The 144,179-nt window shown below is 37.5% G+C and overlaps 5 protein-coding genes across 6 annotated transcripts in view; 3 read left to right on the top strand and 2 right to left on the bottom strand.

The window, feature by feature from the left end:
- Window positions 1–535, bottom strand: part of LOC137940708 (uncharacterized) — a 3,749-nt gene extending 3,214 nt beyond the window's left edge. Inside the window, exons 1-2 of the mRNA XM_068785847.1 lie at window positions 311–535; window positions 1–167 (exon numbers count right to left, since the gene is read on the bottom strand). The exon at window positions 1–167 is cut by the window's left edge and continues 31 nt beyond it. Coding sequence (XP_068641948.1) covers window positions 1–167; window positions 311–535 — 392 coding nt within the window. The remainder of the gene's footprint in view (window positions 168–310) is intronic.
- A 14,344-nt stretch (window positions 536–14,879) lies between these two features.
- On the top strand, window positions 14,880–20,137 carry LOC137940125 (linoleate 13S-lipoxygenase 2-1, chloroplastic-like). Its single transcript, XM_068785055.1, has 9 exons — window positions 14,880–15,278; window positions 15,923–16,191; window positions 17,390–17,627; window positions 17,715–18,038; window positions 18,128–18,213; window positions 18,326–18,436; window positions 18,522–18,823; window positions 18,928–19,194; window positions 19,308–20,137. Exons 1-9 carry the CDS (start codon window positions 14,927–14,929, stop codon window positions 20,068–20,070), a joined length of 2,712 nt encoding a protein of 903 aa, XP_068641156.1. The 5' UTR covers window positions 14,880–14,926; the 3' UTR covers window positions 20,071–20,137.
- Window positions 20,138–53,038: 32,901 nt separating this feature from the next.
- Window positions 53,039–57,790, top strand: LOC137940262 (linoleate 13S-lipoxygenase 2-1, chloroplastic-like). Its single transcript, XM_068785213.1, has 9 exons — window positions 53,039–53,375; window positions 54,473–54,741; window positions 54,851–55,088; window positions 55,287–55,607; window positions 55,705–55,790; window positions 55,851–55,961; window positions 56,041–56,342; window positions 56,451–56,717; window positions 56,806–57,790. Exons 1-9 carry the CDS (start codon window positions 53,039–53,041, stop codon window positions 57,563–57,565), a joined length of 2,691 nt encoding a protein of 896 aa, XP_068641314.1. The 3' UTR covers window positions 57,566–57,790.
- On the bottom strand, window positions 57,775–61,707 carry LOC137940263 (O-fucosyltransferase 20-like). Its single transcript, XM_068785215.1, has 6 exons — window positions 60,998–61,707; window positions 60,123–60,291; window positions 59,375–59,464; window positions 58,948–59,231; window positions 58,571–58,829; window positions 57,775–58,440 (listed from the first exon to the last, which is right to left on the bottom strand). The coding sequence occupies exons 1-6, from the start codon at window positions 61,579–61,581 to the stop codon at window positions 58,198–58,200; spliced, it is 1,629 nt and encodes a 542-aa protein (XP_068641316.1). The 5' UTR covers window positions 61,582–61,707; the 3' UTR covers window positions 57,775–58,197.
- A 16,389-nt stretch (window positions 61,708–78,096) lies between these two features.
- On the top strand, window positions 78,097–101,590 carry LOC137940588 (CDK5RAP3 protein homolog). Of its 2 annotated transcripts, none has more exons than XM_068785741.1 (10): window positions 78,097–78,357; window positions 78,442–78,576; window positions 79,440–79,528; window positions 79,650–79,744; window positions 79,967–80,102; window positions 80,394–80,543; window positions 80,850–81,404; window positions 81,831–82,039; window positions 85,748–85,880; window positions 101,085–101,590. In XM_068785741.1, the coding sequence occupies exons 1-10, from the start codon at window positions 78,297–78,299 to the stop codon at window positions 101,214–101,216; spliced, it is 1,695 nt and encodes a 564-aa protein (XP_068641842.1). In that variant the 5' UTR covers window positions 78,097–78,296; the 3' UTR covers window positions 101,217–101,590. The 2 variants fall into 2 exon arrangements, with proteins under 2 accessions (XP_068641842.1, XP_068641841.1); XM_068785740.1 differs by having other exon boundaries at window positions 79,434–79,528.
- Window positions 101,591–144,179: the final 42,589 nt, after the last annotated feature.

The raw sequence follows: 144,179 nt of genomic DNA, 5'->3' as shown, positions 1-144,179 counted from the left end.
GATGGAAGCAAAGAACGAAGTGAAGAGGTAGACGGATGACCAAGCCAGTTGTGCCAATGTTGGGCCTCAAATGTAGTGGATGATAGGGCAGCTAATGGTGGAAGAGTGAAGTAGTACAAGCCCCCCTTTTTATGGCCGCTACTTATCACCTGCTTCGTAGTGAGATCCTGAAATATACAAGAATATGGTGAGAAGGTGACAGAGCAATTCAATTGTTTTGTTAATTGACTAACAGAAAGCAAATTTAAAGAAAATTGAGGAACAAACAAAACATCTTGAAGAGGAATAGAGGAGGTAAGAGAGGAGGAACCTTTTCCAAGGACCTTGGTTTGGGTACCATTAGCAATAGTAACGAATTTATGAGGAAGACACGGAGATAATGACAAAACAAGTGTTTGTTACCTAACAGATGTTCGGAGGCCCAGGAGTCGATGATCCAAGAGGAAGAGGATGATGAGGAAGAAAGCATACCTGAGGCAATAGTAGTAGCGGCAGTAGATAATGTAGGAATAGAGGATTCCATTAAGGACTTCATATTTTGAAATGCAATATAGTCTTCAGCAGTGAGAGTCACATTTCTGGAATGGGAGTCAGCCTTTTCTTCTCATTTCTCAACATTAACAGAGACTGGGTTAGCCGTGGCCCAATCAGGGTTGCCATGAAGTTTTCAACATGTTTCCATAAGGTGGTTCTGACCACCACAGTAAGTGCAAAGTCGAGGCTCATTATGGAATTATTCGGACCCATTCGACCACCTCTATTTTCTGGCCCCTTCATAGTTCTACCCCCTCTCATATTTCTGCCCCGTCCTCGGTATGAGGATGATGTACCCCAATTGCTGGAGAACATAGCCGATGGAGCATCAATAGGAGAAGGAGGGGATGGATCAGGTATCCGTAGTAATGTAGAACTGATGTCATCAAAGGATGGAAGAGCGGAGGAACTTAGAAGTTGAATCTTCACAACCTCCAGGTAAGGCTTAATATTTGAGAAGCAAATAACTGCAGCCAAGGCTTCTCGTTGTCGTTCTTGAACAACAATGTCAGTGGAGTATAGCTGACCTATTTTCCATTCTTGGAGAAGACCCCAAAACCAGGCCAAAAATTCATGAATTTTATCTCCGTGTTTAGTAAGTAGCATACTTTGTAAGACATCATATACTCTTTGTAATAAGGCAGCACTCGAGTAAGTGTTCCAAATGCCCTTGGCTATTTCTAAGTGGACCACATTGTTAGCCATATGCTCTTCTCCCATGCTATTGATGAGCCAACTAACAACCATGTTATCATTTTTAACCCACTTGTGGTAGGTTTCATCTTCTTCATCAATCAAATGAGTAACATGACTTAGAAGGTCATGAGTAATGAGAACCCTCTGTACAGATTATGACTAGCTAAGGTAATTGGAGAGACCTCTTAGTGGAATCGTAGTAATGCGGAGTATGTCACTCTTATTACTGGTGTGTCCACTCTCTATGATGAGGCAAGGAAAATGTGGAGGTCAAGGGTAGGGGCCTTCTTCAAATAAAAATTACTCAATGTAATTTGAAGAACCCATGGACCAAATCAGTCACCAAAAATAGAGGGAAAAGGAGAACAAAATTTCTTCACGAGAGTAAGCACCAAATTATCAACAAATTTGTGCTTTTGGCAAGTGAGAATAAGATCTAGCCATCCCTCAATTCCTCTTATATTCTTAAAGTAAAAAACAAAGAGGAGAAGGTAGATGCAATCGCTTAGGCCTTAATCCAAACTCCAACACAAACCGAGAGAAAAAAAAAATATTTAGAGAAAACTTAGAGGCAAATGAAGACACTCGGAAGGAAATTTATCTTCAGCTCATGGGAATACTTCAACGTAAAAAAAAATGCAATTGTTGAAGTTCAAGAGAAACAAAAATAAAAGGGATAAGTGTGTTGGAATTTCATCAAACATATAATGGGCATCCAACAACATAACACCATCCCATGAGCAACATCAAGTGGGAGAAGTTACAACAACATGTGCTGGAATTCTACCTCAAATAAAATTGTTCCAAGTTACATAAAGGTAACTGAATCTCAAACATCAACCTTGATAAGACACAAGTAGCAACTAATCTTGATCAAGCTTTTAATTGATCTACAAGAAGATCAAGATTATAACATCATTTTAGTCATAAAAATAAATCATCACAACATATGAAGATTATCTTGACTTGATGTGAATCAAAGTTCAAGAAGAAGACAAAAATGTAAAGAAAGAGTATCTAAATAAGAACAAAACAAATGTAAAGAAGAAGAGAATTAACTTATCTCTTCATGGCTGAACTCCTTTTACAAACTTCTTGGACAGATTTCATAACTACTTCATCAAGTGGGATCCTAAACTCCTTGCTCTGATACCATGTAGAATTTAGAATCCCATGAGAAGGACTTTAGATCAGCGAGGAAGAAGAAGAAGAAGAAAGAAAGGAGAGGAGAAGAAAAAGAACGTGGAGCGAGAGATTTTGGATTAAGGGAAGAAGGGTTTGTGTCAAATTAGAAGAAGGAGGGCTGGACGAATTTGTGGAAGGAGAGGAGAGGGCTTCAATGCTCTACCTCTTAGCCAATGCCTTTATTTATAGTTTTAAAATGCCCTTAGGACTACAACTTGATAAACAAAAGACATAAAAGGAACACATATTTACAACTTTATGCCATATTTATAGAAAGTATCATATTTTACACATATGTCACTCCTTTGTCGTGTAGGATTCTTGTCTTGAGCTTGTGGGCTTGAACCCATATTCCAACACAAAGCATCTTAATAAAGCTTCGACTTTTTGAGATATATAGCAGCATTCATCTCAAGGAAAAGAAGAGAAGAAAAAACTTTATCTTTGTGAGCCAAAAAAGGTTCAAAACGGAACCTTGTTCAATACCTCAACTTCCACCAAAGGAGTTGATAAAACCTTGATTAACCAACATCTTTAGGAATTCCAAACCTAATGCTCTGATACCACATTAGATTTAGGATCTCATGATAAGGTACTCGACCAAGAGAGTGAGAGAGGAGACAAAGAAAAAAAGAACAAGAAAAAGAGAGGAGAAAGGTGAGAGAGGGATGACTAAGGAAATGGAGAGAGAGAGAAAGTTTGAGATAAAAGAGTAAGGATGAATTTGAGAGAGAAGATGGGAGTCGGTATGTAGAGGGGGAGTCGGCATGTAGATTGCAAAAAATCTTATATGGTTTGAAACAATCTTCATGTGCTTGGTTTGACAAGTTTTGCCAAGCAATGCTTCGGTTTGAGTTTAACCGGTGTACAATATTCGTAAAGAATACCTCAAAGGGAATCATGTTACTGGCAGTGTATGTGGATGATATTTTTTTGACTGGTAGAGATACATACAACATTAAGGAAGTTAAATAAAAGATATGTAGCAAATTCAAAACAAAAGATCTTCTCTTCCATAGCCAAGCATCCCAAGGAGTATGATTCCTCAAAATGGTTGGACTCATCTACCATAGCATCCCAAGTAGAGATCAAAACTTTACTCTTCTTATTCTTTGGATCCTTGCTTGAGGACGTGGTTCTTCCTTCTAAGTTATGGCACTTGTTTCTTCTATGCCCTAGTTCGCCACACTCAAAACAAACATCAATTTTTTTAAATGATTTGTCATTTTCTATTCTAAATTGGCATTTTCTAAAGTTCTTCTTTTTTGGGTACATCTTTTGAAGATGTTTAGTGACCTATTTCACTAGAGCTTTCTTAAGTAGTGTCATTTTCAACAGTAATCTTGCCCTTTAGAGAAAGATTTTTCTTCTTAGGTTGCTCTTCTTCTTTCTTTTTAGGTTCCATATCATAGGCTAGGAGAATCCCTAGAAGTTCTTTCAAGTTCATGGCCCTAAAGTTAGCATTATCACGAATAATAGTCTTCCTCATGTCCCATGACTTTGGAAGTGCTTTGAGAAGCTTTTCCTTTTGCCTAAAAAGAGAGATCTCCTCCTATACGTAATTATGTGAGTGAAGCTAGAGTTCATCTCAACTTTTGATTGACCCGATTTCATTTGAAATTCATTGTATTGGGCTATTAATAAACTAATTATACAGTCATCGACTCTAATGGTCCCTTCATGTGTGACTTCAAGTTTGTCCCAAATTTCTTTCACGGTCTTATATGTGGAGACATGGTTGAACTCGTTTGGTCCTAAGGCACACAAAAAAACAAGCTGATAGCCTTGGACTTTGTTTTGAGTCTTTCCTTATTTTTCCTAGTCAATTCATTGAACTCTTTTATGACAATGTGGCCATTCTCTAATTTTTGTGCTTCAAATTGGTCATTCTCTATCACATGTCATATGTCTCAATCCATGGATTGGAGGAAGAATTTTATTCTTACCTTCCAATAGCCATAGTTTACACCATTGAATAAAGGGGGGACGATTGACGAATTGTCCATCAAGAAGGAGCAATTTATCTTGAAATGTCATTTGATCAATGTTTAAAATCAAGATAGTTTTGATTCCATATGTCCTAGTCTATGGATTGGAGGGAGAATTTCATTCTTATCTTCCAATAGCCATAGTTTACACCATTGAATAGAGGGGGATGGTTGACGATTTTTTCTTCGAGAAAATGTAATTTATCTTAGGATGTCATTTGATCGATGTTCAAAATCAATATGGTTTAGATTCTAAATGTGCTTAGGCTGGCTTTGATACCAATTGTTGATCTAGGTGGCATCTCAAAACGTAGGTGGTGGAGGGGGGGGGACTTAAATATTGTCTTTAAAAATTAAAACTATGTGTGCAAAATTAAAATAATTGTAAGTACAAGTAAAGTAAATGCAAACACCACAATAACACCAATTGTTGTTTTGTTATCGATGTTCCAGTAATATGAGCTCTATTAGCTTGTAATTATACATAAGAGATTCTGACTCTCTTCTAACCCACATGTATGCTCAAAGACACGATTACAAGCAATCCCCCTTGAGATTGAGCTAGATTCTAGCTCTAGCAAACTCTTCAATCTAGATTCAAGGTTCTAGATGAACCTTTTAAATAAAATCAAAAGATTACAAGACTAGAGAAAAGCATGCACCCTTTAATCTTTGGAGAGACAACCTTCTCCTTTGAATTTGACCATGCCTCTAGCTTTGATGCACAATGTGAATCAGTTTGGAAATTTAATGCAAGGAGTAGGGTTTCAGAAAAGAGAAAAAGGATTTTCAAGGAAGATTTTTTCGTTCTCTAAAATCAATTTAGGAAATGAATTTCAAGTTTGAGAATTTTTATTTCAATGCATATGCCAATAAATTGCTCATTAACTACTCAAAAGAAGGTTTGGTGGGGTATTTGTAAGTTCTCCAAGCCAAACTAGTCATTTTTTTTCCCATTTGAAAAAAATGTGACTATAAATTGATCGGCCAATGCAATGTATTTATCAATCAATCGATTGTAGTAACTATATTTTTGTCAAAAGATGACTTATCGGTCGATGGTATGATCAATTGATATCCATCCATTGGGTTTGACAAGTTGTTGGAAGATAAACTGAAGCCCACATGACCAAGGAAGGCCCATATATCTAAGATTACTATAAGATGGGTCATACGACCAAGGAAGGCCCACAAGATGGGCCCAAGCTCATAAGAAGTAGAACCCACAATGATTACCATTAGCTGGCATCCTTATCACATCAGTTGGAAGATCAAGAAGAACTCACAAAAGTATCTTATCTTATTGTCATGTCAAATAAGAGTTAGTTTGAGTTATGTTTGCCTTTTATCTATATTGAGTTATTTAATTATGTTAGGACTTATCTAATTGGGACAAGGGTAGTTTTATTGTAATTGGACTCTACTACCTTCCTCTATTGTAAATAGAGGTTCATGTACTTTGATTACAACAAGTTAATGAAGTCAATGAAGTATTTCTCTTTTCCATAAATTCAACATGGTATCAGAGCAGGTTCAGTGAGTTGACTTGGTCAACTCATGAAGGTAATGTAATCCTTTTCTCTAAACCCTAAACCCTAAGTCTAGGTTCGTAGTTATTTTTTTCAGTACCTATACCCATAGTTTTCTTTGCATTTTTTAACTCTATACGGAGTTTTTTATATTTCAAATTATATATTTACGGAAAGATATTTGAGTCTAATTTCTAAAGAAAAATGATTTGTTCCAATTGGAGTTATCTACAAAGAGATGTCAATATTTGAATGAGCGAATGTCAAATTTCAAAAAGGTTCGAGTAGTAGCAGTAATCTTCAGATTCCGAGGTATTTTTTGCTATTAGAAACTAGACTTTATATGGAGAAATATATATCAAAAGAAAAATATATAAGTCTATTATTTTACCTATTCAACCAATTTTTTGTCTGATTTATCTACAAAGAGAAATTTATATTTGAAGCACCAAAAGGTCAGATTGAAAAAGAGGTTCGAGCGACAGCAGAAAGCCTCAACTTCTGAAGTATTTTATGTTATCAAGAAAGAGACTTTATATGGAGAAATATATATCGAAAGAAAGATAAATAAGTATATTTTCTTTAATATTCAACCAATTCTCTGTATGATTTTTTTATAAGGATATATTGTTCTTGGAAGAGTCGATGGTCATTTTGGAAAAAAAGGAGAAACAATACTTAGTTTGGCTAGATGATAGAGATCGAAATCTATAAGATTATTTATCTTCTGAGAATTATATTTTATGAAGTGAAGTTATACTTGGATAAAATTTATTTAAGTATACTTTCATAATGAGAAAATTTCATGTTAATCTGATCTATATTTAAAGAAATATTCACATTGGAAGAATCAAAGGTCATGTTGGTATTCTGTTACATTGAAAATCTGAATTTAAGCTGATTGTTTTGTGTCTCTTTTTGAGTTGATATATCAGGAAAATATCTCACTTCTCCCTGGTTTGAGGGCTTATTTATATATTTTTTTTATTTGGGCCTATTACTACATCTATGATATTTGGTTCAAGTTGATCACTGCCATTACCTCCCAGCTTGAGGGGGAGAAGTACAAGTACGAGAAAGAAGTATTTTATTTCATATATTGTGAATAAGTTTATGTGACCAAAATATTCAAAAAAGGGGGAGGACAAAAGATGAAGCTTGTGCATCTGAGAAGAAATTTTTATATCGAATTATTTCATGGATTCTTTTACAAAGTTTATTATTTGGTTCATGTTATATGTGCTGGAAGATGGTCGTGTTATATACAGTCACTGCTATTATGTCTCTTCGGGGACATTATTATTGAATAAGAGGTGGCCTCATATCTTTATTTATTTTACCCCGTAAAAAAATATCACGGTTGGGAAACCATGACGGAGGATACCTTATCAAAAAATATCACGGTTGGGAAACTATGATGGGCCCTATTAAAAACAAAATATATATATCATGGTTGGGAAACCATGATAGGCCATGTCAAAAAATATCACAGTTGGGAAACCATGACAGAGGAACTTATTATTACATCTATGTTATCCCCCCCTGTAATGGCTTTTATGACTCCGACCACTTGAGAGTTGTTGTCCTGTGGAGGGACACAGTGGTGGACACTTCTGAGCAATGCCGATAGACACACTATCGATAGAAGACGGAGTGTGCCCTACATCTAGCATTAGGACTGGAGTATGAAGCAATGGCTTATTGGCTGAGAGTGATTTTTACTCTCACTTATATTATGCCAGTAGGGCCTCATGGAACGACGGAACAGCGTGAGGCGGAATGTTGGAAGATGAAGGCATATTGGAAGATGTGTCATTTTATACAAAAATATTCTATACATCATTTGCAGTAAGCTGGCAGTTCATGTTGTTCTCTCACCCCCAGCTTGAGGGAGAGTGTTGGAAGATAAGCTCAAGCCCACACGACCAAGGAAAACCCACATATCTAAGATTATTATAAGATGGGCCACACGACCAAGGAAGGCCCACAATATGGACCCAAGCCCATAAGAAGTAGGACTCACAAAAGTATTTTATCTTATGGTCAAATCAAAGAAGAGTTTTAGTGTGATTTATGTTTGTCTTTTATCTATATTGAGTTATTTAATTATGTTAGGACTTATCTTTAAGTGTTAGAGTTTGGGTGTAATTGGGTCAATGGTAGTTTTATTGTAATTGGACTCTACTACCTTCCTTTATTATAAATAGAGGTTCATATACTCTGATTACAACAAGTTAATGACGTCAATGAAACATTTCTCTTTTCCTTAAATTCAACACAAGTTAAGTTGATTGATCAATGTGTAGAGAATGATCGATCAAGCAGAATTTTTACTAGCAAAGCATTGCAAATATGATTGATCAATGGTGTTCCCATGATCAATCATGCTTTATGTCCCTGGTTGGCAAATTTTTGCATGAACGATCAATGTTAAGAGGTTGATCAATCAATCTTAATAATTTTTTATTGCATGGACATCATTGATCGATCAATCCACGAGGAATGATAGATCAAGCTTTATAATTTTGTTTGACCATGTTTTGGTTGATTGGTCAATCACCCTTGATTTATCTGTCATACTTTATATTTTTTACTTGTGCACATTTTGGTTGAACGATCATTGGCAGATTTTGATCGATTTTCTAAGTATGTTTTTATTAAAATTCATCCTAAGCGATTCTAACTTGTTTAAAATATAAGTATGCATCACTAAAACATGTAACTTATGTAATTTTTCATATGGTTCCAAAATTTTCCATTGTACCTCAAGTTTAAGGGTTTGGGCTACTCTCTTATATAGAGTGGGTTTTTTTGTGATTTTCCTAGACTTCTTAAACTGTAGTATTCAGTTCTTTGCTTCTTCTTTCTAAGGGTGCTTCTTCAAGTTACTTTGACACGATTATGTAGCTCAAAGTCTTTCAGAAGCCTTTGCCAGTTCGTTGCATCTTGACTTTTGTGTCTCTTGAAGGAATTGCATCTAAAATATTAGAAATTTCAATGTTCGATTAATTAAGATTTGTTGTCATCAAAATCAATATGAGAGTTAATGCTCGTCAACAACTTCTTTCTGTGAGAGTCATATAAGACTCTTTTGTATCTATTCGTCAACAACATTTAGTGGAAAATTATGACCTTGCATTTAGACATACTTAAAAAGAAAAAGTTATAAATTATAATGTCATCATTATGAATATTTTTAAAAATTATATTAAAACATTAAGATTCATCCTTCCCCATCCTTGAGGAATGAGGAGGACACGATTGGAGAAAATTCTTTAGAAATGTCAAATTAGTTTCACTTTTGAGGTCAATTTGCACATTTTTTAAGAGAGAAAACATGCAAGATTCCTCTTGCCCCTCTTTTTTTCCACAAAGAATACATATGAGAGAACAAAAGGGAGTGGGAGAGGACCTCCTTTTCATTCTATGCAAAAATGTTTGACATAGAATAGGAGGAGGGGGAGTGAATGATCTCACCTTGTTGCCTTTTCTTTCACAGAGAAAAGCAAGGTAAAAGCAACCCTCTACGAGTATCCATATACTTTTTTTGCATAAAAAAAAGAGGGTTAGGTGAGAATTAGTTGCCCCTAGTGGGTAGGTGGAGTCGTGAAGCTAGAATTATGTACTATCCTTTGATCCTATTCAAGACGTTGGCACTAGCTGAGCAATTGGAGCCAGGAGGGAGGAGGGAGGAAAATTCCACATTTTTTTAAGAAATATTTTATTTTTAAAAGTAAACTTTGGAAGAGATTCATTTTACCCTTTATTACTAGTTTTTATTGAAGTTCAGGATATTATATTTAAAATCATTATATTTTGAAATACTACTTGTAGATGACATGAAAATATTGTAACTAGCTAGGAGAGCCATATTTAATAACACCATTTTTTTTGTTATCGATGTTCCCATGATGAATATTCACTACCCAAGAACCTGTGCTTGGAAAATTCCACTAATATGAGCACAACTAGCTTGGGATTATACAAAAAATATTTAAGCTCTCTTTTAACCCACATGTATGCTCAAAGACAAGATTACAAGCAACCTCCCTTGAGATTGAGCTAGATTCTAACTCTAGAAAACTCTTCAATCTAGATTCAAGGTTCTAGATGAACCTTTCAAATAAAATCAATAGTTTACAAGACAAGAGAAAAGCATACACCCTTTAATCTTTGGAGAGACAATTTTCTCTTTGAATTTGACTAAGCCTCCAGCTTTGATGCACAATGTGAATGAGTTTGGAAATTGATTGAAAGGAGTAGGATTTGAGAAAAGAGAAAAAGAATTGGCAAGGAAGATTTTTTCTTTCTCAAAAATCCATTTAGGAAACGAATTTCAAGTTAGAGAACTTTTATTTGAGTGGGTATGCCAATAAAATAATCATTAACCTCACAAAAGAACTTTGGTGGGGTATTTGTAAGTTCCCTAAGCCAAACTAGTCATTTTTTTCCCATTTACGAAATGGTGACTTTACCTTGATCGACCAATGCAATGTATTGAACAATCAATCGATTGTAGTAACTATATTTTTTGTTAGATGATGACTTCTTGATTGATGGTATGATCGATTTATATCCATCCATTGGGTCTGAAAAGTTATGTTGATCGATCAATATGTAGAGAATGATCGATCATTGGTGTTCCCATGATCAATCATGCTTTATGTCACTGGTTGGCAAACTTTTGTATGAACGATCAATCAATCTTCATAATTTTGTATTGCATGGACATCATTGATCGATCAATCCGCAAGGAATGATAGATCATGCATTATAATTCTGTTTGACCGTGTTCTGGTTGATTGGTCAATCACCCTTGATTGATGTATCATGCATTATATTTTTTACTTGTGCACATTTTGGTTGAACGATCATTAACAGATTTTGATCGATCAATCCAATGCCAACTTTCAAAGTATGTTTTTATAGCATAATTAAAATTGATCCTAAGTGATTCTAACATGTTTAAAATATATGTATGCATCAGTAAAACATGTAAATTATTTAATTTTTGCAAGGCTCCAAAAATTTCCATTGTACCTCAAGTTTGAAGGTTCGGGCTCTCTCTTATATAGAGTGAGTTTTTTTGTGATTTTCCAAGACTTCTTAAACTGTAGTATTCAGTTCTTTACTTCTTCTTTCTGAGAGTACTTCTTCAAGTCACTTTGACACGGTTGTGTAGCTCAAGGTCTTTGAGAAGCCTTTACTGGTTCTTTGCATCTTTACTTTTGCGTCTCTTGAAGGAATTGTCTATAAAGTTTTAGAATTGTTAATGTTCGATGAATTAAGATTTTTTATCATCAAAATCACTAAGAGAGTTAATGCTCGGTCAACAACTTCTTTCTGTGAGAGTCATATAAGACTCTTTTGTATGTGCTTGTCAACAATATTTAGTGAAAAATTATGACCTTGCATTTAGGCTGACTTAAAAAGAAAAAGTTATAAATTGTAATGTCATCATAATGAATTTTTAAAAAATTGTATTAAAATATTAAGTGTCATCCTTTCCCATCCTTGTGGAAAGAGGAGGAAACAATTGGAGAATATTCTTTAGAAATGTCAAATTAGTTTCACTTTTGTGGTTAATTTGCACATTTTTTAAGAGAGAAAAACATGCAAGATTCCTCTTGTCGCTCTTCTTGTCCACAAAGAGTATATATGAGATTAAAAAAAAAGGGAGTGGGAGAGGACCTTCTACATTCTATGCACAAATGTTTGACATAGATTGGGGGAAGGGTGACTAAATGATCTCTCATTGTTGCTTTTTGTTTGCATTGAGAAAAACAAGGTAAATGCAACCCTCTAAGAGTATCCATGTTTAATTTTTTGCACAAAAAAAGGGTAGGTTGAGAATAAGTTGCCCCTAGTGTGTAGGTGAAGTTTTAAAGCTAGAATTATGTACTATCCTTTGATCCTATTCAAGATGTTGACACTAGCTCAGAAATTGGAGCTAGGAGAGTGGAGGGAGGAAATTTTCACTTTTTTAAGAAATAGTTTATTTTTAAAAGTAAAATTTGGAAGAGATTTGTTTTACCCTTTATTACTTGTTTTTATTGAAGTTTAGGATATTATATTTAAAAGAAATATATTTTGAAATACCACTTGTAGATGAAATGAAAATATTGTGCCATGCTAGGAGAACCATATTTAATGACACCAATTGTTTTAATTGATGTTCCCATGTTGGAAAAATCCACTAATATGAGCTCTATTAACTTGGAATTATACAAAAGAGATTTTGGCTCTCTTTTAACCCACATGTATGCTCAAAGACACGATTACAAGCAATCTCCCTTGAGATTGAGCTAGATTCTAGCTCTAGCAAACTCTTCAATCTAGACTCAAGGTTCTTGATGAACCTTTCAAATAAAATCAAAAGTTTACAAGACTAGAGAAAAGCATACACCCTGTAATCTTTGGAAAGACAACCTTCTCCTGTGAATTTTGACCAAGCCTCCTACTATGATGCACAATGTGAATGAGTTTGGAAACTGAATGCAAGGAATAGGATTTGAGAAAAGAGAAAAAGGATTTGCAAGGAAGATTTTTTATTTTTCAAAAATCAATTTAGGAAATTAATTTCAAGTTTGAGAACTTTTATTTCAGTGGGTATGCCAATAAAATGGTCATTAATTTCTCAAAATAATATTTGGTAGGGTATTTGTAAGTTCCCCAAGCCAAACTAATCGTTTTTTCCCATTTGCAAAATGGTGACTTTACATTGATCAACCAATGCAATGTATTGAATGATCAATCGATTGTAGTAACTATATTTTTGTCAGAAGATGACTTATTGATTGAAGGTATGATTGATTGATATCTATCGATTGGGTCTGACAAGTTAAGTTGATTGAACAATGCATAGAGAATGATTGATCAAGCAGAATTCCTACTAGCAAAGCATTGCAAGTATGATTGAACAATGGTGTTCCCATGATCAATCATGTTTTATGTCCTTGGTTGGCAAACTTTTGTATGAACGATCAATGTCAGCAGGTTGATGAATTAATTTTCATAATTTTGTATTGCATGGACATTATTGATCGATCAATCTACAAGGAAGAATAGATCATGCTTTATAATTCTATTTGATTGTGTTCTGGTTGATTGGTCAATCACCCTTGATTGATGTATCATGCTTTATATTTTTCACTTGTGCACATTTTGGTTGAACGATCATTGGCAGATTTTGATTGATCGATCAAATGCCAACTTTCTAATTATGTTTTTATAGCATGATTAAAATTGATCCAAAGTGATTCTAACATGTTTAAAATATATGTATGCATCAGTAAAACATGTAAATTATGTAATTTTCGCAAGGCTCCAAATATTTCCATTGTACCTCAAGTTTTAAGGTTCAGGCTACTCTCTTATATAGAGTAAGTTTTTTGTGATTTTCCAAGACTTCTTAAATGGTAGTATTCAGTTCTTTACTTCTTCTTTCTAAGGGTAATTCTTCAAGTCACTTTGACACGGTTGTGTAGCTCAAGGTCTTTGAGAAGCCTTTACCGGTTCTTTGCATCTTGACTTTTGCGTCTCTTGAAGGAATTGCATATAAAGTTTTAGAATTGTTAATGTTCAATTAATTAAGATTTTTTATCATCAAAATCATTATGAGAATGAATGCTCGATCAACAACTTCTTTTTGTGAGAGTCATATAAGACTCTTGTGTATATGCTCATCAACATTATTTAGTGGAAAATTATGACCTTGCATTTAGGCTGACTTAAAAAGAAAAAGTTATAAATTGTAATGTCATCATTATGAATTTTTTAAAAATTATATTAAAACATCATCCTTGTGGAAAGAGGAGGAAACGATTGGAGAAAATCCTTCTAAAATGTCAAATTAGTTTCACTTTTGCTGTCAATTTGGATATTTTTTAAGAGAGAAAAACATGCAAGATTTCTCTTGCCCCTCTTCTTGTCCACAAAGAGTATATATGAGGGAACAAAAGGGAATGGGAGATGACCTCATTTACATTCTATGCACAAACGTTTGACATAGAATGGGAGAAGGGTGACTGAATGATCTCTCCTTGTTGCCTTTTGTTTGCATAGAGAAAAACAAGGTAAATGCAACCCTCTACGAGTATCCATGTTTAATTTTATGCACAAAACAAAAAAGGGTTGGGTGAGAATAAGTTGCCCCTAGTGGGTAGGTGGAGTTGTGAAGTTAGAATTATGTATTATCCAGTGATCCTATTCAAGATGTTGACACTAGCTGAGAAATTGGAGCTAGGAGAGAGGAGGGAGGAGATCTATTTTACCCTTTATTACTTGTTTTTATTGAAGTTCGGGATATTATATGTAAAAGCAATATATTTTGACATACCACTAATAGATGACATGAAAATATTGTAACTAGCTACAAGAGCCATTTTTTAAGAAAAATATAAGTGTGGACTTAATTCTATCTCGATTAATAGATGCATCTAAGTTTTAATTTATCATCATTTGAATTAAATTATTTAAAATTTTAGTTTTTAATTTTACATTTATTTATTATCTTTTGTGGTCATTATTGACCATGTTCATTTTAAATTATCTTTATTTTTTTATCAATTTTAATAATGAAATAGTTGTTGAAACATAATGATTTTAGATGGCATTCTTACAAAGTACTTGACTTTGATAAAGTAAAAGAAAAACGTGGTGCTTTTAATGGCTGAATTCAATTCCAGCCTCATTTCCCTCTATATTTCAAAATAGGAAGAAAGATGAATCTGTACTATTGCATTTCAAAATTGACTCCAACTGGCTACATTCATCACTCGTGAATTGAATTGAGAGATTACGCTACTATTTCACCAAGATTCTTTCTGTCCACGTGGAAAATTGGGGAAAATACACCGACAGCGATGCCAGACAATGCATAACATCTGCCAGAAAGAAAAAAATTTACCTCGTCTCTTCCTATTTAAAGGGGATGAATTCCTCAAGTTTCTTCAGGCCTACACATCTGTCCCTTTTTCTTCGATCCTTTTAACGATGCTGAAGCTTCAGCTCCACCAATCAAACCATGCTCCTTCCACCAAACTCTTTCCCAACACCTTATCCAGAGGCCATGGTTGCCTTGCGCTGCCGCTGTTGCCTGCTCCGGTGAACGTTCGCCGGCCTGTAAAAAATGCAGGCAGAATTCGTGCCTCTGTTGTTGATACCGGCTCTCCGACCGTCTTCACCCATACCGAGAAGTCTTTTCCGGTTACGGCTCTCGTAACAGTGAAGTTAACCGTTGGTGGGTTCTTCTCCAACCTAGGCTTAAGCCGCGGGCTTGATGACATCACAGATTTGCTCGGGAAAACTCTTCTTCTTGAGCTCGTTAGCGCTAAACTTGACCCCAGTGAGTACAAATATTGACAGTAGAGCTTTCTCGTGGATATTTTGTAGGCAAGCCTGATCGATTGGCAAGCATTTCGTTTTGACGTACAGGAGAGTTCAAAGATTGGATATTATTTTACTTTCTTTTCAACGTTAGTTCACTTGAAACAATGGAGAGTCGAACTTTCCGGTTTGGACTTTCCTTGTATATGGTGTGAATCTGGTGCCATTCCCTCTATCAAGATAGAGATAAAGATAAAAAAAATAAGAAAAACTCCGGTCCGGGGTACGTTAGACATTTTGGTCATCGTCCTCTCTATCCTGCTAAAACGATGCTGAATCTTCCAGAGAAGCAGCAGCTTAGTAGACCAATTAGCTGGTCCAGGACCCTCTGTCCTGACTCTCAGATTCCATTACTATGACTGGTATTTTTTTGTTTTGATATGTATTGCCATGAAGGCGATCGAAATCCTGATCCTGCCAGTGCAGAGTCGAGACAGAGATTTGTGGTCCCCTCTGGAGAAAAAATAAACGTATCAACTCTATCACGTGGAGAATTTCTGCCTGGTTTACTTGGTCTTTTATCATATTAGTCGTCTTCTCTCTCAGCAGACAATTAATCCACGTAACTTTATTTCTCTTCCTCTTTTTCTGGTGTGTGGACAGAGACCGGGAAGGAAAAGCCTACCATCGAGAGTTTTGCTCACAGGGTAAAAGAGGAAGACGATATTGTGACATATGAGGCAAAATTTACAATAAGCAAGGACTTTGGAGATCTTGGAGCAGTTTTGGTGACGAATGAGCACCACAAGGAGATGCACTTGGAGTCCATAACTTTCACTGGTTTCCCTTATGGCCCTGTCAATATTACATGTAATTCTTGGGTACACGCCAAGTCAGATAATCCAGAGAAGAGGATCTTCTTTACCAACAAGGTTCGTAAGTCATATTTCCTTGAACTACCGAAGAGATCTCTTCTTGCTTCAGTTAAAATTAATTTGGTGGAGGAAACCCTCCATTTCAAAGTTAAAAACTCTTTGTCTACATATATTTATTTATGCATGGTGAGGTCCGTTTATTTATTTTTTATTTTTAATAATTATTTTATTTTTTCTTCACATAAATAGGTTTTCTTGATCAATTTAACTTGAAAATAAATCATAAATGGGGTCAGATATATGGAAAATTAAAATATATTAAGAAAGGATATTTACCAAAATACCATATTTCAAAATCCTATTTACCAAGATATTTAATTCCAAAACTTATTTCCCAGACTATTATTGGATTTCTCAGTTTGAAATCCATGTGGCTCTCAATTTTCTCTAAAACCTAAACCAGCCGGAAGTACAAATCGTGGTGGAGGAGCCCGGTAAAATGAATGGACAGGGTCAATAGTAGAGGAGGCCTCGTTCGGTGAGTGTTAAGTTAACTAAGTCACATGAATTTCAAACTTTGAATCCGGTAGTCTAGAAAATAAGTTTTGGAATTCGATATCTTGATAAATAGGATTTTGAAATTCGGTATTTTGGTAAATATCCCTAATAAAAAATTAGAACCGCCATGGCAATCAACTTAGAGAGTAGGCAAAATTCATTTTAATAGTTTAATCACAAAAAAAAACTAGTGCTAAATGGGTGATTTTGTCCATTGATTTCAAATTTTAATAAAATATAAATTTAAAAAAAAAAGTTTGTAATCAGCCTACCATCCCTCCCTAATGAATCAGGATTAGGTTCAAACAACTGACGTCCAAGCAAAGAGGGGGGAAGCCTGAAGATCATGCCCCCATAGTGATTTTCATGCATCACCCTATTTGTTTGGACGGTCAATTGTTCTGACCTGATTCAGACTCCTCTCAAACCTGATCTGGATTTGATCTGCAGAAATAAAGTTTACATTTGTGAAATTCTACTTTAGGGGTGGAGAGAGTTCTGTAAACGTCAGTTAAAAGTTGAAAGATCAAAAACCGTGGCTAACACTACCATGGGTTTTACTGTTGAGATATCAAGTTTCGTGTCGGTTTTTCCGTAGCCAGTGTCGGTGTTTTTTTCAAAACTCTTGCCCTTGTGATGTGGCTAAGCCTGTCGAGCACTCCCTGTCGTTCTTATCTTTTTTCCTGATATGATGCAGTCTTATCTGCCATTAGAGACACCGGGTGGCCTGAAGGTTCTCAGAGAGAAGGCTCTGCACGTTCTACGTGGGGACGGAATAGGTCAGCGTAAGGTCTTCGAGAGGATTTACGACTACGATACGTATAATGATCTGGGAGATACAGACAAGAGCCAAGACCTGGCCAGACCCGTGCTCGGTGGCAAGGACTTCCCTTATCCCAGACGCTGCAGGACTGGACGTCCTTCGACCAAGTCAGGTACTCGACCGACGACCCAACTCATACGATGGAGATCATATATTTGCATTCTGATTTTAACTAACAAACGTTTTTGGCAAAATTCAGATCCCACCACGGAATCGCGAAGCAATAGTGTTTACGTGCCGAGGGACGAAAGCTTCTCAGAAGTGAAGCAGCTTACCTTCTCGGCGAAAACATTTAAGTCCGTAATGCATGTACTGGTTCCCATACTCCAGTCGTCACTAGAAGATAAGAAGCAGGGTTTCCCCTTTTTCACTGCTATAGACTCGCTATTTAACGAAGGCATGTCCTTACCGAAGAGCGAAGGTGGAAATAATTTCTTTAGTGATTTACTGCCAAGGCTCGTCAAGGCTATTGCAGAAACTGGAGACGACGTTCTGCTCTTTGAGACCCCTGAGCTTCTTGAGAGTACGCTAACTCTAGAGCACTTAAATGATTTTTTTTTCGATTATCCTCACTCTTCTTTGATTATTTGCTTTTATATATCTATAATTCAGAGGACAAGTTTTCTTGGATCAAAGACGAGGAGTTCTCCCGCCAAACTCTGTCAGGAATCAATCCAATGGCCATTCGGCTGGTCACGGTATGAAACAAAAGAACAAATCTACTCCTCTCTATTCATTGACTGCTGCGCTTCCTGATCAGGTTCCAGGAAAGGAAGAATGTGCTAGCTCATACACATTTATACTCTGCAGGAATTCCCTTTAAAGAGCAAACTGGACCCGGAAGTGTATGGTCCTGCGGAGTCTCGGATAACCAAGGAAATTGTAGAGCGCGAAATTAGAGGGGTTATGACAGTCGAGGAGGTAAAGAGAAAGAGAAGATGATATCGAAATTTATACCCTCCGTCGCAACTAGTTTAATTCCGTATGTATCATTCTTTCATTGCAGGCTCTGAAGCGGAAGAAGCTGTTCGTTCTAGACTACCATGATCTGCTTCTTCCTTACGTGCACAAAGTGAGGGATTTGGAGGACACCACCTTGTATGGGTCTCGCACTCTTTTCTTCCTCACCCGTGATTCCACTCTGAGACCCATTGCCATTGAGCTGACTCGTCCCAAATCAGACACGCAAGCTCAGTGGGCGAAAGTCTATACAAGAGGCTACGATGCCACTGAATGTTGGTTATGGAAGCTCGCCAAGGCTCATGTCAGCGCTCACGACGCCGGCTATCACCAACTTGTGAGCCACTGGTACAAATCAACTATGATCTTTCTCTCTCTCTCTCTCGATCGGCTTTACACCTCCATAATCTTACGACTCCTGCTGATCAAATTGATTGAATGACCTGTTGTAGGCTGAGCACGCACTGTGCAACGGAGCCTTATATAATTGCAGCAAATCGGACGTTGAGTGCAATTCATCCAATTTACAGATTGCTACACCCCCATTTCCGATACACGATGGAGATCAATGCGCTGGCTCGTGAGGCGCTCATCAATTCTTCTGGGATAATTGAGTCCTCTTTCTCACCTGGAAAGTATTCCATGGAATTGAGCTCCGTTGCGTACGATAAATTGTGGAGATTCGATACTCAGTCGCTGCCAGGAGACCTCGTTAGTCGGTACGGATTATACTTCAAATTCTCCACTTCAGAATAACTCTTCTAGACTTTGCATTTTCACCCATGAAAATTCAAACTAACTGGCAATGCTATTGATCCAAAAATTTGACCAGAGGAATGGCAGTAGAAGATCCGAAGGAGGAGACCGGGCTGAAGCTAATTATCGAGGACTACCCGTATGCCAATGACGCCCTCCTGGTATGGTCTTCCATCAAAGAGTGGGTAAATGACTACGTGAGCCACTACTACCCGGATCCTTCCCTCATCACCTCGGACACGGAGCTGCAATCATGGTGGACGGAGGTAAAAACCAAAGGCCACCCCGACAAGAAAGAAGGATGGCCCTCTCTCAAAACTCCCTCCGACCTGGTCCACATTCTCACGACGATAATATGGGTGGCGTCCGGCCATCACGCTGCCGTCAACTTCGGCCAGTACAGCTATGCCGGCTACTTCCCGAACCGACCTACCATTGCCCGAAAGAATATGCCGGACGAGGACCTTGACAATGGAGACGAGGAGACGTTCGAAAGATTCGTGGAGAAACCTGAGCAAGCTCTGCTCGATTGTTTCCCGTCTCAGAGACAGGCGACAGTTGTTATGGCCATACTGGACGTTTTGTCGAATCACTCGCCGGATGAGGAATATTTGTCAGAGAAGCCCGAGCCGGCGTGGACGGAAGAACCGGCAATCCTGGCAGCTTATGAGAGGTTCAACGGGAGATTGAAAGAAATTGAAGGGATAATTGACGGAAGAAACAGCGATAAGAAACTGAGGAACAGGACTGGAGCTGGAATCGTGCCTTACACATTGTTGAAACCTTTCTCGGAGGCTGGTGTCACTGGCAAAGGTGTGCCAAACAGCATTTCTATTTAATCAAAATAATGTAAAACCGAATCTAATTGCTCCAAACTGGAAATGAAATTTCTGTGGTAGGATTCAATTTGGTCTCATAACGCTATTCTTTGTTTCTCTTTATCCTCCATAACACCCTAAACACAAGCATTAGGATAAAAATCAAAGAGTTTTGAGCTCAGAAAAGTGTCCACTCAAAAGGAGTCAATTACACATAAAGAGGTTGGCTCGTTAAACTAAAAATGCCATAGTAATAATTAAGTGTAACATAAACGGCAGTTAATTGGGCATAATTAACTTAATATATCAATTTATTTATTATTAATTAATATGAGTTTAGTTCCTTTATTAATAAAGTTAGTGTATTAAGACAATAGATGTATGTTAAGGGAGAAGTTATTAATCTTAATTAAAGAAGCATATGTAGTCTGGTAACTTTTTTTTTATTTTTCTCATTACTAATTTAATTTTAATTTCATATTGAATAATTTAATTTTGAAAAAAAATGTATATAATAAAGTTGAGTAAATTCATGTAAATAGAATAAATTGTCAAGAAAATAATGCCTCCGCCAGCGACATGTGCCCACCCTTAATGGCATGAATGACAGGGACATTAATGGATGGCCGTCAGTCAGCTTGCAGCCATTAGAATGCGAGTGGTCCTCGGAGTAAAACCAAAAATAGTGAAAAACTCCACAACTCAACGTCACTCTCTCCGTTACGTAGCAAAAGAATTTTCATAATTGATGAGATGGGCATCACATGTTCATAGCACGTGATCAGACAGACGGTGGTGGAGTCATTGTCAGGGAGACGTGGTTCATTTATGTACACTCGCGTTTTGTCTCATTAAGAGCACGAGCTTCACGTTCTCGTCTGCCTCTTGCTTGACCAATGCTTTCATGAAATTTCAAAGTTGATGATGTCAGTATCAAATTATTCAATCACATTTAATTCATTTTGTCTTTTACTTTTTCCGCATTATTCTAGTTTTATCTTTCTATGCCAGCAAATGATTAAAACTAAAAAAGGGAAAATACTGAATTTAAAACTAAAAGATGAAAATAAAAAAAGGTGATGCGATATTGAAATTAATTTAATAATAACAAAAATAAAATAGTCACTCTCGAACATATGTTTCTTTAGTTAAGATTTATAACTTAGTAAAATATGTTATTAAATAGAAAATTTTAATTTAAATATAAAACTTTATAAATGAAATTTAAATAGTGTGACAATTTTATTAGTTCTAATTTTTTTTAAAAAAAATTGACAATATAAAAATTTAATATGTTAAAGCAACTATTATCCACATTGATGAAATGATTGGCTACCAACAAAAGTTGTCAAATGCTAATTTTCATGTTATCCTGGTGGACAATGATGTTGGCCACTGATATGATCAAATGTTTATCTAAATTGTACAAGTGTGTTACTTCAATTGGTAGAGGATGAAGATAATGAAAAAGATGTAAACGAAGAAGATGAGGTTGATATAGAAGACAAGTACGATGAAGAACATGAGGAAGAAGAAAAAGTAAAAGAAGAGGTTGATGAAGAAGGGGAAGAAGACGATGAAGAAATATTATGTAGTTAGATGACAATAAATCTGAAATAATTTTCCATAATAAAAATTTTTCTTTTTTGTCAAATTGTTTATTTCAAATATCGTTAGTGTTATTATTTTTTTTGAAATAACATTATTGATGTTGCAAACATGTTATAGAAGTTCATTTGATATCATGCCTACTTGTCCACCTAAGCTATCACCAATCTCACTCCATACGTTAAAGGACGTGGATCCTGTTAAAGAATAGGTATGAAAGAATTTTACATGACTCTCACAGTAAGAAGTCTAAGTTAAAGGTGTTTTAGTTATGTTAGTCTTCTATTTATGTTTAGTTTTTCAATTCTTCCAGCACTTATCTTTTAGTTTTTTACTTTGGGTGTAATTGAAACAAAGGTAGTTTAATTGTAATTTGATTCTACATATTTCTTATATTATAAATAGAGGTTCCTTATACTCAAATTACAACAAGTCAAGGAAGTTTTTCTCTTTTCCAGAAACTTTATATGGTATCAGAGTTAGGTTTTGTGAGTTGACTCATTCAACCCGTAGAAATAATGTGATCCTTTTCTGATCTATCATATCTAGTAGTTTTAGTTCGTATTCTATCTTTTTTTTTTCTTTCATGTCCTAATACCTGTTATTTTCTTGGTGTTCATGCCTCCATACTGAACTTTTGATATTGTAATTTATATGTTGATGGAAATATCTTAAAGTCTGCTTTCCAACTTAAAAAAAAAAAATCAATAAGAATTTATACAAAGAAAAATTGATATTTGAAGCAGTAAAGGTCGAACTGCAAAAGATGTTTGAGTAGTAGTAGAAAACTTCAACTTTTGATCCATTTTATACCATAAAGAACGAGAGTTAATACGAAGAATTATATATAAAAAATACTTGTAAGTTTTCTTACCTATCCAATTAATTCTCAATTTATGTTTTCTATAGGGAGATATCTATCTCAGAAGAGTTAATGGTCATGCTGGAAAAATAAGAAAGAGTACTTAGTATGAACAGATTAAAAAGTCAGAAATATATCAGATTATTTCTCTCAAAATAAAATATTTTATAAAGAAAAAATAAATTTAGATGAAAGGTATCGAAGTCTAATTTCAGAGGGATAAAATTTCATGTCAATCTGATCAATATTTAAGGAGATATTTACATTGGAGGCGACATGGGTCTAGCTACAAAATGAAGCAAATCAAGAGGTAATAAAATATTAAAGAACAAAGATTTTTATGTCGAATTAGGTATAAATTTAAATATTTTTGAGTGTAATTTTTTAGCAACAAACTATTTGTGATTTTGAGCTATATTTTTAAAGATATCGATATCAAAAGTATCAAAGGTTAGTTCTACCAAAAATTTCTCATTTTTTCATAATTTCTCTCCTATTATCTCTCCAAGCATTGGCGTGAGTTTCATTTTCTCCTAAAATCCGAGTTTTTTAGCCAAATTTCTCTTCTAATAAGAGAGTTTTAGTCATATTTAAAAGCTTTCTCATTCAAGATATACAATATCTTGCTTCGATGTTGTTTTAAAGTTTTGTGTTTTTGCTACATAATTGTGGATGTTACTCATCATTAATTACGAAGAATTATGGTTACCCCAAAAAAATTATACTGGTCAAATTTACTAAGTTCTACAGTTAAAGTCTCCTCTATTTGTCAAAAAAATAAAAGAGGTAACTTTGGAAGTACGAGTGTTGCATAGTCGCCTCCTTTTGGTTGAATTTTTTTCTTCTAGTATTTCTTCAGTTTATCTTCTTGTGTTTTCATCACTTCAGAGCAGACCCACTACCTAAAAAGTATAGGAGTATGCCCAACTTTCAACTTGATTCAAGTCTTTTAATTTTTACCGAAGAGGTAATTTATGTTTGAACTATTCTTAAAAAGTGAGTAATCTCTTTGTTAAGCCCTAAAGTGGGGCCATTTTCCACCATTAAAATTCACCCGAGTGTGTTTCAGATTATGACCATTTGGACCGGTATTTGGAGTTTTTATGTATGACTATGATGATTTTCTTCTCCCATATTGTGTTTTGTCCAAGTTGGGCCTCTATGTCCTTTTTATCCCCAACTTGAGAGGGAAAAATTTTGTTCTCCCATATTGTGTTTTATCCAAGTTGGGTCTCTATGTCATTTTTATCTCCAACTAGAGGGGAAGAAGTAGAAGAAGTACAAAAAAAAGGTATTTTGTTCCACATGTCAAGTAATTTTTATGTGACAAAAAATATTCAAGAAAGGGGGAACACAAAAGATGAAGGTTTTACATCTATGAAATTTTTTTTTGTATTGGAAGATGGGAGGATTGCCATTTTATAGAAAAATATTAAATATATCATTCGCAGCAAGCTGGGAGTTCATGATGTTATCTCACTTCTAGCTTGAGGGGGAGTGTTGGAAGATGGGCTCCAACCCATAAGACCAATAAGGACCCACATATCTAAGAGTATTATAAGATGGGCCACACGACCAAGGAAGGCTCACAATAAGCGCCCAAGCACATAAAAAGTAGGACCCACCATGATTACCACGAGCTGACATCCTTATCATATTAGTTGGAAGATCAAGAAGGACTCATAAAGATAACCACAAGCTGGTTATAAGATCAAGAAGGACTCACAAAGATAACCACGAGCTGGTATCTTTATCTTATGGTCACGTCATAGAAGAGTTCTAGTTTAAGTTATGTTTGTCTTCTATTTATATTGAGTTATTTAGTTATTCTAAGGCTTATCCTTAAGTGTTAGAGTTTGGGTGTAATTGGGACAAAGGTAGTTTTATTGTAATTGGACTCTACTACCTTCCTCTATTATAAATAGAGGTTTGTGTACTCTGATTACAACAAGTTATTGATGTCAATGAAGTATTTCAATTTTTCATAAATTGAACATGGTATCAGAGCAGGTTTTGTGAGTGAACTTGGTCAACTCACGAAGGTACTATGATCCTTTTCTCTAAACCCTAAACCCTAAGTCTATGTTCGTAATTATTATTTTCAGTCCCTACACCCATAGATTTCTTTACATTTTTTACTTCTATAAAAAGTTTTTCATATTTAAAATTATATATTGAAGGAAAGATATTTGAATCTAATTTCCAAAGAAAAATAATTTGTTCAAATCAGAGTTACCTACAGAGATATATCGATATTTTAATTAGCAAAGGTCAGATTGCAAAAAGGTTCGAGCAGCAGCAGCAATCTTCAGATTCTGAGGTATTTTTTGCTATCAAGAACTAGACTTTATATGGAGAAATATATATATCAAAATAAATATCTGTAAGTCTATTCTTTTACCTATTCAACCAATTTTTTTATCTGAGTTATCTACAAAGATAAATAGATATTTGAAACAGCAAAGGTCAGATTGAAAAAGAAGATCGAGCAGTAGCAGAAAGCCTCAACTTTCGAGGTATTTTATGCTATAAATAAAGAGAATTTATATGGAGAATTATATATCAAAATAAAGATACGTAAGTCTATTTTATTACCTACTCAACCAATTCTAGGTAAATTTTTTTATAAGGAGATATTTTTCTTAGAAGAGTCGATGGTCATTCAGGAAAAAAGGAGAAACGGTATTTAGTTCTTCTGATAATTATATTTTATGAAGAGAAGTTATACTTGGATGAAATGTATTAAAGTCTAATTTCATAATGATAAAATTTCTTGTTAATCTGATCTATATTTAAATAAATATTCGCATTGGAAGAATCAAAGGTCATGCTGGTATTCTGTTACAGTGAAAATCTAAATTTAAGCCACTATTTTGCCTCTTTTTGAATTGATATATCAGGAAAATATCTCACTTCTCCCTGGTTTGAGGGCTTATTAATACATCTCTGTTATTTGAGCTTATTGCTACATCTATGATATTTGGTTCAAACAGGGATCACTGCCATCACCTCCCAGCATGAGGGGGAGAAGTACAAGAAGTACAAGAAAGAGGTATTTTATTTCATATGTTGTGAATAAGTTTATGTGACCAAAATATTTAAGAAAGGGGGAGTACAAAAGATGAAGCTTGTGCATCTAAGAAGAAAATTTTATATCGGATTATTTCATGGGTTCTTTTACAAAGTTTATTATTTGGTTCGTGTTATATGTGTTGGAAGATGGTCGTGTTATATACAACTGCTACTATTATGTCTCTTAGGGGACATTATTATTGAAGCAGAGGTGGTCTCAAATCATCATTTATTTTACCCCGTCAAAAAATATCACAGTTGGGAAACCATGATAGAGGATACCCTATAAAAAAATATCATAGTTGGGAAACCATGATGAATCTTGTAAAAAAAAAATATCACGGGTGGGAAACCTTGACAGAGGATACCCTGTCAAAAAATATCATGGTTGGGAAAACATGATGGAGGAACTTATTATTACATCTATTTCATCCCCATCACCCCACCCCCCACCCCCCACCCCCCCCCCCCCGCCCCCCTCCCATTGTAATGGCTTTTATGACTACTACCACTTGAGAGTCGTTGTCCTGTGGCGGGACACGATGGTGGACACTTCAAAGCAATGCCGATAGAAGACAGATTGTGCCCTACATCCAGCATTAAAACTGGAGTATGAAGCAATGGCTTATCAGCTAGGAGTGATTTTTACGCTTACTTATATTATGCCAGCAGGGCTTCATGGAAGGACGCAACAGCATGAAGGAGAATGTTGGAAGATGAAGGCATATTGGAAGATGTGCCATTTTATACAAAAATATTATATACATTATTTGCAGCAAGCTAGGAGTTCATGTTGTTCTCTCACCCCCAACTTAAGGGGAAGTGTTGGAAGATAAGTTCAAGCCCACACGACCATGGCCCACAAGATGGGCCCAAGCCCATAAGTAGTAGGACCCACAATTTCTTAAATATAGATCTTTTGACATGAAAATTTCTCTTTCTGAAACTAGACTTAAATAAATTTTATCCAAGTATAAATTCTCTTCATAAAATATGCTTCTATTGAGATATATAATTTGATAGATTTTGGTCTCTGTTGAACTAAGTACTCTTTCCCCTTTTTCCACCATGACCATCGACTCTTCTAAGATCAATATCTTCATATTAAAAACTCAGATCTAGAATTGGTTGAATAGGTAAGAAAATAAACTTAAAGATATTTCTTTTGATATATAATTCTGCATATAAAGTCTCGTTCTTGATAGCATAAAATATCTCATAAGTTGAAGCTTTCTACTGCTGCATGAACCTCTTTTGCAATCTGACCTTTTCTGCTTCAAATATTGATTTCTCTTTGTAAATAACTCCAATTGAAAAAAAATCATTTTTACTTGGAATGTAGACTCAAATATGTTTCCATCAATATATAATATGCAATATGAAATGCTCATTATAGAGGTAAAAACGTAAATAAAATAACGGGTATAGGGACTAAAAAAAGAGAAATTCGAACCTTAAACCCTCAACTCACAGAACCTGGTCTGATACCATGTTTTCTAAGATAAATACTTCATTGACTTATTATAATTAGAGTACATGAACCTCTATTTATAATAGAGGAAAGTAGTAGAGTCCAATTACAATTAAACTACCCTCGTCCAAATTGCACCCAAACTCTAACACTTAAAGATAAGTCCAAACATAATTAAATAACCCAATATAAATAGAAGACTAACATGACTAAAACACCTTTAAAATGAAACTCCTCTATGAGACCTGCTTCCATAATAATTGTGGTTGTGTTAGACTTCTTATGCCACCTCACGTGATCATGGTGGGTCCCATCAGCTCATGTATGGGCTTGGGCCCATCTTCCAACACACTTGGATATGTGGGCCTTCCTTGGTTGTGTGGGCTTCCAACAAAATTTCTCCTATATAAAGTGACAGTCCACCTCATTGTGTTTGGTCCTTTCATGGAAGACTGGATTTGAAGTGATATGAATAACTGCTTGGTTATCGCAATATAGACTCATAGAACCTCTATAAAATTCTAATTCATTAAGAAGGGACCTGATCCATAGGTAGGTAGTCATTGACTGTGTAAGCCATAGTCATGTATTCTGATTTTGCTTCTTACTTCTCCATGTAACCAGGTTCCCTCCAAAGAGAATGCAATATCTAGAAGTGGACTTTCTGTCATCAGGTGATCCAGCCCAATCTACGTCTGAGAAACCTTCTATGCTAAAGTGACTTTTTTTCTTATAAAGCAATCCTCTTTGGGGGGGCTCCTTTTAAGTATCATAATATCCTTTCCAAGGCTTGCCAATGGGAAGTTGTGGTTTATGCATGTACTGACCCACCAGACTTACCTTTTATGATATGTCTAGTCTAGTTAGCATGAGGTAGATAAGTTTGCCCACAAGTCTTTGATATTTGCCAATATCAATATCTTCTCCACAACTTGCAACTAATTTAATATTCGCTGACATCTCAGCATTCCCGTTTCTTCGAGGAGGTCCAAGACATACTTCTTCTGAGAAAATATTTCCCAGAAAATAATTTAGAAGCCCAAGATCTTTAGTTTTAAATGAAATATCATGTTTTTGACTTGTATGCTATTCACATCATTGCCGGTTAAAACAATATCATCAACATAAACAACCAATAATATCTTTCCTTTTGAGGTATCTTTAATAAATATTGAATGATTTACTGAGCATCGACGAAATCCAAACTGTAGTAATGCTTAGCTAAATTTATCAAACCAAGCCCGAGGGGACCGTTTAAGCCCAAATAAGGACTTCATTAAGTGGCATATGGACTCCCCCTCAACCACATAACCAGGAGGTTGAACCATATAATTTTGATCGTGTATATCACCATTTAAGGAAGCATTTTTTACATCTAGTTGATAGATGGGCCATGAAGAATTAGTGGCAAGCGATAAAAGGATACATACCAAACTTAACTTGGCAACAGGAGAGAGTCTCCTCATAATCCACTCCATAACATTGAGTGTACCTTTAGTGACGAGGCAGGTCTTACACCAAGCAACAAACCCATCCTGATTATGTTTGATGGTAAAAACCCATTTACAATCCACCAGTTTCTTACCTATCAGAAGTGGTGCTAAGTTCCATGTTTGATTTTCATAAAAGGCTTTGATTTCCTCATCCATAACCGCCTTCCATCCTGAATGTTTGAAGGCCTTCTGATAGGACTGCGGAATAGAGCTGGAAGAAAGATATGCAAGAAACTAATAACATGAGGAAGACAACTGATGGTGAGACATAAAGTTGGTTATAAGATGAGAAGTAGTGCAAATATGAGGTTCTTTTCTTAGAACAATGGGGTGAGTATCAAACTGTGGACCAAATGGAATAGGAGAAGAAGGAATTACCTCGGTAGGATCCGAAAACTCCACAAGTGTGGTGTCAGCCGATGCTTTGGGGGGCAGTATGACATTGGCATTAAAGGGCACAAATGGACGAGGAGTGGAAGGAGGGAATGACAGACCTAGAGGAGCATCATTCGAGGAATAAAATGAGGTGTCCTACAAAAAGGTCACATCCCTAAACACAAGTAACCGCTGAAGGGTAGGATTGTAATAGACATAACCTTTTTCGGTGCGAGAGTAACCCAAGAAAATGCACTTCATAGAGTGAGGAGCAAGTTTTCTTTTCTGAGGAGACATGAGATGGAGAAAACATGCACACCCAAAGACCTCTATGGGAAGAGAAAATGGGTCTTCACTAGGAAATAATACAAGATATGGAGTCTTATGACCAAGTACAGATGAAGGTAACTTATTGATAAGGAAACATACCATAAGTATGGCATGAGGCTAATAAAAGTAGGGTACCTTCATGGAGTAGAGGAGGCCCCGCACAACCTCAAGGAGATGACAATTTTCTCTTTCGGTAACTCCATTCTATTGAGGTGTGTAGGCACATGATGTTTGACGGATACGCCCATTACCTTGATAGAAGGAGTGAAACTCATTAGACAAGTACACTTTAGCATTATTAGACTTTAAGTACTTGAATTGTCTTGCCAAACTAGGTTAATACCAAAACATGAAAGGCCTTAAAGAAAGTAAATATGCCAGATCTTTCTTTAAATAGATATAACCAAGTAACTCGGGTAAAATCATCAACAAAAGTAACAAAATATTTAAAAGGTCCCCATACATCAAAGTGTACTAGAGAAAATGAAGCAACACTTTTATTGGTAGGGCATAGAGAATATGTGCTCCTTTGGTGTTTTCTTAACAGACAAACTTCACAATTTAAAGTAGACAATGACTTTAAAGAAAGAAATCAATGCCAAAGTGAAGATTTAGAAGGATGGCCAAGCCAGTTCTGCCAAAGTTGCACCTCAGATAGAGAGGATGAAAGTGCAGCTAATGAAGGCAGGTCTAAGTAATACAAAGGCCCATTTTTATATCCTCCACCAATCACCCACTTCGTTGTTAAATCCTGAAATACAAAAGAAAAGGGTGAGAAAGTGACAAGGCAATTTAGATGTTTTGTGAGCTGACTTATTGAGAATAAGTTTAACGGGAATTGAGGAACAAATAGGACATCTCGAAGTGGGATAGTGTTAAGCACCTAGCCAATACTACCCAAAAGACCGGCCTATTAGGAGCGGAAGACATAGGTACTTAACCCAGGACCATAACATCACACCCCTCCTTCGCGGGCCGACGTCCACAACGGCCCACTTGCGATGGCCCACTCTAGCGATGACCCACTCCGCCAAGGTCACCCCCTCCGCACGTGCGGTGGCCTACTCCGTCAAGGTCGCCCCCTTCGCAGTCGCCCCCTCCAGGATTCGAACACGCGACGGGGGAGCTAGCTCTGATACCAAATGTTAAGCACCTAGCCAATACTACCCAAAAGACCGGCCTGTTAGGAGCGGAAAACATAGGTACTTAACCCAGGACCATAACAGATAGAGGGTGTAATAGAAGATGATCCCTTACCAAGTACTTTCATTTGGGTACCATTAGCTATAGTAATAAACTTATCAGACCAATCAATCGTATTCTTGAATTTGGAATGAAAAGAGGAGTAATGCTTCCTAGCACGGGACACGAAATAAGACCACTTAGATCGGAATAGCATTCACATTTGGTATCAGAGCTAGCTCCCCCTTCGCAGTCGCCCCCTCCAGGATTCGAACACGCGACCGGGGAGCTAGGTCTGATACCAAATGTTAAGCACCTAGCCAATACTACCCAAAAGACCGGCCTGTTAGGAGAGGAAAACATAGGTACTTAACCCAGGACCATAACAGATAGAGGGTGTAATAGAAGATGATCCCTTACCAAGTACTTTCATTTAGGTACCATTAGCTATAGTAATAAACTTATCGGGAATAATGGAGATAAATAATTTAGCATATGTTTGTTACGTGAGAGATGTTCAGAGGCTCCAGAGGCTATTATCCAAGATGAAGAGGAGGAAGTGGAAGAAAGTATACTTGAAGCAATAATGGTAGCAGTTGTAGGTAAAAATGTAAGGAAAGACCCCATGAATGACTTCATTTTTTAAAATGTTTCATAGTCTTCATGAGTGAGTATCATCTTTCTGGTTTGTGATGGAGGCAGGAGTAGCCGTGGCCCATTCCAGTTTTCCATGAAGCTTCCAACAAGTTTCCACAAGGTGGTTTTGACCGCCAAAATAAGTGCATATTCGAGGCTTTGTGCGAGAGTAGTGAGGAACGATTCTACCACCTTTTATTCGTCCTCCTCTAGAATTTCTACCGCGACCTCAGTTGGAGGATGATGTACTTCTATTACCTGAATATATAGTAGATGAAACATCATTATTTGAATTAAGAGATGGATTGGGGATTCATAGCAATGTGGCACTTATTTCATCAAAGGATAGTAGTGTGGTGGAGCTAAGAAGTTAAGTCTTAGAAACTTCAAGGTATGGCTTGATATTTGTCAAACAAATTGTTGCAGCTAAAGATTCTCTTTGCCTCTCTTGAACCGAAATATCGATGGAGTATGGTTGAGCGATCTTCCACTCATGAAGTAGACCCCAAAACCGAGCCAAAAATTCATGAATATTATCTCCTTGCTTAGTATTGAGCATGTTTTGCAATATATCAAATAACTTTTGTAAATAAGTCGTAGTAGAATATAACTTTGTACAAGTGTCCCAAATCTATTTGGTTGATTCTAAGAGGACAAGATTATTGGCTACATGCTCTTTCATACTATTAATAAGCCAACTAATTACCAAATTGTCATTCTTAACCCACTTTAGATAGAATTGGCTTTCTTCATCAATCAATGAAGAAGGCTTGGTTAAGTGATCAAGAAGGTCTCAAGTAAGAAGAAACCTTCTTATCAATTGAGACCAACTAAGATAATTGGATAATCCCCTTAAGGGAATAGTAGTAATTTTGAGTATGTCACTCTTACTATTATTTCCTTCAGCCATCTTAAGTCAACCAATGTTTAGTACAACACAAACAAGAGTAGGATATGATGTAGATCCAATCAAACTAAGACTCCAATTAAGATGGCGCAATTGCTATAATCCAATATTGAAGAACTGATATGTACTAAAGTAGAACTGATATAATCCAATAATCAAGCTTGAGAAGAAATTAAAGCAATGATATGTTGTCCAAAAAAAGAGGTAACCCAAGTGAAGAGGTTGCCTTTCTCCCAAACCAAATTTTAAACTCAAAAAAGACCTTAAGAGTCCAAAAAATTCAAACTTGTATTCAAACTGAAACCCAATCTTGGGAGGCTCATTTTTTCATAAATATTCATTATATAAATTTTAAAAATAATCCACTTAATAAATTTTAACAGCTTTCTTTCAAATACTAGCCACTTTCAAATAAAGATTAGTTCTTATCCACTAAATTAGCCACTAAACCAGGCTCCAAATTAACCAAAAAATTGTATCTTAAGTGGAGTAGATCAATTACTCACTCAATACCAATTCGAATCCTCTTTTGGTCTTCAAAAACCCAAGAACTGGTAGTTGGTTCTCAACCCAAGCATGGCTTAACTTTTCCTTATGATAGGTGTCATATTTATCACTTAAAAAGATACATTTCCCTTACTCATTTTCAAAAATCCCTTAGGCAATGAAATTAATCATCAGACTTAAAAGGTTGGATAATGACTTAGCAATTCCAAAAATCATAAATCACCAAAAACAAACTGCTCTTTGAGCTCAACAAAGTCCCTCAAACAATTTCTATATGTTTGGAGAATCCAAGTACCACAAATCATAAACCAACTTGATTTAATCCAAAAAAATTAAGGAAACTACTGGTCTTGAATAATAAGAGATTGAGCTAAGTCTCATACAAGTCTCATATAATTCTTCCATCATATAACAATCAACTTCATAATCAATAGGTCCTCACAACCTTGTAGGAAATTGATCTTGATCAAACTTCCAATATTTGAGTGCAAGAATATCAAGGTTGTAATATCTCTTAAACGCCGAGTATTGGTTTTCACAACTTCTCATATGAAAGCCATTTTTTTCTTGGTGTAATATAGAGAATAAGGGCTCAGTACATAGTATGAATGTAAGGAAAAATATAACCAAAAAGCATTTATCTTTCCATGGTTGAATATCTTCCTTATCACATAAGTTGAAAGATCAAGAATGACTCACAAAGGCATCTTTATCTTATGGTCACGTCCTAGAAAAGTTCTAGTTTGAGTTATGTTTGTCTTTTATCTATATTGAGTTATTTAGTTATGCTAGGACTTATCTTTAAGTGTTAGAGTTTGGGAATAATTGGGACAAAAGTAGTTTTATTGTAATTGAACTCTACTAACTTCCTCCATTATAAATAGAGGTTCATGCATTCTGATTACAACAAGTAAATGAAGTATTTCTCTTTTCCATAAATTCAACAATTCGGAAACTAGTAACATGAAGAAAAAAATTAAGCACTTATAGCATGGTTTGTGATCTTTCTTCACAAAAGAGCCTTATTTGAGTATTGTTGATCATAACTTCTTTAGAGCATTCCTTTTGTCGAGGGATCCTAAATCTAATGCATAGATACCATGTTGAATTTAGGATCCCTTTTCCAATATTCTGAGCATGAGAAAGGAGAAATAAAAAGAAGAAAAGGGATGAAGAGCTCTCGGGTAGAGAGAAGAAAAAAAGAAAAGAGAGATGTGCGCCAAGCAAAGAGAGAGTAACTTGATTAATTCCGAATTAAAACACCTATATTTATAGTAGATTGTTGAATTTATGGAAAAGAGAAATACTTCATTGACTTCAATAACTTATTATAATCAGAGTACATGAACCTTTATTTATAATAGAGGAAGGTAGTAGAGTCCAATTACAATAAAACTACCTTTATCCCAATTACACCCAAACTTTAACACTTAAAGATAAGTCCTAGCATGATTAAATAACTTAAAATAGATAAAAGACAAACATAACTAAAACTAAAACTCTTCTAGGACATGAGCATAAGATAAAGATGTCTTTGTGAGTTCTTCTTGATCTTCCAACTTAAGTGATAAAGATGTCAGCTTGTGGTAATCATGGGGGGTCCTACTTTCTCTGTGCTTGGGCCCATCTTGAAAGCCTTCCTCAGTCGTGTGGCCCATCTAATAATATTCTTTGATATGTGGGCGTTCCTTAGTCGTGTGGGCTTGGGCCTATCTTCCAACACTCCCCCTCAAGCTAGGGGTGAGAGAACAACATAACTCCCAACTTGCTGCAAATAATGTATAGAATCTTTTCTTATAAAATGGCACATCTTCCAATATACCTTCATCTTTCAACACTCCCCCTCAAGTTATTGTGCCCTTCCATGAGGTCTTGCTGACATAATATAAGTGAGAGTAAAAATCACTCCTAGCCGGTAGGACATTGCTCCATACTCCAGTCCTATTGCTGGTTGTTGGGTACACTCCATCTTCTAAAGGTAGTGTGTCTATCGGCATTGCTCTGAAGTGTCCACCGCCGTGTCCCTCCATAGGACAATGACTCTCAAGTGGTAGAAGTAATAAAAGCCATTACAGGGGGGTAGTGAGTTTATTGATAATGGTGTCCCAATCCGGGCACCAACTCTCATGGTGTCCCAACCGTGATATTTTTTAGAGTCAAACAAATTATGGTATGAGAAAAGGTACTTAGGCCACATCTTCTTTAATAATAATGTCCCATCCAAAGATACATAATAACAGTACCTATAATATAATACGACCATCTTCGAGCACATATAACACGAACCAAAATAATAAACCTTGTAGAAGGACCCACGAAATAATCATGATCCAATATAAATATTTTTTCTTAGATGCATAAGCTTCATATTTTGTGCTCCCCCTTTCTTGAATATTTTGGTCTCATAAACTTATCCACAACATATGAAATAAACTACCTCTTTCTTGTAGTTCTTCTACTTCTCCCCCTCAAGCTGGGAGGTAATGGCAGTGATCCCAGCTTGAACCAAATATTATAGATACAACAATAAACCAAAATAATATATATGTAGTGATAAGCCATTAAACCAAGGAGAAGTGAGAAATTTTCCTGATATAGCAACTCAAACAGTGACACAAAAAAAAGGGCATAAATTCGGATTTTTCAAAACAACAGAATACCAGTATGACCTTTGATTCATCCAATGCGATATATCTTTAAATATAGATCAGATTGATATGAAATTTTCTCCTTCCGAAACTAGAAGTAAATATCTTTCATCCAATTATAAATTATCTTCATAAACTATAATTATCAAAAGATAAATAATCTGATAGATTTCGGTCTCCTTCATCTGGCTGAACTAAGTACTTTTTCTCCTTTTTTTTCCAGCATGACCATTGACTCTTCCAAGATCAATATCTTCTTATAAAAAACTCGGATATAGAATTGGTTGAATAGGTAAGAAAATAAACTTATAGATATTTATTTTTATATTTAATTCTCCATATAAAGTCTAGTTCTTGATAGCATAAAATACCTCAAAATTTGAAGGTTTTGGCTGCTACTCAAACCTTTTTTCAATCTGTCCTTCGCTACTCCAAATATCGATTTCTCTTTGTAGATAATTCTGATTGAAAAATGGTAGAATATGTACAAGAATATAATTACATATATTTATTTGTATATATATATATATATATATATATATATATATATATAAAAAGTCTCCTTCTTGATAGAATAAAATACCTCAGAAGTTGAAGCTTTCTATTGTTGCTCGAACCTCATTAGCAATCTGACCTTCTCTCATTCAAGTATCAATTTCTATTTTTATATAACTCTGATTGGAAAAATTCGTTTTTCCTTGGAAATTAGACTCAAATATCTTTTCGTCAATATATAATTTGCAATATGAAAAATCTCAGTATAGAGTTGAAAAGTGCAAAGCAAAATACAAGTGTAAGGACTGAAAAAAAAAAACTACGAACCTAGAATTAGGGTTTAGGGTTAGGAGAAAAGGATCTCAATATCTTTGTGTGTTGACTAAGTCAACTCACAGAACCTGCTCTGATACCATGTTGAATTTTTGAAAAAGTGAAATACTTCATTGCCTTCATTAACTTATTATAATCAGAGTACATGAACCTCGATTTATAATAGAGGAAGGTAATAGAATCCAATTACAATAAAACTACCTTTGTCCCAATTACACCCAAACTCTAACACTTAAAGATAAGTCCTAGTATAATTAAATAAATCAATATAGAAAAAAGACAAACATAACTCAAACTAGAACTCTTCTAGGATGTGACCATATAATAAATATGCCTTTGTGAATCCTTCTTGATCTTCCAACTTATGTGATAAGGATGTCAGCTTGTGGTAATCATGGTGGGTCCTACTTCTTTTGTACTTGGGGCCCATCTTGTGGGCCCTCTATGGTCGTGTTCCTTCTTATAATACTCTTATACATGTGAACTTTCCATAGTCGTGTGGGCTTGAGCCTATCTTCCAACATGGTTCAAGTTAGGATCATTGCTGTTACCTCCTAGCTTGAGGGTGAGAAATACAAGAAGAAGTACAAGAAAGAGGTATTTTATTCTATATGTTGTAACAATTTTAATGTGACATAAATACTCAAGAAAGGGGGAGCACAAAATATGAAGTTTTTACATCTACGAAGAATTTTTTTGCAGCAAAGAAAATTGAAGACCAAAAATCCTTTTCATTGCAAGCTGAAGTTATATGTTAGAAGATAGGCCCAAGCCCACACGACTAAGGAAGGCCCACATATCTAAGTGTATTATAAGATGGGCCACACGACCAAGGAAGGCCCACAAGATGGGCACAAACACATAAGAAGTGGGACCCACCATCATTACCACAAGCTGGCATCCTTATCACATAACTTGGAAGATTAGGAAGGACTCACAAATACATCTTTATCTTATGGTCATGTCCTAGAAGAGTTCTAATTTGAGTTATGCTTGTCTTTTATCTATATTGAGTTATTTAATTATGCTAGAACTTATCTTTAAGTGTAAGAGTTTGGGTGTAATTGGGACAACAGTAGTTTTATTGTAATTTAACCCTAATACCATCCTCTATTAGGAATAGAGGTTCGTGTACTCTGATAATAAAGAGAAGTTAATGAAGTCAATGAAGTATTTCTCCTTTTCGTAAATTCAACATGGTATTAGAGCGGGTTCTGTGAGTTGACTTGGTCAACCCACAGAGATAATGAGATCATTTTCTCTAAACCCTAAACCCTAAGTCTAGGTTCATAGTTTTTTTTTCTATCTCTACACCTGTAGTTTGCTTTGCATTTTTTGTCTCTATACTTAGATTTTCATATTTCTATTATATATTGACGGAAAGATATTTGAGTCTACTTTCCAAGGAAAAATTAGTTTTTCCAAACAGAAATATATTGATATTTGAATGAGAAAATATCAAATTGAAAAAAGATTCGAGTAGCGGCAACAAGCTTCCCCTACCAAGCAAAGGTCAGATTGCAAAAGAGGTTCGAGCAGCAACAGAAAGCTTTAACTTCCGAAGTATTTTATGCTATAAATAAAGAGACTTTATATGGAGAATTATATATCAAAATATATATATGTAGTCTATTTTTTTACCTATTCAACAAATTCTCGGTATGATTTTTTTATAAGGAGATATTGATCTTGGAAGAGTCAATGGTCATTCTGGAAAAAAAGGGAGAAACGGTACTTAGTTCGGCAAGATGACAGAGACCAAAATATATCAGATTATTTATCTTCGGAAAATTATATTTTATGAAGAGAAGTTATACTTGGATGAAAGCTATTTAAGTCTAGTTTCAAATGAAGAAAAATTCATGTCAATCTGATCTATATTTAAAGATATATTTGCATGGGAAGAATCAAAGGTCATGCAGGTATTCTATGGCATTGAAAAATCAGAATTTAAGCCCATTGTTTTGCGTCACTTTTTGAATTGATATATCAGGAAAATATCTCACTTCTCCCTGGTTTGAGGGCTTATCTATACATCTCTATTATTTTGTCTTATGGCTAAATCTATTATATTTGGTTCAAGCAGGGATCACTGCCATTACCTCCCAGCTTGAGGGGGAGAAGTAGAACAAGTACAAGAAAGAGGTATTTTATTCCATATGTTGTGGATAAGTTTATGTGACCAAAATATTCAAGAATAGAGGTGCACAAAAGATGAAGCTTCTATATCTAAGAAAAAATATTTATATCGGATTATGATTATTTTATGGGTCCTTCTACAAGGTTTATTATTTTAGTTCGTGTTATATGTGTTGGAAGATGGTTGTGGTACATTACCGTTGTTGGTATTATGGCTCTTTGGATGAGACATTATTATTGAAGAAGAGGTGACCTCAGTACCTTTTCTCATACCATAATTTATTTGACTCTAAAAAATAATCACGGTTGGGACACTATGAGAGTTGGTGCCCGGATTGGGACACCATGATAAATTTAACTCTCTAAAATATCACGGTTGGGATACCATGAGAGTCGGTGTCCGGATTGGGACACCATTACAAATAAACCCACTATCCCCCCTGTAATGGTTTCTATTACCCCTACCACTTGAGAGTCGTTGTTATGTGGAGGGACATGGCGGTGGACACATGAAAGAAATGTCGATAGACACACTACCTACAGAAGACAGAGTGTGCCCTACATCTAGCATTAGGATTGGAGTATGGAGTAATGTCTTACCTGCTAGGTGTGATTTTTACTCTCTCTTATATTATGCCAGCAGGGCCTCATGGAAGGACGCAACAGCGTGAGGGGGAGTGTTGGAAGATGATGGCATATTGGAAGATGTGCCATTTTATACAAAAAGATTTAATACATCATTTGCAGCAAGTTGGGAGTTCATGTTGTTCTCTCACCCCCAGCTTGAGGGGGAGTGTTAAAAAGATAGGCCCAAACCCACATGACCAAGGAAGGCCCATATATCTAAGAGTATTATAAGATGGGTCACACATCCAAGGAAGGCTCACAAGATGGGCCCAAGAACATAAGAAGTGGGACCCACCATGATTACCACAAGCTGACATCCTTATCACATAAGTTGGAAGATCAAGAAGGACTCACAAAGGCATCTTTACCTTATGGTCACGTCCTAGAAGAGTTCTAATTTGAGTTATGTTTGTCTTTTATCTATATTGAGTTATTTAATTATGTTAGGACTTAACTTTAAGTGTTAGAGTTTGGGTGTAATTGGGACAATAGTAGTTTTATTGTAATTGGACTCTACTACCTTCCTCTATTATAAATAGAGGTTCGTGTACTCTGATTATAAAGAGAAGTTAATAAAGTCAATGAAGTATTTCTCTTTTCCATAAACTCAACAATATAAACTCTAGCTAGAAGGAGAGTGTTGAAGAAAAGATATAGAAGCCTCTTACATGACTCTCCCAGTACGCAATCTCACATAACCAAAATTAATATGGTGGAGTCTTACAAGAGTCTCAATTTAAAGGTGTTTTAGTTATGTTAGTCTTCTATTTATGTTGAGTTATTTAATTATGCTAGGGCTTATCTTTAAGTGTTAGAGTTTGGATGTAATTGGGACAAGGTAGTTTAATTGTAATTGGACTGTACTACTTTCCTCTATTATAAAAAGGGTTTCATATACTTTGTTTACATCAAGTCTATGAAGTATTTTTCTTTTCCATAAATTCAACATCCTCAAAGCTTTGAGAACCGATCAAATCTTAATGGCTTTATGAAAACATCAGTTAACTGATTTTCAGTAGGATCAAATTCAATTCTTGTTACTTTGCTTTGAACCAACTCTCTAATCAAGTGGTGTCTTAATTCTATGTGTTTTTATCAAGAGTGGTGAACTGGGTTCTTACTTAGACTTATGGCTCTCATAGTGTCATAATGGACTAAAATTTTAGTTTCCTCTAAGACATAATCATCTAGTTCTTGTTTTATCCAAAGAAGTTGAGCACAACAATTTCCACATGCTATGTGTTTAGCCTGTGGTAGATAGTGCAACTGAGTATTGTTTCTTGGAAAACCAAGAGACAAGCATAATTCCAAGTAATTGGAAACTACCACTTGTGCTCTTTCTATCAATTTTGCATAAAAAAAGATCGGCATCGAAGTAACCTACAAATGAAAGGCTAATGAGTTTGAGTACCAAAGACCTAAGTTCAGTGTTCTAAGTTGATAACGGAAACTTCTCTTCACAGCCACTAAGTGAGAGTTGCTATAATTGGATTGCAATCTAGTGCATAGACATATTGAGAACATTATATCTTGTCTATTGGCTAAAAGTTAAAGTAGGGATCCTATCATGCTTCTATAAAGTTTTTATCTATGGCCTGAGTCAAGTTTCAGGGACGAACTCATGGGTGTACTAGTTGACTTAAAATTTTCAATTTTGAATCTCTTAAACACTCCTTTACTGTATTTGGACTGATTCTTGAATGTTCCATTTTCGTTTTTGTTGAAGAGCAAATATGGAAGAGTGTTACATTACTCTCATAATAATAAGTCTTGCAGAGCCAAAATTATTATGGAAGGAGGTCTCACAGAAGAGTTTTAGTTTAAAGGTGTTTTAGTTATGCTAGTCTTCTATTTATGTTGAGTTATTTAATTATGCTAGGGCTTATCTTTAAGTGTTAGAGTTTGGGTGTAATTGGGACAAATAAAGTTTAATTGTCCTTGGACTCTACTACTTTCCTCCATTATAAATAGGGGTTCATGTACTCTGATTACATCAAGTCAATGAAATTTTTCTCTTTTCCATAAATTCAACAGTTTTGCATTACTTAAAGTTCAAGAAAGAATGTGAGTTCACCCATTACACTCATTTCAAACTCATTCTTCATTAAGCTAGTAAATTTTTTACACTGAGAGGGGTTTGTAGAATAAATATGATATAATACACATAAATTTGAATGATAATTAATTTTTTAGCGTGCCTTTTAGTAAATAAAATCTTATCTAGGTTGCCTCTCCTATGATAATTTTTCAATAAGAATTCACGAAATCTTTCATACCACACCCTAGGAGTTTGATTCAACCCATTTAATGCTTTATGTAGTTTGTATACATGGTCAAGCTTGATCATGTCTTCAAATCCTTTGGGTTGGTCAACATAGACTTCTTCTTGAATGTACCTATTTAGGAATGCACTCTTTACATCCATTTGGTACAATTTGAACTTCATGTGATAAACATAGGCTAATAGGATTCTAATTGCTTCTAGTCTTACCATGGGTGCATAACTATCTTCAAAATCAATTCCTTCCTCTTGGTAATATCCTTTGGCAACTAACCTAGCTTTCTTTCTCACTACTTGGTTTTCCTCATTGGCTTTGTTCCTATGAATTATTGAGTTTGGGGTCTTAGTACTAGAATCCCAACTTTGTTTCTTTCAAATTTATTTAATTCTTCTTGCATTGCCATAATACTAAACTCATCTTTTCAGCTTCGTCAAAGATTTTGGGCTCCATTTGAGGAACGAAGGCACTATTTTCCACGGTTTCATGAGTTTCTCTTCGAGTTGCAATTTTTGTTTGATTGTCACCAATGATTTGTTCTAGGGGGTGATCAGCCATGAACCTATAGTTCTTTGGCTCAATAGGTGGCTCTTCTAGGTTATTTGGTTTGTTTGGGCACTCTTCATGATTTTGGTCTTGAGGTTGAGATCATGGGGATGAATCAAAGATGTTTCTCTCTTTGTTATCAGAATTTGGAGTTGTGGTTCGATTGGGCGAATCAGATTTGTCAAACTCAACATGTACCATCTCCTCGACTCTTGTGGATGTCTTGTTATAAACTTTATATTCCTTGCTATGAGTTGAACTTCCCTAATTTTTCCTTTGGTTCTTTCAATATGAATATTTTGCATCCAAAGGTTCTAGAATAGGTACTCTTGAGAAGAGTGTTTGTATACAACTCATAAGGAGTTTAGTTGAGAATGGGCCTTATGCTTACTCGGTTTATGCTATAGCAAGCGGTATTTATGGATTTGGCCAAAAATCTGTGGCATGTTGTATGCATGTAGCATAGCTCTTGCCATCTCAATTAAACTTGTAGTTCCTCTTTCAAAAAAACCATTTTGTTGACGAGTTCGAGGTGCTAAGAATGAATGGTCTATACCATGTTTTGAGCACTATTCGTTCAAATGTGAATTTTCAAATTCTCCTCCATGGTCACTCCTAATTTTATTAATGTTATAGCCTTGCTTCTTTTGAACTTTTCACATGGTTTTTCAAGGGATGGAAAAGCATCATCCTTGTGAGCTAGGAAATCTACCTATGTGAACCTAGGATAGTCATCTACCACCACTAAGGAGAGACGATCACCGTTTAGCCTTAAGGTTTGAGTACGTCCAACTAAATCCATGTGGATTAATTGAAGAGGTCAAGAGGTTGACACTACAATCTTTGATTTGAAAGAATTATTGGGTTGATTTACAAGTTGGCAAGCATCATAAGGTCTTTGTCATTCAAATTTTTTATCCGGTAGTCCTCTCACTAGATTTTTCTTTGCTAATTTGTTTAAGGAATCTATTGCTATGTTTCCTAGTCTCTTCAGCCATAGCCAAGATTCATCAATTTTTGCACCCAAATAGATGACCCTAGTTGAGGGTAAATCAACTACGTTCACTACATAGAGGTTCCTATGTCTATGTCCATCTAGAACTAGCTCATTGTTTTCACACTTTACTAGGCATTTGTCCTTTTCAAATGATACTATGTTACATTTCTCACAAAATTGACTATTGCTAAGTAAATCATGCATTAACCGTTCTACATAATAGGCATCGAATATGAAAGAGGTTGAGGTACCGATTTTACCAATTACTTTGATGGTACCTTGGCTATTGTCTCCAAAAGTTTATTGACCATTGTCTTTTGATTTGAGTTCTACGAACTTTTTCTTATCATCGGTCATGTGCCATGAGCAACTGCTATCCAAAATCCAAAAATTTTTCGGTTCCTTGGCTCGGAGACAAACATACATCACAAGAGATTTAACCCTTTGGAATAACAATTTAAGAAATAGGTGACTTGGGCATCCAAACTTGTTTGCCCAAGTTTTTTTGGGTTACCAAAACCCTTTCAATTATTTTGGGTACCCAACATTGTTTGATACCATTTGCATTTTTTATTTGGCAAATGTGGGCATAATGAATGACTTCATTGCAATAGTGATATCGAATGTGAGGAATGAGAGTGAACTTCTTGATTTTGTTTTTTCTTGTTCTTCCCAAGTTTTCTCCTAGGTGTGGGTTTTTGTGATAGAGTTTTGACTTGTTGTTCTAATTCCATGCTTGTCTTTTCAAAAGCAAATCTATCATATGATAGCTTGCCTATCAACTAATTTTTCCTCTAAGCATTGGCCATTTGACTTTTGCTTCCTTCAAGGCAATATGCTCCTATTTGTGTTTTTTAATCTCATGTCTTTGAGTATTGTATTTTTTCGTATATTTATTTAGACTATGAATTGATTTCTCTAAAAATAATTCTAGCTCATTTTAATAGTCCGAGTCACTTCCCTCTTCTGAAGTGGTAGACTCTTCATCATCTTCAATAGCCATGAGTGCTACATCACTCTCGTCTTCATCGGAATGGCTTGACCCATCTTCCATAGCATTCAGATTTGAGATCTAGACTTTCTTCTTCTTTTGATTTTTTGAATCTCTGTTTACGGATGGGGTTATTCCTTCTAAGCTTGGACATTTGTTGCTTCTATGCCCTAGTTTCATACACTCAAAACAAATATCAATTTTCTTAAAAGATTTTTCATTTTGAGTTCTAATTTGGCCTTTTCTTAAAAATTTCTTTTGTTTATACATAATTTGTAGATGTCTAGCGATGAAACTTACCTCATTGAAGCTTTCTTTACTAGAGTCATTCTCCACACTAGGTTTGGCCTTAAGAACAAGGGGTTTTCTTTTAAGTTTTTCTTCTTCCACTTCTTGATCCCATAAGGAGAATTCCAAGAAGCTCTTCCGAGCTCATTGTCCTAATATTAGCATTCTCATGAATGGCAGTCTTCCTCATGTTCTATGACTTTAAAAGTGCCTTGAGAAGCTTGTCATTTTATCTATAATGGAAAATCTCTTCTCCCAAGATGTTCGATTCATTTATAACATGAGTGAATTTAGAGTTCATCTCACCTATTGATTCACCTGGTTTCATCTTGAATTCATCTTATTGGACAATCAACAAACTAATCCTAGAGTCCTTGACTCTAGTAGTCCCTTCATGTATGACCTCTAATTTGTCCCGTTTGTCTTTTATAGTCTTACATTTGGATACTCAATTGAACTCATTTGGTCCTAGGGCATATAACAACAAGTTGATGGACTTGGAGTTTGTTTTGAGTTGCTCCTTGTCTTTCCTAGTCATCTAAATGAAATCCTTTGTGACTAGAATATCATTTTCTAACTTTTGAGCCTAAAAGGGATCATTCTTAGTCACAAACCAAATATCCCAATCCATGGATTGGAGGAAGAATTTCATTCTTACCATCCAATATCCATAATTAACACAAGTGAATAGAGGAGGACGGTTGGCGAATTGTCCTTCAAGAAAAAATAATTTATCTTGAGATGCCATCTTAATCAAATTCCAAAATCAAATAGATTTTGACTCAAATTAAGTTTTGGACTGCTCTGAAACCAAGCATTGGTCTAGGTGGCTTCTCAAGAGGGGGGTGAATTGAGAATTACAAGTTTAAAAATTTTAAGGTATGGAATAAAAAGTCATGTAAACATGCAAAGTAAAGTGTAGAAATTTACACACCATAAGAATTGACACCAAATATTTTGTTATTGATGTTCCTCTATTGGTCTTAACCGCCCAAGAACCCATGCTTGGTAAATTCCACTAATCTATCTCTATTAGTTGAATTTACAAAAATGAGATTTTAGCTATTTTATATGCTACATGATTTACAGATAAATAGTCCCAAAAGATATGCCATATTGTAGCACTAGAAAGGCCCTTTCTATCTAGATTTAATTAGGTTCAAGGTGAACGTACCTCAAATGAAAAATATAAAAGAAAGGTAAAATCTTACACCCTAATCAATTAGAGAGAAACCTTCTCCTCTGAGAGATCTAAGCCTCCAGCCTTCGTAGATCAATATAGAATGTTGGACCATGGGGATGGTATGAGAAAATAAAATGGAATTTTCCAAAGTTTTGGCTCACTCTTTCTCAAAAATGCACTTGGAATAATTTCAAGAGATTGAGAATAAATGATTGTGGATATACCAATAAAAGCTCATTAACTTCTCTATGGGAGGTTTAGTGGGGTATTTCTAAATTCCCAGAGACAAACAAGCAATTTTTTACTTGTTTGAAAAAATTTACGTTCACATAGATCGATCAGTGTAAAATGGATGATTGATCAATCATGCGAAATGACTATTTTTTTATCATAATATGACTTATTGATCAATGGTATGATCTATCAATATCTTCCCGTTGGGTTTGACATTTAAAGTTGATAGATCAATGTATATGGTATGATCAATCAATCCGAATTTCCACTGGTAGTGCATTGCAAGTATGATCGATCATGTTTTATGTCTATGGCTGACAAAGTTATGTATGCTCGATAAATCTCAAAGGTCGATCTATCAATCAACATGAATTTGTTTTGCTTGGACATTGTTGATCGATCAGTCCAAATAGGTTGATCAATCATGCTTTATAGCATAGATTGGCCATGTTCTAGATGTTCGATTAGTCGACCTTGGTTGATCAATCATGTTTTATATTTTTTGTCTATGCACTTTTGGTTGATCGACCATTGGTAGGTGTTGATCCATCATTCTAGTGCCAATTCATCTTATAGACTTTTAAAGCATGAAAATTAACGATCCATGTATAAAATGTATGTATGCATTAGTGAAAACATGTTTGAAATTAAAATATGTCCCAAGGCTCCAAATTTGAATTGTACCTCAAGTTTTAGAAAGAGTGAACTACTCTCTTAAATAGACTGAGCTTTTGACATTTCTCAGTGATTCCTAAAACTATAATCTTTAGTTTTTCTTCATCTTCTAAGGGTGCATCTTCAAGAATTCTTGACATTCCATGAAACTTGAGGTTTTTGATAGTCTTATATTGGTTCAATGCTTTAGAGCTTGAAATTGATGTCTCTTGAAGGAAAAGTATTTGTAATACTAGATTTACAATTGTCAGCTCAATTAAGTAGGATTTCCAAATATTTTTGGGAACAGGTTTAAGGTCAGGTTCATAAGGTGTATCCATGGCTTTTTTTTCTAAAACCCAACCAATGAGTGTCCCCCCTCTCTCTCTCTCTCTCTCTCGCCCCCACCCCACCCAACGCACACACACCCTTGGCCCTAAAGATGTTTTTTTTTTTTTTGGTAACATGAAGTTGATAGAGAAAAGTTGGGCAATGTATAGCAAAAGCGCAACTAGAGAAAAGATGTTCAAAGAAGTTTCTTTGTTTCTAATAGAATCTTTAATGCAAGAATTTAAAAATTGTTCAAACATAAATTAGAGCAAGAGCCTTTAAAAGAGAAAAACTAGTTTGGACAAAAAATATGTTTGAACAGTGCAGCCCAAAAAGTTGCAAAGGAGAATTTTTGAAGCTTTGATCCATCTTCCATAGGTCTTGAAAGTTTGTAAGTGACTTATCTATTTTATCAAGTAGAAAATATTAAGCATTTTTTACAATTTTTTAATCAAGATCTCATTGAATTCTACAAAGGGACAAAACGTTCCTTTCACAACCCAATGGTGAAATTTTAGAATGTTAGGATCTCCTCTATTTAAGTCTTTTTTTTATTTTTCTTTTTTTGCTCCAAACAACATTTTCTCGATTGTGAAGGTGCCTAATTCTACTCCAAAGCTCTCCTGTTCACTTTAAAATCGATTGTGCATTTTGAATTTCAGATTTGAAGAACATACTCTCTCATTTACGAAAAGAGCTAAGTATTTCAATAGTTGTATTTTAAAACCAATTTAGCTCTATTATATGCTATAATCATTATGCCTCTACTTTAAAAATAATTTCATACATTATTGGAAGGCTTAGTTGAGTGCTTTTTACAAATTTATTGGTTGATCAAGCTGTTTTTCAAAAAAAACATTCGTCTGAGCTTGTATATTAGATTTTTGTAAAGTTTTCCAAGCCGAATTTGTGATTTGTTACTTTCGAATTAATTATTGTACTCAGACATTGCTTATGTGTCATATTTTAAATTAAATCCTACTTCAACTAACTTGAAAAGAATCCCCTTGATTTGAAAACCAAGATTAAGCCTTCTTATGAGCTTTAAATTTTAAAATAAAATTATTGAGGACCTATTGAGCTTATTCCTACATAGATTGGACTTGTATGATTAGTTGTAATTATTATATTACCTTGTATTGTGTTATTAGCCTAATTCAGAGGAATTGTACGCAAGAGACACTTGCATGTAATCCCTCAAACCAGTTCCCTAGGAATGCTTATGTAGCTATGAATTGAGTTGGTGTGAAATCCCTTGTGGCTCTAAGTTTGTGTAACTAGTTAACTGTTGAAAATCACTTTTTTGGGTCTAGGCTTGTGTAACCTAGTTTTGTGTAAAATCCCATGGTTTAGCTAGGCTTGTGTAGCCTAGTATTTTTATTGAATAAGTTCATTTGTAAACAAAGGTATAATTGGGCTTTATGGCATTTGAATTGTAAATATTGTTTGGCTTTAACTTTAAAGGATTCAACTCAAAGTGCAAATAATTTAGGAATGGACATAACAACCTACGCTTAAGCTGTGAACCATTATAAATCCTTGTATGTTATTTGTGGGTGTGTAATTCAACTAAATTTTAATTATTGTGCTTGAATACTGCATGTTTGAGTGGCAATTAGGAGAAGAAAATGAAAATTAATATTATACTTGACATAGCTGTTAACCACCCTCTAGGTTTGTGCTTCTGGGACCCCCCCACCCAAAAAAATAAACAAATAAAAAAACCACCCAAATAAATAAATAAAACCACCTAAGCAAGCCATAAAGGCTTCTTTTTATTGAATTAGTAGTTTAAAATGTTTTTTTTTGTGGTGTTGCTTTTTTTAAACAGTTCTAATCAATTTCTTGATTGGCATTGACCTACCAAATTTAGGTTTTTGAACATGTTTAACATTTCTCTCTATACTCCCCTTCGAGCTGATTTTTAGATAATGTGATTCCACTTCTGTTTTACTACTATGTCTCTCTTTTCATTAAAAAAATAAAAATAAAAACGTTCAAAGTATCATCCATATCTCTAATGGTGGCTAAGCAGTGGTTTAATGACCTTCAAGAGTGATAGTGGTGGCAATGATATGTATACATATGACTAGGGGTGGCTTCGAACTGAGCCAACTCACAAGCGGCTTGAGTTTGGCTCGGTTCTGGCTCTGCTCGGTTCGGTATACCTGGATCTCGAACTGAATTCGAGATCCAAATACGGCTCATTTGAGTTAACGAGCCGGGGGGGGAGGTTGATCCCCTCCCGTCAGCCGCTCTGGCCACCTCTCTCGCCGTCGACAACTCCTCGCTGACTGCTACATCCCCTTCCCTTCGATTTCTCCCTCTTCCTCTGATTTTTTTTGCCTCTGTTTCCGTCGCCACCACTTCCATCGCCGATGACAAGTCCTCGGGCGCCGCACCTTCACTCCAAGTCGTCTCGACAAAAAACCAGAGTCCAGAGTCGACCAAAGTTGGGAGAAATAATTTCTCCCCCTCCCCTCGCATGATCATAAACCAGTCAAACCTGCCCGAAGACAATTTCGCACATGCTAGATCATAAACAAGTAAAAAAAAAACTCTTTCTCCCTTCCTCACAACTCTTGAAGAAATTGAAAAGACATTTTAGTAGAAATACGTTTCTAGAGACTATTAGTGGTTGATTTTTTCATTAAATGTTGAAAAGACATTTTTAGTAGAAATATAAGGACTCTTAGTGCCTCATTTTTTGGAAATATTTTTCTAATTATAAATTCTTATTAAAAAATTATATAATTTTCTAAGTAAGAATTTTTTGCCAAGATGGGCTAGAAAACCGTATAGAAAAATTTTGAATAAGTATTTGACAGTTAATGCTATAATACTTTTAGCATGAGGCAATTTTCATAACAATTTTGTGTGACATTTTATTTTATTAAAAATTTATTGATAACTATATTAATATATTAGATTGATTATTAATTTTTATTTATTTCCCTATAAGATGCAATAAGAGGTCCATTTAGCTTTCCTAAGAAAATTTTAAAATATTTCTTGTAATTTTATAGTAAGTCTCTAATAGTAATAGGATTTTATTTAAATATTTTTTTTTGGAAATATGTATCCTAGGAAAAATATTTCTAGTTTTTCCTATAATATAAGTTTTCAATCAGGGGCACTAAGGAGCCCATAGTAAATTTATGGCCAGATTCAAAAATTACAAAATAAGCTAGACAACATTCGGGATAAAAAAGTTTAATATTGGTGGGTTCTAATCCATTATCGAGATTCAATCCCGAACCTCCCCTATCATTCTTTTTTTAAAAATGTATGCAGAATTTTATAGATAATTTATTTGACATATATTTTATGTAGAGTATTAAATGTAGGTTAACCTCGAACTCGGACTCGGTTAAAATTATTAGGCTCAAGCTTGATTAAAATTTTAGGCTCGAGGCTAGGTCGGCTCGAGCTCGAGTTCGAAATCTTTAAATCAAGCACGGCTCGAACATAGTAAGGTTTAGACTCAGCTGGATTCGATGCCACCCTTATGCCCAATTTTAAGTAGAGGTCATGTCCAATTTTATGTAGAGCATGCCAAATTTTATGTAAAATGTATGTCCAATTTTATGTTAAATGTATGTATAATTTTATATACAATTTATTTGACATATATTTTTTGAAAAGTTTTAAATGTATGTTGGAGCTAGAACTCGAGACATGTAATTTTTGAAAAGTTTTAAATGAATGTTGAAGCTCGAGCTCGGCTCTAACTCGGTTAAAATTATTGGGCTCGAGCTCAATAACAATTTTAGGCTCGAGCTCGAGTTCGAAATATTTAAATCAAGCTCGACTCGAACATAGGTAGGTTCGAGCTCAGTTCAGCTTGATGCCACCCGTACATATGACACCAAATTTGGTTGAGTCGTTGTTTTATCATCTCAAAATTTTTTAGCTTTGGGTATTTGGCTCGATCCTACTTTGGGGAATTGTTGTATGTACAACAAGAAATTGGCCATGGCTAAAACAAAAAGGATAGTTATTTAACTAAGATAAAGATTTTCCTTTAATAATGAAGTGACATGGGATATTAGCTTGTCTCTATCACACAACTTCTACTCCCTATCTCATAGTTTTTGTTACCCCCTTCTTGAGTTTTTAATAACTCTCTCCCCCAGTTACATTTTAATTAAATAATAAAACTATAGTAAAATCTTCATAGAGGTGTGGGCAAGTAGAGAGAAAATCCTTTTTCAAACCAATGAATCAAAATTTTGTTTAAATGAGTCAAAAATGAAAATAGCCAAAAAAATAATAAAAAAAGGCTTGGACCGGGTAATTAAGCCATGGGTGAATGAATGACTATATAACTTGTTCTGGTTCGGCTCTACATCTAATTGGTTCAGTAAAAAAAAATACTAAACATGAAATATAGAGGAAAAGGGTAGAATGGTTTGGGTCATAAGCAGTTTTCAGACAGCAATATGGGTACCATGCCACATTAATTTGATCCTTTGTTGCAAAGTCTTAAGTGGCTTTATAATCGGTTTCGGTCCCAATAGCACAAAACCATGGTGTTTAATATTGTGTCAAAAAATAAATGAAAAAAAGTAAAGAAAAAAAGCTACAAATTAATTTTACATGGCTTAGCCATGACAGCCTATACCATGGACACAAAAAGAAAGAGAAAGTTTATTAATGAAGTGGGACAAGCATGTTCTTAGGCTAAAGAAGGGAGATTTGAATTCTTAATTAACAATCCAAATCTCTTTAGTTTGGTCGTCAATGCTAACCAGTTTCTTTATTATCATCGAGTTCCAATAGGTTGGAACTCTAAACCCTAAACCCTAAACCCTGTTTTTTTAAGTCCATCATATTCATTTTATTTTTTTGAATTATTTATCGAAACGTGAAGTCCTCTTTGCCATCCCCCCCCCCCCCCCCCCCCTTAATTTAAAGGGTTTTTTTTTTTACCAAATTACCCATTTTAAACTTATTTCGATAAATGACGTGACGTTGAACTCATTTTGAAAAATACCCAACTTTGACCAGTTCATTGTACATGTGTATAGTCAAAGGTGACACATAAGCTTTGACTGATTACATGTCACCATGTCATTAGTATTGTGTGAGTAGATAGACACATCGACTATTACGTCACCATTCTGACACGTCATCTGCCAGGTATGACGCCACGTCATTAAATGACAAAAATTTGAATAATTTTTGTCATTTAAAAATCAAATTTACGAATACACTTTTTATGAATAAAAAAATTATTTTAAAAATCAGGAAATAAAAAGTGTATTCATAAATTTGATTTTTAAAATCAAAAATATTTTTATTCAAATTTTTTTTTCATTTTATGACATGGCGTCTTACCTGGCATATGACGTGTCAGAATAGTGACATAGTAGTCGATGTGTCTATCTACTCACATAGTACTGATGATGTGGCAACACGTAATCAGTCAAAGCTTACGTGTCACCTTTGACTGTACACATGTATAATAGACAGGTCAAAGTTGGGTATTTTTTAAAATAAGTTTAAAGTCACATTTTCTTAAAATGGGTAATTTGGTAAAAAAAAAACCCTAATTTAAAAAAGAAAAATCCTGAAAGTTGCAAAATCCTATAAAAAGCCTGAAGAAATCGTATTTCATAGAGTTATCATCTAAAGAGAGTTTTTGTCCGGTGGCGAGCTTCAAACGATGGCCACTCATTTGTGTCCTGATATGACAACAACTCCTCAGCAGGTTAGATTTAAGAGGGATTTTTTTAGCTGAGAGTAATCAAACACCATATACCTAGAAGCGTATACTTTCTACATCTTGTAGAAATGATCGAAAGTTAAAAATAAAGAAGGACGAAAAAAGTTAGAAAGGAATGGCGTTCTTATTTCTGAATAGCGTTTTTTCTTCCGCATGTGAGCAATACTGCTCCTTCAACGATCAAACAGCTCGGTAAGAAAGCAACTCAAATTTTGGTAGAACGTAAGAGAGATGAATGCGCTTGATCTCTGGCTTGAGCTTTGACATATTTAAGAACTGGAAAATGAGTTTGTTAGAAAATGTAATTTCTTATTTCTGAAACTAGTAAAACGTTTTAAAAGGCTTCAAATCTAAGTGAAACGAATCTGTGAACACCTCCCGCAACTAGAACAGATCAGTCACCCAACAATCCTTCATGAACAAGGCAAGTGAATCATTCCTCTGAGCACAGACTCAGAACCTCTGTAAGGTTACTCTTGTAAGTGATCATGGAAGTTTGCATCCGATTGCACCAAGTGGTTTTGTTTTTACTCATTGCAAGTCACGCCGGGCCATAACTTCCAAGATTCCTCTTAAAATGGTGGAGATAGTTCAGCTATGCATTAAAATGATAAAAAACAGAAAGATTCCTTCGGACTGCTCCGTGAGAAACAGGCTGCAGGTTTGCCATGGCAACGTTGAATTCTACCGTCGAAAGAAGGGCCAGTAATTGAGCAACAGTCACTGCGATTCATTTCGCGAGCATTAGAGATTTTTCGGCCCTTGTTTCCAACAATTTTGTTGATACTGAGTGTAGCCAAGCTTCGTCTTTGTTTAAGCTTCGCATGTTTGTTATGAAGTCTAGTCTGGACGGTAGTCGAGCTTCTTCTTCCTCACCCCACCCCCCATGTTTTTCAGGCGAAACATATGTACATAAACGACAGAGGCCTCGTGGAAAAAGTAAGACTAGCAAACAAACAAGAGAAAGATAAGTGGCAAGTATTCTTCGACTAATATTATAAAATGGGTGGTAGTCCCTTGATCACGCTGTAAGCAGCAGCAGCGGCTACTCCACAGAAATTTACAGGCAGAAGGATGCTGAAGCCTCAGCTGCAACGAGCTCACCATAGCCCCTCCTCCACCTTGGCCCCTCCCAAAACCATAGTCTCGGGATATGGTCGTAAGATGCTCCATCTCTCCTCGACAACCACTCGCCGGTATCGGGTTCGAAAAGCCGGCAGAGTCTCTTCCTCTTACACGGAAATCGACACGGTTGAACAGCTACAAGCTTCTGATTCTGAAGACACCACCGAGGTGACCGCCACGGTCAACGTTCAATCTTCCGTTGGTTTGAGTCATGGGCTGGATGATATTTCTGATCTGCTTGGAAAATCTATTTTTCTTGAGCTTGTTAGCACCCAACTCGAACCGAGTAAGTTTACTTATTCAGAGGATGATGTCGCGGGTTTTTCTTTCTCCTTCTCTTCTTACACCGCGACGAACGTTATCTTCGTCGTATATATTTTCTGCTTCTGGGGTACTCGACTACTTCCATTAAATTTCAACCCTCCATTGCGATGTTACTTAAATCTTTTGTTCAGCTAGCAGTGAAGGTTGAAAACATCTCTTAATAGAGGATTCTAATATGAAGTCTGGTGGAGATCTCCAAGCATGACTTCCAAGGCAATATGCATCCATGGCAATGTTTTACTCTTTTCATGGAGGTCTCCATATCGTCTTTTTGAGTTCAAAAACTACACCAGGGACCATTCATGGTGAACTCGTAAGATGAAGGGGACCAGTACGTCTTTACTACTTTCACAGATGCAGTTACCCTTTGGTGCTATCATCTGGTGAAAAAAAAAAATCATCTCTACGTTTCCGTTACGTTTTAACGTATTACTTGAATCTGTTTTCTTCTGCTTTCTTCTGTGATTTTCTGTGTTCCCCTTTTTCCATTTTTTTTACCCCAATTACGATTAGTTGAATAGACAAATGAGTAAATAATTCGTAGAGTTACTTATGTTGTTCTTAGTACAATTTTCTTCTTTTGACAAGACAAACTGAGCAAGTTTTGCTTCTTAAAAGCTTAATTAGATTCACCCCACTTTAATCATCAAGGTATCATCACTAAGTATCATATTTTATCTCAGGAGCCCAGATTGATCATTGTAGCATCTCCTAAGAAAATCATTTTCATTTTTCTTTTCGAAGAAAGGCTGAGCAATCATAACTTGTCAAGCTTATCCCTCTCTGTGATTTGCCCTACTTGGTCAGTTACTATTAAAGCGTCTTGTCAAGTTTTCAAACTGAGCTGTAGTCTGGAACCGTGGATTGCTGTGTCTGGTGTCTGGTGTCGTTCTGTAACTACAGACTCACCTCGTTTCGTTCTCATATTCCAATACAGCACCTCCAAGATCGAAACATCTCATCAACTAGAGCGAAGAGTCAATATTTAATACAGAAATATAGAGCGGAATTGAATTCATTTATTCTGAACGGAGTTGTGCTTATGTTCTCTTAATGTAGACACTGGAGAGGAACAAAAGATCGAAGCTTTCGCTCAGAAGGTCAAGGAAAAGGACGATGTGGTAAAATACGAGGCTACCTTTCAAATAGGAAAAGATTTCGGCGAGGTGGGAGCTGTTTTAGTGACAAATGAGCACCACAAGGAGACGTACCTGCGATCCATCACCCTCACTGGCTTTCCACATGGTCCCGTTAACTTCACCTGCAACTCATGGGTGCAGCCCAAGTCGGACAAATCTGATCAGAAGAGGGTGTTCTTCACCAACAAGGTAACTTCTCTCTCTCGCTCTCTCTCTCTCTCTCTCTCTCTCTCTCTCTCTCTCTGAGATTCTAACTGGGCTTTTGTATTTTTTTTTTTTTTTTTTTTGTCTGCGACAGTCTTACTTGCCGGCGGACACACCCAGTGGCCTGAAGCGTCTCAGAGAGAAGGACCTAGAAGCATTGCGAGGAAACGGGGAAGGAGAGCGGAAGTGTCCTGAGAGGATTTATGATTTCGACAAGTACAACGATTTGGGTGACCCGGATAAAAGCCCCGATTTGGCGAGACCCATCTGTGGCGGTGAGGAGAATCCTTATCCCAGGCGTTGTAGGACTGGACGTCCTCCAACAAAAGCAGGTAAAAGAAATTAATTCATACAAAAATCACTGACGTTTAAAATTAATTAATGGATTAGTGTGTTGTGATAGTTTCATAGATAAATCTCTAGATATCGCATAGGCGCCGTCTCTGTTTCAGTAATGCCAGAAGAAATGGGTATCGTTAACTTCTTACACTGAAATGAGAGACTAAAATGGGTGAATGCTCCTGGTACAGATCCCTTGGCGGAGTCTCGCAGTAACAGAGTATATGTGCCGAGAGACGAGGCGTTCTCCGAAGTGAAGCAACTGACATTCTCCGCAAGGACGCTGAAATCAGTGATGAAGAGTTTGGTTCCTTCTATCGGAAAGGCTTTGAACAGCAGTAACCATGGCTTCCCATACTTCGCCGCCATAGACTCTCTGTATCATGTAGGAATCAACTTACCAAAGCCCAAAGAGGAAGGTTTCTTCAAGAAAATGCTGCCCAGGTTGGTGAAGGCCATTGCAACCGGTGGCGGCGATCTTCTGCTCTTTGAAACCCCCCAATTGCTTGGAAGTAGGCATCTGTCTCTCTCTCTCTCTCTTCTCCTTTTTAACCATTTTCCCTTAAATAATACGAAGCTCTCAGCTAGTTGTTTTCTCCCTTTTTGCAGGGGACAGATTCTCTTGGTTTAGAGACGAGGAGTTCTCTCGTCAAACTCTCGCAGGAGTTAACCCCACGGTCATTCAGTTGATTAAGGTATATACGATCATGATTTGAATTTTAATAGTGTAATATGATGAACATCGATATCCGCAGGAACTTCCACTGAGGAGCGAGCTTGATCCAGAAGTCTACGGCCCCGCAGAATCTCTAATCACCAAGGAAGTTATTGAAGAACAAATAAAAGGAGCTATGACAGCTGAAGAGGTAAAAGAGCCAGAAACATGTAAATCTTCATCATGTTTCAAGTGTAGGCATTTCTAAATGAATGAATGGCCTAGTGCAGGCAATCAAGCAGAAGAAGCTCTTCATCATAGATTACCATGATTTGCTTTTGCCCTTCGTCCACAAGGTGAGGGAGCAGGAAGAAAGCACCTTGTACGGGTCCCGCACAGTCTTCTTTCTCACACACGACGGCACATTGAGACCCCTCGCCATCGAGCTCACCCGGCCCAAATCGAAAACTCAACCCCAATGGAGGCAAGTCTTCATTCCAGGTTTCGATGCGACGACTTGTTGGTTGTGGCGGCTCGCCAAGGCCCATGTCTGTGCTCATGACACCGGCTTTCACCAGCTTATCTCCCACTGGTACACCATTGAAACTCTCAGTTCATTTCCTAGTCCATTACTGTCATCTATGGCGCCCTTCCAGCGAATGGAAACTGAATGAGGATGGGATACGATGCTTGCAAGCAGGCTGAAGACTCATGCTGCCACAGAGCCGTACATAATTGCCAGCAAACGTCGATTAAGCGCAATGCATCCCATCTATAGACTGCTTCACCCTCATTTCCGATACACAATGGAGATCAATGCTCTTGCTCGGGAGTATCTCATTAATGCTGGGGGAATCATAGAAAAATCTTTCTGGCCCAAGAAATACTCCATGGAAGTGAGTTCCGCCGCCTACGCCAAGTTATGGAGATTTGATTTGCAGTCACTCCCAGAGGACCTCATTAGCCGGTAATATACATGGAACAAGTTTAAATCCTCGATTTATTTTCCTCCCATGGAGTTTATCTTGTCATGTTAAAGTCAAATATGGTACCAGGGGCATGGCGGAAGAAGATCCAACAGCGGAGCACGGGCTGAAACTCGCAATCGAGGACTACCCGTTTGCCAACGATGGCCTCCTGTTGTGGTCGGCCATCAAAGAATGGGTGACCGAGTACGTGAGCCATTACTACCCTAGTGCATCTCTTGTCACCTCTGACACGGAGCTCCAATCATGGTGGGCAGAAATCAAAACAAAAGGGCATCCCGATAAAACAGAAGGGTGGCCACCTCTAAGCACTCCCTCCCACCTCATTTACATTCTCTCCACTATGATTTGGGTCAGTTCCGGCCTCCACGCCGCCGTCAACTTCGGCCAGTACAGCTACGGCGGGTATTTCCCCAATCGACCCACCATAGCCCGAACCAAAGTCCCCACCGAAGACAGTCAACCGGGAACCGAAGGTTTCCAGCAATTTATGGAGAAACCCGAGTTAACTCTTCTCGAGTGCTTCCCCTCTCAGAAGCAGGCAATGTCCGTGATGGCAATACTAGACGTTTTGTCGAATCACTCGCCAGACGAGGAGTATCTGGGAGAGAAAGAGGAGGGGGCCTGGAAGGAGGATCCCGTCATCGCTGCGGCGTTCGAAAGTTTCAGCGGAAAACTGAAGCAGATTGAAGGGATCATCGACGGCAGAAACACTGACCTGGGCCTAAAGAACAGGACAGGTGCTGGAGTCGTGCCGTATACACTGCTGAAACCCTTTTCGGAGCCCGGAGTGACTGGAATGGGCGTACCTAACAGCATCTCCATTTGACTTACGGGCGGCCAGTAGCGTCTCCCTCTGAGATGCATATTCTGGGATTTGGAATAAGAATAGCAAAGATCGTTAACATGTACCTTATCTAGTACAATCAGATGTGCAGACGATGATAAGAGTGATAGGTAAAAAGATCTAATATTGCTTTTTTCTTGTTTAAGCTGTGCATGAGGAGGATTTCCGAAAGATTGTTGCCATGATGAAAATTACGAAATCGTAGTCTTTTCATTTATACAGGTATACATGTTCAATGGTCCAATAGCTACAGAAATACTCTAGAAAGAATAGAAAGAATATCCCACTACAAACAATTTACCCAAAAAAAATAAAAATGATGACAAAAAATATTACCAAAAAAGAATTTCTAAGCTACTCTTCCTTCTCTTGGACGTCCATGACAGACACAGAAATGAATATTATGCAGAGCTCCGTGTTCGTGTAAGGAAGCTGTAGATATTTACAAGATTGCAGGCCGAGGAGGACGCTTCTGGGACAGAGGCCCTTACATCTCTTCTAGATCATAACGGGCCCTCGTCTATTAGGGGCAAGGTTAGAAAGATAATATGCCCAGTTTTCAATTCCGCCGGCCATTGATCAATTCAATTCCACGAGAGAGATTCCAGACGCAACTACTCTTGCAATTGTGTTCTTGTTTTCGAGTCATTGCACATGCATTCGGGAACTGGATACGCAATAATGTCCCTTCCAGGCTTGTTGGTCCTGATGTCTGGTTGACCTAGGGACCCCTGATGCAGCCCTTTTATGATCCTGTTAAAGTCTGGTTCTGAAAGCGACGAGTTCAGAAAGAACGGAAGCATCTCTCTCTTGTTGGGGGTTATGTGCTTCTTGTGCCCTGCATATGCCCTGTGGCCCTGCATCAATCACAGATTCAACTGTCATAATTCAAACAAATCACAGCAAAAAAGGTCTCAGTACTTTGCATTTGAGAAATTGCTTCCATGTTGTATCTAAAATCAAAACTCAAGCAAAATTTGGCAGTACCTGAACGGCATGACCCATGTTTCCTCCATGCGAAGGCATGAAAACATCACTATTCTCGGCAACAATATAGTCGATGGCAGCAAGAAGCGAAGCTTTTTTAGCAAACGGTACCAATTCTCCAGGTAAGGAAAGCTTGTCCTTGTTATAAAAGTAAGGGAATTCTTTGGTCAGAGGCAGCAAAGCTTCTTCTCCCCCGAACGGACTTCCTCCTGCCCAATATATCCTTGCATTTCTTGGTGCTCCCAATGCTTTAAGAAGCCTGAACAAAATTTAACACAATAAATGAAACCTGTCATGGTAATAGACAGGAAATTCCAAATTTTCTAAATGAAGAACATATGTTACATAACATCTAACAGCAAGACTCTAAGACATACCTAGCAACATCCAAGGCATTCAAGGGGCATAAGCCAGCAAGCTTCCGATCATGGTAAGTCATATTGGATCTTGCAGTAAGGAGTTCTGGTCGTAGCTTCCTCTCCTTGTTGATGATCTCATCATACTCAGAACTTAATCCAGGTAGACAGCCAGTTCTCACCCAAACATCTTTTTCCATGCGCAAATGAAGAGCAATATAAGGACCCTTGCCACGCATCCTCTCAACTAGCTTGTTGCCAAGCTCCAAAATGGGGCTTGCAAATCTCAGAGCATGGAAGGCCACCTGGAACATTTTTAAAATGGATTTAGAGGAGTGAACAGGGCGTACCAAAAAGCACCCAAAAAAATATTGTCACAGTAGTGCTTGGAAAGTAGGTATCATTATCCATAAGAAAGGCAGAGAATAGCAAGAGGTGTGACAATTACTTTACACCGAAGCTTCTGCAGATCAGAAGAAAGATCTTTAGAAAGCCTGGAATCCAGTCCCCGGAGAAGAAGCACCCCTTCCCTGTTAAGCTGCAGGAACACAAAAGTTGTCAGTGAAACTTTAACAATTACTTGATGAAAGTTTTTGCTAATTAGGATATCCACCACATACTAAATATATAAAAAATTAACCTCAACGAAATAATAAATATTTATTTAACTTTGAAATGTATATAACGAAAAGGCATTGCCACACAAGACATTTTTTTCACAAATCAATACAGGAAAACTGATCATGGTCACATTCACCTCATAAAGTAAACTATAGATTCTGACGAGTGAAATTTGATGAATGCATCATAATTGGAACTGCATGATGCTGAACAAGCAATCAAACAGCAGAGTTTGTCTACAAATGGCTCTTCTCTATGTTCTCACTGTCTGAAACTACAAAATCCTAGTCTTTTAAAGGATGCAGGCTTTTTGGTTCTAAAAGCAAATAATTTGGCTACTATCCTTTCAACCCAATCAAGAATCACAATCAAGATAAGGCCAGCTGTTATTCAGGTTTTGATGATCTTAACCATTCCAGATACTCTATAATCAGATGAATAACACTTCAAAAATCCTAAAAGCAAGCACTGTGCTGTCAATTTGGAAAACATGTTTTTTTTCCAGAAGAAAGCTCACTAATCAAGTATGCAATATATAAATTAGAGCTTGTACACCACAATTCGTAGAAGCTTACCCTCTTCTGGTACCTAGCTCGAATCCATTGAGCACCTACATGCAGAGGAGTCCGCTTCTCTTCCACTGGTCTTGACATCAGATGAGTAGATGGAAGGGAAGAAACTATGTGTACATCATCAGCTAGAGTTTTCTTGAAATGCTCCAAGTCGAAAATGTCAGAAAATTCACTGTCAACGGAAAATGCAGAAGAAAATAATTAATTCCACAAACCAAACTCTACTACTTTGCTGTAACTATCAAACCAACGTCTTAGAACATACCATAAGTTCGTGCATTAATTTGAAACTTGAGCAACAAAACTGTTAAAAAAAATAAAAAGCAAGCATACCAATAACAAACAGACTAGTAATATAAGTATTTAAGTACATCTATGTGTGTGTAATCAAGTAAACTTAGTAATTTGGGAGGATTTTTTGACGGGCAAAGCTACTAAAAGAAGAAGCAAGACTAAAAGTTCCTGATAAGGAAACTAGGGGCACAAGAAAAGCTAACAGGACAACGGTCATTCTTCTCAAATAATTTATAAAGAAAACGCTGAAACGTAAACTACAGAAAAATCTCAAATGGATTACTCCCAGAAAACTACTTGTAGTAAACCAAAAGCCCACATTGTGCCATACAGCAGCTGAAGCGTAAACACTAGAAATATACCACGATTAATGAAGGTAAAAAACGCTGAAAACGGAAAACTAAATGCACGTACAACATATTAAAACCATTGAGTTACACATTCTCACAAGAGAAAAAAAAAAAAGGAACAGGGCAAACCTTTCCAGTGCATCTTAATCTCAAAAGATAACTAGAAAGAAACTCAAATACGCTGGACTACCCTGAAAAAATGTGAAACCCTCATTCTAAGTAATCTTTCCTCACCTTTCGTCTCCCCAAATGACGTTGACTTGCAGGATTGGTACAACTAGAGCGGCTCCGAGAATGCGAGCTATCACAACAGCATCAACAATCTGGTTCCGCTGCTGGTTCAATCCTCCCGAGACCACTACCATCAGATACTTGGTCCGCTCCCTAGTGACGACCTCACTGGATTTCCTATACTCCTGGCTGAAATCTAAACACGGACGATAGCCTAGGCCATTCGGCTGCTTCCAGAACTCATTCTCCATGTCGCCAGTACCGATCTTCCCCTGACCAAGGGAAGCCAACCGTTGGTGATCGCTGGACAGGATTAGCTGCGTTTGAGGAGTCCAACAGGGATATGGAGAAAAGGGAAGAATGGGCTCAAGATTGAGGCCGAGCTTTAGCATCCCAAGAAAGGAGAAGATAAAAAGGAAGACGAAAAAGAAACGGGGATTTTTTGCGGTGGAGAAGAACCTATTGTAGGGTTTTGATGACTTTTTAGGCGACAGAAGGAGATTGTGCAGAGAAGAAGACGAGAGAGAATGAATAATCTGAGAGGGGACCGAAATGTACGAGAGCTTGTCGTTCTTTGATTTCACCATTGATGAGGCGGCGAAGTTCTTTCTTCGCTGGACGAACGATGAGAGAGTCACGAAGAGAGAGAGATGAAAGGTTTTGACACAGGCCGGTCAATGGTCGTTGCAGACGGAGGCCGAGAAGCGCAGAGGAAAGAGGCTAGACTTTAATAGGGAGGAAATGGGTTGCAGGCGGCGGGAACGCGAAGTACGGGACGCGTTGGTAGGCCAAACAATTTTGCCCGGGTGTAGACTGTATAGTCGTAGACAAAACGTTCACATTTCACCGTATTTTCATGAATTCCATTAGTAAAAGCGCACAACCGGTCCTCTTTCTTATTCCAGCAGAAATTCAGGTAGCGGTGCTTTATTGTACCTCTCACTGTCAGAAGACAGAACTACAAATTCAAAATCTTCCAGCGACTCGGAGTGAAGGTGCCCACCGTTTACCCGACAGCTTGCATTCGCTTGCCGTGCCCCGTTTTTACGTGGAGAGGGGGCTATTTTGGTTCCCACCGGCCTTAGTCTTAAAAGAAAATCAAATCAGTGTTAATAGTGGCTCCCACCCGATCTCTATTCCTATTTATTTTTATTTGAATATTTTAAAATTAAGTTTGAGTCTAAAAATTTTAACTGAGTTTAAACTCGAGTTTCAGTCGACCTAATCTCAAACCTATATATGTTCGAATTTATCTTGATTTGAATAATTTGAACTCGAATCTGAACTCAAAAATTTGAACTTGAGCCAAGTTCGAATTTGCAATGGGGCAAATACTTCTATTAATAGTGTTTATTTTATTGATAAATAATAATATTAGATATTGAAGATTTAAGTTAAACAAAAATAACTATCAACCAACTAAAGAGGGAATTAACAAAAATAATTAGAATAAATAATATTTTTATTAAAAAAATTACATTAATGAATCAGCTCACAGACTAATAAACCGAGTTTAAAAAATCTTGAGTTGACTTATTATACTTAACGAGTTTTATTTCAAGATTTAGCTCGAGCAAAATTCAATTAAAAATTAAAATAAATCCAACTTTTTTGGAGCCAGAACTGTTTGCGAACCGATTTAGCTCCATTAGTGTGAAATTCTATTTTTTAAGTTTAGAAGTGTCTTTAGTTTTACTCAGATTTACAAACCTAATAAAACGTTTAACGTTGTTTATTAAATCAATTAATCATAGTGTTGATAATACCAAGAGGGACCAAACGCTGGACAGAGCAGAGTTGGAATGGGAAGGGAGCGTGTCGCCTTGCGCTATTGCCAGCTGTTTCCAAAACAAGCAGCAGGTCTCACATGTGACTCGCTCCCGTCCCCTTCCCCGGTTCACACCCCTAATCATTCCACATTCCTCCTTTTATCTCTCTCGATCAGGGTCCACGGGCCCACTTTCCTACCGGTATTCTTACCACTTCTTTTTATTTATAGATGTCCTTACTTCGTCTCCGGTAATCACTCACACGGGGGGACACATTTACTGATCCGTAGCCGTGAAACGGACGTGCCCATCCGAGTTGCAATCGCCATCCCGAGTGACGCAAACTCGGACTTCATGGCCCCGGTCCATCCATCTGTCGACACGCGTCCTGTCTATGACTGCTCCTACTATGAAAGGGAAAAAATTTAAAAAAAAAAAGAAGAATTATTCGGATACATGATTTTAGCTCATATCATTGAGACCTTTTTTAAAGCTGACAGCCCAGCAATCACAACATATTGGTGGGACCACTTATCCCCATCACAAAGTGGTAAATTTCTACCCTCATCATGGATCAAATTTACAATTTTGCCCTTTTATTTTAATTGGAACCTTGTTTTGCGTTTCATGTCGTTCACACGAAATCTGGCTTTTGTCTAATGTGTTATTTAATAATAAGAAAAGCCAAGACGCTGCTTTGACCTCGTAAACTGCTTCTGACAACTAAGCAAGACAGTAAGACACGGCGGCCTCATCATCTATCAATTGGCAATCGCATGGAAGCTTGAAGTTGAAGACAACCTCAGAGTTGCTGGCCAACCTTTTGCCCAACTGCGGAGGAACCCACAAAGCCAGAAGGCAGAGGATTCACTCAACGTGTCCTCCAATCTCTCAACTAATATTCGCCAAATTATTGGGCGTTGAGTGATGACTTGGGAGTCAGGCGCAAGTGATTATCATCACCTTTTAGTCTTTAAATAAAAAGTGGAGTTTCTGGTATTTGTCGTGGATCCTTCGATCATCTTCAGTTGAAACGTAGCAATCGCCCAAATCCAGGTGAGCTGTTGATGGGGTCGTAGCTAACCCACCAATATAAAACCAAAATCATGGAACGTGAGTTAGTACTTGGGCTTTTTTATTATTATTCACTTGGGTGGTCAGTGATACAGGATTCAAGTTTTTTATCCAGGCGAGACCAATCACTAATGGCGTTTTTAGAACCAGAAGCCCTGTGTTCTACCGATGGCCAAATGCGAAGCCCTGTGCATTTGGCAGAAAGCTCGACGACGCTTCATCGCGTGCTTTCTTTCTCTTCTGCCGGAAAAGGCAGAATCACCTGTTTCGTTTATTTCTCTACTGTTCTACCAAATGAAGGAAATAACATTTTTTTTTTTTTGTTAGGAACAGTGGGGCTCGTTCATAAATTTTGATTTAGTCCATACTGTTCCAGAATGTAGGCACAAGTAACGATCCAAATGGAAAGGAGTATATTAAAAATTGGAAGTGATAAGGAGAAGATAAGATCATGGAGTCCTGGAGGGAGGAAGCAAATAATGGAATGCATGCGGAGTGTCTTATAGAACGCTCAAGCAGGAAACACAAGCAGCACCGTATTGTCCCCAAAACAGTAGTTTGTCTCTCGCCTCCATGTGCTTACTCTTTTAACTTGGACAGACGCTATGAGACCCAGAATCTTACTGTTCTTACCATCTATCCTTTTTCCATTAATGCGACCTTCAGATTGTGATAGCCATTAATGGAGTCCTCTTCTCTCCCAGCAATTTTAGTTGAAAAGTTCCTTGAAAGAGAGGCTATTCCTCAATTACATGTATTCATAAAAAATAATCGATGAGTCGCATGTCTCCTTTTCGAGTTCCCCACCTTGGACTCTTTATTATTCGAGTGGAAGAAAGTGTTGGAAAGCAAGAGACCGGAAAAGCTGCCGAAGATGGTGGTGGGTCTCCTTTCTGTGCATCGCTCCCTTTTTCCACATTTCTGAGTGTGATCAAAGCTTTTGAATAACAGGAAAGTTTTTGAGTTTTCAGTTGTGTGAATCTCTTCTTTACTGCACTTCAACGTTTAGCGAAACATCACTGTTGTCCACATTGGGTGTATTCACCATTCAAAAGATTACAGCTTACAGGTTTTCTAAAAATTAATACCAATATTATTAAACTTAAATAGATCATCATCAAGGGTGGAGAAGCCCCCCTCCTGGGGGTATGGGGGCGGAGCCCCCGCCTAGTCCATTAAGGGTAATTTAAAAATTTTATTCTTGTATTGCGATTGCCCTAATTTTCTTGTTATAATTAAGGGGTGAGGCTAGTAGGCGCTGATAAGGAGCTGGAATTGCAACTCGAGAGGTTAGAGAAAACACCTGATTTCTTTTATAAACTATTTCATTTTTATAGTAGATTATAGAAGACAGGACGTAGTCTCACCTTGAGGCAAACCTGTATAAATTTTGTTGTCTTTATTTTGTGCTTGATTTTCCTTTCTTCCGTCATTACTATTATTGCTCTCGTTAGTTTAGAATTAGGGCGTCTAATTCCTAACAAGTGGTATCAGAGCTTTGGTTCGTGATTGAGAGCAATGGCTGGCAAAGAAGGATCAAAACTTGGAATCAATAAGTTCGATGGTATCGATTTTGTGTTCTGTAGGATACAAATAGAAGATTATTTGTACAGTAAAAAGTTGCACGCACCACTTCTGGATATGAAACCAAAAGGTATGAAAGATGATGAGTGGAATCACCTCGACAAACAGGTCTTGGGAGTAGTTCGCTTAACACTATCGAAGAACGTTGCTCACAATGTGGCATCGAAGAAAACCATAGCGGGGATAATGAAGATTTTGTCTGACATGTACAAGAAGCCTTTCGCAAATAATAAAGTACATCTCATGAAAAAAAACTCTTCAATTTAAAGATGATAGAAAATACATCAGTTGCATCACATTTGAATGAGTTTAGCACGATTGTCAATCAATTGACCTCCATTCAAATTAAATTTAATGATGAAGTTCGTGCTTTAATTCTTTTGGAGCCTATGAGGGTTGTGGTTAGAAATTCTGTAGACAATGAGAAGTTGATCTTTAATGATGTTCGGGATACCATTCTTGCAGAGGAAGTTCGTAGAAAAGACTCCGGAGAATAGAGTGACATAGACGTAAACACCTCTATGTAGTGAACAAGAAAAGAAATGAAGAACTAAAGATTAGAGTCCAAATGCATTATCAAAGATGAAAAAGATGATTATGAAAATGCAAGAAGAATTAAACCAATTCGAAAGAAACCAAGTTTGGACTATAGTGACTAAGCCCAAAAATTAGAAAGTCGTAGGAACTAAATGGGTCTTTAAGAACAAAGCTAATGAGGAAAATCAGGTAATGAAAAACAAAGCTAAGTTAGTTGCCAAATGATCTAACCAAGAGGAAGGAATTGATTTTGGAAGAAACTTATGCACTCGTGGCAAAACTAGAGGCAATTATAATTCAATTAGCCTATGCATGTCACATGAAATTCAAATTGTACCAAATGGATATTAAGAGTGCATTCCTAAATGGGTTTGTTCAAGAGGAAGTATAAATAGAACAACCTGAAGGATTTAAAGACATGAACAAGTTTGACCATGTACACATATTACATAAAGCATTATGTGGCTTCAAGCAAGCTCCTAGAGCATGGTATGAAATGTTAAGCGAATTCTTGCAAAAAAATGATGATAACAGAGGTTGTGTGGATATGACATTATTTACCAAGAACCATGAACAAAACTTGATCATTGTCCAAATTTAAGTGGACGACATCATTTTTGGTTATACAAATCCCTCTTTATGTCAAGAATTTTACCAGTGTAATAAATAATGAATTTGAAATGAGTTCAATGCGTCAACTCACATTCTTTCTTGGACTTCAAGTGACACAAACCGAAAATGGAACTTTCATAAATCTGTCCAACCCACGTGTCCAATGAGAGGACCCATACGTCCAAGAGAGGTGGAATCATGGTAAATAAGAAGACGACTCATAAAGATGGCACATGGATATAATTAGTCAATAAGAACCATGACTACTAATGTCTTTTCTTATGTAAAGCTTGTAGCCCTAAGGGCATTATGGACATTGTAACATCCTCTCAAAAACAATAAACAGAAGCCCTTGGCTTGGGTTAGAGTATCAAGTTCTCTCCCCTTCTCTCAATTCGTCCAAGTTCCCTTTGCAAGCCTAAAGGCTCTTCTCTTCTTTCTCTTTCCCTCTTTTCATATCTAACCGAGTTTTCTCTTTCCCTTTCTTCTCTTCTCTTGTTCTTCTCTTCTCCTCTCAAACTCTTCTTTGCTCTAGGTCCTAATAAAGGGATCCTAAATTCAACATAGTATCAGAGCAGTGAATTTAGGATCCCAATGTCAAAAAAAGATTCTCTAAAAGTTTGATGATCAAGTCATTCACTGAAGGTTCTTTAAATAAGCAAGCTCGTTGAGATAAGTTGATTATCCTTATTCTATCTCTTCATGATATGAAGCTATTCTAATGCTCAGATAATTTTATTCTTTTCAAGCCCATCTCATGATTATTATGAATTTAAGATTGGATTCTTGAGGCTTAAAAGAGAACTACATCGTTTATATGTTGCTTCTCTCATTGCCTTTTATTCATTAAAATCAGTTTGATACAAGTGATGATGGAAGTTCATTTTTTTGAAGCATTGCTTGGTTTTTATTTGCTTCAACATAAGCTTATGATACTCTATGTTATTCACAAAGCCATGTATGAGAAATTACTTAAGATTTTTCTGTTGGAAGATATGGAGGACTACCATTTTATACGAGAAGATCTTATACACCATTTATAATAAGCTGGGAGTTCATGATGTTCTCTCACCCCAGTTTGAGGGGGAGTGTTGGAAGATGGGCCCAAACTTACACTACCAAGGAAGGCCCACATATCCAAGTGTGTTGGAATATGGGCCCAAGCCCATAAGATATGGACCTACCATGATCACACAAGTTGGTAGGACCCACCATGATCATGTGAGGTGGCATGATGAGTCTTACACAATAAGAAGTCTTATAGAGCCAAAATTATTATGGAAGCAGGTCTCACAAAGGAGTTTTAATTTAAAAGTGTTTTAGCTATGTTGGCTTCTATTTATATTGAGTTATTTAATTATGCTAGGACTTATTTTTAAGTGTTAGAGTTTGGGTGGAATTGGAACAAGGTTAGTTTAATTGTAATTGGACTCTACTACTTTCCTTTATTATAAATAGGGGTTCATGTACTCTGATTACAATAATTCTATGAAGTATATTTCTTTTCCATAAATTCAACATGGTATCAGAGCAAGTTTTGTGAGTTGACTCGGTCAACTCACAAAGATTCCTTTTCTTATCTATTATCTCGAGTAGTTTAGGTTCATATCTATCTTTTTTTCTCTTTTCAGTCCCTATACCCGTTGTTTGCTTTACGTTCTTCTTACCCATCAAAGCCACAGACTCTTCCCTCAGACCTCTGCTTATATTTTGATGTTGGTTTCCAGTCGATGTTACCTCCAGACTCCAAAGTCGAAACGAACATTAAGACTGCTTCTTGATCAATAGAGAGTAGTAGACAAAGTTTGCAACACTATCTCTATAGTGAGACTGATTTCAGAAAACTCAGATAAATTCTCATCGTGAAAATCTCCGTTCCAACACAATTTTGGCTCCAACAAATTTCCAACACAAATGTCTCTGTCTTTGTGATCATTCAGGAAAGATTTTTCCTGTCGCATAATCTAGTTTTGGAAAATTTCCTTTACTTCTTGGCAATCACTAGCCTAGAAAGTTGCCATTTTTTGGAGGATGAAGACCCATCTATTTCTGGTTCCGCCGAGTTAATCTGTCGAATCTTCTATTTCAGGAAGTTGTCTATCACAATCCGCTACAGGTTTCGGAAACTCCTCTGGTTGTTTCCTTCACTGGTTTATTTTTTTTTCACAGCGAAAACAATAGAGAAGCCGAGAATACTGTTTCAGCCTGGGAGAGAGTTCTGCTATCTCTGCTATTCGGCGCTATCCTTGGTTGTTGATTAATCTAGAGTAATTGCTGCTTGCTCGAGAGAATAAGCGTTGTCGATGAATCAACCAGTTGTTCCCCGTTGCCGTTGTTGGAGAAGAGAACTTTGCTGAGTTTTCTGTAATTTTGCTATGTTCGACACTGCGAGAGGAAGACAAAGACAACTGAATATCAAGTTTCCTAAGTTAGGAAACTTGATTTAATAGCCGAACCGGACCGAGTTAACCTAGCAACCCGAGGCTACTTACTGGTTTTGTTCATGATCGAGTCAACTCGGGTCCGGGTCAACCTGACTCAGCCCACTTATTTCCTGCCTTAGTTATACGTGTTTGGGTATATCTTCTGGGACTCGATTATATTAGTCTACTATTTGACTCGGTTCGACTCGGTTCTCTATCTATCTCCAATTGAATTATTATTTTGGATTATTACTCGATTCCTACATACTATTTTTTGCAACTTCCTTACTTACTTATGGACTCCTTGCAGACTATTTCATGTGTCCTTATTACTCTTAAGGACTTTCATTATTTACTGGTTATCTATTGCAAATTTGGTACATGTTATTTGGGCATTGGCCCATTTCAGCTGTAGTTATTGTATCTCTTTGGATGAGACATTATTATTGTATGACTTCTCAGTTGCTAATTTTTATCAACATTGGCTATTCTGATGGATGACGAAAGCCAATGTGGCCCCAGAATATTATCTTCCGGGTAATTACCCGCTACCCCCCTTAATTGGCATTTATTACTCCTATTACTTGAAGTCGATGTTCTGTGGAGGGACACGGTAATGGAGGAGTTTTATTACACTTCTGAGCATTGCATATAAACCTACTACCTATAGAAGATAAGAGTGTGCCTTACATCCAACATGGGTTATGACTAGAGTATGGAGCGATGTCATACGGCTTAGAGTGATTTTACTCTCACTTGTCTTATGCCAGTTGGGCCTCATGAAAGAGACCACCAGTGTAAGGGGGAGTGTTGGAAGATATGGAGGACTGCCATTTTATACGAGAAAATTGTATACACCATTTATAGTAAGTTGGGAGTTCATAATGTTCTCTCACCCCAGTTTGAGGGAGGGTGTTGGAAGATGGGCCCAAACCCATAAGATATGGACCCACCATGATCACACAAGCTAGTGGGACCCACCATGATCACACAAACTAGTGGGACCCACTATGATCACACAAACTAGTGGGACCCACCATGATCACATGAGGTGGCATGATAAGTCTTTCACACTAAGAAGTCTTACAGAGCCAAAATTATTATGGAAGCAGGTTTCACAGAAGAGTTTCAGTTTAAAGGTGTTTTAGCTATGTTAGTCTTCTATTTATATTGAGTTATTTAATTATGCTAGTATTTATCTTTAAGTGTTAGAGTTTAGGTATAATTGGGACAAGGGTAGTTTAATTGTAATTGGACTCTACTACTTTCCTCTATTATAAATAGGGATTCATGTACACTGATTACTGCAAGTAAATGAAGTATTTCTGTTTTCCATAAATTCAACATTTTCTAATGATCGGATATTAAATTTGTAGAGGCATTATCAAGTTTTTTTCTTCTCAAATCGAGCAAGAAGAACGAACTTTTCTGGTTTGCTGAGCATGAACATTAATATTTGGTGATTTTTTTTATTTTGAGAATTAATCTCCTTTCTCTCCCTCACACGTTGAGAATAAGAGAAGATTTACTTGTCTAAAGATCTCAAGAAAAAAAGGCAAGGGAAACTGTTTTTTTTATTACCTCTCTTGGTGCCATTTATTTTCATAAGGCATTAATTATACTCCACAACTTAACACTGGCCCTTTATATCTTGATTGAATAGGTTCTAAATGAACCTTTCACAAATAGAAAATAAAAGAAAGAAAAAATTACACCCTTTACTTGAAGAGTTCCTTCTCTTTGAGAGATTCAAGCTTCCACTTCTTTAGCAATACAATATGGAGTGAGGAAGCTTGACTAGAATGCAATGCAAGGAAATAAATGGAAAGCGTAGTGGAATTTTCAAGGATGATGATGACTCTTTCACTCTAAAGTACTTTTGAGAAGATTTTCAAGTTTGAGGATAAAAGCTCGAAGAATTTGCAAATAAATGCTCATTAACTTCTCAATGCAAAGTTTGGTCTTTATAACTTTTCCAAGCCAAACTAGCTGTTTTTTGCTTGTTTGCAAAAATCAAATCATTAATTGACCAGTCACTCGATTAATCAATCATAACAACTCTTTTTGTGTTAGAATGTGACTTATTGATTGATATGCTGATCAATCAATGTCACTATTGGTTCTCAAAAGTTAAGTTGATTGATCATTGGCAGGGGATGAAAGATCAATCAGAATTCCCTCCAGCGATGCAATCCAGTATGATTGATCAATGAACTTCTCATGATCGATCATGCTTTATGTCCATGACTAGCAAAATTCTGTCTCATTGATCAATCGTGTGGAATGGTCGATCATTCCATGTATAATTTTCTTCCGTGGATAGAATTGATCGATCAATCCAAATGGGATGACTAATCATACTTTATAGCATGATAAGACCATATTTTGGATGATTGATCAATCGATTATGGGTGATCAATCATGCTTTATAGTCTTAGCCTATACTCTCCTGGATGATCGATCATTGGCAGAGGCTGATAGATCATTCTAGTGCCAGTTCTACTAGATTGACTCTAAAAGTATGAGAATGATTTTGTCTGAGTGCTCTAATATGTTCTAAGAGATGTATATGATGTTCTTAAACATGTTTGCATGCAATGTATGACCCCAAGCTCCATATTCACTATTGTACTCAAAGAAGGGAGTTAGGAGTTCTCTCTTACATTTGTGATTGAGTTTTGACATATGATTTTTATACTTAAACTACTTTTCTCGTTGTCTTCTTCCATGTGGGTGCTTCTTCAAGAGGCATTCTTTAATGTTGCTTGAGGTTTTGATTAAGCTTGATCATTTTGAAGCTTTAGACCTTGAGATGCATTGACTCTTGAAGGTAGAATATATGAAATACCTAGATTTACAAATTGTCAGATTAATTAAATTTTGTTATCATAAAAAACAATGAGGGAGTCAACCTATGGTCAACAATCTCCCCCTTTTTTAAGATGAAAAAAACTAACTTTGGAAAAAAAATGCACTTCACTAAGGTTTGAAGCAAATTTAATTTATAATTTTGACATATGCTCCCCCTTAGTCATTGCATTGATTGGTTAAGTCCTTTTAAGTGTCAATTTGCAATTTTTCTGTGCGCCTAGGGATTCTAAGTCCAATTTTCCATCTTTTTCTCCCCCTTTTTGTCTTACTCAAAAAGATATTAAAAATACACATGTGAGTAATAAAAAGGTGTGACTCAAAGGTCATTTCATATATATATATATATATATATGTATATGTATATATATATATATATGTATATATGTATATATATGTATCTATATATATATATCTATATATGTATATATATAAATATATTAGAGGAGATGATGCACACCATAGCAGTTAGTGAGGAGAGAATTCCAGTGGATGGGTGCATCAATGAAGTTGACAAAAGTAGCCATAATGTCTAGAAGAAGTGGAAGATTTGTTAGTGGATTTCAATGTTGGGGTCTGGGTTTAAAAATAAATAAAATTGGTGTGTGTGAGAGAGAGAGAGACAGAGGACCAGATATAAGGGCATTTTGGTCTCAACATTGACAAATTGTAATTTTCCAAACCAAAACCAAAGAATGGTAATTTCGTAAAATAAAATCATGAATGAAATAAGATTTGTTAGAATGGACAAATTGCCACGGACAACGGGGATATAGGGCGGGGACGGAGTTGAAGAAAAAGGAATGGAGTAGGGACTTGGTTGGTTTTCCAATCTTATTCAGGTTTTTTTGGAGGTTGGGTTTAGTGACCCATGCCCACCCCTAGATGATATAATTAATGTTTGACATAACTAAACCAAACATTGAATTGGAAGGGTGATTTGGTGTGCCACTGGGCTCTTTTCGGATACGTCTGGAATGATGTTCATTGGCACAAACGATTGGCACTCGGTTGCGAGTTCAAATGGACTATGTCTGGTTGACTCGCTTTGCTGCAGATTGTAAGAAAACTAGGCCACATCTAGCAGCTCTGGCCAGTTTTTCTGATTTGCATCAACAAAATGACGCAAATATTGCTCCAACAAAGCATTCACACCCTCAGTCTGTCCGTCAATCTGAGGGTGGAAGCTAGTAGAAAAAATTCAAAGTTGTCCCCAGCAACTTGAATAATTCAGTCCAGAATTTACCTATGAACTGTGGATCTCGGTCACTGATAATCGTGGTCGGCACTCCCCAATGCTTGACCACATGGGCCATGAAGGCCTGGGCAACTTCTTCGACGGTGCAATTATTGGTGACTGGAATGAACGTCCCGTATTTGCTGAATCGGTCTACCATGATGAGAATCGAGCCTAAGCCATTTCTCTTGCGAAGGCCAGAAATGAAATCCATGGAGACAGATTCCTATGGTCTTTCGGGTATCGGCAACGGGTCCAGAAGTCCTTCTGGTCTTCTTTGCTCCACCTTGTCCTGCTAGCACTCCAAGCAAGTACGAACGAACTCTTCCATGTCTTGATCCATGTTTGACCAGAAATACTATCTAGACACCAGTGCTAGGGTTCATTTTTTATTCGGATGGCCAGCCCAAAGGGTATCATGGCACTCCCGCAATAAGTCCCTCTGCAGATTGTCGTGTTTTGGAACATATAGCCTGCCTCCTTTGGTTTTGAGTAGGCCATCCTCCAACCAAAATCGTCGAGTTTCGCCAAGTGCTGTTGACTGCACAAGATTGTAGGCCTGCGTGTCCGTCCGTAGGCCGGCTCGAATTCGATCAAGGATAGGGATACTTACTTGGCTGATAGCGGCAACACCTTGCAAATGAGAAGAAGTGTTGGAGTCATCACCAAGTACTGTGCTTGCCTCCATAGGGGTTGTATGGTCTGCCATCCAGCTCAAGGTGTCCGCCACCGTCGTCCCCGACTTATACAACATCTCGAAATCGAATTCTGCCAAGAAATCTTGCCATCTTGCTTGTTTGGGGGATAACTTCTTCTGCGTGAGGAAGTAACTTGACACCACATCGTCAGTTCGAACAACGAACTTTGACCCGAGTAAGTAGTGGTGCCAGGTGCGCAAGCAGTGCACCACAACAGTCATCTCCCTCTCTTGGACTGTGTACCACTGCTCTGTCTTGTTCAGCTTTTGACTCTCGTAGGCAATGGGATGACCATCCTGCTCCAAGACACCCCCAATTACGAAGTTGGATGCGTTCGTGTGCACTTCGAACTCTTTGCTGAAATCCGCAAGTTGCAAGATGGGTCCCTCCATCATGGCTTGCTTGAGTGACTCGAAAGCAAGTTGGCACTTGTCCATCCAGTGCCACTTTTGCGCCTTCTTCAGGAGGTCCGTTAAGGGAGCCACTAAGGCCGAGAACCCTTTGATGAATCTACGATAGTAGTTAGCCAAACCAAGAAAACTATGAAGTTCTTTTACCTTGGTTGGCTCGGTCCATTCTCGAATGGCTTGCAGCTTTGTCTTGTCCATCCAAATGCGACCTCCTCCATTCCAATAGCCAAGGAATGATACCTCCTTCAGGCCAAAGGAACACTTATCCTTCTTCAAGAACAAAGAGTTCTCCCACAGAACTCAAAACACTTCACGCAAGTATTGTAAGTGTTCCTCCATTGTGTGGCTATAGATGACAATGTCATCCAAATACACCACCACGAACTTATCCAAAAACGCTTTGAAGACCTCATTCATAAGCATACAAAACGTGGCTGGTGCGTTAGTTAAACCGAATGGCATCACAAGGAACTCGTATGATCTGTACCTGGTGACACAAACCGTCTTTGGTTCATCTCCTTCCGCAATTCTGACTTGATAGTAGCCACTCCTCAAGTCGATTTTTGTGAAGACTCGGGCATCTCTGAGTTGGTCGAACATATCGGCACTCAACAAGATGGGATACTTGTTCTTGACGGTGATCTTGTTCAAAGCTCTGTAGTCGATGCATAGGCGCATAGAACTATCTTTCTTGCGCTAAAATAAGACTGGTGCCCCATAAGGAGCCTTGGATGGCTGAATGAACCCCGCTTTAAGCAGCTCGCCCAATTACTTCCTCAACTCCTCCAACTCCTTAGGCGCCATGCGGTAAGGGGATTTTGAGCGCGGTTTCACTCCAGGTTCCAACTCAATCTTATGATCCACTCCCCTTCTTGGTGGCAAACAAGGGGGTAGGTCCTTTGGCATGACATCCTTGAACTCGTTCAAGACTCCCATCATTTCCTTGGGTATCACTTGGGCCATGTCTTCTTTTACCTCACAAAAGACCGCTAAGTAGGTGGAACAACTCTGCTTAAGCCCCCACTTAAGCTGAAGGGCGCTAATTGATTCAACATTTTAAGTTACATTGGTTTTGAAACCATTGATCATACAAGGCCCTCCCTCATCAAGAATACCTACTACGCTTAGTGATGGTAAAAAAAAAGCCTTACAAGTTGTGAGGAAGTCCATGCCGAGAATGACTTTGAAGTCATCCATGGGTACGATGGTGAAGTCCAACTTCCCAACCCATTCTCTAACGCTGGCAGAAACGGCCTTGGCTACCTTTGAGACTTCTCTTGCAGTAGAATTAACGGCCTTCATCTGGATGCTCTCTTGTAGCCTTAAGCTTCAAACGCCTCGCTTCCTCTTCCGAAATGAAATTATGAGTAGCTCCCGTGTCTACCATGGCCTTGACTTGGAATCCATTGATAAGGGCATCCAAGTAGAGAAGATTGTGGTTCGGCCTTGCCTCTTTGACACTCGCTTTTGCCTCATTTGACCGTACAACGTTGAGCAAGGATAGAGCCCCCACCTGTGGTTCCTCCTTTTTGCTCTCGAATTGGGCAGCATTTAACAACTTCTTCTTGGGGTAATCTCTTACAATGTGCTCCCCTTCACAGATGAAACATTTTAGAGGGTGTTTGAAGGACTTACCTTTATCATCCTTCTTTTTGCTATTGGTGTGGCGAGTGTCGCTGGGTTCGGTCCTATCATTTTCTTTCTTTGGCCTCTTCTTCTTCTTCTGGCCGTTGAAGTTGTTGTCCTTGCTTGGCCGAGCAGCATTGTCCTCTGACTTTCGCTCGTACTCGGTCAACTTTTTAGCTGTGGCTATGGCTGCACCAAGGACTTTACCTCCCTTCTACGAAGTTCGGTCTCGGCCCACGACTTTAGTCCAGCCAAAAATGAAAAGAGTCTATCCTCGTCAGACATACAAGGAATGCAGAGCATGAGAGAAGTGAAAGATTGGACGTACTCTCGAATCGTACCTTTTTGTCTAAGGGCACGCAACTCCTTTCGAGCTTGATAGTCTACGTCCTCCAGAAAGAAATGGCGCTCGGAGTTCTCTCTTGAAGTCCTCCTATGTCTCTACCGGTGCTTCATCTCCTTGCTCATCCGAAGTCCTTCTCCTCCACCAAAGCACAATATCTTCCGCATACAACATAAATGCAGTACTGACTTTGGCTTCTTCACTAGTCAACTTAAAAGCTTTGAAATATTGCTCTACTTGCCAAAGGAAATTGTCTATTACCTTTGGGTCACGTTTTCCAGTGAAGGCTTTCGGCTCCGAAATCTTGATCTTGGCACCTCCTTGCAAACCTCCTCTATTTGCAAGGGCTCTTTCGCATAGGGTGAGTCTTGCCCGAATTTCTTCCACAATGGTCTTTACTTCTCTGTCAACTTTCTCAATTTTAGCTGGCATTACGGCCATAGCACTGTGTACGTCATCCTCAAATCCTTGGAACCAGTCCGGGATAGGTAACCGTGCATGTGTAATGTCGTTCACGAACTCCTCCAGTCTTGAGAACTGATTCTCCATGCTAACAAGCCTGGACTTGAAATCACCAAAACGTAAATCGTTTTCAGAGAATGACTCCTTACCTCTTGCTGCTACATCACCACTTGTGGATGTCATGGTTGGAAATACTTCTTTGATACCAGTTGTCATGCGGTTAAATTTTGGCTAAGTCTGTCTAGCCAAGCAGAATATCAACCCCGTGCGACCTAGCTCTTTCCAAGAACTAGTCAGCCTCCTTATGTTTCAGATCTTCCACCCAACCTCCACACTAGATGTTGCAAGACAAAGGGACAACAGAAAGACTAAAAAGATGGAAGAGAAAAGTCAAACACTCTTGAAGGCCAAAGGCTAAAAACTCTTTATACACTTGAAGAGCAAAGAATGCTAAGAATGCTCAAGAATGTTTTGCAAAGGGAGATGCCCCTCCTATTTATAAGCCTCCTCCATGGCCTTTAGAAGGCTCTAGAAATTCTCAGAAACTTGCTAGTTGTCCCTGGCCTTTAGAAATTTCTAGAGATGCCCAGAAACTCGTCAGTTCCAGAGAGTTCGACTTCTGGCACCTTCTGGAGTCTTCTGGCACCTGGCCGCCCACGTGCCTAGAGATCTGGCCGTGCGTGCGCCAGCGAATGCATCTGGAGTCTAGGTCACGCGTGCGCGCCAGCGGATGCTCCTGGAGTCCTGGTCGCACGCGTGCGCTTGGAGTCCTGGCCACGAGTAACCTCACTTCGCCCACCTGGAGTTCTGGTCGCGTGTAACCCCATTTCGCCTCGCCTCTGCACCTGTTGGTGTGCTGCCCTGCGTGCGACTTGCCCAGCCCTGTGTGCGTTGCGCCAAGGCTTGTGCTAGACTTGCTGACATTGCTTCCCAAACTCAAATGACTGCCATATGCGCTTCCTCTACTGTATGCGCATTGCTTTTCCTTGTGCTGGAGTTGTGTGGTGGGCATGTGGGCGTGCCGTCTTGATTAAGAAAAAAATAGATTTGTAACCTCTTTCCTCTTCTTTCTACTGAGTTTCCGGTCCACGCAACAAGACGCAAAATCATGCTCTAACATTTAATTTACTCAGATTAATACTCAGCCTGGTTTTCCTTTGTTAAAAACGAAATCCTGTTTCAATTAAGACCAAATCAACCCAATTGTCCCGTCCAATTCTAAGCAATACTGTATCACAACGTATGCTTCTTGAGCCCACCTTGCTCCCCCTGTTTCCGGGACTGGGCTAATTGACTTCATCTTAGATTCAGCTTCGTCAATTAAGTCCATGAATGCAGACCATCAAATGAGTTGGTAGGGTTTGGGTTGTGGGTTTTGCCCACTATTTGATGACTCACATAACAAGAGTTGCAGGCCCACAAATTTTACGGCAAAATAGCGAGATTTGGGCGCTCGAAATACGGTACAGATGAGAGGCACGTCGAACTGCGCAGTCTGCACTGGGCGGCACTGATGCAGGCAGTAGCCGTGACCGCAGTGTTTGGAATTGGACTACGGAATGGGGAGAACCGGCCTCACGCACGCAAATTAACATCTTTTTTCTTCGGCCTTACAGGCGTTATACTGCATCAGACTTAACAGGGAAAACTCCTGGCAAAATGCAAGATCAAGCGGACATTAAGAATCTTCCGATCGATATCATCTTTTCTCGCCTAGGAGGTAGAACTCTTAGCTGCTTCTTTCGTCAAATTTTTCCTGTAAAAGATTTAACTTCAATTTTTTTTTTTTTTTTTCTGATCGAAGAATGGCTCGTCGACCGGAAAAGAATTCCTGCGGATATCCGAAAGCGTCTGAGCTCTGTGAGAGCTCGAATTTCGTCTTCCTTCTCATCACTGCCCAAGGATTTGGATTCGTTCTTCCAAACTTTAGATCCAGAAGGTACGAAGAAAAATTGACGTCAATGCCATGTTAAGATGTGGATTAAATTACTTTGAGTTTGGTCCCTATTATGCAGATGTTTGAAACTACTTTATAATGAAAATCCAGAGAAGTAGAATTTGCCATTAAGAAAGATAATAATGATTGAAAGTTTTGGGCACTTCGGGGGGCCAGATCTTCTTTCGCAATTTCACTCAGTGGATTCGTTCATACGGAAGTTTCTTGCATATGGAGGCATCTGGACTGACAACTTTATTAACTACAAGAAAGCTGTTTAATACTGAAATAGTGACAGAGTACACATAACTATTGCCCAGATGAACTTTGGATTCCTGTTTCTCTTTTAACTGTTTGGGAACCAGAAACTGATACATTATGGAATTTTATGACCTCAAATGTTCCATATTTGTTGTTTCTAGTAGTTTGTTTCTGGCATCTATTTGGATTAACTAAAGTATCATTTTTGGTTGTTCATCAAAATTATTAATACGCCTGTGCTCCATTGTCTGTCTCAAACTAAATATATGGGAATCACACTCTTGGAATAGATCTCAGTAGTTGGCTATGAAGCTTAAGTTATTTCTTGGGCTTTTTCTTTCTGGCCTACCAAGAGTTCTCTGTACTATTCAAGCCATATGTGCCATTATTTCCATATGTTGCTTTCACTTTTTTTGTGAACACTAGATGGATATGTACCAAAGTTCTCTTCTGAGCTGTCAGAGCTGTTCCGGTTTCTAGTTGTAACCTGTAGCACAACTTCAATAAACGAAGTTAGATATGCCAGCATTTGTCTATTGTGTTTTCCCTTCTGCATGGGGCTCTTCTCTTTACTAATGGTGTTGAAATGCTGTTCTTAGCCATAGGATACTTGGAGGCCAAAAAGATATATGGCATCCTTCGGCAATCAACTCCAGAAAGTCGCAACATATTTGGGCGGCTGTCAGGTTCCGCTGTAAGATCCATGATGATATCCCTTGTCACTCTGCCCTCTGTTTTTCCATATCATTGTGCTTGGTTATGCATATAACTTTTTTCCCTTATCTACAACCGTTTGAGTTATATGATGTCTGTAGGGTGAATGGGAATCCATCGTGCATGCTTTTGAAAAGGACCATATATACCTTGGGGAGGCTGCTCAGATTATAGTTCAGAATGTGAATTATGAAATGTAAGTAATGTTTGACTTAATTTTTTCGCAAGATTGTTTGGGTTCATGAATAATACTATTAATGCTACTGACATTGTGACTTGAGCCTTTGGTCTAATGGTCACATGGGGAGGTTTCAAGTGTGAGGTCCTGGGTTCCAGTCTTATGAAGGGTATGGTGGTGTGTGTGTGTATTGAATCAACATTCAAAAAATTCTATTGACATTGTTTTGAAAATTTAAAGTCCTTATCAGAAAAAACAGGTGCAAAAGATTCAGCAGCAACTAGTAGAGCTAGATAGAAAAGAAGCTGATATTAAAAGAAATGCAGCTCTCTCAGCAGCTAAATATATGGAATCATGCCAAGAATTAGGATTGCAGGTTGGGAGTTTTTTATCTCATAAATTATAAGTTTTTTTTTTTTTAGTTCCTTTTTAAATGTTTAATTATTGTTTTGACACTTCTTTTTTCAGTTTTTCTTTTTAAGACTACAAGAATATTATTAGAAAAGAATTACAAGATCTTTTTGCACTCTTTACTCCTGATTTTATGAGGTTGCACTCTTTACTCCTGGTTTATAACACTTTTCAAGTTGTAAAAAAAAGATTTATATGAGTTTGCTGTTAAATTTAGTGTCTCTTCATTGAACCTGGATGCTTTGATTCCAACCAGGGGAAAAACGTGAGGATGGAACTTCTTGAAACCGCAAAATTGATTCCAGACACATTCTGCAAGATTCTGGAGATTCTAAATGGTGATTCTGTTGCCCAGGCTATGGATTATTACTCAAACTTTGTCTGTGATGCCCATTCAGAGAAGGAGGTAGTTCTAAAAAATTATTACATGTTTGAATTATTTCAAATTCTTGTCTTTCATATATGCGAGAAATGCTCTTAAAACTGGGGAAAAAAGAGCAAACGAAAAGAAAAAAAAAAGGTGAGAGCAAAACCATCCGAGGAGGAAAAAGAAAGGCACAAACAGAAGAAAAGACGAAGGAAATAGAGAACAAGTAGAAAGAATATGTTGTTGCATGAAGTTTCTTTCGTTTTGTCCCACACAACTTAAATATCATTGTCTTGGTGGAACTTATTCATGCTTATCTATGTAATTTTTCTGTTGTAATTGCAGAAACCATCAGGCCCTGTGCTGAGTAATCTCAGAGATCTCCAAGACAGACCACCTTCTTTAAATGTGTCTGTAGGTCTTGAGGTCCTCAAGTCTCTTAATGGCTCATCACAACCTCAATCATCTTCTATGATCATCACTGAGCAATTTGCTGAACCAAATTTGGGAATGGATAATATTGACTGGGACATTTCTGTGGATAACACGATTGACTGGGACATAGGTACTGTTGAACCAACAGGTGAAACTGAGAATGACTTTGAAATAGTGAATGCTTCAGAAGATTCGGCAGATAATGGGGGCACAACTGGTCCAGCTCTGCCAGACAAAGCAGAAGACAGTTCTTTATCTGACATCTCCAAGTTTGATATATGCTGGGATATTAGTAGCGAAAATCCTCAAGTTGACATGATCGAGGAGGCAGGTTTACCAAATTTTGAGGTGCAACCCTCTTTGTCCATTCCAAATGTGCAGGGAGGAAGTGGGGATATGGATGAAGAAAGAAGTCAACTGTTGGAGACAGAGTATAGGAATAAGATTCTTGATGATTTATTTGAGGTATTTTCTTTTACAAGGCTTTTCTCTCTCTCTCTCTCTCGTGATTTTTTATGAGTTTTCAAGGTCCAACATGTCTTCTGTAAACACTGAAAATTTCATATTTGTATCCACCTCTTCGATGTGACATGGTTTTATTGTTAGGGGAAAAAGAAATAAAGAAGGGAAAGTTTAACATTAAGAAAGAAAAAATGGTTGAGGTGTAGAACAATTGTTTTTATCTTTTACTTTTCTTGAAAAGTAAGACGAATTTGTAAAGAGAGCCAAATGGGAGGTGGCCCCAAATGCACTAAAGGAGTGAAAATGAATGAGGCGGGGGGTGGGGTTGATAATAAAATCTGTGTTTTGCGTTTAATGTTCTTAGAATTGATTTTGGAATTTCATTTTGCAAAGCATCCTTACTAAACTCCTTATTGATTTTTTCTGTAGCTTAAAGCATTTCTAAATCAACGACTAATCGAGATGAATAATGAGGAGACTTCATCATTGCAACATCAAGTCCAAGCTGTTTCCCCCTTTGTGCTTCAACAATACACTACTGATTCAATTCAATATATGTTGTCTAATGTGTCCTCTGCCATTTCAATGCTAACAAATAGGCGGACACGTGACCTTATAATGATTCTCAACTCAAAAAGGTGTGCACAGATGCTACAGTTTTTGTACTCTAGTTATTGATGAATAATCTTTGATTGCTTTAGATGATATTATTAGTTTCTTGAGTTGGTAAATGTGCAGTGATTCTTCTATTATGTTTGCATCTCTATTTTCAAATCCATAAACTAAATATTGGACAAAAGGTTTGATTCCAATTAAATGTTGGACAAATGTCTACGTGACTCATTAGCCCAATTGCCACATTGTGCTATTGAGGTCTTTGCTTCAAGTCTCATGGTTATTTGAAGGTGTTAATTCAATCAATATTTGAGAAAACCATCACTAACTTGTTTTTATACCAAAACATTGTCTCATCATCGTCATCATTATCAAGCTTGAACCCAACTTTATTGAGATTGAATACATGAATCATCCTTCGTTTCACTTTATGACTTTTTTTTTTGAAATGTTGATAATTTTATTTCAAAGAAAGAGAAGATATATCAAGGGAGACCTCCCTTAACAACAAGAGATTGAAGGGGGGGCTAATTTAGAGCACATATCAGCAGCCGAATTGGTTGATTTAAGTACATGAGATCAAGTACAAGAAATGGTGGATACAATGTCCAAAATATCAAGAAAAATCGGCCAATGACGCCATGGGGGAAAGATGAGGTGGCACACCATCCGATGACAATCTTGGAGTCTCCCTCCGCGAAAAGGGGTCCATTGAAGCGGTTCTGAAAAATTTGCAAGCCGTGAAGGAGACCGGAGAGTTCAGCAGTAGTCAAGTTAGCAATTTTTGACAGTGCCCCTTGGATAAAAAATCACCTCACCAAACCTAGCCAAACCCGGTTCCCAAAGGAGCTACCATCACAGTTTAGCTTCCCAAACAACAACTTGGTGGGGGCAGTGGGAACAGACATCTAAGCAATAACCTTCCAATTAGTGCGGACCGGGGCACAAGAGAGGCAAGCAAACTCTTTCCGGGAGTGGATCCAGGTAGATATGAGTCCAGTGGCAATGAAAGAAACCTCAGCAGTAGAGCGGAAAGTACAGTCAAACCGTCTGGAGTTCCTTTCCTTCCAGAGGCACCAAGGAATGAAAGCAATGCATGCAACCAACAGAAGCTTGCCCAGGCTGGCGGGTTCTAGAAAAAAACGACACATGGTGTTCAGGTCAAGCGAGATGCAGAAGTTGAGGCCCGTGTTGTCAATTATGTAGGTCCAGACCTTCCAGGCGAAGTCACACTGGAGGAGGAGGTGATTCACAGTTTCAGCCACCGTCACGTAGAAGGGGTAGAGAGGATCGGGAGTGGTGTTGCCAAGCCTAATAAGGTTGTTTGCAGTAAGGATCTTGTTGTGGTAGATACTCCAAAGGAAAAACTTCACCTTGGGTGGGGCCGAGAGGCGCCAGGCAAGAGCAGCCGGATGTGGGGCAGGAGGCCGGGTCTGTCCCATAAGATGATGGTAGGCCTAGGAGACCGAGAATCGCCCACTGTCATCAAGGAGCCAAATCATCCGATCAGCCCTTTGAGGGCGAACCATAATACTATCGAGACTATCAATCAAGCCACAACTAGATATGACTTCCTCATCAGTAAGGCCACGTCTAAAGCGGAGATTCTATGAGCCATTCTGCGTCAGAGACAGATAAGTCGCGGCTGGTGGTAAGCTGAAGCAGTGGTGGGTAAGACGAGGCAAGAGAGCCATCACCCGACCACCATTTATCCAGAAACGTAGACTGCATCTCCAATAAAGAACCAAATGGCAGTGCGGAAAGAGGAGAACAAATGAAACATGGTCTTCCAGATGGGGAAGAGATGACGACAGTTGCTGCTAGTGACTCATCTATCTCCAAGACACCGAAGCTTGAAGGCAACCAATGGCTTCTACGAAGCCCCCGAGGAAGAGTTGAGCTTCCAAAACCACTTGAGCAAAAGAGCATGTCCCATTTCCTTGGTCTACCTGATCCCGAGCACTCCCAAAGATTTTGGCTTACACACTTCATCCCAATCGACAAGGTGATAGTGAAACTCATTTCCAGTGCTACGCCATAGAAAACGTCTCTTGATCATGTCAATGTGCTGGCTAATAGAGGCGGGGCAAGCCAGGAAAGAGAGGAAGTAGTTGGGAATATCCATGAGGCATGTTTTTAAGAGGATCAATCTACCAACCTTGGAGTGCATCCTACCCTTCCAAGAAGAGAAGCGTCTCTCAAGCCGCTCAATCAAGGAGCCCAGAGATCATGTTTCACCTTATGACTTGTCAGCTTGTGGTTGAATCTTCCTTCGTTTCACCCTATCATTTATCAGTTCAGTTAATTGATCCTTCTCATGTTTTTTCTTACAATATCTATCCATGCTATTTGCAGCCTATCCTTTTTTTTTGTTTTGTTTTTCTGGTTAATCAGTTTTCAGCTACAAGAGCGTTCTCACCAGTGTAGTATCTGGCCTCCCTCAAACAAGTCCAAACCACATTAGATGATTCTCTTATTTTTTGTCTACTAGCACTGTATGAAAATATATCATAATATTTTCATCCCTAGTATTGTTTTTCTTCGTTTTCACAGACCTATCTTTGCTACCCTCGTGTCTTGTGGTTGGTGTTTGTATGCTTACACAACATTTTGTCAACAAAGCCTGATGATGATGACCCTCTAGAGTTCTGCCTTCACCTTTCTGCAATACCAATCTTTCTGGAGTACACTCGTCACATGGAACAGCAGATGCCAATGCCTGCTTTAGCCCCTTGAATTTGATTGTTTGACACCCTCGTCAATCTCCCATTATATGATTGGTTGAACCTTGGTAACTGAAAAAGTCTTTCTGGGGAAGAACTTGGTCCTTAATCTACCATGTCAAAACTCTTTTTCTCCTAAGCCTCCCCACAAAATGCTGCTTATGTATTCACTCTCATACGTGTAACAAGAAATAAGCATGAATTATATGGTTAAGATTTAAGTAGAAATTTTTTCAAAAAAAAAAAAAAAAGATTTAAGTGGAACTTAGATTTCTTTTGTGTTGTTATCTATACTTGCGTCAAGATTTTCAGTTTGGAAAGGCCAACAATGGGTTTGCTTGAAAAGTAGTTCACAACTGATATCTTTCTATTTTTTTATTTAAGTGTTTGTGACTGTCAAATGCTGATTGGGCAATTTTTATTTTAATTAATTAATTTATTTATTTTTGAGATAGTTGTTTACAAGATCTTGATGGGAAGGGCAGGGAACGTTCATCCATTTTAATTCTTTCTTACACGTTTGTAAGTTTACAATAAAATTAAATATTTTCTAAGATTTTTTGAAACTTTTTTGGAAAAGTCAAAGATTTTCTGTTCCTGTTTGTTTTAAACTTCAGTTTGGTCAGTCATTTTATGATTTTCAAATTCATGTATCTTTGAGAAAGGGAATTATTGACTCTGGCTGATGTACTGGCGAGAATTGATCAAAGGCCAGTAATGGGACCACACAGTGGATTTTATGTGCAATAGATTAGAGCACAAGAAAAGGATACCTATTGGTATATCCGCATAGCTGGGGCTGGCTTTAATGATGAGATGTTTCTTGTGATTTCAAAATCTTGTTCCCAACAAATCCCTACCTCCAGGCTTCATGTTTAATTCTCCACTTCTCTCCTTCATTTTTCTTCTTTCCCCCTTATTTATACTTTTTATTGGAGAGTTGATATAATGTGCGAGAGTTGTGAATATTGTGGTTGAATTGAAGTGGTGACCCTGTTGGAGTTACAGATTTCTAGACAGACTGGTATCGACATTGGAGGAAAAGAAGCATCATGAGGAGAAATTGAGAGAGAGCTTGAAGGATTTGTATTCAAGACGCATGGAGCTGCAAAATGCGTTATCTTCCTCATGGCCGAAACAAGTAAGTCCAATTGTATTGTCATTCTTGTAATGGTCAAAGATGAGATTTGTTTGGCTACCCCAAGTTGTTAAACTTACCGTCATATTAATCTTGTGATTGAATTGCTTGTCAAAGAAAAAAAACGTACTGAGACAGTATAGAGCATGGACATGAAACTAGACTCCCTAGAAAAAGGAGCCTTTGCACCATCCAATATAGAAATGTAGCCAACATTTGACCCCCTCTCTTCTTAAGAGGCCTTCTTGAGGAAGTCTTTAATGAAGAATTCTGCTCTAGAAGACCTCTTTAGAAGAGAGAGTGTTGTTTGACTACAACTATTTTAAGTGTATTATATAGAAAAGTCATATATTTTTTCAAGTTACATAAGTAAATTATTCAAAATAACCTTATTAGCGATAAGGTTCATAGAATAAATATAATAGATCATAAATAATTTAAAAGCTAGATCATTGACCGACCAATTTGCTGAATTAGGTGGGTACAATATATTTGTAGGACTCATGACTTCATTGCTCAATTTATAAAGTGTGCCCATATAAAATGTGTAAGCCTGCATTAACTAGGCCCTTTTATGTGCATGATTTGTTAGGTGGATCCAAAACGGAAGATGTATGAGCCCATGTCAAAAGTGGGTTTCATACTTTGTTTACCATTTATATGTTCTTGTTTGACATTTTGTAAAAACTTAAGGGTATATCTGCTTAATTGATATTATGTGCTATTTCAATAAGAAAAAATCTTCTCTTTAGGAGAAGTTCTTTTTGTAGCTTCACCAAAGAGGTGATTTTCTTCTTTTTGGAAGACGAACTCTTTTAAAGAACAAACTATTCAAATATACTTTTGGGTGCCAGAAGTAACATGACTGAAAGACAAATGCAGCCATCTTGCTGCCTCACAATAAGTGACTTTTCTTAGACATTACATAATAATTGACATGATTAGAGCAGTGTTCAGATGGCCTGGCTGAGGTCCTGTCACTGTGGACTGGATCAATCTGGTGTAGTTTTAATAATGTATGGGAAAAAGGAAAATTTTAGCATCTGTATGTTAATGGACTTTTGTTAAGAAATAAGATATCGAAGATCGAGAGAAGAGAGGAAGATGAAAAAGGAAGAAGAAGATGCTGAAAGAGAGGCTGAGAGGAACTCTTATTAGGGATCAGAATTCAACCCCTGATGCCTTTTATTCACATAAGTGAGTTTGAGGTACGATGATATATATATATACCCCTCTTACATTTAACTACTTATAAATCCCAATCTACGCTTCTACACTACATACAAATTAGACCATAAAGACATCTAAACTTGATGAGCAAGATAGTACCCTCACTGGTAAATACAAATCATGTAAAAAGATGAAATTGTCCTCATACTACTTTCTAGCACTCTCTCTCAAACTGGGGTTGGAGCATAGATCTCTAGAAGCCTCAACTTGTTACAAAATACCTCAAATTCATGTTTACTCAATGCTTTAGGAAACATATCACCAATTTGATTACTAGACTGAACATAGGAGATATCAACTTCTTTCTGCATTACTGCATCTTGAATAAAGTGGTCGTCAACTTCTATATGTTTGGTCCTCTCATGAAACACTGGATATCCCGTTAATTAATATAGTTGCCTGATTATCACGATACATGGTCATAGGTTCACCTGCCTGCTTTAACTCTTGAATAATTCATCTCATCCACATAAACTACTGATAGTATGAGCAATAGCTCTAAACTCAGCTTTAGTTCTAGAACAAACCACAATATTCTACTTTTTTCTCTTCCAAATTATCAAATTTCATCCTACCAACACACAATAACCAGTGGTGAATTTTTTGTCAAGTTTAGAGCCAACATAGTCTACATATGAAAAGGCTTCCATCTTCAAATGTCCTTGAGGTTTAAAGAACGACTTCTTTCCAGGTGACCATTTTAAATACCTTAATATTCTCCCTGCACCCTCTAAATATACCTTGGCTGGATGCTCCATGAATTAGCTGACCACACTCACAGAAAAAGATATATTAGGACGGGTGATTGTAGTATAAATCAGTTTTCCCACTAATTTGCGATATATTGTTTTGTTCTTGAATTCATCACTACTTTCATCATGAAGACCATGATTCGCTTTCAGGATTTCTCCACTGGTTTTGCATCTAACATGCCATATCCCTGTAACATATTGTTGCATATTTCTTCCGTGTTAATACAAACTTTGCCTTGCTTCTAGAAACTTCAATTCCAAGGAAATATTTTAAGGAACCACGTCTTTGGTCTAGAAATGTTTAACAAGGTACTCATTTATCTCTTCAGTGCCCTTCATATCAATTTCTTGATAAAACAATATCATTAACATACACTATTAGTACCACAATCCCATATGACCGCTTCATTACAAAGAGAGAGTGATCACAATGGCTTCGAGGGAATCCAAAGGACATGACTACTTTATTGAACTTCTCAAACCATGCCCTAAGGACTTAGCTTAATTCTATATATTGCCTTTTTTTAGTCTGGATACCTTTTTAAGCTCCCCCTAACCTAGGAGGTTGCTCCATACAAACCTCTTCTTCTAAATCACCATATATAAGAATGCATTTTTAATGTCTAGTTGAAAGAGTGGCCAACCCTAGTTAATTGCAATAGACACTAGAATCCGAACAGTGACAACTTGGGTTACTGGTGAGAAAGCCTCAAAAACATTAATGTTGTAGGTTTGAGTGTACTCTTTGGCAACTAACCGAGTTTTATCTCTCAATGGAACTAGCTACTTTGTATTTCATAGTGTATACCCAATGACATCCTACAACTATAGCAATGGGAGGCGTATCACCCAAAGACTATGTACTTTTGCCACGTAAAGCCTCCATCTCAACATCCACAACCTACTTCCACTGAGGAGAAAAGAGAGCATCATGCATAGAAGAAGGAATGGTGCAAGAAGATAAAGACAAAACAAACTATTTGTACTGGTTAGACTAGGAATCAAAAGACATAATTGGATAATGAATGTCGAGTAGACATATTGATACCTTTATGAAGAGCATTAGGGAGATGTAAATCAATTACCTCAAGATCTGTAGGTGAAGAGGATTTTGGAACAGGTGAGAGAGTGGGAACTGTGGCGCGGTTCTGAGTTGCTTGCCATCATTGATATACATGCAAGGGTTTTTATTGCTGTCATAACCTATGATGGACTTGGAAAATTCTCTACAAGAGCGAGAGCAATAATACTTGGACCTGTGAAAGGCGGAATAACATCTGTAGTAGATGAAAAGAAAAAAGGAACATCTTTAAAAAATGTCAAATCAATAGATACAAATGTTTTCTTAGTAGAGGGGCAAAAATATTTGTATCCCTTATGTATGCGAGAGTACCCAAAAACACACATTTGATTGCACGAGAATGGGCAAAATAGACACCCAAAAAATGGAAGGGGATAGTGGAAACAAAGTAGCAGATGTAATCAACATTCGGATAGGAATTTTTACCCCCAAGAACTAAAGAGGGCATCCTGTTGATAAGGATATATGTAGTAAGTACTGCATCATCCTACGACTACGCTTCTATCTTGGTCTTCCTCTATTTCATGGTTGTATCTCCCAAAGTTTGTGGATCCCAGTGGTTGAAAAAGTTGAGTCTCGGTTATCCAGTTGGAAGGGGCGTCTACTTAGTAAGGCAGGCAGACTAATTCTCCTTAAGTCATGTATTGCTGGCATTCCTAACTATGCTTTATCATTTATGCCTTGCCCATCTTCAGTATTCAAAGCCATAGATAAAATGAAAAGAAGATTTCTCTGGAGAGGATCAAGTGACTCTTTCAAATATCATTTGGTCAAATGGGATGAAGTCTGCCTCCCTAAGAGATTGGGTGGATTAGGGATTCGGAAATCAAAAGAAATGAACAAAACCCTATTGCTTAAATAGATTTGGAAGTTCAACACAAATTCCTCTAATCTTTGGAAGGATATGGTTCGGGTCAAGTTGGGGCGGAATCCATCATAGTGGATGTCTGGAGGAAATCGGAGAGGACTGTCCTCAATATGGAGATCTATTTTTTTGCTTCTTCAGAACTTCTCATCAGCCTGTAGATTCTTTGTTGGGAATGGCAGATCTCTTAAATTTTGGGATGATTGGTGGACAGGGCAGGCACCTTTACGGAACTCTTTCAGAACTCTTTTCCTTCTCTCCACACACAGGGAAATTTCAGTTGCAGATGCATTTGAGGGAGGGGGTGTGAACCTACACCCTTGAAGGGGTTTATCAGACACGAAAGCCATGGAAGCCAACGACCTTTTAGATTCTTTGAATCATGTCAGAATTAGGCCTTCCAATGAAGACAAGCTCATTTGGTGGCCTAACAAAAGTGGAAAATTCTCAGTTGCTTTGGCATATAGATACATCAATGGTTGGGATCCGATGCACTTTGTGCCCCCCTAAGGTAAAATTCTTCATGTGGAGTGCTTGCCAAAGTAAAATCCTCACGGCTGATGTGCTCAGAAGAAGAGGTCACCCATCTATAGATCCACTATGTCCTTTCTGCCACAATGAAGCTGAATCCGCTAGTCATACTCTTCTTCAGTGTCAATATTCATGGAATGTGTGGACCTCTGTTTTTTGCAAGTTGGAGATTCAGTTTTGTATTGCTGCCGATTTGATAAGCTTTTGCAAGTCGATTTGTGGTTACCCCCTTCTTGGTCTCGACAAATTGATTATCTTAGCCTGTGCTAGTTTCGTTCCATGGGGGCTTTGGAATGAACAGAATAGAAGGCGGTTTGATGCTAAAGCGAGTCTGAGGCTAGAGTAGTTGATAGAGTGACTGGGCAAATATCCACCTGGCTATTGACCAAAAAACCTTTTTCCTCTTTCAAGGGCACCATCATTCGAGAAAACTGGAGCAATTTGGCGAGGATGCACATTGGAACCAAGGTTCCAGTTATGAAGGAATGGACTCCCCCAGAGACTGGTTACCTAAAATTGAATTTGGACAGTTCTTCTCTCGGCAATCCAGGGATCGTGGGTTTTGGGGGGCGTCATTTTGGATTCATCTGGGAATCAATGTTTTTCTTATGCTCGTCCTTTAGGCATATCTGACTCAACGTCGGCCGAATTACATGTCCTTCTTAATGGGTTGCTGGTGTTCAGAGACAAATGTAGTGGGCCTATTCACATTGAAGGGGACTTCAAGGTTGTGATTGGTTGATGCCAGTGCAATACTACTCCCCCATTGAGGCACTGGGACATATTCCAGGAGATTTTGGATATTGTATCTTCTTTTTCATATATTTGGTCTCACATTCCGAGATCTGCAAATTCGGCAGCAGATGTGCTTGCCAAGGAGGGAGCTTTCCTACAATCTCTTGTTGTAAGGGATTTGCTCCCTCCACCCTTGTTTTTCTCTTGTTAATAGAAATACATCTTCATCAAAAAAAAAAAAAAAAAAGTACTACATCATCCTAATATGACTTGGGAACATTCATATGAATAAGCATTGTGTGTTTAATTCTAAGAGATGGGATTTTTACATTTAGCTACTCCATTTTGTTGTGGAGTAAAGATACATGATGATTGATGAATGATGCTATGATTCTTATAGAAATTATCAAACTTTTGATTCTTAAATTCCGTCCATTGTCAATATGAAAATTACAAAGAGAAGCATCAAATGGTGTTTTGACGTCATTATAAAATTTTTGAAATACAACAAATACTTGTGATCTCTTTTGTAGAAGATACATCAAGTAGTACAACCAAAGTCATCAATAAACGAAACAAAATACTTACAACTAAAGATACTAGACACAGGACAAAGTCCCCATACATTTGAATGAACAACCTCAAACAAACAACTCTTTATTTGACTTAAGGAAAACATAGTTTGATGGTGCTTGCCTAGTTGACATGAGTCACATTGAAATGCGAACTTGAAGGAAAAACAGGAAATAGTTGAACCAACTTTGTTGGGGAAGGATGACCTAACTATAAGTGCCACTAGAAGGGTGAAACTGTAGCATGAAGAGCTGGTGAAGGAGGTTGTATGTGGCCTTCTAGGTGATATGGTCTGCCTCCCTCACACGTGGAACCAATCATCTTCCTTGGCATGAAATCTTGAAACACACAATGAGAAGAAAATAAAATCACTAAACAATTCATAGATTTTGTAAGCGGATTTACTGACAACAAATTAAGTTGGAATTTAAGAACAAATAACATAGATTGAGGTGACATGAATGGAGGCAGAGCAATATTGCCTGCTTCCTGAATTGAAGACACTAGCGAGTGTTATGTTTAACAATTGAAGACTCGTTCAAGTTTGTAAATGAATATGACACACCTGACATATGAGTGGAGGCTCCTGAGTCAATAATCCAAGAGGACAAAGGACATGTGTGTAAGGCCGACGTACATGAACTGGCAAGAGTAGTTGTAGGAAGTGTAGGCTGAGCTATAGATGCCGAGGAAGGTGTTGCAGTCAACTAAGCAATATGTTGGCAAGCTGTTTTAATTCATCAAGGGTACCTGATAGAATACCTACTACAGATCCAGTAGAGGACTCAATGCTGTCATGAACCAGGGAATTTACTCACATGGGCTTACCAAGCTTACTACAGCACTTATCTAAAAAACAATTTGTACGACCACAATGAATACTGACAAACATCAAACTTGGATGGATTAAAGAGCAAGGTAGAGAGGAAATTGAGAGGAGAGTTTGAGGGGAAGCAGCAGTGTGCTGCGTTAGAATCAGCCTCAAAATTCGAGCCTGTCCCCTTAACATTTCACTTAAGTGAGTTATTGTAGAAGGACAATAATGCCCCTAAGTGCAAAAAGACTTATATCTCTCTCAATACATATCCGAATTCAGTGAGACTTGAAACTTAAATAGGTAACAAGTAATCTAACTTGCTTGAAACATATGACAACCATATGAGATGGTCAAATGACCAAAATACCCCTGTACCAGTATTTTAACACTCTCCCTGTAGTTGGGGAGTAAATGTCAAAAAGTCTTAGCTTGTTACAAAATATCAAGTGTTCACACCTTTCAAGGGGTTTAGTAAACACATCTTCAAATTGTTTTGAGGACTTACATAAGGAGTGACTAATTTCCTTTGCATGATTGCATTTATAATGAATTGTCTATCAATCTCTAAATGTTTAGTCTTTTAGTGGAATACTAGGTTACTTGTAATGAATATAGTAGCAGGATTGTCACACTTCATAACCATAGGCTCTAGAATGAGAAATCCAAACTCAACAAGGACAGATTTTACCCACATAAGCATAATAACTGTATGAGCCATTGCCTTGTACTCTACCTTGGCACTAAATCTTGCCCCTACCACTTTTTTCTTGCTCTTCCAACTCACCAAGTTACCTCCAACAAAACAACAGTAGCTATTGGTAGACCTCTTATCCATTTTGCACCTATCGTAATCTACATAAAAAAATCCCAATACGTCAATCTTCTTATTTTGAGTATACAATAGGTCTTTCCCAAGTGGACTTTCAAATATTTCAAAATTCTCTGAGTTGCTTCTAAATGTATCAGTCTTGGGCTTTCCATGAACCGACTCCTACTCCCACTACAAAGGAAATATTAGGCTTAGTGATTGTAGCATAAATCAATTTTCTCACTAGGTGTCTGTACTGGGTCTTGTCCTTGAGCACAGGACTATGAGAGTCATGAAGATCAACATTCACTTTCATGGGAGTATCCATTGGCTTAGCACCAAGACTTCATGCTCTTGCAACATATCTACATTATACTTCCTCTAAGAGAGAAAAACTCCCTTCTTACGTTGAGCCACTTTATGCCAAGGAAATATTTTAGCTGTCCAAAATCCTTGGTTTGAAAATGTGTGGCCAAATATGTTTTTACCTCAATTCCTTCCAAGTCACTTCTAGATAAGATGATAACGTCAACATACGGAATTAAGATAACGATACCTGTCTTCCTCTCTAGAACAAACATAGAATGGTCACATTGACTTGTATAAAACCCAAATTTCATTACCACAGTGCTGAATTTTTTAAACCACGCTCTTGGACATTGTTTAAGCCCATAGATAATTTTCTTCAATTGGCATACTTTCTCTGTCTCTCCCTGAGTAGCATACCCTCGAGGTTGCTCCATGTACACTTCTTCCTTGAAGTCTCAAGAATGCATTTTCAACATCTAGCTGAAACAGTGGCAACCCTTGATTAATTGCCACTAAAATGAAAATTCGAACAAAAGTGAGACGAACCACATATAAAAAAGTTTCAAAACGCCGACACTGAATATCTGTGCATAGCCTTTGGCTACTAATATAGCATTATATCGCTCAATAGTTCCATTAACTTTATATTTAATTGTATAGACTCAACGGTACCCCACAACAACCGCCCCTAAAGATGGGTCACAGAGACTCCATGTGCCTCTAGATACCAAAGCATCCTACACCGAACGAGGAATAGAAGACATAGATAATGACATGACAAAAGAATTTGTATGAAGGAAACAAAAAATAAAAGCAGGTAGGATGAGAGGTCTACAATCTTTTACCTTTTCGAAGACTAATGAGAAGATCCCAATCAGACGAAACTGGAACTACAGGCAAAGAGGAAGATGGCCGGTCCTGAGGGGCAAGCTCATGAGTTGGAGCATCAATAGCCACGTTGTAGGCAATTAGAATGCTGATTGTATACCTGAAGTAGGGGAGAAGAACCTGCAGCTGGTGCATCCTCAAGAACAAATGGAATTGGGTTATCCATAGAAGGACCAGATGAGGATTGAGACTCAATAGAAGATGCAAAGTAAGGACTGTTTTAAAAAATATAACATCAAAAGACACACGTCTTTCTTTTAACCAGATCATAACACTTGTTTCCTTTTTGATGATAGGAATAACCCAAAAAAATATGTCTAACTGCTCAAGTAGATAATTTATCTGTAGACGTACTAAATAAATTAACAATGCATGTAGGCCCAAAGATATGACAAACAACATAAAAAAACTTACTGTGGGGTTTTAAAATCTACATAGAAACTTGCCCTTGCAAAATAAATGAAGACTTACGATTAATCAAGTAACATGAATTTAACACAACATCTCCCAAAAAGATCTTAGGGACATTTATGTGGAACTATAAAGTGTGGGTCACTTCTAGAAGGTGTCTGTTTTTACGTTCAACGACTCCTTTTTGCTAGGAGAATATACACAGGAAGTCTAATGAGTAATACCACGTAAAGCACATAATGATGCAAATCTTTGATTGAGAAATTTAAGCACATTATCAGTAGAATAATATTAACATGTGTGCCAAACTGATTAGTTATTTCATGAAAAAAGTTTACAGATACATCAAAGACTTCACACTTCTCTCGTAGGAGACAACCATGTGACTCTATTGAAGTCATCTATGAATGACACAAAGTACTTAAAACCGAATGGATTGGGGACTCTACATAGACCCCACACATTTAAATGAATTAACTAAAAAAGATGAGAACTATGTCTAGAACTTACTGAAAAACTAGATCTATGATGTTTTCTTAGTTGACATGACTCACAATCAAAGGAAATATCAGTTGGCAAAGATGGAAAGGATTGACGAAGTTTGGCTGGTGATGGATGCCCCAAACGCAAGTGCCAAAAGAGTGGAGACTCTTGGGCTGTGAAGTAGAGACATCATCCAGCAAATAGAGCCTGACCTTCTCATGTTTGGAATTAATCATTCTCTTTGTCTTTTAGTCCTGAAACACGAGTAGGAGAAAAAGTTATAGAATAATTTAAAGACAAAATTAGGAAAAAAAAGAACGTTAACTCAAAGATATCTCAGGTTTGGTATGGATAGAACCCTCCCCTTAAATAGGAGAGGTGGACCTATCTGCTAAGGTAACATGATGATAAGACTGAGAAGGATGAATAGAATGAAACAAGGAAGCCACACTTGACTTGTGGGTAGAGGTTCATGAAATCAATGATCCGGGAAGGAGAATGAAACACATTGAATGTTAGTATTCTTGTGCTTGCCATTGTGGCACTGGCTGAGGAAGAGGGATTAGAGTCAATGGTGGTAGTAATAGGTGTAGTGGTCAATTGACCGAGTCTTTGTAGCAACTGCTGAATCTCTTCTTGAGGGCCAAAGTAAATAGTGTTTCTCTCTGTCATAGCAGAGTTCATGAAATCAATGATCCGGGAAGGAGAATGAAACACATTGAATGTTAGTATTCTTGTGCTTGCCATTGTGGCACTGGCTGAGGAAGAGGGATTAGAGTCAATGGTGGTAGTAATAGGTGTAGTGGTCAATTGACCGAGTCTTTGTAGCAACTGCTGAATCTCTTCTTGAGGGCCAAAGTAAATAGTGTTTCTCTCTGTCATAGCAGAGTTCGCCCATGCTGGCTTGCTAAACTTCTCCCAACATTTATCAGAGAAGTGGTTGGTTTGATCATAGTGGATACACTTTCGATCTCCTCTACCACTACAACCACGACCTCAAACAGAGGAATTTCTACCTCGACCTCTAGCCTCAAACATACAAGAGGATGAGTGGAGGTTGAGTGTAATTGCATCTGAAAGTCTAGTATCTTTCTTAGGTTTACCTGCCACTGCTCCTTCTGCCTAAAGAACTTGGGTAAAAGCTTTTCAAGTGTGGAGACATCATCATTGGCCAACAGTTGTGCCCTGATAGCATTATATTCAGATCCTAGGCCATTTATAGTAACCAGAATCTGATTTTTCTCTTTCAGAGTATCATCAACATTCGTAGTAAACGAATGGAAAGTGCTAATTTCCTGTAGAATACCTATCATCTTATTGTAATCAGTAACCGATCTATTACTCCTTTGTATGTTGAAATATCAAACATATAATTCATTAATATGAGACAGATTGCTTTCTTGAGACAAAATAGAGGCCAATGTGGTCCACACATCTCCTTAGCTGTCCCACAACTTTAGATCATCTATGATATATTTAGCTATCCTTTTGGCCTTCAAGAACATGATCCATTCGACCTGATGGAAGTAATATGGATAGACTGAAAGTGTTTACTATCTGAACTTTCAAGGGGTTTGATTATAGCAGCCCTCTTACTGGATTCTGCCATTTATGCTATCATATGCACCACGATTCTATTCAAATAGAATCCCTTTAATCCAAAAGACCAATTATCACAATGGTAGTACGCTCGAAAATCAAGTGCGCCCCACAATTTGAAATTAAGGCACAATCATCACACTTGAATAAACAATGGCACACAAACTCTTCAATTCAGTGATTAAGCTTGAGAAAAAGCCATTCAAACAACACCAGATATGATGACACAGGCAAGGAGAGACGTAGGCACTGGGTTGGATGTGCAAGGAAGAAAGAAGTTAGCGTTTCAGTTAATGTTGAATTTATGGAAAAGAGAAATACTTCATTTACTTCATTAACTTATTATAATCAGAGTACATGAACCTCTATTTATAATAGGAAGTTAGTAGAATCCAATTACAATAAAACTACCTTTGTCCCAATTACACCCAACTCTAACACTTAAAGATAACTCCTAGCATAATTAAATAACTCAATATAGATAAAAGACAAACATAACTCAAACTAGAACTCTTCTAGGACGTGACCATAAGATAAAGGTGTCTTTGTGAGTCCTTCTTGATCTTCCTACTTATGTGATAAGGATGCCAGCTCGTGGTAATCATGGTGGATCCTACTTCTTATGTGTTTGGGCCCATCTTGTGGGCCTTCCTTGGTCGTGTGACCCATCTTATAATACTCTTAGATATGTAGGTCTTCCTTGGTTGTGTGGGCTTGGGCCTATCTTCCAACAGTTAAGGACCCTTTAAGGGTAGTATACTATATTAACTGCTCAATTAGTAGTAGAAGCCATCAACCAAATAGTTATGGCGGGAAGAAAAAAATAAGAAATCTTACCTTTTAGCCTACTAGTCAAGAAATTGGTTGAATGACCTTCAATAGGGTGATCAACGTGGAAAGTTAAGCTCTTTTTCAAAAAAACGTGGAAAGTGAAGCTAAGATCTGTAGAAAACTGCCCAATAATGTTTTTTACTGCTCTGCTACCATAACTTGGAAGCATTAAAGAGAAAGGTTGAGAGGAAATTGAAAGGAGGAGAGTTTTGAGGGTAAGCAGCAGTATGCTGCGTTAGAATCAGCCTCAAAATTCGAGCCGGACCCCTTAACATTTCACTTATACAATAATAGAAGAATAATGCCCCTAAGTACAAAAAGACTAATATCTCTCTGAATACATATCAGAATTCAGTGAGATTTGATACATAAATAGGTGATAAGTAATCTAACTTGTTGGTAACATATGACAATCATATGAGATGGTCAAATGACTAAAATACCCTTGTACAAATATTTTAAAAAGGGCACTTTTAATCACTTTTACCATCACCTTGGCTTCGTACTCTACCTGAACCATCTTTGTCTCTGCCCTTAATATTTGCACCATGACCTTTAATAGACTTTGAGTGATTTAGAGTATTAAGTGCAGATGCGTTAACACCCTTAACTTCTTTACTTCCCTGGATGGAATAGTTGTCTCTACATGCATAACCCTGTCAAAGATTAATAGATGAGACATCATTTCAGGCAAGTAACTGAGTATTGACTGCATCAAAGTCTGCTCCCAATTCATACAAAAACTTAGCAACATGTAACTGCCGTTGTTGCTTATGGAGTTCTTTTTCATCAGTAGTAAAAGGATAAAAGATACTGATTTCCTGCAGAATGTCTTATAATTCACTATAGTAATCAATAACAGTTCTTTCACCTTGCTTAAAGCTGAACAATGTAGCATACAGCTTGTTCACTCAAGACACCGTACTTTCCTATGCATATAGTGCTTTTATAGACATTACATTTCTTTGCCAGTCTCATAATTCATAATCTGATTTTTTAACGTGGAATCAATATTGTTGAGTACCTAGGTTACAACCTAGCTATCTTCTGCTTTCCAATCACCAGTAAGAGCAACTGGTGGATCATCCCTAATAAACTTTAACTTCCATTCGGCTCTGAGATAAATATTAATTGATTTAGACTAAGTAAGGTAATTTTGTCCATTCAGCCTTTTTGCGGTAATCAAAATCATATGTTTACCCTCAAAACCTCCAAATTCCCTTGAGACAACCAAATAAAAGTTTCACAAAAGCAAGATACCTGCACAGACTGTGGGCTCTACTTCACAAAACTAGGGTTTGATCAAAGATGTCCGTGGATATCTAACATACATTAAGTATGAAATTTATGTACATCTAGCCTTAAATCAGCAAAAAAAAGGCACAAAATGGCCGATGTCAGCATACCAGAGGATGATGCAAACACAGTCATTTTATGGAGTCTGCACACATGATAGATAGGTTGATCCCAAGTCAAAAAACCCTTTTTGGGATCTTAGTGGACATATAACTGCTTAATAAACAGTAGAAACCATCAACCCTAGGGTTATAACAGAAAACAAACTCAAAATTGACTCTCAGTCAATATCTAAGTCTGAAATTTCCTTTTCTGAGAAGTAAAAGAAGGAAGGACTTTGCATTTGACAGACTCGAAATCAAGACCCTAATGCTCTGAAACCTAGTTTAGAAGTGAGATCTAGAAGATTGACAAAAGAGAGGAAGAGGAAAAAGGAATAATAAGATGCTGGAAGAGATCCAGAGGGGATCTTTCATTGGGGATCAGAATTTGACCCTTGTTGCCTTCATTCACTCATGTTGAGGTATAATGACATATATACCCCTCTTACACTTAACTATTTATAACTCCCAATCTACACTTCTAAATTATATACAAATAGGACTATATAGACATCTAAACATGCTGAGCAAGATATTACCCTCATTGGTAAATACAGACCATGTAAAAAGACCAAATTACCCCTTATACTACTTTCTATCAGCTTCTTTAACCCCTAGGGTTCTCAAAAGAACTTGAGTTTTACGAAATCCTTGCAAGGTCCTGTTTCTGGTTTGATTTCTATGGCCAACATATAAACCCAAAAGATCTCAAGGAAAGGAGAGAAGAGAATGCTCTAACTCTTGGGAGAGAGGAGAGAAGAAACCAAGGGAAAGAAAGAAAAGGAAAAAAGAGAGGTGTATAGACGAATTTGAGCCAAGAGGAAGGGGCTTCAATGCTCTACTCCATGCGTTGAGGCTATATTTATAGTTGTGAGAAGGTATTTATAATGCCTACAATGCCTTTAGGGCTACATGCTTCAAAAGAAAATGACATAAGAGGACATACACCAGCTTGCATAATTACAATTCTATATCATTTTTATGAAAGTTCTCCTTATTTACTAGTATGTTATCCTAACACACGTGGGTGTCTCTTAACACTACTCAAGTGTTTGGGTCAGTCTGGGTTTTATACTCCAGTGACTAGAATGTGATATGTCGTGTAACCTTGTCAAGTATTGTGTGTCAGTTGATATCCACTAATGTTTTATTGATTTTCTCTAATCTTTGGTAACCATACCACTTTTATTTTTGGAAACCATGGTTTTCCTACCTAGATTAAATATCGGAATAAATTATTCAATACAGATATCGTGAACCTTGATTTTACCTAATAAAAATCATTAAAAAATAAAGGAAAAAAAGGCAGCTACTCTTGGGCCTGTAAATTTGTGCTATACTTTTACTTGGGTACAATACTTTACGTGGGGCTTTCGGATGAAACCTTTTTTGAATGATTGGCCAAACTTTTTTAATTGAGTTACATCCTCCACATTGAAGTTTTGCAGACACTTTTCTTGTGTAAACGTGGTATGATTCTGTACTCATGGGGATAAAGTCATCTTCTGTACGATAATGTTATTTGTTTAGCAGAATAAAAGGAACATTCAAGTAGTCATGCCTATCACACTACTCTTGGCTCTGTAAATTTGCGCTATACTTTTAATTGGGTACTCTACATGGGGGTTTGGAATGTAACGTTTTTTTTTTAATGATTGACCATACATCTCCACATTGAAGTTTTAGACACTGTTCTTGTGTAAACGTGGTATATAATTCTGTACTCATGAGGATAAAGTCATCTTCTGTACAATAATGTTATGTGTTTAGCAGAATAAAAGGAAAATTCTATTCATGCCTATCACTATTGGGATAAGGCTATTTTGTGATTTTTTCTTTTTCTTCATCAATCAAAAGAAAGAGATTTCTCCCATTCTTAGATATGTCCATCTTGCAGGAAGCAGCTTATGCAAAAACCAGAGAATTGAAAAAGCTATGCGAGACCACATTATCATCAATGTTTGATGGGCGGCCTGTAAATATTATCGGAGAGATTAATGCTTTGTTGAGTAGTAGCACTACAGCATGACCAGTGTAGTGTCTTTGCCTTTAATTTAAATTTATAAAGTAGAGGCGAAAGATGAGTTTGAATGCAGTTTTTAAGTATTTTTTAGTTGTCAAACAGTTTAATTTTGTAGTATGAACTGACGAAGGTAATAAGGGAAGATGTACCAGTTTCAGACTCGTTCGACGTTGCCGCAGCATCTTCGGTAAACCTGGAGGTTCTTGGACCATTGGAACCCGCTGAAGTAATTTAAAACAGCGAGGCCACTCATGATAAGAGTTCTGAAGATGATATTAATGAACTGCAAAGTTTTAGGCAAGCAATGCAAAGGGTTTGGTAGACTGGATTTACAAATACATGATTGGCAATGATTTTATAAAGTTGGTCGTTGGGTGAGATTTAACGAAATCCGAAAGTTCTGGAAGTTGAATGTTAGTGACATATGATTGGATTTTGGACTAAACCTGACATGATGATATTCTTTCATATAGTAAGTAGAAGATTCATGAACTTATCTGATTAAAAACTCGATGAATTTATTTTATTTATAACTTAATATTAAATTAGTACTAGTAGAAATTACGGATTAAATAATTATATAGTTTGTACTATAGTTTATAGCTTAAATAATCTGTTTTGTAGTTTACAAAATAATTATGGATTAAATTTTAGTTTATGTAATTTACTTAAAAGTCATTAATTATCGTAGATAAGCTTAAAATTGCCTTCTCACCATGGCATGTATGTATCTTTGGCAGCTTAATGATGCATATTTGCGACAAAATTGGGGGGAGAAAAATTTACATGTTGATGGTGTATGTCCCATGGAGAACAAACAAAAGTCAGGTTATTATGTCCACTCTCAAAGCATTTATATGTTGAAGATAAATCTATTAAAGCATGGACTAATGACATCAAGGTCAAGAGACCTCAAGAACCGATGTAATTATAGTATGGCTAACATAGGAACTTCACCACTCAATTGGTTCAATTGGTCACAACATCTAATTTGCACAATACACTCTCTCATACATTACAACATACTAGACTCTCTAACCTAGACTTACACTTGAGATTTTCATTGTAACAAACTTGGATACACAAGGACAAAGGGGCTTTGAGTAGCAAACTAAGCACTCTTTTTGGATTTCATTAGTTAAGTTCAACAACCAAGACTCACACAGGACTATTCAGTACCAACTAGGCTTTGTAACGTAAACTCATGCATGGGTCTGTAGAATTAGGATCTCATGAAATAAACTTTAGATCAACGAGGAAGAAGAAGAAGAAGAGAAAATGAGAGAAGAAAAAAAAGGACGTGGAAAGAGAGAGTTTGGATTAAGGGGGAAGAGGTTTGCATCAAAGTGAAAGTGATGGCTGGACGAATTTGTGGAAAGAGATGAGAGTGCTTCAATGCTTTACCTCTTAGCCAATGTCTTTATTTATAGTCTTTACAATGCCCTTAGGGCTACAACTTGATGAAATAAAAGAAATAAAAATAACACATATTTACAACTCTATGCCATCTTTAAGTGAAGTATCATATTTCACACATGTGGAACTTCTTTTACGTGTGAGTTTCTTACCTTGAGCTTGTGGGCTTGAGCTCATCTTCCAACACTCCCCTTCAAGCTGGAGGAGAAAAGACATCATAAATACCCAACTTGCCACATATAACCGATAGGAGTTTAGATGTAATGGGTATAGTGAGAATATCAGCTACTTGCTCTTGAGATGACACATGTTTGAGAGAGATTATTCCTGCTTGAAACTTCTCCCGTATAAAATGACAATCCACCTCAATATGTTTAGTTCTTTCATGAAAAACTGGATTTGAAGTAATATGAATGGCTGTTTGATTATCACAATGCAAACCCATGGACCATTTTTTATAAAAACCTAATTCCGTAAAAAGGGTCCTAACCCATAAAAGTTCACTAACGGTATGGGCCATAGCTTTGTATTCTGCTTTGGCGCTAGATCTTGCAACCACATTTTGCTTCTTACTTTTCCATGTAACCAAGTTTCCTCCAACCAGAGTACAATATCCTGATGTAGATTTTCTATCATCAGGTGATCTAGCCTAATCTGCATCTAAGAAGCCTTCTATGTTGAAGTGTCCATGTTTTTTATACATCAATCCTCTTCCTGGAGGTCCTTTTAGGTAATGTAATATTCTCTCTAAAGCCTGCCAGTGGGTAATTTGTGGTTTGTGCATGAATTGACTCACCATACTTACAACATATGATATGTCTGGCCTACTTACTCTGATATAAATCAATTTTCCCACGAGTATTTGATATTTGCCAATATCAATATCTTATTCATTTGTGACACATAATTTTATATTTGTATCCATAGGTATGTTGACTGGTCTACAACCCTTCGTTCCTGTTTCTTCAAGGAGATCCAAGACATATTTCCTTTGAGACAATATTATCCCATGTTTGGATTGAAGAACTTTTATACCCAAAAAATATTTAAGCTTAACAAGATCTTTAGTCTTGAATTCCTGACATATCATCTTTTTCACCTCTTGTGTGCTAAGAGCATCATCACCTGTTAAGATAATATCATCCATATATACGGCTAATAATATTTTCCTTTTGACAATATCTTTATAATATACGGAATGATTAACAGAGCATCGATGAAAACCAAACCGTAGCAGTGTTTGACTAAATTTATCAAACCAAGCCCGAGGGGACTGCTTATGCCCATATAAAGATTTTTTTAACCGGCATATTGACTCCTCCTCAACCACATAACCAGGTGGTTGAACCATATAAATTTCCTCACTTATATCACCATTTAAAAAAAAAACATCCAATTGATAGACGAGCCATGATGAGTTAACAACAATAGATAAAATGATGTGTACCGAATTCAATTTTACAACGGGAGAGAAGGTCTCCTCATAATCAATCCCATAGCACTGCGTATAGCCCTTAGCAACGAGTCAAGCTTTAAGACGAGCAACCGATCCATCCGAATTATGTTTTATCGAAAAAACCCCATCTACAACCAACCGGTCTTTTACCTTTTGGGACTGATGTTAAGGACTAGGTTTGATTTTCGTATAAGGCATGCATTTCTTCATCTATAGCCGCCTTCCATCCTGGATGCCTCAGAGCCTCCTGATACGACTATGGAATGGAAGTAGAAGAAAGAGACGCAAGGAACTGAAAACACTCGGAAGACAAGCGATGGTGAGACATAAAATTTGAGATAGGATGAGAAGTAGTACAAGAGCGACGTTCATTTCTTAAAGTAATAGGCCGAGTATCAAATTCAGGCCCATACATAGGAGGAGAAGGACTTACCTCTGGTGGATCCGACAACTCCACAGGTGAAGGTACGACCGGTGCATCAGGGGTTGGGTTAACTTCAAGATTGAAAGGCACAAACGGACAAGGAGTTGTAGAAGGACAAGTTCATCCCGGAGGAGCATCATGGGAGGAGTAGAAGAAGGTGTCCTCAAAGAAAGTCACATCCCTAGAGATAAGCATCCGCCGAATGGTAGGATTGTAACAGACATAACCTTTTTGGGTGCGAGAGTACCCCAAAAAATGCACCTCATAGACCAAGGATCAAGTTTATTTTTATGTGGGGATGTAACATGAACAAAACATGTACATCCAAACACTTTCAAAGGAAGAGAAAAAAAATCTTCACCATTAAATAACATAGAGTAAGGAGTTTTATGATGAAGCACTGATGAAGGTAACCTATTAATAAGAAAGCATGTTGTAAGTATAGCATGAGGCCAATAGAAATAGGGTACCTTCATAGAGTAGAGGAGGCCCCGAGCAACTTCAAGAAGATGACGATTCTTCCTTTCAGCAATACCATTTTTTTAGGAGTATAGGCAAATGATGTTTGATGAATAAGCCTATTACTCTCACAAAATTATTTGAATTCATTAGACATGTATTCCTTAGCATTATCAGATCTAATGATTTGAATTTTCTTCCCAAATTGTGTCAAGACCATAACATGAAAAATTTTAAACAAAGGAAGAATTTCTGAACGCTCTTTAAATAAATATAACCAAGTCACTCGGGTAAAATCATCAACAAAAATGATAAAATATTTAACTTGGGAAATATTTGAGACACATAAAGGTCCCCATACATTAGAATGTATTAGCTCAAAAGGAGCGGTACTTATAGTTGTAAGATGAGGAGAATATGTACTACTAATATGTTTCCTTAATTGACAAACCTCACAACTGAAATTAGAAAGTTCTTTTAAGGACGGAAGCAAAGAACGAAGTGAAGGGGTAGACGGATGACCAAGTCGGTTGTGCCAAAGTTGGGCCTCGGATGTAGTGGATAATAATGCAGCTAATGGTGGAAGAGTGAAGTAGTACAAACCCCCCTTTTCATGGCTACCACGAATCATCTGCTTCGTAGTGATATCCTAAAATACACAAGAAGACAGTGAGAAGGTGATAGAGCAATTTAATTGTTTGGTTAATTGACTAACCGAGAGCAAATTTAAAGGAAATTGAGGGACAAACAAAACATCTTGAAGGGGAATAGATGAGGTAAGAGAGGAGGAACCTTTCCCCAAGGACCTTGTTTTGGGTACCATTAGCAATAGCAATGAATTTTTGAGGATAACAAGGAGATAAGGACTGCAACAAGTGTTTGTTACCTGATAGATGTTCGGAGGCCCCGGAGTCGATGATCCAAGAGGAAGAGGAAGAAGAGGAAGAAAGTATACCTGAGGCAATAGTAGTAGCAGCAGTAGATGATGAGGGAATAGAGGATTCCATGAAGGACTTCATTTTCTAAAATACAACATAGTCTTCAGCAGAAAGAGTCACATTTCTAGAGGATGATTCAGCCTTATCTTCATGTTTCTCAATGCTAACAGAGACCGGGTTAGCCGTGGCCCAATCAGGCTAGCCATGAAGTTTCCAGCATGTTGCCACAAGGTGTTTCTGAGCACCACAGTAAGTGCAAAGTCGAGGTTCAGTACGGGAATTATTCAGACCCGTTCGACCACCTCTATTCTCAGCCCCTTTCATAGTTCGACCCCCTCTCATATTTCTGCCCTGTCCTCGGTATGATGAAGATGTACCCTGATTGTCGGAGAACATCGTCGATAGAGCATCAATAGGAGAAGGAGGGGATGGATAAGATATCCGAAGTAATGTGGCACTAATGTCATCGAAGGATGGAAGAGCGGAAGAACTTAAAAGCTGAGTTTTTGCAACCTCAAGGTAAGGTTTAATATTCGATAAGCAAATGGCTGCTGCCAAAGCTTCTCGCTGTCGTTCTTGAACGGTAATATTAGTGGAGTATGGCTGAGCTATTTTCCATTCTTGGAGAAGGCCTTGAAACTGGACCAAAAATTCGTGAATATTATCTCCATGTTTCGTATGCAGCATATTTTGTAAGACATCATATACTTTGTGTAATGAGGCAGTACTTGAGTAAAGCTTAGCACAAGTGTCCCATATGTCCTTGGCGGTTTCCAAGTGGACCACATTGTTGGCCACGTGCTCTTCCATGCTATTGATGAGCCAACTTATCACCATGTTATCATTTTTAACCCTCTTGTGGTAGGTCTCATCTTTTTCATCAATCAGAGGAGGAAATTTAATAACGTGGCTTAAGAGGTCACGAGTAATAAGAACCCTCCGGACCGATTGTGACCAGCTCATGTAATTGGAGAGACCTCTTAGTGGAATCATAGTAATACGGACTATATCACTCTTATTACTGTTGTGTCCACTCTCCATGATGAGGCAAGTCAAATGTGGAGGTCAAGGGAAGGGGCCTTCTTCAAATAACAATTACTCAATGTAATTTGAAGAACCCGTGGACCAAATCAGTCACCAAAAAAGATAACAAGAACCAATTTCTTTCATGAGAGCAAACACCAAATTATCAAAAAATTTGTGCTTTTAGCAAGTGAGAATAAAATCCAGCCATCACTCAACTCCTCTTGTATTCTTAAAAACAAAGAGAAGAAGGTAGATGCAACCAATTAGGCCTTAATCCAAACTCCAACACAAATCGAGAGATAGAAAAAAAATATTTAGAGAAGATTTAAAGGCAAATCAAGATACTTGGAAGAAATTTATCTTCAGCTCATGGGATACTTCAACGTTAAAAAATTTAATTGTTGAAGATCAAAAGAAACTACAAAGGGTAAATGACTGCTGGAATTTCACCAAACATATAATGGGCATCCAACAACATAACACAAACCCATGAGCAACATTAAGTAGGAGAAGTTACAACAACATGTGCTGGAATTCTACCTCAAATGAGATTGATCCAAGTTACATAAAGGTAATTGAATCTCACTCATCAATCTTAATAAGACGCAAACAGCAAATGATCTTGATCACGTTTGTAATTGATTTACAAGAAGATCAAGATTATAACATCAATTTAGTCATGAAAATAAATCTTCACAACATATAAAGATTTATCTTGACTTGATGTGATTCAAAGTTAAAGAAGTAGAAAAATAGTAAAGAGGAGTATGTAAATAAGGAAAGGAAACAAAATGTAAATAAGAAGAGAATGAACTTATCTCTTCATGACTGAACTCCTTTTACAACTTCTTGAACAGATTCAATAATAACTTCATCAAGAGGGATCTTAAACTTCTTGCTCTGATACCATGTAGAATTTAAGATCTCATGAAATGAACTTTAGATCAACGAGGAAAAAGAAGAAGAGGAGAGAAGGAGAGGAGAAGAAGAAGGACGTGGAAGGAGAGAGTTTGGATTAAGGGAGAAGAGGTTTGCGTCAAAGTGAAAGTGAGGGCTAGACGAATTTGTGGAAAGAGAGGAGAGTGCTTCAATGCTCTACCTCTTAGCAAATGCCTTTATTTGTAGTCTTTACAATGCCCTTAGGGCTACAACTTGATGAAATAAAAGACATAAAAAGAATACATATTTACACCTCTATGCCATCTTTAATGAAGTTTCATATTTCATACATGTGCAACTCCTTTGACATGTGAGTTTCTTGCCTTGAGCTTGTGGGCTTGAGCCCATCTTCCAACAAGACGCACAATAGGTTTTCCAACAACCAAGTAACTTCTCAAGCCAAAACCTATTCTTGCAATTTCCATCTCCTCAACAGTAATCGGAAAGGGTCTTTCTCACTATCATGTTGATGGAATATGGTTACCAGGCTCAGCCGGGCATATGCAAGGGTTACTTGCATGCAATTTAACTAATGTGTTGGGTCTCTCAATAAACGAATTTCACAACATGAATGCAAAATAATGTAAAACCAATCCTACGTTCTCAATCTATGTGGGAGCAACTCAATAAGAATTGATTTTAAACTTTAATCTCAAAACAAGTTGTGTTACAAAACATGGTATGCAATCAAACATGTTCAACATAATCATGAGTTTAAATTCCAATGCACAAGAGATAACTTGAACTCAATAATGATTTCAAAGTGACTAATCACTAGTCCAGTTCCCTTGACCAAGCTTAATCAAATAATTTCAAAATGTGTGCTCACAAAAACTTGGATTTTATAAATCTCTCTAATCATCAACAATCATGCAAACTCCACATCAAATTCTCATTAGAATAAGTACTATGGCTTCAAAGTGATGGTGCAACAGTTCTAGCATGGACAAAAGGTAAGTAAACATAGATACTGCATAGATACTTAGCTCGTTGAGGAGTTGGCTTTTTTAAGACATGGATCCAAACTCCAAAGATGATTCCAAAGTATATTATGCCTAGGAGTAGTCATGAATGCCCTCTTACATTTTTGTCATAATTTTTTTTGGAGCAAGAACAAAATAAATAGATGAGATACCAATGCTCACAAATTTGATAGGCAAGTCTTAGAAAATAACATTTTTTGTCTCAATATCTTCATTGAGATAATTTTGATACTAACAAATACTCAAGTTACTGATAATCTGCATGTAAGTATATTATGTAGTTCATAGTTTTCAAAGAAATTTTCTGAAATCACATCCAATTTGACCAACAATGGTACATCCCAATGGTCCATAAGAAAAAGGAAGCATGTATAATTCTCAAAGAAAATTTCTGACAGCATTTAAGTTGTTTTTTTACTCCTTTTCACTTAATATTCCGTGGGATTACCAGCATGTATTACCCTATTTCATTGCCTATTGAAAGCATCATTAGGTTTTTTCTTAAGGAGTCAATAGGTGTTTTCATGCATGAGTTATCTATAGTTACATGTTATTCTCTCTTGATTTTTAACTCTTTTTATTCATACTTTTGAGTCTTCAATCTCTTGAGTTTCAAAAGATATTCCTTTGGGTGTTTAAGAATGCCAGAACCTTCAAGTAAATCCTCCACGTCTTCATCATATGCTGATTTCAATAAGCATAATGTTTTAAGAATCACCACTATTCCACTCGAGAGTTTAGGTAATTATTCTTCTTGATGACAATCTATTATACAATTTTTACTAAAAGAGATATTGTTGGACATTTAATTGAGCCACCTATTTCTGAAGGTGATCATTTATATCACAAGTGGCTAAAGGAAGATACTTTGGTCATAAGCTAGTTGATAAACAATATAGAAGAATCAATTGAAAATAACTTTGATCACTTGGATACGACCATGGATATTTCGGGGACCTGTCTTAAATTGTATTCCACTCTTGGCAGTCTTCAAAAGATTTATGATACTTTTCAGAAATGTATGTAATAAAGCAAGGTGACAACCTGCATGAAAACCTTATCAAATTCAGAGGTCTTCTATAAGAGTAGAAAGTTGTTCAGCCATATTCAATTGAAATAGTGACCCAGAAAAAACAAAGAGAAGATCTTGTTTCAACCATATGCCTTGCCAACTTGAAACCCTATCTTGACATTGCAAAATCTCATATACTTAGCTCTTCTATTAGACCCTATTTTGATGATGTTTGTGCTCCAATGCTCAGGATTCCAGCCAAAGAGCCTACATCTCAACCAGATCAATTGGATACATTTGCCAAGTTCTTCCAAGGAAAGGGGAGTAGAAATTATGGTAGAGCAAGAGGAAGAGGAGGTAAATATGGTGGTAGAGGTAGAGAGAGAAATAGTGACTTTACTTTTACCACCTCTAATTCTAGCCACAATGGGAAGTGTAACAATCATGGTAAAAAGTGTTGGAACTTGAATAGAAAACCAGATTTTTCTCAAATCATGCCTCAAATGCTGCCATAGAAACTGTTAAAAAGGGGACCTCAGATCCTCTAAAGGGAAGATGACTATCGCACATGATTTTCTAAAAAAATTCAAAGGTGTAATGGTTACCCCCTCAAAGTGCTCTTATAGTTATTGTTGTTACAATAGGTATGTTTTCTTTTGTCCCATATGCTAGTCCATCTTGAATCATTGATTTCATAGCCTCTCCCATAAGTAAAATTGCCAACTTGAATTCTTTGTGCCTTTGTACTGCGAAACTTTTTGTATCTATTGCAAATGGGTCTTATACCAAAATTCAGGGTACTGGTATCGCAAATTTATCTTCTTCTTTGTCACTTGATAATGTTTTATTTTTTCAAAATTTCCTTTGATCCTAATGTTTGTTGGTCAATTAACAAAGAAACATAATTATTTTGTACATTCATTTCTTATCAGTGTCTTTTAGGATTTTATGACGAAACATGTGATGGATGGCGGCCATGAGCGAGGAAGTCTCTACTTTCTTGTACTCTTCCACACAGAGTAGTAACAACAACAAATCCAAATACACAAAAATGTCATTGTAGGCTTGGTCACCCCTCTTGATCACTTACTAAGTTAAAATTGTGAGTTTTGTGAGCATGGAAAGAATCATTAAGTCAAGTCAAAAGCAGGATATCTTGGTTAGTGGTTGGCGCCAAACAACTAAAAGGAAATGTTTCTTCTTTAGAAGATCTCCAAGATATCTGAGATTTTATTTTGTATGATTATTGATTCACTTCCTTAATTATCCCCTTGCCTAAAATAATTAAGGCAAGTACAGGATTGAGATTGATTTGCTGAATTGGCACCTAAAACACTAAAAGAAGGTTTCCTAATTTATTTATGGAAAGTGGCTGATTGAAGGAAGATCTCCTTTGATTTGTATTCTTGGTAAATATTCTTCCCTAAGTGAACAAACATCGCATGCCCTCTCTATTTTTTTCTCTTGGCCAGCATGCACTCTCCTTAATTATTGCATTATTAGTTGTTGCAAATATTTCCTTATTTTTGGAAAGATCTTCCTCCTTTCCCAACTTGGTTCCAATCCGGGTTGGTTTGGTCTTTTTTCCAATTTTTTTTAAGTCTCCTTCCTCCTGGGTTGGTTCATACTCTTTGTGGTTGCCTTATTGACACTCAAGGTGCTTCTATTACTCATAATCAAACTTATAAGTTCTTTTTACAAGTCTTCTTTGGTGGTTCCCTCTCGGGTTCCCAACTCTCCTCTAAGTAAAGTCTTTTTTTGGTTCATCTCTAATGGTTGAGGAACAAGGGGGGGGGGGGGGGGGGGGGGGGGGGGGCAGCGGTTGGTGTGACTTTCTCAAGATTACCACTATATCCTTGAAAGGGTTATCTAATTACTTGAGTTGGTCATACTCGATTAAAAGGTTTCTCATTACACAGGACCTCTTAGGCCATCTCACCAAACCAGCTCCACCTATTGATGAGGAGGACACCATCTCTATTAAGTGGTTAAAGAATGATAAATAGGTAATCAGTTGGTTGATCAATAGCATGGAGTATGTGGTTAATAATGTGGTCCACCTTGAGGTAAGAAAACAGATATGGGATAATTGTGTGAAGTTATACTCTAGCACAAAGAACCTCCATAAACAGTATGATGCTATTCAAAATAGGTTTAATAAAAACAAGGGGACAACCTACATGAGTTCTTGGCACAATTTAGGGGTAGATTTAGGAGTGGAAAATTGCTCAGCCCTAATCCACTAATATATCGGTTTAAGAAAAGTAGTAGGAAGCCTTAGCAGCTGCTATCCCTTTAGCAGATATCAAATCATACCTTGAGGTGGATAAGACTCAAATTCTCACATCCTTGGCACTTCCATCCTTTGATGACATAAGTGTCACCTTATTTCGGGTACTAGATCAATCCTCCACCACTCACATTCGGATTTCCTCCACTATATACTCATGGAAAAGGGGTACACCCTCAACCACCAGATGGCATGGTAGAAATTACAGGAGGCCAAGAAAGAGGTGGTAGGACTAGATCTAGTCCTTTGAGGTCAGATAATCGGGTCTACACTCATTGTGGAGGACAAAATCATTTAGTGGTAACCTGTTGGAAGATGCATGGAAACCAGACTAGGCCACTACTAACCAGGCCTCGTTTCATACTGATAAAAAAGAAAACAAACCTGAGTCACACAAAAGAAAGCAGACTATAACCGATGAAGATTATGAAATCTTGAAAAGACTAAAGACTATGATGGTATCTTCTCATGCATCTTATTCCATAACCATTGCCACTGTCACTTCAGGTATGCTCTCTGCCACTTCCACCTCTTCGTCTCGGATCATTGACTCGAGAACCTCCAAGCATTTGACAAGTAACAAAAGTCTATTGCATTCCATGTCTCCCTATTTATCAAACAAGTTTTTTACCATAGCCGATAGATCCCAAACCAAAGTTCTTGGCAAGGGATCCTCCTCTACTACACCTTCGCTTCCATTTACTGATGTCTTATTTGTTCCCCAATTTCCTTTAAATTTTTTTTCTTTTAGCCAACTTACCAAACGCTTCAATTGCTCCATGACCTTCTCACATTCTTCTTGTGTTTTTTTGGATCTAACAACGAAGTAGGTGATTGGTGGAGACCATGAATAGGGGGCCTGTATTACTTTGACTTGACTCCGATGACTGCAGTTTCAACTTCTCAGACAGAGGCACAACTGGTTCGGACATCCATCAACAACATCCCTTCAACAATTATTTCCCTTTTTAAAAATATTATTTGGTTTAAACTGTGAAGTATGTTAGTTGAGCAAACACCATAGGACCACAAGCTGAAATTAAAGGCGTTCCTCCATTTTATTTAATTCATTATGATGTATGGACCATTGAGTGTCTCAAATATTTCACAAGTTACATATTTTATCAAAATTGTGGACAATTTGACTCGAGTCACATGGCTGGTTTTTTTTCAAAGACTAATATGTGATTTTTTTTCCATTTCTAAGTCCTTTAATGCCATGGTAAAAACTCATTTGGGAAAAAACATCCAGTTTTTCATTCTGATAATGCCAAAGAGTACCTCTTTGATGAATTTCAATCCTTTTGTCAAGATCATGACATTATCCATCAGACATCATGTGCCCACACCCCTCAACAAAATGGTGTCACCAAAAGAAAAAATAGACATTTCCTAGAGGTAGCCCATGGCTTTCTCTATTCTATGAATGTGGCCTACTTTTACTAAATTCACACCATACTTACTGCCTGCTTCCTTATTAATCGGTTCCCTGCCTTAGTTCTTAAACATAAATCCCCTTATTTATTATTATTTGCTGATGAAGACCTTGTCTCTCTTCCCTTGAAAGTGTTTGTATGCCCATGTTTTGTTCATGTCACATCCCCCCAAAAGAGTAAGCTTGATCCTAAATCACTCAAGTATATCTTCTTGGGTTACTCTCGTACCCAAAAAGGTTATGTCTGCTATAATCCCTCTCTTCAGAAGATACTTATCTCTAGAAATGTTACTTTTTTTAGGATACACCCTTTTACTCTTCCAAGGATGATCCTTTGGGACTCTCATTGGTTCACACAACTTCGAGATCTGTTATGCCACTTGAAGCAGATCTTCTTCAACCCCATGAAGCAACGGACGATACCACATCTATGGAGTTAATGGATACCTATGAGGTAAGCCCATCTTCACCTATCATCTTTAGCCCACAATTTGATACTGGGCCCATAACTCTTCAAAAAGGAGCCCAGGACTTGCATTAGGCCCTCCACTTCTCATCCTATATCACATTTTGTTTCTCACCATCGGTTGTCTTCTCCTTGTTGTCAATTTCTTGTATCCATCTTCTCTTTATTTGTCACACAGTCATATCAGGAGGCTCTAAGACATCCAGGATGGAAGACAACAATAGAAGAAGAAATGAATACTTTACATGAGAATCAAATATGGACGTTGATTTTGCTTCCTTCTGCGAAGAAACCCATGTGTTGCAAATAGATTTTTACCATCAAGCACAATCTTGATGGTTCCATGGCTTGCTTTAAAGCCCGTTTTGTCACTAAAGGCTATACTTAGTCCAATGGAGTTGATAATGAAGAAATCTTCACCCAAGTGGCCAAGTTAAATTCGGTACGAATCCTATTATCACTTGCTGCAAATTCTTCTTGGCTGGTGTATCAACTCGATGTAATTTTTTTTTAAATGGTGATATTATGGAGGAGATCTATATGCATGAACCACCTAGTTTTGTGGTTTAAGGGGAGTTGGTATGGAGACTGAAGAAATCACCATACGGCAAAAAAACTGTCTCCTTGGGATTGGTTCGACAAATTTAGCCAAGCTATATTGCGGTTTGAGTTCGATGCTTTGTTGAAAAAAAATTATTTGTCAACAATACCTCGAAGGGAAGTGTATTATTAGCAGTTTATGTAGATGATATTGTCTTAACTAGCAGCGATGCAAAAGGATTACAAGAATTCAAATAGAATATATGCAACAAATTCAAAACAAAAGACCTTGGACATTTGAAATATTTTTTGGGTATTGAGGTCTACAAATCAAAACATGAGATTATCTAATTCAGAGGAAGTATGTTCTTGGTTTGCTAGAAGACATGAGAATGATGGGATGTTGACCAGCAGATACTCCGATAGAAGCTAACACCAACTTGTGTGCAAGCTCTAGTGAAGATGTGGATGTAGGAAAATATCAGAGACTTAAGAGGAAAACTCATTTATCTTACCATAACCAAACCAGATTTAGCATATGTCGTAAGTGTAGTTAGTGAGTACATGCATAAACCATAAGTTATTCACGGGCAAGCTCTAGATAGAATCCTTTGATACTTAAAATGAGCTCCCAACAAATATAAATGACACGGGTCCCTCAACATTGAAGGATTTGTGACTGTTGATTGGGCTGGATCACCTAATGATAAGAAGTCCACCTCTAGGTATTGCACCTTATTTGGAGGAAACTTGGTTACATGGAGGAGTCAAAAAGAGAATATGGTTGCTAAATCCAGTGTTAAAGCAAAATACAGAGTATGGCTGCAGTCAGTGAACTTCTATAGATTTTAAGAATTTATGACTCCTTCATAATAATCTCGAGCCATAGAGAGAGAGGAGAAGAAGAAGGAGAAGAAGAAGAAAAGAAGAGAGAAAGGAGAGAGTATTTAGAGATCGACTTCCAAGAGAAGGGAGAGGAGATTTTGGAGGAATTTGAGAAGAAAGTAGAGAACATAATGCTCTATCTCTTAGCTAAGGGCCTCTATTTATAGTTTTTATAATGCCCTTGGGGCTATAACACTACAAGAGAAGAGGCATAAATAGACAAGTATTTACATCTTCATGCCATCTTTATGATAAGTCTTCTTATTTAGCAATATGCCACCTCTAGGATGTGTGACCTTTCTTCCTTGGACGTGTGGGCTTGAGCCCACCTACTAACACTCCCCCTCAAGCTGGAGGAGAAAAGATATCATAAATACCCAAGTTGCCACATATAAAAGATAGGATCTTAGACGTAACCAGTGTAGTAAGAATATCCGCTACTTGCTCATGTGATAAAACATGTTTGAGGGAGGTTATACTCGCTTGAAATTTCTCCCTTATAAAGTGGCAATCCACTTCAATGTGTTTGGTCCTTTCATGGAAGACCGGATTCAAAGTGATATGAATAGCTACTTGGTTATCACAATATAGACCCATAGAACCCCTTTATAAAATCCTTATTCAGTAAGAAGGGACCTGATCCATAGGAGTTCATTGATTGTGTGAGCCATAGCCCTGTATTCTGCTTTAGGGGGGTTAGTCAACAAAATGAAAATTTGATCTTCATCTTCATCTTCATTTTCATCTTCATCTTATGCATCTACATGATCTTCATCTTCGAAATGGGTGTTAGTGTGGACAACTTCATCTTAGAAATCTTTGAAATAGGGTGTTAGGGGGGGTTAGTCAACTTGAAGGACAAGATGATCTTCAACCACATAACGCCCTTCAATAATTGAAGTCGTTAGTGGAGCGCAGATGAAGCTTCATCTCGATGCAGGGGATGAAGGGGCCCTTCATCTCCACGGTTTAATTTCAATCATGTGGAAGAAGGCCCTTTTTGATCTTCTTCGAATTGAAGGACAGGCGACGCTCTCGGCCTCGCTCTCTCTCCTCGCACCGCCCCCATCGCGCATCGTCTTTTTCTTTTTTCTTCCTCTCTCCCGCACTCCCTTCCCTCTCTCGTCTCCCTGCGCCCCCGACATTGATCTCGTCCTTCGTCTCCCTGCGTCCCCAACGTTGATCTCGGCCACCATCTCAGTTCCCTCTCGTCTCCGGCCTCAACTCTCGGTCTTCTCTCGGCCTCGCCCACTCTGTCGCACCCCCTCTCTCGTCTCCGTGACTCCCTCTCTTCTCTCGGACAAGCTCTCTCTCGCTTCTCTCTCTCTATTCCCTCCCGACCTCCCTTTCTTCTCTGTCTTCTCCTTCTCTTCTCCCTTTCGGCCTCCCACTCCCTTCTCTCTTTGGCTAGTCTTGATTAGGCATCGATTTCACCCTTCGGCTTCGGATTTTCCCCTTCGATTTCACCCTTTGGCTTCACCCTTCGGCTTCGGATTTCCCCCTTCGATTTCACCCTTCGGCTTCGGATTTCCCCCTTTGATTTCACCCCTGCCATATTTATACGAGAAGCATCGTAATGTGATCTTGATCTTCACAAGACCTCAACTACCACATCAGCTATAACTGCTGCTAACAAGAGCTGTTTAGCAAAAGCAAGGGGATATCGATACAATCGTGTAGAGGATTCTCCATATTTAGCTGAATCTTGGGGCAGTCAAAATGTTATTTGTACGCCTAGCTCTGGTTCACATTCAGAAAAGCACATTGCCTTCTCTTGGATGAGTATGGAAGATTACTTGGATCATGATATTGAATTGAGGTCAATGGTGGAGGCTCTTAAAACAGTGAGCTCATCAACTCAAAGCTTTCATGTGACATGTGACACAAGTAAAGCTTTGTTAGTGCCTGATTTGAGTTTTCAGTTGTCTTATCCAGCCACACCATCTAACTCAACTGATGGAACTCACCTTCAAAGGACAAAATTTGATAAGGCATCGGATGTGAGGATATCATAGGGAAGGACTTGTTAGTGGGATCTTTGAGATGGATGAATTGGACTGCTGGCAATCAGAAGATGACGATTATGATCTTCTCAAAGCTGATTTCCATCTTGGTATTAGTCCTGATCTAAGAAGTTCGTCTTTAACTGAAGAGAATGACCTACAACTAACTAATGGGTTTGGATCACCTGAATATGTGGATGACCAAAGAAGAGATGGGAAATGCAAATTGAGAGTTCCTCTTGAACTGCCTGGATGTGCAGAGTCCATAAGCACTAATGGTGGTGGACTGGTTTCATCTGGTGATTCAGATTGGACTATGTGCTATAAGAACCAATTATTTGAAATGTGATTATTTTTATCCAATCTTTTCAACTATAAAGTTTATTTTCACCCCTCAAAAAATCCTTCTGCCAATTATTTTAAATATGATTATTTTTATCCAATCTTTTCAACTGTGAACTTTATTTTCACCTCCCACAAAATCCTCCTTCAATGGCAGAAATTTTGGTGGATGTAGTAAATTTCACGAGTTGGATTTTAATCCCTGAATATTGTGGAACTCATATTTTTATTCCCCTAAAACCTTATCTCTCTACTTGGTCAGAGCAAGATCGCCTATTCATGTCCAAGTTTCAGCTTACATTGTTGTAACCAGCACCTTCCCCCCGTCTCTTTCTCTGTTGATCAATTGCACAACTGCCCTCTCTCGCTCAATGTAACATTACCTAGTGTTTGTGACGAATCTGCTCTTTCTTTATTTTGGATTGAAATATTGCAGGTTTATGATGATTTGTTGTTAATAGTAACATCCAGTTCATGCAACTTCAAATCTCATATTATTATTTTTTTGTTCATAACGTTTTCATTTGCATAATAATTCGATTTCTGTCTTGCAAGATTTCTTGCTTTTAGGACAAGATTTTCTCTGGTAAATAAAATATAATTAAAGTATGCATTTGATTAATATATCATCATTAATTATGTCAAAATATATTATTAATTAATACAATGCAAATCTATCTTATGTTATTAATATAATATTTTTTATTCATTAATCAGAAAATTTTTTATTCACTCTATTGTATTAGTGATTTTATAGTGGTAATTAAAATATTGTTAACTCAAACACTTTGGCTTAATTAGTTCGTTTTTATAATTATTAAAATCAATAATTTTAAATTTCTATAAGATGAAGATGAAGATGAAGTTGTCCACACTAACACCCTATTTCAAAGATTTCGAAGATGAAGTTGTCTTGACTAACACCCATTTCGAAGATGAAGATTATGTAGATACATAAGATGAAGATGAAGATGAAGATCAAATTTTCATTTTGTTGACTAACCCCCCCTTAGTGTGAACAACTTCATCTTCATCTTCATCTTAGAAATTTAAAATCATTGATTTTATTAATTATAAAGATGAGCTAATTAAACCAAGTGTTTGAGTTAACAATATTTTAATTACCACTATTAAATCACTAATACAATAGAGTAAATAAAAAAATATGATTAATGAATAAAAAGTATTATATTAATAACATAAGATAGATTTGCATTGTATTAATTAATAATATATTTTAAAAAAATTAAAAGTAATTAATTAATCAATGCATACTTTAATTATATTTTATTTACCAGAGACTTAAATATGAAGTTTAATATAGTAATAAAATTAAAAAATAATAATAAATAAATACATATACAACTTTGAAAAAAACCTAAAAAAAATTATTCAAATAACGAGTTCGTGCCTTTAATATTACAATCAACGAGTTACAAGTTTAGTACATATAAATTACGCATGTTCAAAAGTAATAAGAGTAAACCTTCATTTATCGTTCCACATGGAAGTCGATATCGCATCTTGAAATTATGCGGCTCTTGTGGATTCTAATGCACTCTGCCTCCGAATGCTTGTTACATGGCTACCCACATCCTCAAGATCATCGCAATCGTCACTGTCTGTATCATCCATTGCACCTAATTGGACCGCATCACCTCCTCCACCGAGCTCGCCACCCGAAATCATCTTCATCTTCAAATATATCATCATAATCTTCTGCACGTATATAATTGTGCAATATGCAACAAGCATGTACAATTTTCACCTGGATCTTAAAAGAAAATGGAGTGTCTTTTAACATTTGAAATCGAGCTTTTAAAGCACCAAAAGTTCGCTCAATAATATTCCGTAAAGATGAATGTCTTCGGTTAAATAATTCTTTTTCATTTCTAGGAATATTATCTCCAAATTCTTACATATGATATCGGGTTCCTCGATATGGAGCCAAAAATCCCGAAAGATTTGCATAACCAGCATCGACTAGATAATATTTTCCTATAATAAAAGTTATATACCACATAAAATAATTGAAGATACAATAGATAAAAAATTACTGCATAAAAATATATTACTTACCTTCAGGTACAAAGATTTTATCTTGACAAGTCAATGCATCTTTTAGTACACGGGAATCGGCTGCTGTCCCCTCTCATCCAGCAAGTACATAAGTGAATTGCATATCAAATGAACATGCTACCATCACATTTTGTGAGAGATAACCTTTTCTATTCCAAAACCTTGGTTGATCTTCAAGTGGAATGTTGGCTTTGAAATGAGTTCCATCAATAGCTCCAATACAATCCTAATTATACATTTTCAATTAATATTTACTAACTTTGTATATTAATCTAAAATTATTTAGTTATAGGAAGTGATGTTACCTTGAAGTAGGGATAAAACATTGAATTTGTTAAAATCTTCGAGTGTGTGCGTTCCGAAGGCCGTTTGACGTAATCAGAGTGAAGTTTGAGGATTGCATCCAACACCTTGTTGAAATACTTACGTATCGTCCAGTTTGATCTATCAAACATCTCTGTTGTGACACTATACACTTGTCCTTGACCAACAGTAAGGAAGAAATATGCAAGTTGTTCTTCAACTGAGATGGTCTTTGTGGCTGATAAAAACCCTTTACTAGTAAGTGTATCTGCGAATTTGTGAAATACCAGTTGGTTCATCCTGTAAACTTTCCGAAATTTAACTGGAGATTTGTCTAGTGCCTTTTGCAAATACAATGGACCATTCATCCCACAAGAACGTAGTACACGTCTGTTGCAATGGTACAGATATTATCTTTCCATGGCGATCAACAAAGTTGTGAATGCAACCATAGTTGCAACCTTTTTATCGTCTGTCATAGTATCCATGGAAATCCACAAATTCAATCGCCTAAAATTCATAAACACAAGTAAACATCAATCTTCAATCATAACCTATTTGCAATCACACCTATAAACAACCATATTCATCCACATTCTCACATCCTACATTCATCCATATTCCCACATCCTACATTCAATCACGTCCTACATTCATCCACATTCCCACATCCTACATTCAATCACATCCTACATTCATCCACATTCCCACATCCTACATTCAATCACATCGTACATTCATCCACATTCCACATCCTACATTCATCCACATTCCACATCCTACATTCAATCACATCCTACATTCATCCACATTCCACATCCTATATTCAATCACATCATACATTCATCCACATTCCACATCCTATATTCAATCACATCATACATTCATCCACATTCCACATCCTACATTCATCCACATTCCACATCCATACTCAAAACACCATATTCATCTATGCAATATATAAACACAACAACATATCAAATTTAAATACAAACCACACTAATTAGTCTTGCAACGTCATAATTCAAATATCATGCCTACTACATAATAATATTCCAAAAAAATAGTGTATTTATAACGCATTACAATTAGTTTTCAAAAAAAAATTTAAGCCACTTGACCCACTCTTCCATTGTCATTTCCATAAACATGACCTTCTTAGTTGGTGTATCCAACCATGAAGGAGCGTGATACTTCAATTCTGTACGCAAGTCCGGGATTTCCCTGAGGGCTTTGACGCAATCTCTTACAATATCGTCTTTCATCATGAAATTCTCAAATGTCTTAGCAATTCGATCTATTGCATCAAAGATTCTTCTACTAGTGTCATTATCAGGCATTTCGGTTCTCTTTCTACGACGACCTGAAGATGACCATTTACTTCTTTCAGATTGATTACCTAGAGACTCATCCATGCTTAATAATGGTGATGGAGTATCCCTAACTATATCAACATCCTCTAGCTCATCCATCGGGACATGTTCTGATTCACGGATCACCTCATCGCCCTGATCTACAAAGGTTGCAACTCTTGACCCTACCGCTATTGTGTTTCCCACCACCACAGCTAATTTGTTGTACAGGGGGCAGCCTTCACGTCTGTACTTCTCAGCATCTTTATGCTCCTACAAGAATAAAACATCATTTAGACGTCTTGGAATAGAGTTACACTAACGCGGAAAACATAAAAAATATTTTATAGTACATCATGTAGTCGAGCCATATAGATTTACTGACCTTTATGTAATCAAGCCATACAGAATTACATGCAGTAACTCGTTGTGTGGTTGCATCCCAACCAAACCCACTAGTGTTGATACAGCTCGTTACCATTTGGTATGTTTTCTTCCATGCTCTTGTTTGATTCTTCACCTGCTCAACAGTTTTTTTCATGACTGTGTCTTCATTGAACTTATTTACACAGTCCATGTATACCTCATGCTTCCACACCCCCTTAGGCAACTTGTTCCCTAGATTGACCTGCTCGACCAAGAGATCGAGCATTTTGCTATCATCATCGAATGTCCAAATATCATATGTTCGACCACTTGGTTGTCTTCTTGCAGCCATGTATAATCTAAATCCGAGACGGTCCTCACGAAAAAAACTTTATCAGACAACCTTGACTCGTCACGGAAACACAAACCATAAAAAAAAAATACCAAAACAAACCATAAAAAAAATACCATGTGGTGGATATGTATAATACCCGAATCTCCTCACCACATGGCAAAAACATTCCATAGCACTTCAAAAATTCTCAACAACATTCTCACACATTTCAAAATTAATTAAATTATTTTAGCTAATGCTTATGCACTAAACAATGAAAACACACACACATCAAGTCCAAATTCACCGAAGACCCCTGGTAGAGCCCCATATAACTTCGCAATCACTATGAACTGTACCTCGTCAGTGATGGGGGTCGGGTTTTGTTGGCTAATGGATGCCCGTGTAGGTGACTCAACCTTGTTTGAATTGGACTAAAAACCCCTAAACACTAATTCCAGAACTTAATACCTTAAAAGCCCAAAACCCTAAACCCTAATTCCAAACCCTAGAGCTTAAAAACACAAAAGCCCCAAAACCTTACAAACCATAAACCCCCTAAACCTTAAAAATCCTAATCCCTAAAATACCCTAAACCCTTAACCTAAACCCTAAACCCAAAACACAAACCATAAAAAAAAAACACAAACCATCAAACCCTAAACCCTATCACCTACTAAACTCTAAACCCTAAACACTAATTCCAGGACTTAATACATTAAAAGCCCTAAAACCTAAACCCTACACCCTAATTCCAAACCCTAAACCCAAAAAACCTTATAGCTTAAAAACCCTAAACCCCCTAAACCTTAAAAACCCTAATCCCTAAAATACCCTAAATCCTTAACCATAAACCCTACACCCTAATTACTGAACCCTTAAATACTGAGCAGTAAACCCTAAAAATAATCCATACACGAATCAGGAATTTAGACTATAAACCGTAACCTTAAATCCCAAAATAATGCACAAATAACCCTCAATTACGCACTGACAATAAATTTAAATCAAATAAAACACTAATTTAATGAAAAAAAATTAGGGTTTAGGCATACCTTCTGAAATTTGGGGAAATCCGAAGCCGAAGGGTGAAATCGATGCCTAATCGAAGTAGATATTAAGAAATCGATGCCCAAATGTCCAAAATCGAAGAAAATCGAAATGAAAATGGGGAAATCGAACGAAATCGTAAGGTATTTTCGTGGGAAAGGAGACAAACCAGAGAGAGAAGGGAGTGGAAGGCCAAAAGGGAGAAGAGAGGGAGAAGACAAAGAAGAAAGGGAGGTCGGGAGGGAATAGAGAGATAGAAGCGAGAGAGAGTGAGTCCGAGAGAAGAGAGGGAGTAATGGAGACGAGAGAGGGGTGCGAGAGAGAGGGCGAGGCCGAGAGAAGACCGAGAGATGAGGCCGGAGATGAGAGGGAACTGAGACGGTGGCCGGAGACGAAGGACAAGATCGATTTTGGCAGCAGTGACTCGGGAGCGCAAGGAGACAAGAGAGGGAAGGGATTGCGGGAGAGAGGAAGAAAAAATGACAAATGACGACGCGTGATGGGGGGGTGCGAGGAGAGAGAGGGAAAATGCGAGCGTCACCCATCCTTCAATTCAAAGAAGATCAAAAAGGACCTTCTTCCACATGATCGAAATTAAACCGTGGAGATGAAGGACCCCTTCATCCCCTGCATCGAGATGAAGCTTCATCTGCGCTCCACTAACGACTTCAAGTGTTGAAGGGCGTTATACGGTTGAAGATCATCTCGTCCTTCAAGTTGACTAACCCCCCCCCCCCCCCCCCCCCCCTCTCTTAGCACTAGATCTTGCAACCACATTTTGCTTCTTGCTTCTCCATGTAACTAGGTTCCATCCCACAAGAGTGCAATATGCAAAAGTGGAGTTCCTATCATCAGGTACTCCAGCCCAATCTACGTATGAGAAACCTTCTATGTTGAAGTGGCCATTTTTCTTATAAAGTAATCCTCTTCCTAGGCTCCTTTTAAGTATCATAATATTCTTTCTGAGGTATGCCAATGGCTTAGTTGTGTTTATGCATGTACTAACTTACCACACTTATAGCATATGATATGTCTGGTCTAGTTACCGTGAGGAAGATAAGTTTGCCCACAAGTCTTTGATATTTTCTAATATCAATATCTTCTCTAGAATTTACACATAATTTAATATTCTCATCCATAGGAGTGTCAGCTGGGCATCACCCCATTATTCCCATTTCTTCGAGGAAGTCCAAGACATACTTCATCTGAGATAATATTATCTCATACTTGGATTGAAGAAATTTTTTGCCCAGAAATAATTTAGAAGTCCAAGATCTTTAGTTATAAATTCATGACATATCATGTTTTTTACTTCTTGTATGTTATTCACATCATTGTCGGGTAATACAATATCATCAACATACATAACCAATAATATCTTTTCTTTTGAGGTATCTTTAATGAATACCAAATGATCTACTAAGCACCGACGAAATCCAAACCGTAGGAGTGCTTGGATAAATTTATCAAACCATGCCCCAAGGGGACTGTTTAAGCACATATAAGGATTTCTTTAAGTGGCATACACTCCCCTCAACCACATAACTAGGCGGTTGAATCATATAAATTTCCTCGCGTATATCACCATTTAATAAAGTATTTTTGACATCGAGATGATAGACGGGTCATGAAGAGTAAGTGGCAAGCAAGAATAGGATACATACCAAATTTAACTTGGCAACATGAGAGAAGGTCTCCTCATAATCCACTCCATAATATTGAGTGTACCCTTTAGCGATGAGGCATGCCTTAAGGCTAGCAACGGACCCATCCGAATTGTGTTTGATAGTAAAAACACATTTACAACCCACAGGTTTCTTACCTGTCGGAAGCGGTGCTAAGTTCCATGTCTTATTTTCATATAAGGCTTGCATTCCCTCATCCATAGCCACCTTCCATCCTGGATATTTCCAGGCCTCTTGATAGAACTGTAGAATAGAGATGGATGAAAGAAATGTAAGGAACCATGTTGAAGACAAGTGATGGTGAGACATAAAGTTGGATATAGGATGAAAAGTAGTGCAAGTACGAGGTTCTTTTCTTAGAGCAATGGGTCGAGTATCAAACTGTGGACCAAATGGAATAGGGGAAGAAGGACTTACCATGGTAGGATCTGAAAACTCCACAGGTGTGGTGTCGGTTAATGCTTCGGAGGGCGGAGTGACATCGGCATTAAAGGGCATAAATGGATGAGGAGTGGTAGGAGGGAATGACAAACCCAAAGGAGCATAATTCAAGGAACAAAATGAGCTATCCTAAAAAAAGGTCACATCCCTAGACACAAGTATCCGTCAAAGGATAGGATTGTAACATACATAACCTTTTCGGGTGAGAGAGTAACCTAAGAAAATGCACTTCATAGAGCGAGGAGCAAATTTACTTTTCTGAGGAGATGTGATGTGGACAAAACAAGCACACCCAAAGACCTTTATGGGAATAAAAAATGGGTCTTCACTAGGAAGTAATACAGAATATGGAGTCTTATGACCAATTGCAGATGAAGGTAACCTATTGAGAAGGAAACATTTTGTAAGTTTGGCATGAGGCCAATAAAAGTAAGGTACCTTCATGGTGTAGAGGACGCCTCGGGCAACCTCAAGGAGATGACAGTTCTTTCTTTTGGCAATGCCATTCTGTTGAGGTGTGTAGGCACATGATGTTTGATGGATAAGACCATTACCTTCCCAGAAGGACTAAAACTCACTAGACAAGTACTCTTTAGCATTATCAGATCTAAGTACTTAAATTTTGTTGTCAAACTGGGTAAATACCATAGCATGAAAGGCCTTACAGATAGTAAATATGTCAGATATTTCTTTAAATAGATATAACGCTGGTTGTGACAAAGTTGCACCTCAGATGGAGAGGATGAATGTGCATCTAATGGAGACAGGTGTAAGTAATACAAACCCTCCTTTTCATGGCCTCCACCAATCACCTGCTTCGTTGTTAGATCTTGAAATACACAAAAAGAAGGTGAGAAGGTGACAAACCAATTCAGATGTGTTATGATCTGACTTACCGAGAGTAAGTTTAAAGGGAATTGAGGAACAAATAGGACATCTCGAAGTGGGATAGAGGGTGTAATAGAAGATTATCCTTTGCCAAGTACTTTGGTTTGGGTACCATTAGCCATAGTAACAAACTTATTGGGAATACATGGAGATAAAAAAATTAGCATATGTTTGTTACCTAAAAGATGTTCAGAGGCCCTGGAGTCTATTATCCAAGAAGAAGAGGAGGAAATAGAAGAAAGCATACCTGATGCAATAGTGATAGCAGCCATAGGTAAAGATGTAAGGGAAAACACCATGAATAGCTTCATTTTCTGAAACGTTTCATAGTCTTCAAGAGTGAGTGTCATCTTCCTGGTTTGTGATTCAGCCTTTTCTTCCCATTTATCATTGGTAACGGAGGCTAGAGTAGTCATGCCCCATTCCGATTTTCCATGAAGTTTCATACAAGCTTCCACAAGGTGGTTTTTATCGCCATAATAAGTGCATATTCAAGGCTCTGTACGAGAGTAGCTAGGACCGGTGTTTCTACCACTTCTTGTTCGACCTCCTCTTGAATTTTATCTGCGGCCTCGGTTGGAGGATATGTACTTCTATTACCTAAATACATAGCAAATGAAGCATCATTATTTGAATTAAGAGATGGATCAAGGATTCGTGGCAATGTGACACTTATTTCATCAAAGGACAGTAGTACGGAGGAGCAAAGAAGTTTAGTCTTAGCATCTTCAAGGTATGGCTTGATATTTGTCAAACAAATTGTTGCTACAAAAACTTCCCTTTTGCCTCTCTTGAACCGAAATATCGGTGGAGTATGGTTGAGTGATCTTACACTCTTGAAGTACACCTCAAAATCGAGCCAAAAATTCATGAATATTGCCTTCTTGCTTAGTATTGAGTATGTTTTGCAATACATCAAATAACTTTTGTAAAGAAGTTGTACTAGAATATAACTTAGTACAAGTGTGCCATATCTGTTTGGTTGGTTCTAAGTGGACAACATTGTTGGCTACATACTCTTCCATACTATTAATAAGCCAACTAATTACCAAATTGTCATCCTTAACCCACTTAGCTAGGATTGACTTTCTTCATCAATTGGTGGAGAAGGCTTGGTCAAGTGACCGAGAAGGTCTAGAGTAATAAGAAACCTTCTTATCGATTGAGACCGACTAATATAATTGGATAATCCCCTTAAAGGAATAGTAGTAATTTTGAGTATGTCACTCTTACTATTTGTATTTCCTTCAGCCATCTTAAGTCAACCAATGCTGAGTAAAGCACAAACAAGAGGAGGATATGATGAAGATCCAATCAAACTAAAACTCCAATTAAGATGGCTCAATTGCTATAATCCAATATTAAAGAACTGATATGGACAGAAGTAGAACTGATATAATCCAATAATCAAGATTGAGAAGCAACTAAAGCAATAATATGTTGTCCAAAGAAAGAGGTAACTTGAGTGAGGTGGCTGCCTCCCTCCCAATCCAAATTTTAAACTCAAGAAGGACCTTAAGAGTCCAAAAAATTCGAACTTGTATTCAAACTAAAACCCCAATCTTGGGATGCTCATGTTTACCAACAATATCCATTGTTCAAATTTGAAAAATAATTCACTTAATCAAATTTGAATAGCCTTCTTTCAAATACCTGCCACTTTCAAATAAAGATAAGTGCTTATCCACTACATTCACCACTAAATCTGGCTCCAAATAAACCACAAATCGTATCTCAAGTGGAGTAGATCAATTACTTACTCAATAACAATTCAACTCTTCCTTTTTGTCTTAAAAAACTCAAGAACTCTTGGGTGGTTCTTAACACAAGTATGGCTTGACTTTTCCTTATGATAGGTGTCATATTTATCACTTAATAAGACACGTTTCCCTTACTCATTTGCAAAAATATTTTAGGCAATGAAATTGCTCATAAGTCTTAAAAGGTTGGAGAAGGAATTACCAATTCCAAAAAATCATAAATCACTAAAAATCAACTGCTCTTTGAGCTCGGCAATGTCCCTCAAACAATTTCTATATGTTTGGAAAATCCAAGTACCATAAATCATACACCAACTTGATTTCATCCACAAAAATCAAGTAAACTACTGGTCTTGAATAATGAGAGATCAAGCAAAGTCTCATGCAAGTCTTATATCATTCTTCCATCATATAACCATCAACTTCATAATCAATAGGTCTTTATAACCTTGTAGGCAACCGATCTTGATCAAACTTGTAATATTTGCGTGCAAGAAGATCAAGGTCCCAATATCCTTTAAACACCAAGTATTATATTTCACAACTTTTAATATGAAAGCCATTTTTTTCTTGAAGTAATATAGAGATTAAGGACTCGGTACATAGTATGAATGTAAGGAAAAATATCACCAGAAATCACTTCAACATGGGAGTCCTAAATCCTAAGCTTTGATACCATGAAGAATTTAGGACTCCTTCATAATGATCTCAAGTCAAAGAGGGAGAGAAGAAGAAGAAGAAGAAAGAGAAAAAAAATAGAAGAAGAGAGAAAAGAGAGAGAATTTAGAGATCAACTTCCAAGAGAAGGGAGATGAGAGTTTGGAGGAATTTGAGAAGAGAGGAGAGAAATTAATGCTCTACCTCTTAGGCAAGGTCCTCTAATTATAGTTTTTACAATGCCCTTAGGGCTACAACATTACAAGAGAAGAAACATAAATAAACAAATAATTACATCTTTGTTGATTTTCAGGACTCCATGGATTTAGCTCATGGAGAAAAAAGGAGATAGACCCATTGGGAGAAAACCAGAAGAATAAGAGGTTATGGACTTGATGTCCTAACCCTCCCCCTGGAGCTCTATTTATAGACTAATGAAACTACTATATTACAATAATACCCTTGAACTTAGAGTTTAGGGTTAAGGGTTTTAACCCTGGAATTGTAACCTAATTACATCAATGTCATCTCTATGAGATGCCTCTTTATTTACCATCCTGCCATCATTGTATGTGGGCCTATGGGCCTTATCCCTGATTTGTGGGCCTTGAACCCGTCTTCTACATCTCTTGGGTGTATGAGCCTTCCTTGGTCTTATGGGCTTGGGCCCATCTTCTAACACACTTGGATATGTGGGTCTTCCTTCGTCGTGTGGCCTTGGGCCCTATCTTCCAACACTCCCCCTCAAGTTGGGGGTGAGAGAACAACATGAACTCCCAGCTTGCTGCAATTGATGTATAAAATCATTTTTGTATGACACATCTTCCAATATGCCTTTATCATCTTTTAACACTCCCCCTCACGCTAGTGCTCTTGTTCATGAGGCCCAACTGGCATAATATAAGTGAGAGTAAATCACTCCTAGCCACTAAGACATTGCTCCATACTCCAGTCTTAACTCATACTGGATGTAGGACACACTCCATCTTCTGTAGGTAGTGTGTTTATCGACATTGGTCTGAAGTGTCCACCTCCACCACCATGTCCCTTCACAGGACAACAACTCTCAAGTGGTAGAGTAATAAATGACATTAATGTGTGTGTGTGTGTGTGTGTGTGTGTGTGTGTGTGTGTGTGTGTGTGAGTGTGGGAGGAGAGGAGGGGGCGGGAGAGGGGGGGGAGTGTGATTATTTATCATAGTGTCCCAATCCGAACACTGACTCTCATGGCGTCCCAACTATGACATTTCTTAGAGTTAAATAAATTATGGTGTCCCAATCCGGGCACTAACTCTCATGGTGTCCCAACTGTGATATTTTTTAGAGTCAAATAAATTATGGTATGAGAAAAGGTATTGATGCCACCTCTTCTTTAATAATAATGTCTCATCCAAAGAGACACAATAGCAGCGGTTGAAATGGGCAAGGCCCATATAACATTAACCAAAATAATCCTTGTAAAATTGACCCATGAAATAATCTAATGCAAATATTTTGTACCAAATAATATACTGACCAAGGAATAATCTGTCAATTCTTCAAAATAGTAATCCAGCCAGAGAAAAATTTATCGAGTCACTCTGAGTCAATATATCTAAGGCGCTACAGAAATATGTATAAGCTTTTGTCTAGACACATATACCGAGGTAAAAAATAAGTGGCCCGAGTCAGGTTGACCTGGATGTGAATTGACCCGGACCGAGTTGACTTGGTCCATGTTGGTTTGGGTTGACTCAGTAAGGAACAGAAGTCATGCTTAGTTGCTGGTTTGACTTAGGAACGCGGCTAGTCCGAGTTGGGATGGAACGGGCATGGGCTGCGCTGAATCGGCACTGATTAATTCATGTTTCCTAAGTTAGGAAACATATAATTTTTCTACAAAATCTTCTTCCTCGCACCGAAGAGATCGGCAAACCAGATATGCAGATATGTATCAATGTGGAAATCAGAAAGTTTCCAGAAATAAGCAACAAAGGATCAGTAATGTCAAAAAATAAAAGATCTGCCAGAATAACTCGAAAGAACCGGAAGATTGTAATCTACAATAGTAGTGGAGTCTTCTTTCTGGCAGCCAAAGGTCTCTCGGGGGAAACAGTCAAGAAAAAACTCGACAAGGATAATATATTCACAGATTCAATTCGGTTTCCTAACTTAGGAAACTTTTATTTTGGAAACATTACCTTCATATTCTCCTCGGTGCCGAACAGAGACGGACACCAGAGTGTCTTTGGAAGATACGAATTCGGAAAATCAGCAACTTGGTCATCCAGTTGTATAAAATCTCTCTTCTTGGCAAGTCAAAAATAGAAACACAACAGAGTTGTCGTCCTTTGAAGCTGGTGATGAACTCGGTTGGGTGCTGGTAACTCTATTTATGGAAAACTTTTTTGACAACAACGACTTTCTAGACAGCAACGCAGTAGCGAAACACCAGGAAGCAAAGCATATCTTCGTCTTCCTCCCCCATGCCAAAAGTTATTTTTAGAAGGAGAGTTCTTTTGTTGGAAGCGTACAACAGATTTTCCACAAAAACTAGCAGATTTCTATAGGAGAAGCACCTTTCTCCTCTTGCGCAATCAAGCCAAGGAACGCGCCTGTGGACTTTCCTCATGGGCTGCCCTTCTTAGCAGAACTCCTTCACGGCCGAGTTGTAGCCGAGTTGAACTGAGTCAAGAGACCATGCTCGGAACTTGACTAGTATTATCAAACACTCTTCACCAAGCTCACAACAGGAATAAAAAAAACTTCACCATAATTCCACCTTTTGATTTTTTTTATCAAGAAGAAAATGAGTAAGAAAATTTAAAACTGTATTTATCAACTATGGGTTTCTGGAATCCTGAAAATCAAAGCTCTGATACCATGTTGATTTTCAGGACTCCATGGATTTAGCTCATGGAGAAAAAGGGAGAGAGACCCATTGGGAGAAAACCAGAGGAAGAAGAGGTTATGGACTTGATGTTCTAACCCTCCCCCTGAAGCTCTATTTATAGATTAATGAAACTACTGTATTATAATAATGCCCCTGAATTTAGGGTTTAGGATTTTAACCCTAGAACTTTAACCTAATTACATCAATGCCTTCTCTATGAGATGACTCTTTATTTACCATCCTGTCATCATTGTATGTGGGTTTATGGGCCTTCTCTTTGATCTGTGGAGCCTTGAACCCGTCTTCTACATCTCTTGGATGTATGGGCTTTCCTTGATCGTGTGGACTTGGGCCCTGTCTTTCAACAATCTTCATGTCATCTTTATGAGACTTATTTACCAATATGCCACATCTTGGATGTGTGGGCTTTCTTCCTAGGACGTGTGGGTTTGAACTCACCTTCTAACAGGATCAAATATCTCCTCACTAGATTAGGGCTCCACAAAAAGATCTTTATGGAACTATATTGTGACAACTAGGCAACCATTCACATTACTTCAAATTTTGTCTTCCATGAGAGAACAAAACATATTGAGGTAGATTGCCACTCCATACGAGAAAAATTTCAGGCTGGCATTATTTCTCTCAAACATGTTTCATCTCAAAGGGGTACTAAGGTAAATACCTTTTGCACATCAAAGAGATGGCAAAAGGTGTAAATTAGCTTTCTTCACATAAGGATGGCACAAGGATGTAATTAGAGAAGATTATGTATGTCTACTTATGTCTTTTTCTTTCGTGAGCTTGTAGTCCTAAGAGTAATGTAGTTAGTGTAACCTTCCCTCATAAACTATAAATAGAGGTTCAAGGCAAGGGGTAAATCATTAAGTCCCCCCTCTTCTCATTCAAATTCGTCCTTACTCTTTTCGCTCAAACCCTCTTTCTCTCTCTCCATGTCCTTAGCCATCCCTCGCTTCTTCTCCTTCTTCCTCATCTTTTCTTCTTCTCTCCTTCTTTCTTTATCTCTTATCTCACTATCTTGGTCAGGTACATATCATAGGAACCTAAATTTAATAGTTGAAACAACTTTCTTTGATTTGAAAAAAAAAAAATTGTGTTACTTTCCAAGATGGCAACCATCACAAGGTCTCTCTCTTACTAACTTTTGATCCGATAGTTCTCTCACTAAGTTTTTCTTTGCTAATTTATTTAAGGAGTCTATTCCTATGTGTCCTAGTTGTTCGCCTTGGTGGCTTTTAAGAGGTGTGTGATTTGAGAATTAAGATTATAAAAATCATAATGAGTGTAATATAAAAGCATGCAAATTAAAGCATAAAAAATTCACACATCACAATATTTGACACCAAATGTTTTGTTATTGATTTTCCCTATTTGTATCCACCGCCCAAGAACTCATGCCTAGGAAATTCAACTAATCAAGCTCTATTAGATGGAACTTATATAAAAGAGATTTTGGCTCTCTTTAAGCCACATGTATGCTCAAATACACCATTTACATGTTGGAAGATGAAGACATATTGGAAGATATGTCCTGTTATACAAAGATTTTATACATCATTTGTAGCAAGTAGGGAGTTAATGCTATTCTCTCACCCCCATCTTGAGGGAAAGTGTTGGAAGATAAGGCCCAAGTCCACATGACCAAGGAAGGTCCCCATATCCAAGGTTATTAGAAGATGGGCCCAAGCGCATTAGACCAAGGAAGACCCATGCAACCAAGAGATATAGAAGACGGGATAAAGGCCCACAGATCAAGGAGAAGGCCCATAGGCCCACATACAAGATGGCAGGATGGTAAATAAAGAGTCATCTCATAGAGATGGCATTGATGTAATTAAGTTAAAGTTCCAGGGTTAAAACCCTAAACCCTAAACCCAAAGTTCAGGGGTATTATTGTAATACAGTAGTTTTAAATCTATAAATAGAGCATCATGGGGAGGGTTAAGAATCAATTCCATAACCCTTATTCCTCTAGTTTTCTCCCAATGGATCTTTCTCCTTTTTTCTCCATGAGCTAAATCTAGAGTGTTAAAAATCAACATGGTATCAGAGCTTTGATATGGTTTTTTAGGTTTCATTATCCTCAGTTTAGGGTTAAAAACTATTTTTTTTTCTTTTTTCTCTTAGTCTCGTGCATTGTTTTTTATTTCTTGTTTTGATTAAATCGTATTGCCTTTGAAGCCTCAAGTTTTCATAGCCATGCTAGTCATTGTCTCTGCCATCATTCTCTTTTTCTTTGTTATCTCTCTTGGGAAATTGTTGTGGGTATCATATTAGAAGTCTCTCTCGGTGAATAAAATTGCTGCTACTTTGCTGCTGTCGGGTATCAGAGACATGATCATAATCCCTGTTATGTGGAATCCAAGAGTGATTCTACGTGATTGTTGTTGATTCATCATCGTCATTCATTGCTGCTGCAAAGGAAATAATGAAAAACAGCTCAGATGTATCTATGATCAAACAAAAAACTTGCCATTAGCCAACTGGGATGTGTGCTCTGTATTTTACAGACCTTCTTTCGGTTGCAACAGCCACGACTTCGTTGGCATTATTTTATTTCTGGAAGATTGTTGGAGTCTTATCTGCTATCTGCTCGAACAATATCAAGATTACATTCAATATACCAGGAAAGTTGTTGATTCTTGCAGCTATTGATCAGAGCTATGTTGCTGTTTCTGGAAGCTGATGATCTCTTTGGATAGTCTCTTTCTGTTGCTCTTCTGTAGTAACAGGAGGGAAGATTTCTATATGAGTTTCAATCCCGAACGATGTTGTAGTTTCTTTTGTGAATTTTTTTCAGCTGATTCTTCAGGAGATATATTCTCCTCTATTTTCAGAAACACCTCCATCTCATGATTTACATAGATGCATCAGTTGTTCATGCCCGAGATTTTTTTCTATTACAGAAACTTGTTGTTTCATTGTTAAAGATGTTGCGTTAAACAAGAGCTCCATTGCTATTTTAGGAAACTCTTCTGATGGCCATATGAGACCTCTCGTTGATGCCCCATGCTGTTCGGATACCACCAACACCGTTGTCGGAGAAGACAACTTTGTGAGTCCATTTTCTGTGTCTGCTCGGTGGATTATTTCCTCCGCTAGAACTCTATTTCACCCAGGAAGAGAGGTGCTGATTTGAACCAGTGAACCAGCGTACCCAGTCCATTACAGCCTTTCGATAAGGGGGAGAAAAAGAATTTGTTTGCCGAGTTATTCGGCGCGGGAGAAAGATGAAGGCACTATTGATAAATTTTTCCTAAGTTTAGGAAAAATTTATCAACAGTTCAGTGCGCCCGTATCAGCCCAACTCGGGCTAGACCGAGTTACCAGCCGACCCGAGACTTACTGTTTCTGCACCAACCAGACCGAGTCAACTCAGACCAACTCGGTGTTGGAATAACTTGTCTTTAATATGCATGTTGCACCTTCACTAAAAGACCGGTCTTTTGGCGCAATGGTAAGTAACATGGTATCAGAGCAGGTGGTCTCGAGTTCGAGTCCCGATCCCCCCGTTTGTTTCGTCCCCGCATAGGTGGGACTTTGTCTTTGTTTCGTCCCCGCATAGGTGGGACTTTGTCTTTGGCCGTCCCCGTATAGGTGGGATTGTACATTTGTATTTGTACACGGGTGTTCCCCGTGCGGGGGAGTGTTGGAATAACTTGTCTTTAATATGCATGTTGCGCCTTCGCTAAAAGACTGGTCTTTTGGCGCAATGGTAAGTAACACTCGGTCCAGGTCAACCTGACTCGGGCTACTTATTTTCTGCCTCGATATATGTACCCAAGTTTTATACATATTTTGGCGCGACTCAGTAAATTTTTTCTCTGGCTGGATTATTATTTTTGAAGAATTGTCAGATTATTCCTTGGTCAGCATATTATTTGGTACAGATATGTGCATTGGATTATTTCGTGGGTCATTTTACAAGGATTATTTTGGGTCATGTTAAATGTGTCCAAGCCCATGTCATTTGTTGTTATTAGGTTTTTTTTATGAGACATTACTATTGAAGAAGAGGTAGCCCAATACCATTATTTATTGTTCCCGTCAAAAATATGAAAATTATTTGTGGTTGGGAGTCCATGACGGAGGAACTTCATCCCCGTAAAAAATGTCAAAATGATTTGTGGTTGGGAGTCCATGATGGAGGAGCTTAATCCCCGTCAAAAATATCAAAATTATTTGTGGTTGGGAGTCCATGATGGAGGAACTTAATCCCCGTCAAAAATGTCAAAATTATTTGTGGTTGGGAGTCCATGACGGAGGAACTTAATCCCCGTGAAAAATGTCAAAATTATTTGTGGTTGGGAGTCCATGACGGAGGAACTTAATCCCCATCAAAAATATCAAAATTATGGTTGGGAGTCCATGACGGAGGAACTTCATCCCCGTAAAAAATATTAAAAATATTTGTGGTTGGAAGTCCATGGCGGCGGAACTTCATCGCCATAAAAAATATCAAAAATATTTATGGTTAAAAGGCCATTACGGAGGAACTTATTATTATATTTATGTTACTTCCCCCATTAATATCATATATTACTCTACCACTTGAGAATCCTTGTCCTGTGGAGGGACACGATGGTGGAGGTGGACAATTCAGAGCAATGTCTTAATGGCTAGGAGTGATTTAGTCTCACTGATATTATGTCAGTTGGGCCTCATGAACGAGAGCCCTAGCGTGAGGGGGAGTGTTGGAAGATAAAGGCATATTGGAAGATATGCCTTTTTATACAAATATTTTATACATCATTTGTAGCAAACTGGGAGTTCATGTTGTTCTCTCACCCCCACCTTGAGGGAGATTGTTGGAAGATAGGGCCCTAGCCCACGCGACCAAGGAAGGTCCACATATCCAAGGGTATTAGAAGATGGGCCCAAACCCATTAGACCAAGGAAGACCCATGCAACCAAGAGATATAGAAGACGGGCTCAAGGCCCATAGGCCCACATACAAGATGGCAGGATGGTAAATAAAGAGTCATCTCATAGAGATGGCATTAATGTAATTAAGTTAAAGTTCCAGGGTTAAAACCCTAAACCCTAAGTTTAGGGGTATTATTGTAATACAATAGTTTCATAAATCTATAAATAGAGCATCAGGGGGAGGGTTAGGAATCAATTCCATAACCCTTCTTCCTCCAGTTTTCTCCCAATGGATCTCTCTCCTTTTTTCTCCAGGGGCTAAATCCATGGAATCCTGAAAATCAACAAAAATAAGAAACTTGCTTGATGAATTGCAAGTTACAATCACCTCTATTTATAGTTGAAGAGGTGATAGAGTCCATGTAAAAATAATTTTAGGACACCTAATTACATTCCAACTAGAACTCTCCAAGATAAGCCTATCATGATAAGATTACATTATCTATTTAAGAGACTAATTTAACTCAACTAGAAATACCTTATTTAAGGACGTGAATCAAGATAGAGAGCCAGCTCTTGGTCTTATCTTGTGGGTCACACATGATCTTCCAGCTCATGTAGATAGAGATACCAGTTCGTGGTATATTTGTGGGTCCCACTTGATGTTCAAATCTTCTATTTAATTCCAGCACATGTTTCTTATCTCTTAGCTAGAGCCACTTTGTATGAGGACTCTTGTTGACACCTCTCTAGCTCATGGTGGGTCCCACCAGCTTATGGGGCCATGGTGGGTCCCACATTGTAACAATCCCCCTCAAGTTGGGGGTGAGAAAACATCGTAGATGCCCAACTTGCTGTAAATGTTGGACAAAATTTTGTGAGTGACTGGTTTGGTGAGAATGTCTGCAACCTGATTTTATGAAGATACATGTTGGAGAGATAAGATGCTGGCAGTGAAATTTTCTCGTATGAAGTGGTAGTCTATTTCTATATGCTTTGTTCTCTCGCGGAAGACTAGATTTGATGTGATGTGAATTGCGGCCTGATTATCACAATATAGATTCATAGGAGCTTCTTTGTAAAAACCCAATTCAGTTAGGAGATATCTGATCCATAGGAGTTCACTGACTGTGTGTGGCATGGCTCTGTACTCTGCTTAAGCACTAAACCTTGCAACTACATTCTGTTTTTTGCTCCTCCATGTAACCAAGTTTCCTCCAACCATTGTACAATATCCTGAAGTAGATTTTTTGTCATCCGAGGATCCGGCCCAGTCCACATTTGAGAATCCTTCGATGTTGAAGTGTCCATGATTTTTATAGAGGAGCCCTCTTCCTGGTGCTCCTTTCAGATATCATAATATCCGTTCTAGTGCTTGCCAATGACTGAGTTGTGGTTTGTGCATATATTGACTTACCACACTGACTGCATATGAAATATTTGGCTTCCTTAAGCAGATATAAATAAGTCTTCCCACCAATCTTTGATATTTTCCGACATCTACTTCTTCTCCAGTACCTGTACATAATTTTGTATTCGAGTCCATAGGAGTTTCTGCTGGTCTACATCCCAGCATTTTGGTCTCCTCCAGTAAGTTAAGGATATACTTCCTTTGAGATAATATAATTTCATGTATGGATTGTAGTACTTCAATACCCAAAAAATATTTGAGCGGTCCGAGATCCTTTGTCTTAAATTCGGTACATATCCTTTATTTTGTCTTTTGGATGCCCTCGGGATCACTGCCAGTTATAATAATGTCATCAACATATACGGCTAGAATTACCTTGCTCTTCAGTGTGTCTTTAATGAAGACAGAGTGATCTCCAGAGCATCTGTGAAATCTGAGTCGTATGACTGTTTGGCTAAAATTTTCAAACCATGCACGAGGCGACTATTTGGGACCATAAATAGATTTTTGTAGTCGACATATGGACTCCCCCTCAACCACATACCCAGGTAGTTGATGCATATAAATGTCCTCTTTTATATCCCCATTCAGAAAATCATTTTTTACATCAAGTTGATAGACCTACCAGAAAGAATTAGCTGCCACAGATAATAACAAAAGTACCAAGTTTAATTTAGCCACTGGAGAGATGGTTTCTTCATAATCAATGTCATAACATTGTGTATAGCCTTTAGTAACAAGGCGAGCTTTCAATCGAGCCACGGACCCATCCGGATTGTGTTTCACCATAAATACCCATTTGCAACCGACGGGTTTCTTATCTAAAGGAAGGGGGACTAGAGCCCATGTCTGATTTTTATAAAGAGCCTGCATTTCTTCATCCATAGTCGTCTTCCACCCTGGATGTTTGAGAGCCTCCTGATAGGATTTTGGTACATGTACGGAGGAAATAGCCGATAGGAATTGACAAAAAACAGGGGACAGACGATGATGAGACACAAAGTTTGTTATGGGATGAGAAGAAGAAGGCATGGTTCATGATCTGGGCTCTTTCCTAACAGCAATAGGATGAGTATCATATTCTGGGCCAAAAATAATCGAAGAAGATGGACTTACCTCGGTAGGATCCGACAACTCAGTAGGTGTGGTGTTAACTAGTGTTTCTAGGGGCTGAGTAGTTTCTGCAGCACGGGGCACAACTGGTAGAGGAAAACCTGGTACGGAAGATAAACCTGGAGGAGCGTTATCAGAATATTGATTTTCCCTATTGGTACCCACTGCCCAAGAACTCATGCTTGGGAAATTCTACTAATCAAGCTCTATTAGATGAAACTTTTATAAAAGAGATTTTGGCTCTCTTTAAGCCACATGTATGCTCAAATACACCATTTAAAAAACAATCTCTCTAATATATTGGCTAGATTCTAGCTCTAGTTAGGCCCTTTCTATCTAAATTCAACCAGGTTCTAAATGAATCTATCTTAAAACAAAACTACAAAAAAAAGGTAAAACTTACACCCTTTTTAGTTGGAGAGAAACCTTCTCCTTTGAGAGATCCAAGCCTCCAACTTGTGTAAAACAATGATGTAATTCGGGCATAATTAATGCAATTAGTTTATGTTTCTTGTCTCTTCTTCACTCTTTCTAAGGTGAAGGGTATAATTATAATATTATACTTTTATCAGTTTATAAATAGAGCTTAAGGGGGAGGGTTTGGACATGAATCCATAATCTCATTCTTCCTCTATTTTTCTCCCCAATATGTGTTCTTCTTTTTCTCCATGGAGTCCTAAAAATTAACATAGTATTAGAACATTGATTTTTCAGGACTCATAACTATGTTTTTTTAGAATTCCAATCTTGCTATCTTTTTTCAGATTATTACTATTTCCCATTCCGAATCATTTACTATTGTCGTTTGCCATGGCTCTTCGTTCTTGCACAACAACCTTCTTCCACCCATTGGTAACCTCCGTTATGCCTACTGCTACCTCTTGACTGTAATATTCTCTAAGTCTTGGATTATTACTTGGTTGATCACACTCTATTGATTACGCTTCCACTTCATCATGGCCCGATGATATTCTTTGATGATCATGCACTATGTTACTACTAATCTATCTCGATCTCATGTAGCCTGGTTGACTAGTTGGTCTGGCTGATAATTGTTTCAACACTGATCACTACAGAAACACCAAAGTGCATCTTTGTCCCCTACTGAGGCAAGATCGGCTGCTACCTTCTTGTCATCATTATACTTGAGAATTGATCGTATTGCCTTTGGAGGGATCAAACCGAAACAACATTTTCTTTTTGGTTTTTGTTTTTCGGTGAACCCGATGTGTGACCCTAGCAAAAACAGCATCTCATCTGCTATGAAATTATTTATTTGGTGATCATACTCTTCTGCTTCCCGCTTCCACTTGGCTTCTCTCTTTCTTGTGGCTGGTATGTCTATTGGCATTGTTGGAGATGTTATTGATTCTCTAGGTATCTTCATCCAGCCTGACATTACTCTGTTCTCAACATGATAGCTCACTGCCATTGCTGGAACTTGTTCGGCCTTCCTTTGATCACTCATCATTGTTGTTGCATTTTCTTCCAAAGCCTACATATATCCCAAGTAAACGTTTCGTAATTCATTGTTGTCTCCTTCACTGCTCATCAATCTTGTTGGTTGGAATATTTGTTGCAATCCTGCAATTCTTACTGATGTCTCGTAGTTGTCTCTGTTAATCACTCTGTCTCGCCTCCTTGTCATCCAACCCGAGACTTCAAGCAAATATCTTTGCGTCAATCTTCAACTGGCATCGTTATTATTGGAAGATATAGATTACTCGTTGATCTTCCTTATCTTCACTTTTCGTTATAATTGGAAAGCTCTTTGTTGGCAAGTTGAAGCTATCTTGGTCAGCTGTTGGATTGAAGTCGTTACGTTTTGTCGTTGTTGTGTTTGATATCTTAAACCAGACAATTGTTGATTTCATGCTCTGGTATTAGCTTGCTATCATCTTGCCAATTGCTATCTTGACCGGTTGTATTAAGTTGTATTCCAGAGACCTCCTTCGCTTGCTTGTCTCTCTGATATCCTCGATTTACTCTAAGCAGCCTGGTTCATCCTCAATTTAATCTAGCTCGTCTCATCTTACTATTAGTTTCATAATCAGCTTATTCCATAATCAATGAGAAATTGTCTCACGTCTGGGTTGTTGTCATCCCGAACATTGCAGTTATTGGTTTGCCAATTGCAGAGACTCCTCGGACTCGAGTCAGCTGACTTTGTGCACTTGCTCTCTTTCTCTGTTATATTGGTCCAGGTTCCGAATACTCTATCGAATCCTCCCGTGACTTGGCTATATTGGTCTAACATCGACTCGGCATAACACATTTTGTAACTCGAGCTCACTCACTCTTGACTCGGATCCTTGAATTTGGCTTGTTTATTATCTTGGATTATTGGCAACTTATTACTCGGTTCCAGCTTATTACTTGGTGCACGACTTCCTTATGGACTCTTTGCAGATTATTTGATGTGTCCTTATTACTCTTAAGGACTATCATTATTTGGTGCGTATTATTTGGGCATTGGCCCCTTTCCGTTGCCGTTATTGTGTCTCTTTGATTGAGACATTATTATTGAAGAAGGACTCTTCAGTTGCTTGCCTTGAATTCATTATTTGTTAATTGTTGTCAACGTTGGTTCTTTTGATGAAAAATTGAATTACCTAGGAAAATAAAGCACATGGTGACCTCGACTTCTTCATCTTATCTTCTTATTGATTCCCCATTACCCTTTTGTTATTTGGCAACCTTTCTCCTACCATCCTTTATTTAACTCTCACTTACCCCTTTGGCCAACCCTTTTGGAGCATTGTTTTGGTTGGACCTTTTATTTATATTAGTGTTTTTAAGTCTTTTGAGAGTTTTTATTGGCACCCTTGGGTTTTTTATCGTCGTCTTGTGAATAACAGGTATTATCCACTTTAGTGATTATTATCATTATATTTGTTTGAAATTATTTGAGGTTGGTTTTGACTCATCACCCAATTCTATCTTTTAAGTATATGTGCCCGGTGTCATACTTATCCTCAGGATATCGTGATAGAGGAGCTTATTACTACATCTATGTTACTTGTTTCAAGTTTGGATCACTGCCATTACCTCCTAGCTTGAGGGGGAGTGTTGGACGATATGATTAATTAGAGTGTCATTGATGTAATTAGTTTATGTTTATTATCTCTTTTTCACTCTTACTAGGGTGAAGGGCATAATTAAAATATGTATTTGTATCAGTTATAAATATGGGAGGGTTTGAACCTCATTATTCCTCCTCTTTTTTTCCCCAACGTGTCTTCTTCTTCTTTCTCTATTATGTAATCTATGGAGTCATGAAAATCAACAAATGAAAAATGTGTGCAATGGTGATGGTACAAGAAAAGAGAATGAATTTTTTTAGAGTTTGACTCACTCTTTCTCAAAAATGCACTATAAGAAGATTTGCAAGGGATTGGGGGGAAATGCTTCTGGATATACTAATAAAGGCTCATTAACTTTTCAATGGGAGGTTTGGTGGGGTATTTATGAGTTCCCCCTAGCTAAACTAGCCATTTTTTACCTATTTGAAAAAAAAATGAGTTTACATTGATTGATCGGTGTAAAGTGGATGATCGATCAATCATGTGGTGTGAAAATTGGCCCGCACTAGTTGGGCTAAAAGGAGCCATGAGTCCTTTTGCAATTTCAAAATAGAGAGATTAATGATTTTTCTTTAAGTAAAAAATGTTAGATGGTGACTATTACCAGGGGACTATTGATAACAAAAAATCTTTGTATTATGGGGTTGGTGTGTGTTTTATCTTGCATTATATTTTTTAATTTCATTAACACTTAGAACTTTTAATAAACACTCAATTCACCTCCTTGAGGCGCCATTTGGGTCAACAAAGCTGGTTGTTCTTCTTCCTTTGTTGTTCTTCTTTTTATGTTTGTCCTTCTTCTACCATTTCTCCTCATGTTTGAAATGTAGTTTTAAATTTTTTGTCATAAATTTGAGATTAATTGCACTTGGGAAACTACATTATGCATTATTACCTACTTGATGAATTAGCAATTGGTGTTGAATACTTTGATGTTAATGGGAGCGCTGATGCAAATAATAATAATTAACTAAGAAATTTTTTTGTTTAAAAATATGCATAATGATTAATAGTAGTTAATGATTAAATATTTTATAAATAAATTGATAACTAATAATTAGATTATATTTTTCAATCAAGTACTATTTAATAACTAACATTACCATAGGTAACAACCAATATTCAATGATTAATGATGAATTAAATATAAATATAGGGATAATTAACTTGATAGTAACATCCTTTCAGAATAATTATTTTTAATAATTAATAATTTAATTAATTTAAAATGAATAACTAAATATCTATTAATAATTAACAAATGGTTAACGCTTAACATTTAATATTTAACAAGTAATGTTTAATTATTCATTTCTAATAGTTTATTATTGAACACTTAAAGTATTAAGATTAAAATAAACTTAATGACAATAAGGTTTATGGTTAGTTTACAATATATGTTTATAATTTTCAGCCATTGATCAATCTGTCATACATTTTCTCATTTTTTGAACAAAATTTCTAGGTCATTACATTATCTCTCTCTTGCCAAACAATAGTTGGATCCTCTACACTACCTTTATGTTTCAAAAATTATGTATACTATATTATATATTAAAATGTATATGTTTTTATAAGTTTTTATTTATTTTATAATTTTTTTATGATTTCCCTAGGGGGTTAGTCCACAATGAAGTGTAATGAATTCCCCCTGTATTACTTAGTTCATTAAATAATGACGTTAGTGTAGAATGAATTACATTAAAGTGAGATTACACCACTTCATTCGCTTAGGCAAAAATCGGGGAAAGCTGATTCATACCTATTTTGCAAATTAATTGATTGAAGCGCGCGACGCGCGTTGCTCCTTCCTCTTTCCCCCCGCGATCCTTCAACAAAGTTTTTTTTTCTCCTCCCTCTCGGCCTTCGTCGCAGAGCACGGGAAGCCGAGCCTCTGTCGCAGAGCACGGGAGGCCGAGCCTCTGTCGCAGAGCCTCTCGGCCTCCCGACTTCTCTTCTCTCTCGACCTCCCTCTTTTCTCCCTCTCGGCGTACCGTCGGAACATCGCCTCCGTCACCGTTGCCCGCTGGCCCGGCGCTGAGGAAGACGACGTGTGCTAAGGAAGACGATGTATA

The sequence above is a fragment of the Aristolochia californica genome, unplaced genomic scaffold, assembly GCF_029961685.1.
Source record: "Aristolochia californica isolate CCGP_79_NKW_82.1479 unplaced genomic scaffold, dmAriCali1.0.hap1 SCAF_9, whole genome shotgun sequence".
Lineage (NCBI taxonomy): Eukaryota > Viridiplantae > Streptophyta > Magnoliopsida > Piperales > Aristolochiaceae > Aristolochia > Aristolochia californica.
The sequence above is the reverse complement of the archived record's forward strand: the minus strand, read 5'-3'. Positions and strand labels throughout refer to the sequence as shown.

Coding starts and splice junctions, on each gene's coding strand:
- LOC137940125 (XM_068785055.1), top strand. CDS start 14,927: ATGCTGAAGCTTCAGCTCCACCAATCAAACCATGCTCCTTCCACCAAA. Junction 16,192..17,389: donor GGATCTTCTTTACCAACAAG/GTTCGTAAGTCA, acceptor GATATGATGCAG/TCTTATCTGCCATTAGAGAC. Junction 18,824..18,927: donor CACCAACTTGTGAGCCACTG/GTACAAATCAAC, acceptor GACCTGTTGTAG/GCTGAGCACGCACTGTGCAA.
- LOC137940262 (XM_068785213.1), top strand. CDS start 53,039: ATGCTGAAGCCTCAGCTGCAACGAGCTCACCATAGCCCCTCCTCCACC. Junction 54,742..54,850: donor GGGTGTTCTTCACCAACAAG/GTAACTTCTCTC, acceptor TGTCTGCGACAG/TCTTACTTGCCGGCGGACAC. Junction 56,718..56,805: donor CCAGAGGACCTCATTAGCCG/GTAATATACATG, acceptor ATATGGTACCAG/GGGCATGGCGGAAGAAGATC.
- LOC137940263 (XM_068785215.1), bottom strand. CDS start 61,581: ATGGTGAAATCAAAGAACGACAAGCTCTCGTACATTTCGGTCCCCTCT. Junction 59,465..60,122: donor GAGCTAGGTACCAGAAGAGG/GTAAGCTTCTAC, acceptor GTGTTCCTGCAG/CTTAACAGGGAAGGGGTGCT. Junction 59,232..59,374: donor TGCAGAAGCTTCGGTGTAAA/GTAATTGTCACA, acceptor AAAATGTTCCAG/GTGGCCTTCCATGCTCTGAG.
- LOC137940588 (XM_068785740.1), top strand. CDS start 78,297: ATGCAAGATCAAGCGGACATTAAGAATCTTCCGATCGATATCATCTTT. Junction 79,529..79,649: donor GGCGGCTGTCAGGTTCCGCT/GTAAGATCCATG, acceptor TGATGTCTGTAG/GGTGAATGGGAATCCATCGT. Junction 85,881..101,084: donor CTTCCTCATGGCCGAAACAA/GTAAGTCCAATT, acceptor TCCATCTTGCAG/GAAGCAGCTTATGCAAAAAC.